At 36.0% G+C, this 144179-nt stretch overlaps 1 pseudogene; it reads right to left on the reverse strand.

Annotated features, from left to right (window-relative positions):
• Positions 1-14055: 14055 nt before the first annotated feature.
• On the reverse strand, positions 14056-72435 carry LOC141517206 (COP9 signalosome complex subunit 5-like; annotated as a pseudogene).
• Between the last annotated feature and the right edge of the window lie 71744 nt (positions 72436-144179).

A 144179-nucleotide genomic window follows, 5' to 3' on the forward strand; every position in this document is an offset into this window, starting at 1 on the left:
GCTGGTATGCTATCTAGTGTGACACCTATCTACCCCTTTCTTATTCTTTTCAAAATGTAGATGTAATTTGTTGCTTCTATTTTCTCTATACACACTTTCTTTTTAGTCCTTATAATTTGACTTATCTCACTACCACTGTTCTCTTGAAATTACTTTCTGGGAAGTCATCACTGGCCACCTAATTACAAAATCCAATTTACTTTTCTGTCTCCATCCTCCTTGACCTCTCAGGAATATTTGGTTCTGTTGATTACCCTTTCCTTAAAATTCTCTCTTCCCTAGATTTCCATGACATTTCACTATGTGTAACTCTTTCCAATTTTTTAATTAATATTTTCTTTCTTCCTTTTAGTTTTTTCCTCTGATCTCTAAAAATAGGTATTTCCTACAATTTCCAGGACTGACCATAGTTTTTTCATTAAAGCTGAAAGGGAACTTAGAAATTAGCCTGAATTCTTCATTTAATAGATAAAAAAAAATAGAGGTTCTGAAAAATTCTGACTACCCCGAAGTCACACAGAGAGTAAGAAGTAGAAACAAGATTCAAACTTGGAATATTTGATTCCAGTGGTTTTTTTTTTCCTTCCAGGAGTCTATTCATGTTACAGTGAAAAAGATTCAGGGGAAAAAGTCCGGAGTCCAAATCATTTTTCTAGGATTAATTTGTTTCACCTGTAAATGTTGCTGAAGGATTGAAGGATGTTGGACTAGATGGTATCTGAACTGATTATATGAACATTTAACCACTTATTAAGCATATTGACTTCCATGCAACTGCCTTTTAAATCTATGGGAGCCATTGATTAGCCTTATTTTTGGATTCCTCTTCCCTGGTATAAAATAACAACTGCAAACTGGAGTAGGTGATTATGACAAAATCTGTGTGCTTTTTTCCAAAGTGCTGAGTGAAGAATTGGGTTTTTCTCCAGTTCTAATTTTACCAAAATAAGACATTCCAGGAATAGCCCTACACAGTTTTCTGGAAAACTGAGAGGTAAAGTACTCATCCAAGTTCTAACATCTGTCAGAAATCCTAGGTCTTCTTGATCCCAAGGCTATGCCTCTTGCCCCAGATTACTATTTTTCTAATGAGGGTCATTGTAGACACGGGTGCTATAGATCTCTAAGTCAAAGTCAGAACTAGAATTGAGTTAGTTTGAAAGTAAAGCATAAAAGGCAATTTACAGATGAGGAAATCAAAGTTATCCATAGTCATAGGAAAAATTGTTCTAAATCATTACTGATTAGAGAAATGCAAATTAAAGCTGCTCTGAGGTACCATCTCACACCTATCAGATTGGCCAATATGACCAATGTTGGAAGGGCTATGGAAAAATCTGGGACACTAATACATTGTTGGTGGAGCTACAAACCTTTCTGTAGAGCAATCTGGAATTATGCCCAAAAGGCAATAAAAATGTGCATACCCCTTTTATCCAGCAATACCACTACTGGGTCTATACCCTGAAGAGATCATCCAAAAGGTAAAAACATCATTTGTACAAAAATATTCATAGCAGCCCTGTTTGTGGTAGCAAAGAATTGGAAATCATGTGAATGTCCAAAAAATTGGGAAATGGCTAAACAAATTGTTGTCTATGTATGTGATGGAACACTATTGTTCTATTAGAAACCAGGAGGGATGGGAATTCAGGGAAGCCTGGAAAAATTTGCATGTACTGATGATGAAGGAGATGAGCAGAACCAGAACATTATACACCCTAATGGCAACATGGGGGTGATGATCAATCTTATTGGACTTGCTCATTTCATCAATGCAATAATTAGGGGCAATTTTAGAGCACCTGCAATGGAGAATACCATCTATACCCTGAGAAAGAACTGTGGAGGATTTTTTTGTTGTTTTTGGAGGGTTTTTAAGGTTTTTTGCAAGGCAAATGGGGTTAAGTGGCTTGCCCAAGGCCACACAGCTACGTAATGATTAAGTGTCTGAGACCAGATTTGAACCCAGGTCCTCCTGACTCCAGGGCCGGTGCTTTATCCACTGCACCAACTAGCAGCCCCTAGAACTGTGGAGTTTTAACAAAGACCAAAGTCTTCAATTTTCTTTTATTAAAAAAGGTGTCTTATGTACTACATAATTTTGCTATCTCTAATAATTTATTTTCTCCTCAAGGATATGATTTCTCTCCCAACACATTCAATTTCAAACAATGTATAGCATGGAAACAATGTAAAGATTACTAGAATGCCTTCTGTGGGGGAATGGGGGAGGGAAGGGAAGGTAGAGGAAAGACTGTAAAATTCAAAACCTTACAGAAAATGATGGGTAGAAACTACTATTGTATATAATTGGAAAACAAATAAAATATTAATTTAAAAAAAGTAAAATCAGAGGAAAAAGGAAGTGAAGTATATGAAACAGGTTTATCAAGACTTGCCCAAGTGTGGTCTTGGACAACTCATTTCACCCCATTGTGAAAGAAAGAAAGAGAAGGAAGAAAAGAAGGAAGGAAGGAGGGAGGGAGGGAGGGAGGGAGGGAGGAAGGAAGGAAGGAAGGAAGGAAGGAAGGAAGGAAGGAAGGAAGGAAGGAAGGAAGGAAGGAAGGAAGGAAGGAAGGAAGGAAGGAAAAGAGAGAGTAAAAAAGTAGTGTTATTTGTTTTCAGCAAAAGAAGTCCTAGATAAATCAAGAAGAAAGAAGCAGTAAAGAGGAGGATACTAAAAGTAAAAGAAAGATGAGTGTATTGTTAAAACAAAGAATTGGGGATTTAAAAGATGAAGATAACCAGGAGAGAGGTGAAACTACATTAAACCAAAGATTTTTTTTTTCTTTTTAGACAGAAAAAAGCAGAGAATTCAAAGGACATTGCCTTGGTTTTCTCAATAATATAGACAAAACAATGGGTATAAAATGTAATTGGGTGGGGTAGCTAGGCTGCACAGTAGATAGATCACTGGCTCTGGAGTCAGGAGCAATTAAATACAAATCTGATTTCAAATACTTGACACTCATAAGCTGTATGACCCTTGTCAAGTCACTTAACCTCAATTGCCTCAACATCAACAACAAAAATGTTATTGGGACCTTGAGAAAAATAGGAAATATTTGGACCTGCTCCAAAGGTGTTATAATAAGAAGGGTTATGAACAGAACCTAAGGTGTAAGAAATTCCCAACTAAGGGAATGCTCTCCACCAATGTAGTTGAGAATCTTTTCTACAACTTCCAAGTCTTTAAAAACACTAAGTCTGATACAGAACGCCCTGTGGTTGCCAAGTTGAGGTTGAATAACTTGCTATGGGTCACACAGCTAGAATGTATCAAAGGAAGGAAAAAGGGGACAAAATTGAAAGTCCAGGTGATATCCTATATCATAAATACAAAATTGTCCTAACTGGAATGGTTGCATAATTTTCCTTTCAAAATTTCTTATAAAAGGAAGAACAATTAACCAAAAATGTAATTCAATAAACATACAACTAAAACTCAATCATCAGAATGGATAACTGATCATTTTTAAAAGCACAGGTGTTCATAGAGAAGTCTTGTGACCCTGGGGGTTCAGAAGGGAGAACTTATCCAAATTTAGATGATGACTTGGAAAGATTCTGCTATGTTCAACTGAATGAATTACTCTTAAGAACTCTCCGTTGACTGCTAAATATGAAATTATTCTTTCTTCATTCCACTTTTCTTCTTTGCAGTTTTTCACATTCTCAACCATTCTCCTCTTTCTTCTAAATCTTTGTTAAGCCTTTGTTTTACTGTCTGATTACTCCTTTATAGCCTCCTTTGTTGAGTCATATAACATTAAGTCACTTTCAGTATCCCCCCCAAGCATATTCCTGGGTCCTCTTCAGTCTCTATATTCTTTAGGTGGCCTCATAAGTTCCATGAGTTCCACATACATACTCTATCCAGTTAATTCATGGATCTATATATCCTTGATAATCTCTCTCCTGAATTCCAGTACTGCATTACCAACGCTCTGATGAATTCTAACCAAAATGAATGTATATGGCAGAAGAAGCTCTAGGTTTTTTATCTAGTCATTCTCCAACAAATTATCTCTACCCTTCCCATTTTCAGAACCACTTCTTTTGAATCTTCTATTTGGAATCATCCAAACTAGAAAATTCCTACTTATGACTTCAGACATGGGAATGACAATCAGAGCCTCAGTAGTGGGACCCCATACTTTCTTGTTTGGATGAAAGCAAGTTTATCAGTGTCCTTTCTGATGAAACTTAGGTGCACAGACCTCGAAGTATATACAGATATTTACTACCAAGGTTCATTTCAAGTCACCTGAGCTACAGCTCAGCATGTGTAGATGAGGAACAACTTTTATCACTCTACTTTCTTTGTCCCTATGAGGAGGTGACTTCTTTGACCTGAAATTCTGGTGCAAAGGACTCTTTTGACATCATAAGTATCACTGAGATCCAGTGGGATGAAACACATAACCAGGTTATGGGTCTGAATGAGTATCCCTTATTCAAAGGAAATAGAATATATAAAAGGGATTTTTTTGTGGGGGGAGTAGGACTGTATATTAAGAAGTTATACTCAGGTGAAGAAATTCAAGACAGAGGAGAGATAACTATCAGGATGAAGGGCAAAAAATGAAAAACAAAATACATTTTGTCAATGGAATATATGTGAGACTAACAGAAGAAAAAGAATAGATGAAATGTTTGAGAAATAAATCACAAGTCTGGCATGGGGGCTTGATAGAATAAGAATGTAGAACTTCAATTATCTGGAATTGTCAGAACTTTCTGTTTGTCTCTGTGTCTCTGTCTCTGTCTCTGTCTCTGTCTCTGTCTCTCTCTCTCTCTCTCTCTCTCTCTCTCTCTCTCTCTCTCTCTCTCTCTCTCCCAAAAAAAACATAAAAAGTAAGGGCTGTTTTGTGCTTTGTTGGCAATAACATCTTTCAAGAGTGGAAAAGAAAAAAATTCTTTTATACATGATTCTCACTAATAGGATTTTCACTCTATTAGTTGCTATGGTGGAAATGTTGGGAACATTGTACCTGGAACATGATAGGGGATAAATAAATGTTCATTAGTTGATTGATTGAGAAATGATTCCCTCTTTCTTAGATTTTTGTGATATGATAGAAAAGGAGAGAAAATCTGAATATAGTATGACCATACATTCTCAACCGGTAGAATACATATTTCAAAGGGTTCAGAGGGAAGAGAGAAAGCAACTCATGAACTAAAATAATTCAGAGGAATTCAGCCCAGGAAGTTTATGATACTCTCATCAAATTCTGAAGGCACAAGGGAAAACTATTCCAATGACAGGAAAAAAGAGGGGAGGCAGATTTGAACAGACCAATGTGGAGTCTTGAGGAACTAACCAAACAACTTACACTTTAAAAAGAAATGTACAGAAAATAGAAGCAAGACCAAGTAATAGAAGATGAATATGAGTTGTATTTTCTTTTACAAGATGACTAATATGGATATGTTTTGCATGACTGCACATGTATAATCCATATCAAATTGCTTACCTTCTTGAGGAGGGGGTTAGGAAGGGGAAGGAGGAAATTTGGAATTCAATTTTTTAAATGAATGTTAAAATTATTTTATATATAATTGGGGGGAAAGAAAATATTAAATAGAAGAGAAAATGACTAGAAAAGAGGCAATACTGAAAAAAATTAAAGAGATATATATTTTTTAAAACCCTGTCACCTGACTTAGATAACTTTACATCTGAAAGAACTATTAGATGTGATTTCTAAGTCACTAACAGGATATTTGAGATATCAAGGAAAATTAGGGAAGTATCAAAAAATTGCAAAGAGGCAAATTATCTCATTCTTTTTTCTTTCTTTTTCTTTTTTTTGGGCAGAGAAGAACTTAACCATCTCCAACTTAATTTGGAAGTACAAGGACCTCTCACAATCATGAATCAGAGCTTTGACCTACTCTGATTCTGACTTAGACTGGTTAACTCCTCCTTGGCAATTTGGGAACTCACAGTATTGGGCCCAATCTAATTTCAGATACCCAATTGTTTAGACAACCTCTGCTCATAAATAGATGAAGTGATCCACTAAGCTCAACCTCTCTGGTAGCAGGGATTACAAATAGGAACCACCACAAATGTTCTCATTTTAAAAAAATAATAGATGCAACCTAAAGCTATTGAACGGGACTGGTTTTGTGAAAAAAATTAAAGTAAATCATTACAGTGAAGATCAGAAAATGTGTAGAAATGATAGCAATGATAACAAGAAACCAACATGATCTCATCAAGAGGAGGTCATTCCAGACTTATGCCTCATTTCCTTTCTGACAGTCTTATTAGACTATGTGATTAAAGGAATGTTGTGAATATATTTTCTTCAGCATTAACAAACCTTAGATAAAGTATCTTCTACTATTCTTAAGGGGAAGATAGATATGAATCAGATGAAAATACAATTAAATTACTTCAGAAATGATTGGATAACTTTCGCAGTTCTGGATAAAGGAAGTAATTTTGACCAAAAAAGTGATAGAGTAGAACATTAGAGATAAAGTTTTCAATTTTGAATCCAGAAGAAGTGAAAATGCTTTTCACAAATAAAATCAATTTAGTCAAAAATTAGGAAGGAAAGAACTGAAGAAAAGTCTTTTCCATAAACTTTCCCAATAAAATTCTTATATCCAAAGCCATCCTAATCCCAATTTCAATATCCCTATCTGCCTGATCTTTTGAGAATTCTAAATCTTACTGTGGTTCTTTGGTCCTGTAAATATAGCACTGCAATAGCTAAAATGCATAAATTCAGAGTTACATAATGATAGTCTCTGCCCACACAAACCAATTAAGGGACAGATATGATTTTTTTAAAAAACTCTGCTAAGGGTGAGTTTTTCTTATTCTATTAATTTAACCAAAGATAATAGGAAAAAGTTTTCAGAAACTTTCAAGGTATTATAAAACTGGCATCATATGTAATACCTACTTGACCTGTGCAGAGGGCTGGTTATGAATTAATATGGCAGAATAGATGATAGAACATTCTCACTCTTCCCTTATTCTTGAGGAAGAAATATTATTCAGATTATTAAATTAACGTACTTATTACAGATTTATTTTATAGAGTTCCTGTAGTTAATACTGTCTTACCAATCTAGAATGGTGTCAAGTAATAGAACAGGACTAGTTCTTCTCCTGTTTATCTATGACAGCATCACTATCCAATGCAACTGCACTTTCTCTGTTGCTTTTCATAATCATATTGTTTCCTAGCTATAGGGATGACATCAAGGACTTGAAGACTATCCAGAATACAGAGTTGTTTATCTTGAAAATTTTGGCCAAGATGAGAATAAGAAAGAGATTGTTTAAAAAATGAAAATTGGTATTAATAGACAAAAATGACTAGTTATAGATGACTCAGATGTCTGTAGGAGCTTCTCAGAGGAAAGGTTATACAGCAAATGCCAAATCAGAAGAGAGAAAATGGGGGGGGGGGGAATTTGTGTGATTATAGTAGCTCCAACTTACTTTTTTATAAAAAACACGTTGTAGACCCTGAAATATATGAAATGGTTAAAAATAGAAGTTATCCTTGCTATCACCATATCTTCTGGAAACAGATATCACAACTAGGAAATCAAAAGATGAAATACTGGCCAATAAATAATTGATATCTTTGTCAAACAAAAGGACACAACAGCTATTTAGAGAATGTAAGCTCCTGTGGTTACATTTGAGGGCACCACATATTCTGAGCCGTCTTATCTTACCACAAAACAAAAATTAGTTGAGGGGAAAATGAAACTTGTCACACTCATCCTGAAACCATTTATGTTTTTATTATTAACAGCAAACAGATGCAAAGTAGAGCATATCTGCTGGTGTTTCTGTGATCTATTTTTATCACACTAATAATGGAACCGTCACATTTGGACGCCATCACATTTGTTCTTGATGTAGTATGAGAAGTAGAAATGGTAGGATATCAGGAAGAGATGTTGAAACTAAGTACATACAAGAACAAATCACACTGGAGGGAATTCAATTTTTAAGGTACTCATCTATCAATTTCCAATATTTTTCAAAGTGAAGATGCCAAAAGAATTGAAATTTCACAAGTGGAATTATTTTTAAATGATAGAGGAGAGAAGCAGGAGGGGAAAAACAGTAACTATGGATTTATATAACCACTTTCTTGTTTTTAGACAAGAAGAACTATGCAACTACTGGATGAGGAAATTTCTTGTACCCATGTAAATTGATGACTTCTTTGCAACTTATAGTCTTAGTGTTGCCTAGACTACTTCAAGGTTAAGTCATTTGGTCAGTGTCACACAAGTCATTGTGTGTGTGAATTTGAATTCGTTCCATCCTGACACTGTGGAGAACCACACTCTACTGTCACTTCTTCCTTGTCCTTGTCTTAATGAGAGTGCTCCAAGCAAACATCAAAGATTTCCTTGATGAAAGTGTTAGAAGAAAAATCATAAGCTTTTCCCACAATTTCCTACAAAATTGACAAAATGGAGCTTATTGTTAGTATATTTTTTAAAAAAATATGATTTAATAGAACAAAATGGAACCATAAAGGCTGTCATTAAACAAGGTGTCTCCTAATCATTTTAAAATCATGAAAGATGTGATGACAGATGGAACACATAGGAATCACTGAAATCAACTTTAGTTGAGGCCTAAAACCTAGAAAATGCTCAGTATCATGTCTGATGTCCTCTTTGAGACCAAATAGAAGCAAAGGTCTTCAGAATCTTCCCTTCTTACATAGCTCTGTGATTATTACACAGAATACTACAGGACTTTATCATCTCTTAGACAGATTCACTGAAATCTACTTTATTTGAGAATTAAAACATAGAAAATGCTTAGTATCATGTGTCTGGTGCCCTACCCAAGATCAAATAGAAGCAGACCTTCAGAATCTTCCCTTCTTACTTAGCTTTGCGATTATTACACAAAACACTACAAGACCTTATCATCTCTTAGACAAAAATGAATGTAAACCCTATATTAACAAAGAGGACTTCTGGGAAATGTGGTTTTTCCTTTACTGGAAGAAGAAATCAAAATGTCCTAAGAGATGGGACTTCCAGAAATGATAGGAAACCCTAGAGTACATATACACTACAGGTGGATACTGATTGCAAATGAAGGGTGCTAGCTGTCTCCCAAAATGTCCATAGTCATGAACAAAGGAAGCCTTCCTGGTCTGCTTAGGCAGTGAGTGGTTTGGAAAGAGTTGGTTTGGGTTGAATATATGGCTGCCTTCCTGTGATTAGATGAATCTATTCACTTTCCACTTCCTGCTCCTCCCCTGTCTATTCACTGCATATTGAACCAATCCTTTAGAGCTTCCTATTCTTTTTGAACCTTGTTTATTTATTGTCTATATTTTTATCATGGGTTTTGGCTCCAGAGAAAGATAAGTTGACTTGTATTGCATTCTGAGCAAATGTTTGTTAAACAGGAGTGGACCAGAAAGAGTAGGAAGGACAAAAAAAGTAAACATATAAGACCAAATGATTTGGACTTTAAAGAGAAAAAAAATCCTCAAACCTATACTGAATTTCCTGAGTTTTATTTCAAACTCATTGAAATGGAGCATTATTTTGCATTAATAACTCTAAACCCATTTGACTATAAACCATGGAATATCAGAATCCAAGAATTAAAATTCAAGGTAGAGTTTCTTAACTAATGGAATCACAGATCAGGACTAAAAAAAAGAGCAAAAGATTTAGGATTGGCGAGAAGATTGAAGGGGGGAATGGAGAAGAAATTCTGAGAAAGCTTTTCCTTTAGCACTATCCCAGTGGATCCTTCCCACCCCTTTGTGAAACAGGACATAAGAAAGCAACCAGTCTTGGGGGGGGGGGAGGGGGAGACTGACTTCTAAATGAAGGTAATATAGAACATAAGAAAATGGATTTGGAAAAGACCCAGCTGCAGTGACTTCTCTGAATTTTCCTGCAGTAGTTACCACCAATAGGTTTCAGAATTTGGGGTTTTCTTTTTTTCTTTCTTCCTTTTCTCTTTGGTAAAGAAAAGTGTTACAGAAGTCATTTGAAAGACAAGGGATTAAATGGTGAAAACTATAAATATATCAAGGACACTAATCAAAATTCCAAAAACATGGACAGAGCATTTAGGCACAAAAGAATCTAGAGTTTACATATTGAAAATGACTAATCTGTAAACATATTAAACACAAATGAGTATGTACAATATCCACCTGCCTGTTCACCACCAAGGGGAAGGAGGTAGGAAGGGAGGGTGGAAGGAAATTACCTAACTTAAAAATATGCATGTGCATGTGGATGAATGTGGAAAAGCTTTCATAGTATGTAAGTGAAAAAAATAAAATACTAATTGAAAAAATAATCTAGACTTGAGTAACATTAGGTGTGAAAAAAATCAGGAGAGAAAGAAAATAATATTTGAGAGACAAAAAAGTCAGTTCTCCCATCAATAAAACAATAGTATGGAAATAAGGTAGCACAGAAGAATGCTTCTAGTGTAGGGAGAAGGGAGATGCTAATTAGAATTCAAAAGACATATCAGGACTCAAAAATGAGATGTTGGTGATGAGAAAGTAAGATGTGGGAAGTGACAAGAGGGGAAGGGAAGATTTAGTTAAAAGCAAGAACAAAGTTTATGTTATCCAAAAGCCCCAACCAGGTATCAGAGTTGCAAACAAACAAACAAACAAACAAACAAAAATCTTGTAAATACTAAGTCAAGAATGTAAGATTTTGTTCCAGAGCACATGAGAAGACAAAAGAATAATAAAAAGGGACAAATTAAAACTATTCCTCAGAATGTAGAATTATAAATTGTCATTAAAATTGAAGAATACAAATACCATAATACAACATATTAGCAAAATAGATAAAGATGATTGATGAACTGAGCATACAGTTTAGAAATCTAAAAAATAAATATATTATCAATTTTCTCAAATCTTGAAAATTAAATGAAACAAAAAGAATACAGAAAGCAAAATTAAGATTCTTTTAAAAGATTGATAAAATTGTTGTTTGTGTCTTTGGCTAAACTTAAGAGATGAAAATTAAGTTACCAAAATAAAAAATAAACAAATCATACATAAAGAGGTTAAACAATCCAATCTCAGAAGTATCAAGCAAACCCTAAATGAGTCATTGTAGGAGTGGGGAAAAGAATTCGTTATCTATCAGTCTCTAAAACTGAATGTCCTAACATTGTATAGGTTAAATAAAAATTCTTTATTCGTGTTGTATTTCTTGGTTGGATGATCGAACTAATTCTTTTGAATGCTTATGGATCTTTTTCTGGAGATTCTGCAATGTCATAAGACTTGATGCAGCCAGCACAAAATCTTGAACAAACAAAAAGGACTCAGCTATCAGAGGGAAGACTTTTTCTTGTTAGACTCTGTCTTAGAGATTCGCCATCACTGTGGCGAACAACTTTGGCAAGTTTAGCTCTTCCTCTTTTGTACTTTCCTTTGTGGTCATCCAGTCAAATTGCTTTTCTTTCTGTTCCTTTCATTCCATTCCATCTCCCAACATGGACGTTCTTACTTCCATGCCCAGTTTGCATTTCCTCCTCACCTCCACCTCTTAGAATTCTTGGTTTCCTTCAAGATTCAACTCCAATACCACCTTCTACATGAAACCTTTCCTGATGTGCTCTGCTTCTAAAGTTTTCACTCTTTCGCTCTCCTGTTTACTTCATATTTCGTTCATATATGCAGACAGAGGGACATATATGTGTGTATATGTAAGTATGTGTGGACACTTGTTATTTCTCTTTGAGGTCAGAGATGTTTCATTTTTGTCTTGTATTGCAGTGCCAAGCACAGTATCTGACATTGAAGATGCTTAATACATCCTTGTTGATGGACTGATTTATCACTCAATTCACTGAGGAGTTATTTTTATTGTTATATTTACTTGATATTTATGTATGCATAGGAGATAAATTATTAGAAAAGAGTCTTTGAGGTGGCGTGATATTGTGCCATGTCAATTTTTTCAATCAACAATCAAAATTCACAATAAGATCTTGTATTTTCCTAAAATATTTCCGTTAATGGTGAATAGCAAGTATTTATTAAGTGTTTACTTGATTTTTATGAATGATATCAAATTATATCTGGAGATAAAACAAAAAATGAAAACTCAACAAAGAGCATATCTCTAATGGGAAAATGAAATGAATAGAAATAGAAATATACAAAATATATTTTGAATGTGTCTTTTAGGTGAAGACATTAACAACTTGGGAGATAGTTACAGAATTGAAGATGCCATTTTATGACAAGAGGGGAAATCATTCCAAATATGGGGAGCCATAAATACAAAGGCAAAGGGTTATGATGTAGCTGCATGAGTAAGGAACAAGAAATAAGGTGCTATTTGGGAGCATAGAAGTGACTGATGTGTCAGATGACTGGAAATATAGGAAAAACCTCTCTACATTGTGAAAAGCTTTAAATTCCAAAAAGAGGCATTTATTTTACATTCCAGAAATAAAAGGAAAATACTAGAGGTTAAGAGGAGTAATATAGTAAGATCTGCCCTTTATGAAAATTACTTCAAAGTGGAGGATAAGTGAAAGCACTCTTGAATATCTTTCATAAAAGTCAGCTTGTTCCCTAACAATACCCTCCCTAAGATGCCTTTTATGTATAAGATGACTCTCAAAGAATTTTGTTTATTAAGTTGGTAGTTTTTGGTATTCTCTTGGTAAGTATTTTTTTTTGTATTAAGGTCTAATATTTTTCCATGCTTTGGAATCTTTACTATCTTTAGATGCTTTGAGCATCGGTCCCTCAGAACAACTTTTGGCGTGGATTAGTTTTTATATATACTAGGTCTAATCTAGGTCTTTCTTCCCATCCTTGTAGCTGTAGCAGCAGCAGCAGCAGCAGCAGCAGCAGCAGCAGCAGCATGTAGTTGTTTCTACTTGTTTGCAGTTTTTTGCAGTTTCTACTTCCACAAATGGAACCATATTAGAACCCAAAGCCTTATTGACAGTCTTTGATAGTAAAAATATTGTGTTATTCAAGAAATATTTTTAACATAGAGCAAGACAGGGAGGACCCCTCATTCTTCCCACTCCACTGTAGAACAACCAGAGTAGACCACTCCTCAGCCTGCTTCTTAATTCATTCTTATAAACAATCTTTTCACACTAAGTTCTTTTTTTGCATTCTTTTAAAAATATAGCTATTCTACATTTTATTTTCACAAATTACATGTAAAATTTTTTTTAACTATCATTTTTTAAATTTTGATACAGGTTATACATGTACAATCATGTAAAGCATATTTCCATATTAGTCATGTCGTGAAAGAAAGCACAACACCTCTCTAAATTAGACAAGAAAAATAAAGTCTTTTTTAAAAGTATTCCTTAATGTGCATTCAGCCTCCAGTTCTTTCCATAAAGATACATTTTTTCATCATAAAACCTTCAGAATTGTCTTGGATCATTGTATTGATGAGAATAGCTAAGATATTCACTGTTGATTTTTGTGCAATATTGCTATTACTGTATACAATGTTCTCCTAACTCTATATTTCATTTTGTTTCAATTCATGTATGTACTTTTCTGAGAGAATTCCACTCATTATTTCTTATAGAACAGTAGTATTCCACACAATCATATACCAACTTGTTCAGTCAGTCCCAACTTGATGAATCTCCCCTCAATTTCTAATTCTTTGCGCATGCGCGCACCACACACACACACACACACACACACACACACACACACACACACACAGAGTTGCTATAAATATTTGTGTAAATATTGGTCCTTTTTTATTTTTTTCATTTTAAGGAAATTTTTATTTTAATTCAATAATCTATATATCACTAAAAGTCAATATCTAAGTGACAATCATTAGTCTCTTCTTAAGTTTTCCAAAGCAATCTTCTGGAATATTTTTAATATAACTAACAGAATTTCAAAGTACTTTGTCTTGAAAATCAGATTTTTTGATGACCAATTTTAAAGTGTTAATGAGTATTTTTCCCATACTATCTATCAAACACAATAAATACCTCCAAGAAGGCAGAAAAGAGTAATTACTCGATGGTATTCTTTAAGAAATATTAATTTGGTTGAAAAGTTTATCTGTAATAACCTGAGACATCAATCCAGGGTTACCTTCTATAGTGGTCTTATAGTTTCCTCTTATTGCTTTAGCTAGTCTGTCTTCTGACTTTCTGTCATGTGTTTCCAACATAAAACTCCCTTGTCCAAGCTGTTCTGATTTTTCAGATAAATCGAAGACTTGTCCATCAGTATATTCTGTATTCATAAGTAAGCTGGAAGACCTGAGAATATTTACCCAATATTTGAAGTTCAAGCAGTTTGCAATCTAAAGATGATTTAAAGAAAGAAACTTCTAAAGTATATTCTGTTTGCAGTATACTCCAAAGCCTTCTATTTTATTAAGTGGAGTACCAGACTACTCAGAAGGACTTTCATGGTGTTTTGTAGTCCTTTGAAGCCAGTAACTACTGCTACAAAGGGTTCTTGAAACTATTGATTGAGCATATGGGTACTAACATCAATCGCAGAGTCAAGAATCATAACCAGAGTGACTGTGAAACCAGCCAGTTGCATCTTCAAGTTGATCCATCCGTTTTCATTTCATACACACACACACACACACACACACACACACACACACACACACACACACATACACACAGTTTGGCCATTAACTTCAGATTCAGAGTCCTCTACTAGAAAAAGCAAAACTGTCAAAACTGTCCATAATGATCATGTTTCACCATCCGCTTTCCTGAACATCAAACCCATCTCTTTTAAGTTGCCTCCTAATCTAGTAGGTATCACCATTGTCAGTACAGATCTTACAGTACTGTTGGTGATCCATAGTCCAGAGCATGACCACCAGAATTTCTTGCTGCTGCTTCATCTACTCATATTTTAGATTTCATGGATGCTCTGGGCTTTTTGACCAGTTGCCAGTTCTTCTAAGCCATGCTACTCCTCAATGCTGCAATTGCTGTGGAGATCCCACAGATCCTCCCCTTGACCCTGCTTTCTCAGTCCCACCCTGATCCCTCAGCAGTGTTCTAATCCAATAACCATTTATTAAAGGTACTGGACCTTTTCAATGAATGGGACCTCAGGTCTTCATAATCTGAGATGCTCCTGGTCTCCCAGGTCCTAGTTTTATAGTGCTTGAGATAGAGAAGAGATGAAGTAAAATAATCTCCTTAGTTGATAGATCTTGCTCTTGACCTCCAGGATGGCCAGAAATTATGCATTCAGCATGGGAAGTCACAGGTTGGGCAAGGCAAGGATCATCTTATTGGGCAAGAGGAAGTAGTCCAGAGATACAAAATTGAATTGGTGATTCTTTCTATATCATATCAAAACATTCCATCCATAATGAGATCGTTTACATTGATTAAGCAAAGGATGGTGGAAGTCCCCTGGTCAGCATTTTTGTGGTTAAGTAAATAATCTTGGAACTTTTGTAACATGTTATTCTGAACAGTAAATTTATAACTTATAGTTTTTATAAGAAAGTTATTTCTAATTATCCCTGTATATGTAAAATATATATTAAAATAGGTAATTCCTATAATTAATATTGACTAGACTGATTATCTATATTAATAGATAGGCATTTCACTATAATCACTCCCATGTGGGAATCACAATTAATACTATTTGGAGTAAAATAGAGGCATCATAAATCTTTCCTTTCACTTTATGATTTCCCTTTCCTAATTACCTTTTTAAGTTTTTTATGTATTTGAAAGTCAAATTTTCTATTCAGTTCTGCCTTTTCATTAAGAATGCTTGAAAATCCTCCATTTCAATGAATATCCATTCCCCCCCCCCCCGAAGGACTTTATTCAATTTGGCTGGGTAGGTGATTCATGGTTGTGATTCTATCTCCTTTGCTATCTGAAATATTACTTTGCCAAGCTCTCCAATCTTTTCTTGTAGAAGCTGCTAAATCTTGTGTTATCCTTACTGTTACTCCATAATATTTGAATTATTTCTTTCTGACTGCCTGCAGTATATTCTCCTTTACTCAGGCTCTCTGAAACTTGGCTATATTAATCTAGAGTTTCCTTTTTGGCAACTATTCAGGATGTGACCAGTGATGTTTTTTTGTTTTGCTCTTTGGTTCTAGAATATCAGGGTAGTTTTCCTAGATAATTTATTGAAGATGATTCCTAGGCTCTTCATATATATTTTTTGCTTTCAGGTAGTCCAATAATTCTTAAATTATCTCTCTCAGATTTATTTTCCAGGTCAGTTTTTTCTCCAATGAGATATTTCACATTTTCTTTTTTTTTAAATTGTTTATTATGGGCAGCATCAAGCACCAGCCCTGGAGTCAGGAGGACCTGAGTTCAAATCTGACCTCAGACACTTAATAATTGTCTAGCTGTGTGACCTTGGACAAGTCACTTAACCCAATTGCCTTGCAAAAGCCAATAAAAAAATTTATTTAATTTACATATTATTACAATAGTCTTGTTGTAAAAGTAAACATGAATCCTTCCCTCCACAAAGACAGAGAAACCTCACAAAAAATAAAATGAGAGAAAAAGAAGAAAAAAATTGTACTTCAGTCTGTGTTCAGATACCATCAGCCCTGTCACTGGGATAGATCACATTCACCATCACAAGTCCATCAGAGAAGTTACTTCAATATTTTTTCCCACATTTTCCTTCATCTATTGCTCTCTACTCCCATTTATTCTATTCTCTCTCTCCTTTAACTTTGTCCCTCCTCAAAAGTGTGTTGTGGGGCAGCCAAGTAGAGCAGTGGACAGAATATTGACCCTGGAGCCAGGAGGACTGGACCCCAAATCCAGGCCCAGATACCCAACAACCACCCAGCCATATAACTCCAGGCAAACCACCCAATCCCACTGCCTTACCAAAAAAGAGGGGGAGATTATATCTGACTACCCTCTCCCATGATCTTCCCTCTCCTCTGTCACCTCCACTCCATTCCCTTCCCCTGTGCCCTTTCTCCCATCCCTTTCCTCTCCTTTTTTCCTCTGGGGCAAGATAGATTTCTATACCCTATTGAGTGTGCATATTATTTCCTCTCTCAGCCATTTCCAATGAGAATGAAGGCTCACTCATTCCCCCCTCACCTTCACCCTTTCACTCCATTGAAAAAGTTTTTTCCTTGACTCTTTTATATGAAATATCTTAGTCCATTCTACCTCTCCTTTCCCTTTATCCCAGTATATTCCTTTTATGCCCATTGACTCCATCTTTATAATATGTTATGCCTTCATATTCAGTTCTCTCCTGTGCCTTGTTTATATAAACTCCTTCTAACTGCTTTAATAAGTGAGGAGGTTCATATGAGTATTATCAGTATCATATTCTGGAAAACAAATAGTTCAACATCATTAAATCCCTCACAATTTGTCCTTTCTGTCCACCCTCTCTATGCTCCACCTAAGTCCTGTACTTGGAGATCAAACTTTTTGTTCAGCTCTGGTCATTTCAACAAGAAAGTCTGAAATTCTCCTATTTTGAGAATACCATCTATATCCTGTGGAGTTTAAACAAAGACCAAAGACTATTACCTTTAATTTAGAAAAAAAGCACTATCTTATTATGTGATTTTTGCTATCTCCTTATACTTTATTTTTCTTCCTTAAGGATATAATTTCTCTCTCATCACATTCAACTTTCAATGTGTACCATGGAAACATTGTAAAGACTAACAGAATGCCTTCTGTGGGGGCGGGAAGCAAGATTGGGGGAAAATTGGAAAACTCAAAATAAATAAAATATTTCTTAAAAAGAAGAAATTCTCCTATTTCATTGAATGTTCATCTTTTCCTCTAAAAGAGGGTGTTTAGTTTTGTTGGGTAGTTAATTCTCCATTGTAATCAGCTCTTTTGCTTTCCAGAATATCATATCCCAAGCCCTGCGAGCCCTAAATGAAGATGCTGCTAAATCCAGTGTAATCCTGACTATAGCACCATGGTATTTGAATTGTTTCTTTCTGGCTGCTTGTATATTTTCTCTTCGGCTTGGGAGTTCTGGAATGTGGCTATAATATTCCTGGGAGGTTTTTGGGGGGGCAGGAAACTCTCTTTCAGGAGGTACCAGTGGCCTCCCTCAATTTCTGTTTTACCCTCTGCTTCTAGGATAGGGCAATTTTCCTGGAGAAAATCTTTAAATGAAATCTAGGCTCTTTTCCTGATCATGACTTTAAGGTAGACCAATAAGTTTTAAATTATTTCTCTTGGATTTCTTTTCCAGGTCAGTCATTTTTCCAATGAGATATTTCACATTTTCTTCTAGTTTTTCATTCATTTAGCTTTGGTTTATTGTTTCTTGACTTCTCACAAAGTCATCAGTTTCCCTTAGGTTCATTATACTTTTGAAAGAATTGTTTTGTTCAGCAGGCTTTCTCCTTTTCCATTTGACCAATTCTGCTTTTTAAGACCCTTTTGGACTAATTTTTCCATTTAACCTAAATTGATTTTGAACATGTTGTTTTCTTTGGCATTTTTTGTATCTCCTTCACCAATCTGCTCACTTGGTTTTCATGATTTTCATCTCTCTCATTTCGCTTCCCAATTCTTCCTCTATCTCCTTTACTTGATTTTTCAAAATCTTTTTTGAGCTCCTCCATAGCCTGAGACCAATTTCTATTTTTCTTGGAAGCTTTGGATACAGTAGTTTTGACTCTGTCATCTTCTGAATGTATGTTTTGATACTTCATGGAACCAAAGTAATTCTCTATGGTCAGATTATTTTTTTCCTTTTCTGTTTGCTCATTTCCCCAGTCTATGACCTAGTTTTAACATACTTCTTTCAAGGGTCTTAGGAGAGGCTCTGATTACTCTCCTGGTCTGTGCTTTGGTCTGTGGATGGCCACAGACACACCCCCACCCCACTGCTCTGGAACTGTGAGGAGGATCCTTGCTCTATGGCAATGGGGGGGGGGGGGGGCGGCACCAGACTGTAACCAGGGTCTGAGTATGGACAAAGCAACAGACTTCTGTCCTAGGGATAGCAGAAAGACCATGACCTGCACCCCCTTACCATCCATGAGTGTTCTGGAAGCAGCTTCAGTTTGGCTCCCTGCTAAGTGATTCTGCAGGTTTGTTTCTGGTTCCTGGCCAGGGTTGTAGGAGGGCTGCACTGTCCTGGGCTCTGTGCTCAATCTGGCAGCTTTCCTGTTGACCTTCCAAGTTGACCTTGGAGATCCTTGAGTTTGAAACTGCTCCTCCTGCCATGAACACAGGCACTCCCAAGGACTCAGGTGGCCCTCAGGCTATTCCTAGAAGGCTGAAGTTCAATCCCAGAACAACCTTGACTTGGACTGTAGCCCCTTCTATCCCAGTGGAACAGAGTCTTCCCTCAAGCTTCCATGTTTTCTTGGATGGGAAAATTATTTCACTCCATCTTTCCATGGGTTCTGCCACTCTAGAATTTGGTTGGAGTTGTAATTTTAAGCTATTTAGAGCATTCTGGAAGAAAGCTTCTGGGAATTCCTGTCTCCACACTGCTCCATTCTTGGCTCCATTCCAAATATTTCACATTTTCTAATAATCTTTCATTCTTTTAATTTTGTTTTATTGTCTCGTTTTCTCATGGAATAATTAGCTTCCATTTGTCCAATTCAACTTTTTAAGGAGTTATTTCTTCAGAGAATTTTTATACATCTTTTTCAATGTTTTCACTTATACTTTTTAAGGACCTCTTTTCTTCAACAGATTTTCATGCCTCTTTTACCATTTGGTTTATTCTGCTTTTTACAGTGTTATTTTCTTCAATTGTGTTTTTGTAACTATTTATCAAGCAGTTGATAATGTTTTCATGATCCTTTTGCATCACTCTCATTTATTTCCCCAATTTTTTCTCTACCTCTCTTATTTATATTTATTTCTTATTTATATTCTTTTTTAATTTGAGTCTGAGGTCAATTTACATTTTCCTTTGAGGCTTTGGATGTAGTAGTTTTATTCTGTTGTCTTATTCCAATTTTGTATTTTGATGTTTACTGACACCATAGTAACTTTCTATGGTCATTTTCTTTTTGTTGTTGTTTGTTCATTTTTCCTATCTATTACTTGACTTTTAACTCTGCTAAAGTGGAGCTCTGCTCCTTTGATTGTTTGGAGGGGAATTTGGGAGCTCAACTGAGTCCCTGTTTTTTTTTTCTCAGCCATCTTGGTTCTACCCATTCATGCCAAATTTGGGGGTAATCCAGGAACATGTTTGCATAGTTCCTCTTTCATTGATAAAATATTTTGGCATTGTTTAAAGTTAGTCTTTCTTACCATGCTATCAAATAATAATGGTACAAATGTGAATTCTTGCTTTCCTCTGATCTCATTTGAAAAGGGCACTGGTTTATTCCCATTCTTTGGTTGTAGATAGGTATCATTTATCACATTATGAAAGATACTTTTATTCCTATGTTTTCTAATTTTAAAAAAGAAATAAGTGATATAATTTATCAAAATATTTTTATAGATATTGATATACTTAAATGATCTTTTTCACTCTTGTTATTAATATGGTCTTGGTGATTTCCTAATATTGAACCAATCCTACATTTCTCATATAATTCATCTAGTTTATAATCTTTCTAACATGTTTCCCTATTATCTTTGTTTATATCTTAGTTCAAATATTTTCTTCAATGTTAATATTAGTCTATTGATTTCTTTTTCTGTTTTGATTCTCCCTTTTGGTATAAAGATAATATTTATTTTAGAGAATGCTTTGGTAGGTCTTTTTCTCATTTTTTTCAAATAGTTTGTGCTATATTAATTATCAAATATTCTTTGAATATTTTATATAATTCATTATAAATTCATCTGGGACTGGGTTTTTTTTTCCTTTGCAGGCTGATTTATGATTTGTTCAAATTCCTTTTCTGAGATTGGGTAACTTAAATTTTTCATGTTTAACTGAGCATTTCATATATATTATATGTCTATATATATATATGTGTGTATGTGTGTGTGTATACACACATATATGTATGTATATGTATTTTCAGTCATTTAATTTGTTTTAAGTTTGTTGGTATATAATTAGTCAGAACATTTTGTAATCATTTCTTTTATTTCATTTGTTGGGAATTCTTTTCAAAATTTTGATACCTATAATTCAGTTTTCCCTATTATTTTAAAAAGTAAATTAGGTAATGATTAATGTATTTTCCCAAAATATCCCTCTGAGTTTTGTTTAATAAATCTGAATAGTTTCATTATTTCCTATTTTGTTAAACTTTTCTTTGATTTTTTCACAATCTTTGTTTCACTGTTTAATTGGGAGTATTTATTATTTATTCCAGAAGTTTCTAGGATTTTATTTGTTTCATTAACTCTTCATTGTGCTCTTTTACTGATAAAGGTATTAAAATATAAATTTTCCCCTAAGATCTGCTTTCACCAAATCTCAAAAAGTTAGATATGCTATCTCATCTTTTTTCTTTATCTTTAATAAAATTATGGATTTGTGTGTGTATGTGTGTGTGTTTTGTTCATTGTCCCATCAATTTTGGGGTATAGGTTATTTAGTCCCTAATTAATTTTTATCTTTTCTTCAATCCTTCACTGAATATAACTTTATTGTATTTTAGTTAGGAAATAATATATTTAATATTTCTGATTTTCTTGATTTGAGAGGTTTTTTAAAGGTGCAATGAATGCCAAGGTAAATAATAAGAATACTCTTTGTGTTCCTTTTCAATAATCACCAAACATCTATCATATCTAGCAATTCTAAAGTTCTTTTCAGTTTATTAATTTATTTTTTCATATTTTTGTCAAATTTTCTTAAATCTAAAAAAGGATATATTGAATTCCCCTCTTTTCTAGTTTTATTTTAAATATATAGATGCTATGCCACTCAATGAATATATGTCATTTGTCAATATTAATTCATTGACCTTGGGATATTTCAGCATAATACAATTTCCCTGATTATCTCATTTAATTAAGTCTATTTTCACTGTTTCCCCTTGTCTGAGATTATAATTATTACTCTTGCTTTTGTGAATTCAATTGAACCATTATACATTTTGCTCCAACCTCTTTTTTTTTTTAGATTTTTCAAGGCAGTGGGTTTAAGTGGCTTGCCCAAGGCCATATGGCTGGGTAATTATTAAGTGTCTGAGGTCTGATTTGAACCCAGGTACTCCTGACTCCTCTTTTTTAAAAGATTCATGTAAATAGTGCTTAAAATAAGTTTCCTGTAAACAAAAATTGTTTTCATTCCTTTGTCCCAGATTATCTCTCTTAAAATGCACAGAGCCTAGCCCTAATACAAAGAATTGGGTATATATTTATCTCAACAAGGAGATAGGAGGGAATGGAGAAAAAAGAGAATGGGAAATAAGAGGGGAAGGTCAACTCAAAGAGGGATTAGTCATAAGGAAAACAAATTTTATCCTCAGAGAGTGCATTGAGCTCTAGTACTAAGCATAGGCTTCTCAACACCCTCTTCTTTATAAGGAAGGAACTGGGAGAGTATCAGGAATAGAAACTGAGGCTGCTCAGTCTCTCTTGTGTTAAGTTAAATAGATTTGCCAAACAGCCAATTCTTCTACTGGATGTCATTGACTCTGTTACCAGCTGCATTTGCCATTGTGACCTCTGATGGCTTTCATATATTTCTCATCTCACTGGTTCCTTGAGCATTCCCATCTCAGGATGTTCATTCACACATGATCAGGGAAGAATAAACAAAAAACAGAGGTGTGTTCAGGGACACTTGGCAGCTAGATAAGTGGGGAAAGCAGTCAGATTCTTTCTTCTACCCAGAAGTTCACAGCCATCCTCCTCACTCTAAAGCCAATAGGGAAGAGATAAGAGTCCATCTACTCAGACATTTTCTCAGCACACTCAGACTCTCCTGAGTCATTAGATCTCTCATCTCTAAAACCAATTAGGCTTTTGATCATCACATAAGGCAAACCCTCAGTCATAGTAACTAAATAAACTTCTGAAATTCCATCTGGTGGATTAATAATAGACAAAAATATCTGTGCATACTTCATTGTTTCCAGTGAGCCCAGTCCTTATAGGAATGTGAGGAGTGGTTCTGATGTAATCTTCTATTTAGAAAAGGTTAGGAAGGGGGTGGCTAAGTGGCATAGTGGATAAAGCACTGGCCCTGGAGTCAGGAGTACCTGGGTTCAAATCCGGTCTCAGACACTTAATAATGACCTAGCTGTGTGGCCTTGGGCAAGCCACTTAACCCCATTTGCCTTGCAAAAAAACACAAAAAAAAAAAAGCTTAGGAAGCTTATTTCTGGAAAATCAAAATGAAATATAATGGAAAGATCTTTGAAGGATGTATAGACATTTTATAATCCGCTGATGGACTCACTGTGTGATAAAGAAGGGTCTCTATGGTTGGCTACATAGTTAGAACTGAGGATATTCAAAAAACTCTAGCTGACTAGAGTCTTTACCCTTCTCTTGATTTGTTTCTTACAGTCTAATGGCATTCCAGTGAGACAATGCTATAAAGAGAAAATACTTGCATTTTCTTCGTCCATACTGTTGGTGCATCCAGAGTTCAGTTCTTTGCCTTGATATTTTAGATGAAGGAGATTGGAGGCTCTGTCCTTGTGAGTTTCAGAAGGTCAGGAGAATAAGCCACCAGGAGGTCCAGGAGTTGAGGCTCTGGCAAGTTTCACAACCAGCCCAGCATTGTGACCAAAAGAGCAAGGAAGGTACTTCAGGACCTAGGTCAGGGTCTCATGCATCAACAGTGCCCCATGAGGTGGTGAAATTTATGGACTAGTGCTATATAGAAAGTCTTGAGTTCAATCTCCCCAGAGACTGAGGCAATATAAGGGAGAGGTTGTCCCCTGGGTATGGGGAGTGGGAGGAGTAGGAATGCTTGGATTTTTATTCTTAATATAGCTTCAAAGGAAGTATCCTATTATAAAAGCAAAGGGGTTGTTCAAAAAAGAACTGGAGAACTAGTCATTAGTGTCTCAGAGTATGGAAGATCACATAGGAATGGGGCCACAAACTAATAGTGCGAGAGAAAAATATCCCAACCTCTCAAAGATACCCTAGAATCCTGAAAGTAAGATTTAACCACCATACCTCTGGGATATTGAGACCAGAGTATTCACTATATGTATGTGCTGTCTTCCCTAGTAATGATGATGATGATGATGATGATGATGATGATGATGATGATGATGTTTGTCCTTCATTTTTGAAGAAAACCATGACATCAGGGAGGTGATTCCATGACAAGCTTGTGAACTGATTTTGAGTGGGGGGGGCGGGGTGCTGTGCAAAGTTGCCAGGCTCATTTTCTCCTCCATAGCCATCTGGATCCAGTGGATTGGTATGAATTAGGATGACTGGAGATGGCCCTGGATGCAAGGCAATCAGGGTTAAATGATTTCCCCACGATCACACAGCTAATTAGTGTTGTAGATCAAATTCGAACTCAGGGCCTCCTTCAGGGCCAGCCTTCTACCCACTGTGCCATCTCCCTCCTCCTCCCCCTTCCCCCAATAGAATGTAAGCAAGGTAAAGACTCATTCTCAGTACCCAGTTCAACAACTGGACGTAATAGACACTTTAAAATGCTTTGTTGATTGAGGGTAGAATTGGAGAAAGGTAGAAGAGAAATAAGGGAGAGTGGGAGGGTGGGAGTTAAAAAGGAAAGAGAGACAGAATCAGAAAGAAAGACAGAGATGGTGACAAAACAGAAACTATGCTTTCCTTTTCCTGCATATGTACCTACTTTTTCCTCTATCTGGAAAAATTAGTAAGAGAATATTAATAATAAAATAGTGATATTTCATAGACAAAATATACTAAATGAAAATGAAGAGATTTGTTCTATATCCCATAGGTCAATCAACTACATTTTACCTACAATGTTATGACTTTGAACTTAGAAGAGAAGGGATACTAGATATCATCTGATCCAATTGCCTCATTTTTCACATGAGGAAACTGAGACCCACAGTTATTAGACAACACTGCAGTAGTAAGTGCTAATGTTGGGATTCAGTTCTATGTCATATGACTTCAGATTCAGTATCCTTTCCAAAATCCCATGATACTTTTCCATCATGTGGTATATTAATTGACCAAAATACTTTAATAATGAAGAATTCACATTGATTATAAGTTAAGAACAAATTAAACTCTGTGTAGCAAGTGATCGAAAGTGGAAACAGCCTATGAAGGAGGGTAGAGGTCACCGTTTTTTCCCCTTGGTATTTATTAATCCATATTTTGGGCTCACTACTCTATGGATTCTTTGACACTGCAATTTTTCCTTGCTTTCATGTCTTCTATCTCAGAAGTCAGTTACATTTTCCAAACAATCATATTATTTTGCAAGAAAGTTTTGTGTTTCTTGGTGGGTTTATTGAACTAATTACCTTTGGAAAGAGTCATTGAAAAGTCTGAAAGCAAATATTATACAAAATGATGCCCAAACTGAAATTTATACACTTGAAAGTCGATTCCCATTGAAACAAGTTGACTCCACAAAAGGAGACAGTCACTCAGCTCCTGTCAGACTTGGGTCTGACAGGGTCTCTTCATCTTCATTGGACATTGTTGCTTCTCTCTTACCCAGTGGTATAGCATAACTGGAGGTCTGGAAGACAATGTTCTTGTCCAAAATGATAATTTATGGAATCTTTAAAGTGTTACATTAATATCAATGTTGTTGTTTTGTTGTCTTTAGAGAGACCTTCAAAGAAAAATTAAGTCTTGGTAGTAAATGATATGTCTATCTCTTCACCCTCAGCTTTACGAGGCTCTCCCACTTGAATGGAATTATTGCTTGTTAGCTTTGCCTCTTCATTCCCCAAGTCGTTCTGATAATTAAACATATACTCCATATTTCATTTTTATTCCTTCTGCTGGTAGAAGATTCTGTCTGCTAGTGAGAATTAATGTGGCCTAACCTAGTCCCCCTGCCAGGCTCTGCTCACTACCCCAACCATTCCGTCAGCCCATCCCATGCTGCTAAGGACCACGTCAGACAGAAGCCCCTGTCATGTAGCTCTTTCATGGGCTGTTTTTTTCTAGAGAGCTGTCACCACCCCCTGGAAGGCTCATACCAGCCCTGGCAGCAGGGTGGAGACAACGTGAGAATAACATTTACAGAGGGGATCTGTGGCTCTTGTTATGAGTTGATTTCATTTTGGAGATAGAGGAGGTTGGGGTGCAGAAGGACAAGGGAAAGAGAACTTTGTACATGATAGGGAGACAATGGGAAAATGCAAGGTGTCTGTGACAGGTACATTCCAGATTCTTTTCAGAATCTACACTGAGGCTGAAAATATCAGCAATGTTTTCATGAGTGGTATGTAACACATCACTTTTTATTCTTGGATTGTTTCTTCCAATAAAGCAAAAAATTCTACAAGAAATCAGAGTTGACCCCTGTGTAAACATGCTTAAGTGATCAGTCATGAATTCAGTCTGTTTTGTTGCTAGAATAAAACAAATTAAGATCAGAATAAAAGTGGCATAATTCTCTACTCTACTAGTCAATGTTTTATAAGCCCAGAAGGACCATATATATGGGTTCATTAGATTTAAACTGATAGCTATGGGTTCACTTCAGAAGGGTTTTCATTTATTTCCTTCTACAGCCAGTTTTTTGATACCTGTTTAGGCTTATCTTTTTTTCTATTGCACTTTGCAATTTTTTTCAATCACCCATTAAAGGAGTATCCTGTTAGTGAAGACAGCAAGTCAATATAACCAAGAGGGAAAAGATGTATTTTAGGGGAACCCTCAGCATCTTTGGGTAATGATGTCTTACAAAAGTAACACTCTTAGAGAAACTAAAGAAATTCTCTTAAAAACCTGTTTCCTTTTCTGGTGGCATTTTTCTATAAGTACGCTCATTTTTTATTTTTTATATTCCAACAGAAACTATCTCTTTATCTATTGATGTATTTAGGATCCATTGGACAAAAATATGTTGAGAAGCAGTATAGAGTACTGGATAGAAGCCTGAACGAAGACAGGAGAGCCTGGGTTCAAGTTTCACTTCTAACTTACAGGCAGCATGTTTTTTCTGTACTACTGCCTCAGAAATCTCTCTAAAACTATGTATCAGCAGAGAAAATTCCCTGGAAACTTCAGATTAATGAATTCACAAGTCTAATATTTTAAATGCCTGAGAATATTTGACAAATGTTAAAATAGACTAATTCTCTTTGGGAGAAGAAAGGGGAAAGAGAAGCAGAAGTCTCAACTCTATCTTAAATTTGTTTGGAGTCAATGAAGATAGTAGACTATTTATTGTTCTTCCATTTGACTTTTCCTATTAAATAGGTGTAAGGCTTTTCCCCAGTGTAATATCTAAACTTGATCATTTTGATCACCAAAAGGTATTCTGCCTATCAAAGCTGTGTTCTGATCAGTCCATAGATTGTTAATTTGCCTCTCTAGACCATCTTCTTTCTATTAATACTTGTGTTTACTTCCCAAATAAGTAGTTCTAAGATATCATTGATTTTCTTGTGCAATCATTATTTTGTGATGCTTCTTTTGAATAGCAAGCTAGTTTGGATATTTCAATTAGATGTTTACTTACAAACTAAGAAAGAATTTTCTTCTGCCAATATTAGAACAATCCAACCCAGAGAGTTTTTGTTTGCCCTATCCTTTTTTTTCAGAGTTGGTCTTATATCATTATTTTTGTATCTCATGATAACTAGTTTGAGTATTGCTCATATTGCTAACCTGAGTGTTAAATAATACAACAAAATAGCTAGCTCTGCACCCATTCCCCACCTTAGAATTATGTGTACATCTGTTCTGCCTGTTCCTATATGCATCATGAGTATATTAGTATCTCTTATCATTATATGCTCATTAAATGCCATAAGAAACTTTGACCAGAAACATTTGGGGACCACTAGAAATAGAATAAATACCTTCTCCCTCAAGAGATCACGTACTAACTGAAAACTTAAGATGTCCAACAATTGAGGAACAACTGAATAAGTTGCAGTAATGGAGGGCACTTATGCTGTAAGAAAGGAAGAAACAGATGCTTTCAAAGAGATATGTAAAGACCTGAATGAACTGATGCAGAGTGAAGGGAGAAGAACCAGGATAACTTATAGCATATTTTATATTGTAAAAATCAACAATTTTAAGAACTTTTATAAACTGATGAAAATGAAATGAATAGGATCAGAATAATTTATGCAATAACAATAACATTATTAAACAAAAACTTTGAAAGATATGAGAATTATGATAAATAGAATGACCATTGATTATTCCAGAGAATCAGTAATGAAAGGGCTTATTCATTACAGAGAAGTGAAGGATTTAGGATCCAAAATGATACATATTTTGGATTTGTCATTTGGGGAATTGTCCTCCTTGACTATGCATATTTGATAAAAGAAAATAGGGTGGGTTTTTTTTTTATTTTCCAGGACATGAGTGGATGAAAGAATAAGAAAAGAGATTTGTTTCCTTTTTTAAGGAGGAGATAAAAGGCATATAATAAATGGGAAATTTTGTCTCAACTTCAAGATGATATCACTCTACTATTAGTTTTACTGTATTACTTTGTTACAAGAGACCTCTCACAAAGTGAGAGCAATGTGTTTGCAAAAAAAAAAAAAAGAAATACAACAATAAAATTTAATAAAAAAACAAGCCCCTGGCCACTCTTGTATTTTAGATCCTTTAAACTCTATGAATATACATTCAAATACTTAACTTTCTTACCATTGCCAAAAAAGTATAGATTCCTAGAACTTTCAGGTTGTTAAGGATCTTTGAAATCATCTAGTCTGATCCCTGTAGTCAATGAGAAAACTTGAGTCTTGGAGAGCAGAAATGACTTACCTGACCTGTTCCAGGTCATCTCAATAACCTGGTTTTTTTTAATCCTGACCTTCTCTTTGACCTTGTGAGTTTGTCCTAATTTGCATAACTTCCTCAGAAAGAACTTTTTCAGAAGTTCTCTCAGAGGAATGGTTCAAATCTAAAGGATGGTTTAATAATCTTCTCAGCAGCATTTTGCTAATAATGACCTAGCCTCTTTCTACCCTTTTAAAATACAGTCTTATATAGAATTCTCATTGTTATTGTTATGTTGTATTCTTAAAGGGACAAAAACTTAACATTTAGTAGCTATGGATTTATTCATGCATAATCAATGCATTCAACTCCACCTAATAAAATTGATTAAATCCATATTTCTCTTTTCCCGGAGATGTATATAACTATAGATGATTCCTTCATTTCATATAACAAAGATATTGTATATCAATTAAATGTGATGCTGAATAAAAAGTCAAATTCGGAAAGGCCAGAAGAAAAATAGGTAAGTTTTTTTTTTTACTTAACATGTAACAATTGCTGTCCCTCCATTTAAAGACTTCCTTGCTACTAAAATAATCTGAAAGTTTTGAGTGGTTTAGAATAGGAAGCAGAGGCAAAAGATTTGAAGGGACATCTGACTTTGTTTTCATTAGATAAGCAAAAGAAAACTGTATTTTCTCATTAAGTTGTTTTTGTGTTCTTTAAACAGTGAACGGGATCATAATCTAAAGGTTACCATAGAGCAATATTACCGTTAATTAAGTCATTGCTCTCACAATGTTGAGATAAAAAATTTCTCAGTTTTCTTCCCTTGGAATTGGAAGTTGGAAAAATGTTACCCTGATTCTGTGCCATGTCCCTTTGACAATCTGGGAAAACCTAGGAATTTCTTCCAGAATAATGTTTGTAAATACAGAAAACATAATACACGGTACAATAAAAAAAAATACATTAAAATAAAGATGTATTTTTTTTCCTTTTCAAGGCTCATTGAACCCCTGAAATTTATTCACAGTGAACCCCTGTTGCATTTAGACATAAGTGCTACAATGGAACTTTTATATGATTTCATAGCTTCACTTTGAAATAAGATGTTTGTTTTATATTCTTGATGGGCAAACATTTGACCATGCCAAATGACAAAATAATTTGACCATTGCTCAAACACAGCTTCAGAGTGGGGAAGTTCAGCTCAATCCTCATCATGTGTGAAGTTCAATTTCTAGTATCGCCAGTCAGATCATAAGTTACAGCCACTATATTTCTGAGTCTTGACATAGCAGGCAGGGGACCTGCTCCTCAGAACAGATGCTTCCCCCTCCTCCCCGCCCCCCATCTAGAAGGCAAAGAGTCTCCTCTGAGTGACCTCTTGCTCTGAGCCATGATTCAGAACAGACCAAGAGGCTTCCAACAAGAGCTAGGCACAATTTTTGAACTGGTTCCATCTGACCTTTGACCACCAAATTTAAGAAGAATCTTCAACAAAGGCTAAGAGAGAGAGAGATGATCTATAAACGTGATGCACATTTCTCAGTTTTTTTCATTGGGTAAACAATTATTACAGAAAAGAATTTACATTTTAGTTTTATTATCATCATCATTATTATTACTATTGTTATAATTTATGATATTAATATTAATATTATTTCTGCTTTTCCAGTTTTAGAAATAAATCATTATGATCCAGAATAAGGATGTTCTTATAGCAAAAACTTAAACCTAGAGCTAGGGAATCAGATTTTAAAAAGGGGAAGGGAGGAGGCAAGAAAGAAGGTCTTTTTTTGCATTTCCACTAAAGGATTACAATTTCAAAAAGTTTTTTTGACCCCTACAGAAATGTGAAATAATATGTCTTTTTCACTTGACATGAATAATACAACTGTTTCTCTATTGGGGTTTGGGAGTATTGAAGATATGAATATTCCAGAATAAATTAATTAATGGTATTTGGGGGCCCTGTCATCTTAAGGACTACTTTGATTATGATTTTTTTAATAATATAAAATAAGCTTGAACAAAAATGAGTAGCCCACTTTCTGAGTGGACAAGAAGTGGTTTGAGATATTTAAAGACTTTCCCTTGCATACGTCACAGAAAGTAGCATTTCATGTTGTTTTTCCTGTTTTTTAAACTAAAGAATATTAAAGACACATGTGCACTTAGGGGAGTTACTTCCAGGTTATCCTTTTAATTGAATCAGCAATGCCCATATCTAATATTCCTTCATATAAATTGGGATGAAGTGTTTGCTTTGTTTTTCTTCTAACTTACTACATACAGTTGATTCAAACTAGTGCTACATGGGCAGGTGATATTTGAAACTCTTGTGGCTTATAAAATCACGATCTCTGAAAGTAATGGCTATTGGATCACTTGTCTCCAAACTCTATCACAGAAGACAATGAGCTGGATTCTCATCTCACAGAGCTCTTTTCTTCCCTTTGAATCTCCTGGAATGCAAATCTGACCCACTATGTAAATACTACATAGTACATCTTTTAAAATGTACATTAGCATATAGACACTTTGTGCTTTGAGGAATTGTGTGTTTTTTCTTTATCATGCCCAATAAGGATCTCTGAGAAGAGTAACTTAACCCTTATAACGCTCCTATTTTCCAGGATGTCTGCCAGATGCATACTTAGGATGATGGCCTCCTGGCTAGGAGCAAGTGTGTTATCTGTCTGGGGACTACATGCTATCCCTGAGGCTCCCAGAGGTGATCCCTGCGAGGTGATCTGATAGCTCTTTTCCATCTCTTACTAAACAGATATCTGCAGTTTCCAAGGGGTTAATATATCAAGTTACTCCAACAAATGCATTTCTTTTCACAATCCTTCCTTGAGTTAAGGTGGCTAACTTATTTTTCCTGCTTTCCTGATTTTCAGAAATTCTACCTTCATATATAAAAATAATAATTAGGAAGAAAATTGCAGGACTTCATATGTTTATTTCCTATCTATGGAGCCTGATTGTTTTGGGGTTTATCTGTGGCTTTTTCCCCTGCTTCTAGCCTTTCCCACCAGAGTATGGCTCTCCTGAAAATGAAAGACAATAATTCCTTCTCCATGGAAATTATTATCCTGGGAAGGCTGTTTATTGGTTTAGGGAGTCCCTTTTTCTTCTTCTGACCTTTATTCATCATCAATAATGCTATTTATTTCATGCTTTTTTCTGTCTCTAGCAATTTATCAATTTACTTTTACTTGCATTGTTAGTCTGGTACTCTTTCAAGAAACTGAATTACAGCTATGGCCTTTAAGAAAATTTTTGGAAAATTTCTGTTTGCTCATTTGGACCATTGGAATATCTAAAGTACAATATCTCATCTGTTCTGCATTTTCTCATCTAGAGTCACCTGGGAAGTTAAATGACTTGATCTCAGGGTCAACCAACCTATATATATGAATCCAAATCTTCTGGTTCTCTGGTCACTGCCACTGCAGAAGCTACAAAAAAGCAAGTTTTTAAGTGTATGGACCATTTTCATTTGTCTCATTTCTAAATCACTCAAGCTCCTTGTTTCTGTTCTTTAGACTATATACTAAGGTATGAAAGGATAAAAGAAAAAATCATCCAGTCCAAACTTCATCTTTTACAGATGAAAACCTGATACCAAGAAAGGGGAGAGGCAGAATTCTGCTTCAGGACCTCACACTTTACTTCCTGGGCTCTAGGCACTGAATCAACTGTCTTCTGCCAATCACATTTCAAGAATTTCAATGAATATTTGTATAAATGAGTGTGAATTTATGGTGTCACTATTGGAAAAAAACCCTCTGAGAGCTCCCATTTTAAAAATAAGGAAACTAGACCCAAAGAGGTTCAGTTACTCAACCAAAGTCACACAGATGGCACAGTCAAGATTTAACATTAGGACTTCTGCCACTCATTCCTGCATTATTTCCCTTACTTTTTTTTAGGGTTTTTTTTTTGCAAGGCAAATAGGGTTAAGTGGTTTGCCCAAGGCCACACAGCTAGGTAATTATTAAGTGTCTGAGGCCAGATTTGAACTCAGGTACTCCTGACTCCAGGGCCGGTACTCTATCCACTGAACCACCTAGCCGCCCCCCCCTCTTTACTTCTTAATAGTTTATTTAAAAAGAGAGAAAAAAATCTAATTATCAGATTTGTAACTCCTTCAAATTTCTGATGAAAGGAAAAACAGGAAAAAGTGGAGGGGGGTGATTTTTATATTTTTTAATCTTTATTTTTGTATTTTCTTTATTTTTGTACTTTATTTGCCATCAGGATATTGCCAGTCTATGAAGAGTATCCAATAATAAATTCAGTCCTTCCAATGTGACAATACTGCCAATGAAGCATAGTGCAACCAATGGGGCAATAAAGAAAAATGGCAAAGGTGACTGGTAAAGGTCCAGGAGCATCCTTTATTTAACCAGGAGATTATCCTAGGGACAAGCTAAGGGCTATACATACTTTCCCCAAGATCCATGAGTTTTGAAATAGTATTCACAAGCATTTTAAAATATTGGCCTGAATCTGTGATTTCAATGGTAGAAAGAATTCCCAATGAAGAAATACCCTCTACCCAGGCAATTTTTTGGTCACTTCTAGTCATAAAGAGTCCCCTAGATCTCAGAGGTTATGTGACTTGTTCAGGGTCACACACAGCCAGTATATGTCAAAAATGAGAGTTGAACACACATGCTCAGCAGCAGTAGCTGCCTAATAGTCAGAAAATCTGAGTTCAATTCTTGCCTGGAGTATACACTAGCAAAACGCTAGCAAAAAGATCTTGGTTCTGAGAATGGATGGCCCAAGGCTGGCTCTCCATCACCTATTCCACACTACCTGTCCGCAGAAATAAAATGATTGATTCCCCAGACAGAAATGCAATCCTTTGGATGCTCTGGTATCGGTTACCACCATCTGATTATTAAAATGTCTTCATGTATGTGTTTCTGTGCTAGAAAAAGACAACCAAAGAAACGCTGTCTTAGCTTCCAAACACTAAAAGGTAACATGGTGATTGAGGTGCTTAGTCTTATATTGTTCAATTTTATCAGAGCAACATTTTGAGAAGTTAAAATTGACTGATTAGCTCTGTAAGCAAATAATACTATAATTGAAAGAAAAAAATAGAAATAAGATATTTCAGTAGAACTTTAAAATAAAGTTAAAAAATGACTAATTTATCTTCTACATTCTTTTCCTTTATTTTTCCCATAACATTTCAGGTTTGGGGAATATTTCATCTCTGATGTCAGTAAAGAAAACAGAAAGTTGTGGACAACATTCCACTTCATGATGATTCAGCAAAAGAGGCAGAGGTTCCATGTAAGATGCAAAATGTAATTGTGTGGATGGCTGAGATATCCATTGGTCTCAGAAGGAGCAGGTATTGTCTGAGATCACTAAGATGATCTCTGGGAAATGGTATTCATTTCAGTGGCCCAAGAGGTATACCATTTCAGAGAGCAGGGACCCAAGACTGATGCCTTGAAATTCTCATTGCCCTATAGCACATATATAGCATGTTTCACATATAATATGTATCTCACAGACTACTTATTTAGTACATAGGCCATATAATTTTTTTGTTAGTTTATTTTGTCTACCTGTGATTTCAGTGGTTTAAGATAGCAAAGTATCTCAGCATCTGCTTTACAATTTATAGTCCAAGACTATGTGGAGGACCTTGAAAAGTTACGCAAGTGACCCCAGGAGTATGTACCAGTGGCAACATCTGAACCCTGCTCTTCACCCATTGCTACTGTTCCAAATCTACTCTACTTAAAGCTTCCACTTCTCCCTTCCCCACATTATCTCAGCTCATGATCTAAACTCATACCTTACTGAGAGCTCATAATAGTAAAATCAAATGACCTTTTCTCAATAATCCTCATCTTCCTTGAATTCTTTGCACCATGTAGCACTGTTAACCTTCTCCTAAACAACTCTCTCTCTCTCTCTCTCTCTCTCTCTCTCTCTGTTTTTGTAACCCTGTCTTTTAATGGATACTTACTGAGACTACACATCTTTGAATGCATTCAGCATTTGTGTCCTGGTTCTTCTTTTCTTCCTTGTGTTCAACTCTCATTTTTGACACATACTGGCTGTTGTGACCCTGAACAAGTCACATAACCTCTGAGACCTAGAGGACTCTTTATGACTAAGAAGTGACCAAAAAATTGCCTGGGTAGAGGATGTTTCTTCATTAAGCCCATGGGCTTAATTATTCTCTTTTTGCAGATTATTTCCATGTCTAAATGTTTATATACAGTCATAGTCTCTCTCTCTCTCTCTCTCTCTCTCTCTCTCTCTCTCTCTCTCTCTCTCTCTCTCTCTCTCTCCTAACCTCCAATCCTACATCACCACATGACTATTGATCACTTCAAGTTAGATATCTCAAAAGTATCTCCAATTCAACATTTCTAAAACTGAATTCATTCTCTTTTTTTTTTTTTTTTGGAGGGGGAGGCACCTAGTGACACAATAGCTATAACACTGAGTTAAAATTTGGCCTCAGAAACTTATTAACTGTCTGTCAATCAGTTATATAATCTCTGCCTCAGTTTCTTAAACTGTAAAATTGAGATGATAATAGTAGCTTGCAGGGCTTGTTGTGAGAATCAAATGAGGTAGTATTTGCTTAAAAAATATTTCTCATCAGAGTTCTTGATACAAAGTGGGCACCATATACATACTTATACTAAATTTATGCTCTGCCCTTTTCCATCCCCCAAATTTACCTTTCTTCAGCATTTTCCTCTTTCTCTCTATTCTCCACCGTCCTTCCATTTGGCCAAGTTCACAGACTGAGTGTCATTCTTCCTCAGGTTCCTTCACTTCTCATATCCAATCACCTGCCAAATCTTTGTCATTTCTTCTTCAACACCTTTTACATCTGTTCTGCTACCTCCACTCCTACAGCCATTGCCCCCATTCAGGCCCTTATCACATCTAGCCTGTGAGATTGCAGTGGTGTCCTGACTTAGTCTCCCCTTTGCAGTCCATCCTCCACAGAGATATCAAAGTGATTTTCCTAGAGTACAAATCAATCATTCTATCACCCTATTAAATAAACTCTAGGATTACTCTAGGATGAAATAAAGATTTCTGTGTTTGATATTTAAAGTTCTTCTCAACTCATATCTCCAGAATATTGTTCCAGTCTTCCCTATTGTTCTATAAGAAATTAAGAACAGGCAGACTTCAGAAAATCCTGGAAAGTCTCGCATGAACTGATATTGAGCAAAATAAGCAGAACCAGGAAAACATTGTACACAAAACAACAATTGTGTGAGATGATCCACTGTGATGAGTGCAATTTCTCCCAGCAATACAGTGATCAAAGACAATCTATGAAGTATGAATGTAGACCAAGGCATACTTTTTTCACCTTTTAAAATATGTTTTATGATTTTTTTTCTTTCTCATGGTTTTTTCCCTTTAGTTCTGATTCTTTTTTCACAACATAACTAATATGGAAATATGTTAAATACAATTGTATGTGTATAATATTTATCAGATTACTCATTGTCATCAAGAGAGGGAAGGAAGGGAGGGAGGTAGAAAAACATGGAATTCAGAAGCTTACAAAAAAGATGAATGTTGAAAACTATCTTTTCATGTAATTGGAAAAAACAAACTAACATTCAAAGAAAGTATTGTCTGCATTCGAAGATCCAACTAAATCAAACTTGCCAGCTCCAGGTCTTCCTAGTGGTGCTCCCCCCACATCCCAATATCTTGAATGCCTCCCTATTTTCCTCCCATTTCTGAGCATCTTTGATTTCCTTCAAGAATCAGCTCAAGTACGACCTCAAGATTCCTTTGACTCTGGATTCCTTCCCTCCCCAAGTTTCTTTTGTATTCTTTCTGAGCATGCCGATTGATGTGCATGCTACCTCTTCCATTAGGATGAAAACTCCTCAAAGGATTATTTCCTTTTGTTCTTTATCTCTAGCACTTTACACAATACCAGATACAAAGCAAGAATTTAACAAATGATGACTGATTAATTAATTAATCTGGTTGATTGATTTCTAACTTTGGAGTACCTCTCTTTTCACTATGCTATACTGCCTCTAACTATTTTATAGACACATGCAATATGGGTTTAAGTATAAATTGCATATTCTAGAACAAAGCATGAAGCACTACTTGCAGTACCTAGAAATTTTTAGTTTAGTATCTGACAGACAAATTCTCTATTTAACTAACACTTCGACTGCAGACAGACTTTTTTCCCATTTCCCCAATTCATGTCATTTAGTCCTCAAGCTGTTTGTTCATGGTTTTTCAGGATTCTGGATCAACAGATCAATTCACCAAGTTGAGCTCTGCAAGTGTCTTTGAAACTCAACTTTGGGAAGGGCTTCCCTAATTAAGGAATAGGTACTGGTACTCTCATTTTACTTGAGTTAGGAATTCCTTAATGTAAAGTAGCAGCATTTCAAAAACTTACAATAACAGTAAAAATTTCAGTAACTCATCCAAGGTCACCCAATCGAGTGTATTTCAGAAATAGCCCATATTCCTGGTTTGAGATCAGCTCTCTATTCATTATATTAAACCCACTTTTCCCTGATTAGTCTCCTCCAAACTCCATTTGTTCCTATAGCTTAAGCTGCCTTCCCTCCTACCAGGTTCCAGACAGGAGCCTCTCCATGCTGCTCCCATCACTATTCACTTCAACTGAACTATTTTTCCTACTATCCGTCAGAAATCTTGCTAAGTACTTTTATAAATACTGTCTGGGGAAACTGAGACAGAAGTTAAATGACTTGTCTAATTTGAATTTGGTTGTTTCTGATTCTTTGTCTGTGTTGACACAAGAGAGCATTTTCTCTTTGATGATTTTCTTTATTCGGGAAAGACTTAAGTCAAGTTTTTAATCTTTTTTTGCATCATGGAACCCTTTGGCAATCTGATAATCCTGGTGAACTCCTCAAAATAACATTTTTTAAATACATAAAATACATAAAATTGAAAATGAAACCAATTAGACTGGAGGAAAATTTCACTTTCCCCCTATTCAGATTAGCAACCACTCTAAAATCTGTCTAAAGATTCTTTTGGTATCAAAGGACCCCAGATTTAAAACCTCAGTTTCAGGTTTGAGGAATAGTCATGCCTATCTGGAATGACTACAGGAAATGGATGATTGTTCCCCCATCTCATACTTTGTTTATGTCATTCTCTGAGTCCAGAATTCCCTCCTTCCTTCTCCTCACCTATCAGAATCCAACCTATCAAGTCAAGGTTGGGTCAAGTCTCACCTTCTCAGTGAAAATCTCCCTGGTTGACCCTATTAGAAAATAGAAATCAGGGGCGGCTAGGTGGCGCAGTGGATAGAGCACCGGCCCTGGAGTCAGGAGGACCTGAGTTCAAATATGACCTCAGACACTTAATAATTACCTAGCTGTGTGGCATTGGGCAAGCCACTTAACCCCATTGCCTTGCAAAAAAAAAGAAAATAGAAATTAGAAAAACCTCTCCTCTCTACATCTCTTCTATACTCCTACAACCTGTGCACTAGGGACTACTGTAATTATTTAGCTTTAACACATACTAAAGCTGGCTTTACATGAGTGTATTGCTTATTTCGAGAGTGGGATTCTGCCCTGTGAGGATGGAATCTCTGACTTCTACTACTTCATATCCCCAAAAGTGCCTCACCTTTGAATGACTTTAATAAATGGTCTCTTGATTTGGCTTTACCACTGTCTGATTCCCAATTGTACCATGTACCATAGCAATTCACAACAAAATATGTTGCTTTAATCAAAGCAAGTTGAACAGCACTTTCAAAGTTCCCCATACCCTCCCCTCCCTTAACGTTTGACATAATTCAACATGGCTCAAAAACCATTATTGAGTATATAACTTTGCATGATGTTTTCCCAAAAGAGGGAAAGATACCCTTCCCAGAAGAGGAGATACCTATCTCTCATGACTCAATTTCTTTAGCTATGTTTGACTCAAGCATTGAACATAAATTTGTACTCTTCTGTAGGCTGGTGAAATCATTTGCAGTGTAGGAAGCTTGAATATATTTATTCAACTTAATGATACAATAGAATCTGATCTTTTCCTCTAACCATTCTCCAGTCACAGAAGCAAGAATTGGAATAGACTCTAGTAGCCATTGAATCAGACTTACCAACCAATTCAAGCATCTCTTCTACAATATCTGGTACATAGCCATCCATAGTTTTCATAGTCACTTCCAATGATAAAGAGCTCACTATCGGGGGGGGGGGGGTGTCAATAAGCTTCAGAAAAAATTTTGCAAGGTATAATTCTCACATACTGGTTCTAGTTCAATTCAGTTTGACAAACATTTATTTAGTTCCTACCATGTGTAGGCCACCAGAGTATATTCTAGGAACTGGAGCCTGATCTAGAAACAAAGACCAACCAGTTCTTGCCTTCAAAAAGGTTACGATCTGGAGGAAGGGAGGAAGGAGAGAAATGATATGAATACTTTTCTTTTGGTGACTGTTGAAAATCTTTCTGCAAACACTTATTAACAGATGGTCTTAAGGTGTTTTCTGAGAACTTAAGTGACCTCCCGAGAGTCACATATTAGCTGATAGCAAAGATAGATCTGAAATCCAAGGCTTCCTGATTCCAAGGCTGTTTCTCTAACCACTTATCATACTGTCTCTACAAGGCAAAAGCACACACTTAAATAAGATATAAGATAGAATTGTGATAAAGACCAAAGCAAGGTGTTTGAGGAAAACTTGAGAAGGAAGAAAACACTTTTACCTGGTGGCATCATGGAAAGTTTCACAGAAGGGGTGGCATATAAGCTGAACTTTGAAGGAAGAAAAGGATTTGATAGGTGGCTATGAGAAGGGAATTCATTTTAAGCATGAAGAAACTCTACTCAGATACATAGAGGCAGCAGGTCTCTGTAGTGAAGCAAATATCTAATTTGAACTGTTAGAGCATATAAAGGGGAATAATGGTATACAGCAGTGGAAACTTAGGCTAGAGTCAAACTGTAGGGGTCCTAGAGAAAAAAAATTTTAATTCATCCTTTAAATATTAGGATACCATGAGGGCTTGAAGATTTGGGGAAATGTTTAACCTGGAGAAGAACAGATTTCAGAGAGGGCATTCATGATGGCTGTCTTCAAATCCATGAGGAACTCCTACAAACAAAGAGATTCAATTTCTTCTATTAGGTCTCAGAAAGTAAAAGGAGGAAAAACAGAGGAAAGTTGCACAAAAAGACAAAACTCTATCTAGTATAATGACAAATTCCCTAAAGGAGTTAACCAAAAGAGGAATGCCTGCCTCAGTAAGTAGAGGGTTGACCTTAACCAGTTCTTTAAAGACTGAAACATCACTTGTCAGGCATATTGTTGAGGGAACTCATTCTCAGGTGTTGGTTAGCCTTGAGACCCAACCTTTGATATCCTTTTCAAGTCTCAGAGTCTGTGATTTTAAAAACAATTAAGGACTGAATAAGAAGTCACTGGGTTGGACCAACTGGAATCTGCTTTATAGACTTCTCTCTTGAGGTTTAGAAGAGAGAAGATAGGAGAGATAAAGAAAAAACAGTTGCAGAGGATGATGTGAAATTTTTTAGGAAAGGAGAAAATAGCTTATGGGTAGGAAAGAGTCAAGAGAGAGGCAGATAAGGGACATAGGAAAAATAGCAAGAATAATAATTGGAACAAAATTGCAGAACAGAATGGAGGCTGGAGAACAAAGATGCATTGGAAGGTAGAAAGTAGAAATATCAGTCTTGGTAAGAAACTACAAATTTTGAGTAGAAGAGCTCATGACAGTCTCAATTTTCATAAAAGTCATCAAAAAGGTGTCTAGGCCACCTGGGCAAAGTGTTTGAGGGTAAACTTGGTGACTTAAAGAGAAGAGATTTGGAAAAGTTACTGTGGGGAGTGTGATATCAAATCAGAGATAATATTGGGATTACAGTAGCTGGGACCCTGCCAATTATCTATAGTGTGAATATACACCCAGTCAGCAAGGTTTTGTGACTTAATTCCAACAGAATATGACAACTCTGGAGGAAGGAGGGGAAAAGATAAAAGCATTTACCTTTGGCAGCAATGTGAAATAGTTATTTGCCTTCTTAATCCCAGACCTTCAGACATTTGAAGATTGCTATGTGTATTGCTGTACTCCTCTTCAGATTAAATATCTCAACTTCTCTTAACAATTCTTCATATAATGGTATTTATACCTCTTTGTCATTCTAGTTGTTCATCTCTAGAAGCAATGTAGGTTAACATTGTCCTTCTTAAAACCTAAAGCCCAAATTGAACCTACCTATATGGTCTTAACCTATGTAGGGTATGGTACTGGCCCGGCTTGGTGTCAACTAAATGGTACAGTGGTTAGAGCAACAGATATGGAGTCTCTGACACCTAACTTTAAATCCTGCCCCAGATACTTATTATCTGTATGGTACTGTGCAAGTCATGTAACCTATTTCCTTCAGTTTTCTCAACTACAAAAGGGGAATAATGGCATCTACTTCCCTGACATACAATAGACACAATAAATGTTTGCTTCCTTCCTCCCTTAACTCTATAAGCTTTTCTAGCCATCAAATCATACTCTTGGATCAACTGAAGATTTTGATAAGCCAGGTCTCCCACATCTTCTACTCAGGCAATTGATTATTTTAAATCAGCTGCACAAGCTATACACACACACACACACACACACACACACACACACACACACACACAGACATATTGCTGTTTTTTTCATATTATTGGTTTTGTTTCAGGTTTTCAACTTCTTGATATTTCTTTGGATGATTTTGACACTGAAGTGATTCTGACCCTCACTGTATTAGGTATCCCTCCCAGATTTATGTCAGCTTTAAATTTGGTAACCATTCCATTAGTCTTCTTCCAAGTCATTAATAAAAATAATCATGTACACAGCATCAAAGACAGAGAATCTCTAATGCTTCCCTGGCAAGTGTTGCTTCTTGGATGATTATGTGTTAGGAATGGGATGTTGAAGAAAGGATTCTTAGGTGTTAGTTAATCCAATGGGAATACACTATCATCTCACCTGAAATATCCATCCCTTGACCCTCCTTCTATCCAAATTCTCATCCTTCTAGGTTCTGCTCAAGACCCACCTCTTGGAAGATGGGGAAACATACTTTACCTCTATAGATCTCAGTTTCCTCACTCATAAAAAAATCTAAAAATTTATACTAAGTAGCCTCTAAGATTTCTTCCAAGTCTGATTTGATGAATCTATGATCCATAACATAACTTCAGAAATGACATGCCATCTTTGTATTGTTCATAGTTTTACACAGGTATTTATCTTGTTTCCCTAACAAGGCTATAACCTGGAATAAAAAAAGACTAGATCCATTTATAACACCTGGTAAATGTTTTTTGTAAAATGATTGTATAATTAACATAAAGGCAATTTATAGGGATGATGATGTTTTTAGAACTGTTTATAAGGTAAGACAAATAAGTGAAACTATCTATTGATATTTGGCAGCATAACTCTGTAGTCCAAGAGAGAAATGGGGACTGATGTTATAGCTATGAAATAGTCAGAGTCCTGAAGGAGACCAAATATGCAGAGAAAGAAGGCTCAGTCAAAATATTTTTCTCTCATTCTAATGTTTTGAAAGCACAATATTTGTTGAAAAAATTAAATATGCATATGTATATCTGCTTTATGTTCTTTAAAAATAGTTTTTCTCCAAATTATTTACTTGACTTTTAAAAGAAGACAAAAGATAATAAGAAATATTAGTTAGAAGTCTGTTCTTACATTCTCTTGTGAATATAATAATGTCAATTCCAGGAACACCCTGAGTAAGCCATTGACTTGGGAATAAGGTCCATAGCCCTGTGAAATGAGTTAACCTTTCTACAACATTAGGCTCCCTGAAAATGAACTCTACCAGTAAACAAAGCAGTTACTCTAGAAGATTGGCTCAGATTGTTGCACACACAATTTACTTCTAGGCCCCATTACTCAAAGTTTAGTGTATCATTATACGGACACGCAAGCCTTTGATGATCCATAATATAGCGCAGTAGAATTAGCACAATCTGGAGTTAGAAGACCTTATTTTGACACTTTACAGTGCCAGTCACAGTGCCTAGCCTAACCTCTTGGTGACCACACTTCCTCATCTGTAAAATGAGGGAAGTGAATCAGATGAACTATCCAGGCACTTCCAGTTCCAAATCTCTGTTTCTGCGAAAAGGCCTTAGTTTGTTATACATGTCGTTTTCCAAACTAATTCAAGGACTATTATTTTGTCAAATATAGTCTCTCTATTTATAAAAGCTGCCCAGCTCAGTTAATGAACAATACCACTAATTTTCAAATTACTAAAAATAGATCATTTGATTTAAATTAATAATTAGTATCAGTTTCCCCTGCCCCTTCCTCTTTAGTGCATAAGGGATTTTGTGTCATGATCCATCAATACATGTTTTTTTTCAATTTCAATTTCAATTATCAATTTTCTATTATTTAATTGATCAACATATTCTGAATGTCTCACATCACTGCAGGCAAATCTTACACAGCGTCCTAGACCCTTGCTGAGTTCTCTATAATGCTTTTAATAGTGATTGAGGGAAATCAGGTTTATATTTATCCTCTGTTTAATCTTTTGTTAAATTAGCTTTCCAAATAGCTCCCCAATTCCTACCAATCCTAAAACAATGGCTAGTAATCCCTAGTAGTGAGTATTACAATAGTTAACAATGTCTGCTAAGTAACTTTGGCAGAGTATCTTAACCCTCTAAGAATCAGTTTTCTTCTCTCTAAAATTGGGAATGATAGTACTGTAATGACAATTCTCACAGAATTGGTCTTAGAATCAGAGATAATGTATATAAAAACTTTATAACAAGAAACATTGTGGTATAATGGATAGAGAATGGAACTTGAAATCTGAAAGACCAGATATGGTTCGAATTCTATTTGAATTATTGGCTATATGCCCCCTAAAATGTCAGTGAGTATTTTCTCATTAATAAAATGGGTATAGTAATAGAACCTTTTCAAGATCACATAGTTATTAGATCCTTTAAATCAATATTTTTATTTTGTAACAATGTATTTCTCTACATTAGCTTTTGAGACATGATAACTATAACATGTAATGCATAATGAACCTCAAAAAATAAAAGTAAAGAATATCATCAAATCACTGATAAAGAAAAAGATGGTCTGGTCATGTGGGGAAAACAAGAAATGACAAGGAAACAGCCTGAGTATTGCCTGGGTCCCACTAGCATGTTAGGTGGACCTCAGGTTGACTGGCACATGAATTGGATTTGAATGAGGCAGAGCTACACAAACTCATCAGCTTCACTCTCTTCTCCAGAGTCATTGGAGTCCAGTGACAAGACAAAATGAAGTAAACTGGAGATGGTCCAGGTTGCAGTATGTGATCTTGACCTTTCTAAATTAAGGTCTTCCTCTGGTCTCATTTTGTTGAGGCAATGCCCATTCAGTGACTAAGGTCTAGGGAAGAATTGAGACGAAAGATGTCCCAATTTACCATCAAAAACTATCCATCTGGGGCAGCTAGGTGGCACAGTGGATAAAGCACCAGCCTTGGAGTCAGGAGGACCTGAGTTCAAATCTAACCTCAGACGCTTAATAATTACCTAGCTGTGTGTCCTTGGGCAAGCCACTTAAACCCCACTGCCTTGCAAAAACCTAATACATGTATATATAATCAATCTGGAAGGGGAAGACCCTTAGAGTTTGAGTCATTTTCACAGTCTCCTGGGATTTGAACTGACAATTTAAAGGAAACTGGTATTCTATGCTACTTCTAGTCTTTCCTCTTTTCAATTTACTCAGATAAAAGTGCTTCAATATAATTCAAAAATTCTGAAAAAAATGGGGATAACTCATTTGCAAACAGTGCAGGTGTGGCACCTCAAGTCACATTGCTTCTTATCATGCTATGACCAGACCACTGAAACTTATATAATTCTCAGCACTCCAAGATGGCCTCCACTTTGAAAGACAATAGTTGAATGAATGTGAATTCTTTGAATATCATCTATTGTACTATAATAAAAATATTTTCAGCGATATGTAAATGTGGTATCCTAAAAAGAGAGGGAATTTTTCCTAAATTTAAATTGTAATGTAGGTCATGAATAGTGAACTGTTGTTATAATTTTTTTAACAATAAAATGTATAGTTTATGCAACATGGCTTTGGTCTTAAAATAGACAAAAAAAATCTTCCATAGTATCAGCCTATTAAGTATTCATAGAAGCAATGGGGGAAAAATACGTAAATTCCTTTTCTCATAAGCAAGTGGATGGAAATAGCAAGAATTACAAATGTATCATTAATGTGGGGACTTATTGCTGGAAAATGAAAAGTAAATAAAAATTCAGTCGGGCACTGTGCACCAATATTTGTACTCATTCAGCGAGCTTTAATAAAATTCTTTAATTTTATGGTAGAAGACATGTCAAATACAGTTTACATTTTTCAGCCAATAATTATATTTTCTTACAAGTGGCTATTACATTTTTAGAGACAGATACAACAAATAATAAGGGATTTTATTTGAGAATAGAAACAAGCTTTTTTTTTAAGATGAAAGGGGTATAATGAATTTATGAGACCTCACATACAGCTGTAATATAATAAATTAGAAGGATTAATGAAATTTCTAGCTACAGTAACCTGCCCTGCAAGAATGCCTATTTTATGGTGCTCGATAATACAGTTTATCATTGACTCCATGGGAATTCCCACAATATATTAGCTGTGGTGTAACAATAAAGCACACACAGTAAGGGGCATGTCCCTTTTGACACACATTCTCTTCCCACACTTATTTTACCAGGGAAACAACTTTGTTGCAGTTTAATTAAACCTCACTGCAATGAATTAGTCCAGGTCTTAGCCCTCTGACAGAGAGGGGCCTGGCAATTCCACAGGGGTTTGTCCCCTTGTGACACCAGAAAGACTTTAGAAAACCTGGGAAAAAAAGTGTAGTGTCTCTCAAATGACAATGTGACCGTGCAAGCCTTTGGCTGTCAATCAGTTTGTCTAAAGAAAGCCCTGCGCCTTTGGCAGCAGACTTTATAGGGAACAAATGGGGGCTACAGGGGAACATGAAGGTGGTCACTTTGGAAGACCAACTAAATGCCTCTAGGAGTTATTGTTACTTCCCTAATTTGCGGGGACACATTGAGCTTTCCCTGAAACTCATGTAATCTTGCTATTTCAATAGCCATTGTGTACATTCATAGCTAGCATTAAAAAGTCCAGTCATTTAAAATAAACTTAAGGCAATAAATTCAAGTATAACAAAATGGGGGGGGGGATGCATTAAAAAAACATCGGCAACCAAAAAACTCTCAAGTTTCAAATGATCCATAATGATCCCTGGGGATAGTTTAATATATGACATTATTTCCTTGGAGTTCTGCTCAACAATATCACGAGGTTACCCCATTCAATGACACAGAAATTCTTGCATTATTGGTGACTATTTTTAAATCTACAAGTCTTTTATTAATTCATTAGACTACCTTGGAATAGAAAAAAATAAGAATTTATAGGACTATTGCATTTTTACCACCTGCTTCAAATTCAATGGATTTGAATGCCTCTGTGAACCTCCACATGAAAGCAACAAAGAAATTCATCAGATAATGGCAATTAGATCTCAAATAATTTGGCTATGCTGGAATTACAATAGCCCACTGAGATGCCAAGGATGCCATGTTAATGACTGGTATTCGATGCTGCCTCATAATCATTGCCTAGTAAGGTTGAGAATTGACAGGCCCCTTAGCTATCCTATAAAGCATCTGACCTTACTCTCTTAGCTTTTGATCTTACTTGAGAATGATCATTTGTCACTATTGCCTAAAGATGGAACTCTTTTACCTCAGTTTCTCCAGTGACTTTTAAAGGAAAAGGAACAATTATAAAATTTCTCTAATTCTATAATTGTAACTTCAAAGAGCAGGTAGCTTAGATTTGTTCAGAATTTAGTATACCAAATGAAAAAGAGAGGGAGCAAGCTGTGAGGAAAGAAAGAAGCAAGATATTTGAGTTTTAGTAAAAGATAAATCATTACAAAAAGCCTTATTTCTGACTAGAAAAATGAAGAGACATTATAGTTGTTTCCCTAAAAATTCTCTTCTTCCTCTTCTAATTTTCAAAGGCACATAATACAGAGGACAAATTATTTTGTCAGTGAACCAGCCATTGCCACTAATTCCCAGACATAGTGCTTTTCTCTTACTATGCAACCAAAATATAGTCAGTTCTGCTTTAAAGTCAAATGGAATGGTTCTTAATAGCACAGTTCTTTTCTAAAATGTTTTAATATTTTTTAATTACTTTCATTTCCAAATATATTTCTCTTCCCTCTCCTGAAAATAAGAAAAAAAGTTCAATAAAACTAACCAACATATCAACAGAATCTAATAGTATGAACAATATTTTGTACCACTGCCCCTACTTCCATGACCTAGTATCTTTCTCACCCTGATTCTTCTACTTCACAACCCCTTCCTCTGCTTTGTCCGTTTCTCCTGAATTTTCACTTCAAGATGGTATTCAGACTACCCAGGTTCCCTCCTTTATTCCTCTCTGGGTGCTCCAGACTCTTTAGACTTCTGTACTATGCATGCTCAGTGTAGAATCCTTGACTGCCTTCATTATACCACTTTTCATCTTCCCTTTAATATTGGCTTGTCTATTAGAATGTAAACTCCTTGAGGGCATGAGCCCTTTCTTATTACTTCTATTTGTATTTCCAGTGCTTAGCAAAGTGTGTCCCCGCAAATTAGGGAAGTAACAATAACTCCTAGAGGCATTTAGTTGGTCTTCCAAAGTGACCACCTTCATGTTCCCCTGTAGCCCCCATTTGTTCCCTATAAAGTCTGCTGCCAAAGGCGCAGGGCTTTCTTTAGATAAACTGATTGACAGCCAAAGTTCAACTTTTTCAGTCAGGCACAACTCCTTATGACCCTATTTGGAGTTTTCTTGGTAAAGATACTGGAGTGGTTTCTCAATTTCCTTATCCTTTACTTTAGAGTTAAGAAAAATAAGACCCTGATCGATTAAATGACTTTTCCAATGTCATATAGATATTAATGTCAGAATTGGAATTTAGATTTAAATCTTCCAAAGTCCAATCTAAAGCTTTTTTTTTTCTCCTATGTCATATCACCAACTCATGTAGAGGTGGATGAATAAGTGGAAAAAAACACAAAACATAGGACTATTATGATGATCACAATGGCTTTAAGATGCAATAACTAGTCAGGAAATAACAGCATTGGGACATTTTAAGAGCTTAACTTTCTGATTTTTATTTAAAAGGAAGAAAAATATTGGGAATAAAGCAATTATAACTAACCATCATGATGATGAAGAAGAAGAAAGAAGAAGAAGAAGAAGAAGAAGAAGAAGAAGAAAGAAGAAGAAGGAAAAGAAAAGAATGAGAGAGAAGGAAGGAAGGAAGGAAAGAAAGAGAGAAAGAAAGAAAGAGAGAAAGAAAGAAAGAAAGAAAGAAAGAAAGAAAGAAAGAAAGAAAGAAAGAAAGAAAGAAAGAAAGAAAGAAAGAAAGAAACTATCAGTGGAGCTATGATTTGGTCCAATCAAGAGATTAAGTTGACTTTATGCTAATAAGAATATTACAAAATATTTATACTTTTTGACTAATGAATATATTCAATGAATTTAAAGTCAGAAAGAATGATCCCAAGTACAAAAAAAAGTATTCATAGTAGCACTTTTGTAGTAAATAATAAAGAATTTGAAGCAAAATAGATGACTGAATAAATTGTGATGCTATTGTAAGAAATGTGTATTAAAAATCTGAACAGATACATTTATATGAACAGATACACAGTGAATTAAACAGGATCAGAAAAAAATATATACAACAATGTAAATAGAAAGAGGAGAAAGAAGAAAAAAGGCAGAAAGAAATTAATGCTGTGTAATTTTAATATCTAAATTTGGCACCTCCCTCTCTTCTTTGCAGAGGGCAGTCAATCACTAAGTATTATTTAAACACTATATTTCAATAGGAGCACCTAGGTGGATAGAGCACTAGACCCAGGGTCTGGAAGATCTGAGTTCAAATCCAAACTCAAACACATACTAGTTATATGACTCTGCCCCAGACCATTTAACCTTATTTGCCTCAGTTTCCTCACCTGTAAAAATTGAGTTGGAGAAGGAAATGACAAAAACTTCATTATCTTGACCCCCAAATGGGACCACAAAGAGTCTGAATGACTAAAACAACTGAACAAAAAAGCAAGGTAGTGTTCAAAAAAAAGGTAGAAAATGTGACAGATTTTCATTCCTCTAATGAAGCAAGATTATAATGAATTACATTTAGCATCCTTGTTAAATTTTTCTGTTTATTTCTGCTCTGACAATCATGTCTTCTTCTTTTCTCTTCCTTTCCCCACCCTAGGATGCCACCAATAGCTAGAATAAAAATGGTTTTTATCAAGGAATATTCATTTTATATTCAACTAATCATTACTTCAGTAATTTGTATCTTAGTGTAGCTAAAAACAGGTGTAGGTTAGGAAATGGAGGTGGATCAATCATAGCAAGAAGGAAAAATATCAATTCTCTGAGTTATTATTCATCCACCTCTACATGAGTTGGTGATATGACATAGGAGAAAAAAAAAGCTTTAGATTGGACTTTGGAAGATTTAAATCTAAATTCCAATTCTGACATTAATATCTATATGACATTGGAAAAGTCATTTAATCGATCAGGGTCTTATTTTTCTTAACTCTAAAGTAAAGGATAAGGAAATTGAGAAACCACTCCAGTATCTTTACCAAGAAAACTCCAAATAGGGTCATAAGGAGTTGTGCCTGACTGAAAAAGTTGAACACAAACACTTTTACTTTGCTAAGCACTGGAAATACAAATAGAAGTAATAAGAAAGGGCTCATGCCCTCAAGAGAGGGCATGTTTTTACCTTTTATCCAAATGTTTTGATATAATATTCACCTAACCTTTGAAGAAAAGAAAAGATATGAAATAACCTATGCAGAGGGAGCTAACTTCAAAGCCAGTCAAATTAGTCTAGCTAATGTTTCTTCAATATGATACTTTATCTCCTGCCATTGTCCTTGTACAAGTTGTCTTCCAAGACTGAAATTCTCTCCCTCCTCTCAGCTTTACTACTTGGAACCCTCAACTCCCTATAAGCATCAGAGTAAGTATCTTCTCCTTTCCTAATTCTTGAGGTTTGTAATGCCCCTGTCAAACTGCTTACTATTCAGTCTGTATATATTTTTCTATTTACTTACCTTTATATGGTATATGTGTTTAACATAAGCTTCCTAATGATTGGAAAATGTCTCACTTTGATCTTCTTATGCCAAATGCCTAACCAACTAATGCCTATCTGTAATACAGCAGCCTTTAATAAACTGGCAGCTTAATTGGCTAAACAAATTTGTAAATGGTTTTACAAATTTAATTTGGATTAAAGTTATGATTTCCAAATTTGGGAATCAGATAATGTTAACAGCATTTTTTGCCAAGCAATGGGGTTAAAGTGACTTGCCTAAGGTCACACAGATAACTATTAGGTGTCTGAGTCCAGATTTGAACTTAGTCCCCCTGACTCCAGGACCAGTGCTTTATCCACTGCTCTACCCTGTTATCAACTTTCAAAGAAAACAAAACAAAACGGAGCACGCAGCTTCCATAGGATATAACCATAATCATAATGGAGTGTATTTGAAAAGACTGCCAAGGATGTAGGAAGAATATTTAGTAAATAATACATTTTTCTTGTATGTACATGCATTCTAAAATTGACTTTTAATGCTGATTAGTATATATGAGAATGCATAACAAAAGCCAAGGGGATGAGACCAAAAAAATATCCTACCATAGGGTATTTAGTTCCCAACTCAGATCAGTGGTCAATCCAGATCCAGATCAATACAGAAGGGTCTCAAAGTTTCCTCTGGAAAGAGCTAATAAGCTCCTCACATCTGTCCAGAGTATCTTCTCGGTTATGTAACAAAGCTGCCAAACCCCTCTGTCTGTCCTGTCATCCACCCTTCCCCTTCCCTTGTTCATTCAAAAGATTCACAATTTAGGTCTGTTCAGTTATATGTTGTTCCATTCAACAAACACATAGTAAGCATCTACTAAGTTTAAGGCATAGTTTTTGAAGAAAAACACACACCAGTTCCAGCCTTTGAAGAACCTATACTGTACAAATCCTATGACAACTTACATGCTGAGAAATCATTTTGCAAGCTCATCTTCTCTAACCATAGATCAGTGCAATTGATCTTATACAGTAATTTCTAAATTCAACTGACACATCTCTACAGAATGTTCATTCAAAACAAAAAATTATAGAAACTTATTTGAATATGAAGAAATATATATTAGTGACAAAGTGCATATAAGAAGACACATACAATACAAAAGATATTAATAATTCAGTACAACAGATATAATCAAAATAATCCATAGGACTCTGGGATATAGTTAGAAACATGTGTGCACAGTCATATAGATAAGTTACAACATAGAGAAACGTATTCTCTATCATGGCCAAACTTGATACTTCTCTAGACTGGCCATATTCTGAATCCCAGGAAGAGCGGAGTAGACATTCTAAGTATTAGAAGATAATCTTCGATAAGCCATTCTTGGATCGCTTTTCATTGATTTGTTATTGTTACTCTGTCATTCAGTCATGCCTTACTCTTCATAATCCCATAGGCCACTACGCCACTACACACCAGCCCCTGCTTTTCTCCACTATCTCTCATAGTCTGTCCACATTCATATTCCTTTTTTCCATGACACAAACCATCTCATCCTCTGCTGTCTCCTTTTCCTTTAGCCTTCTATCTTTACCTAAAACAAGATCTTTTCCAATAAGTCCCATCTTCTCATTGTGTATGTAGCCCAAGTATTTAAGCTTCAGTTTCTGTATCAGACCTTCCAGTGAATAATCTGAATTACTTTAAGTATTGACTGATTTGATCTCTTTGCTGTCCAAGGAGATCTCAAAAATCCTTCTCCACCACCACAATTTGGAAGCATCGATATTGGGGTGCTCAGGTGTTCTTAAAGTCCAACTCTCCCAGTTCTACATCACTATTGAAAAAAATCATCATTTTGACCTTTGTCAGCAAAGTGAGATCTCTACTTTTTAGTATGCTGTCCAAATTTTCCATAGTTCTCCTTCCATGGAGTAAGTCTTAATTTCATAGTTGTGTTCTGCTGTGATCTTTAAGACCAAGAATCTAAAAGCTGACATTGCTTCCATTTCTTCTCCCTCTGTTTGCCAGAAAGTGATGGACTGGTTGCCAAGAACTTAGTTTTTTTGATGTTCAGCTTCAAGACAGGTTTTACACTCTCTTGGTTGCAATTACTTTAATAAATTAAATTATCGGTCCCATGGCTCATGAAGTATATAATGAGAGACTTGCAATGAGTATTACAAATACTGTCTCATTGGAGCTGAGTTATATACTATTTTCCTCCAATAATCTTGTGCTCTGCATTTTGAAGTCCAAACCTCTCATGTCAAACTCCTCAATTTATTTAGAATACTTAAATGAAAGAGAGAAAAAGGAATGTTAAAGTTAAATATTATATAAAGGTCAAGAAATTTCCTCTAATTTTTTCATTTTACATATTCATCTTGCTCTTTGAACAAAATACTTTTTCACTGCCTTTGAATATTAGTCATTCCTAAGTAACTTACTTTAGTAATTTGAAGACATCTTACAATATAAACTGCAAAAAGGTTAATGATTGTGGGGTATGTACAATTAGATTAATGAATTTATGAAACATTTTAATTTAAAAAACTTTAAAGTATATTCACAAATAGGAAAATAAGATATATAATTTGGGTGGAGAGAAAGTTATGAAATGCAAGAAAATGTGATTAGACTATGGAAAATCCTACTAACTCTGGCCAAAACCAGGCAAATCATTATTCACACTCAGTCTCTTCTGCCCAAGGGGGACAATTCTTCCATTAGCCTTGAAGAGTGCCAGGTGACAAATACTCTCACTCAGGACAATCTCCTAGTTGTTAATTCTTATACTTTTTATAGTTAGTTAAGTAAGACTAGATAACAAGCATAGAAATATCATTTGAAAAGTCACTTGCTGTTAAAGTTTATTCTGCATAAGACCAAGATTTGATCTGTAATTCAGATAAAGCTAATTTTTTTTAGGTTTTTGCAAGGCAATGGGGTTAAGTAGCTTGCCCAAGGTCACACAATTAGGTAATTATTAAGTGTCTGAGGCCAGATTTGAACTCAGGTCCTCCTGACTCCAGAGTCAGTGCTCTATCTACTGCACCACCTAGCCACCCCGATAAAGCTAAATTTAATCCAAGTATTGGACACAGAAAATGTTAATTGCATGTGGAATTCTAAAATTAACATAGTTCCTAGCCTTTTTCACAAATATATAAACTCAATAATCAAAGGAGCTGGGGATGATATAATTAATTGATGTGCAAGGAATCCAAGATTATTGTTTATTCATTTGGGATATTACCTTTCTCAGGCTAAAGAATTTGAAATACTTAGCTATCTGGGTCCCTTGCCCATTTCCAAGTTTGGTATAGATTGCATCTCTTCCTTTTCTTCAGTCTTCCTGCAGTGGATTTTTACCTCCAGGGGACTACTCATCTAACTCCAAATTGGTTCCAAACTTGCTTTTGATATATTGTACCCACTTGACTAATTGTAATGGCTCTAAATGTCAGACATTGCCCCTTAGGGATCACTATGTCTTTTCCCCACATTAGTTCCTCCTTCTGTATCCAAGAGAAGATTCATGTAGCCAAAGATTGGAATACTTGAACCTAATTCTTAAGAGGACCATTTATCACTGTCTTTCAAATACAGTCAGAAGATTCACTGGTAGATTTGCAAAGAGAGCAGCTGAAATAAAATTTTCTTTATATTAAATGGGGAAAAAAACATAAAGTATATTTAAATGCAAGATACCTGGCAAAAGAGCAATAGGTATAAGGAGCTAAGTCATTAGGATTAAAGTATCCATGATTTACAGGATTCTTTGGGTAGAAGACAATTTATTAAAAAGAAAATTTGTAAGAAGAGATGAATTCACATTTCTAAAACTCACTGAAGTTTCCTATTGCTTATATCCAGTACTTTGTCCTTTGAAATGAAGTATATATACATATATATATATATGTTTAAATATTTAACTATAGATATAAATATATATGTCACTTTCTCTAAAATTCATAATTGGTTGAAGCAGAGATGCTCTCACCAAGGAAAAAGCAAAGCAAAATCTTACAGAATTAAGAAAATTGAAATACATTAGACTATTACATTTCGAATAGGAAATCCATGCTTTGGAACTTTAAATATTTCTTTCTTCATAAAAATAAAGTTGTAAATTTCAAATTTTATTCATCTATTTTTCTTTGAAGAACTACTATTCACTACTAAATTTTATAGACTTCTTTCTTCTTTCTTTTGTTTTTTTTTTTTTGTCAAGGCAATGGGGTTAAGTGACTTGCCCAAGATCACACAGCTAGGTAATTAGGAAGTGTCTGAAGTCACATTTGAATTCATTTCCTCCTGACTCCAGGGCCAGTGCTCTATTCACTGTGCCATCTAGCTGCCCCCCTTCTTCCTTTTTTAAAACTAATGATGGATTTGCTAATCATTCTTTCAAATTTCTCCTGAAATCAGTTGTTTTTTAATATTCTTTAACTATCAACTTAGTAGTGCAAGATTATAGATTTTAGAACAAGAGAAAATTTCAGCATTATTCTGAACTTATTGCCCTCCTGTCTAATTGGCTGCCAAATCTTCTTGTTTCTACTTTTACATCTATTGCATCAAATACATTTTCTTGATTTTTATAGCTACCATACTAGTTCAGGTCCTCATTATCTCTTTCCTAGATTACCGTAACAGACTCTTAATTGATCTCCCTGCCTCAACTTTCTCACCATTCCAGTTCATCCTATATACTGCAGTCAAAACAATTGTCCCTAAGTTTCACCTGATTATATGACTTTCCTATTCATCAGTCAACTCTAGTGGCTTCCTATTGACTCTAGAATAAAATATAAACTCTTCTGTTTAGCTTTTATGACCCTTTTCAGCTCAGCTTTAACCTATATTTCCAGCTTCAATGGTTATTACTTCATCTCCCAAAATGTTTCACCCTGCCAAACTTACCTTCTCTCTGTTTCTCATGAAACTCTATCTCCTCTTCCCATGCTTTTGAACTGGTCATCCCCCATGTCTAGAATACATTCCCTCCTAAACTCTACCTCAGAGTTTTTCTTTCCCTTTAAGACACATGTTAGAAAAGGATGGATTATATTGCAAAACAGTAGTCATAAAAGTGATATGGCAAGGCAAAACAAGGTAATAAGGGTTTTTTGGGTATTAAGTTTTTATTAAGCATTTAGTATTCATCAGGCACTATGCTAAATTCTAAAGAATCAAACACAAGAACATGGAACATAGTCCTAAAGGAGCTTCCATTCTAATAGAGAAACTTATAAGAGGAAACTGAAAAGTAGGGAGTGGGAAGAAGACAAGGTACACACAAAGAGGAACTGGATAGCTGGGGGAAGGAGTGGGGGTAGGGAGATAATTGAGCATAAATATTATATCAGAGTCCAGAAATCAGAATCAGAACAGGAGGTGAATCCTCAAAACAGAGGTCCCAAAAGGAGGTCACCAATTAGAGAGAGGAGTTAATATGATAGAGGGACATTCTACAGTGAGAAGACTAGAGAGAGAGTAGGGTGAGAAGATCCAAGGCACTGAGGGAAGTTCCAGGGCAAGATGACAACTCTTAAGGAATGGTGACAGAGTCCAAAAAGTCAGAAAGAGCCACTTCTTTCCAAAATCGAGACTCTGGGTTAAAATGGATGTTCCATGGTAAGGAGGTCCCATAAACTAAGGGAAATTCCAGGGTGAGATGGTAGTTCTCAAGACATGATGGCAAAAGCTGATCAGTAGAACAGATTAGGTACACAACATCAAGAAGGAAACAAATATAGTAGCCTCATATTGGTTAAGCCTAAAGGTCCATAGATACAAGGATAAAAATTCGCTATTTGATAGTAACTACAGAGAAATTGGCAAAGTAATCTCAATGAAACTAGCATATGAAACTAGATATATAATAATAAAATAATGATATGTAATAATGAAACTAGATATGTAACAAAGTAGGAAGACTCATCTTGAATTCAAATCTGGCCTCAGAATCTTATAAGCCAGGAGACCCTAGGCAAGTTATATAACTCTATTTGTCTCATTTTCCTCATCTATAAAATGATCTTGAGAAAGAAATGGCAAACCACTCTAGTATCCTTACCATAAAAATTCCTAATAGGGTCTTGAAGAGTTGAACATAACTAAAATGACTAAATCAAGGTGGGGGGGGGGAGAATAAGAGGCATCAAACCAGAACCAAGGATCATCCAAATAGTTCTTCCAGAAGGGTCATGATCCTGAAACTAATATAAAAATTGAAGTTAGAAAGTTGGGCTGGAAGGAAAAAAAAGAAAAAAAATGAGTCCAAAACATCTATAATCAAAACTTTAATGAAAAAGTCAAATTGCATGTAAAAGGAACAAGAATTCCTGATGAAAGAGTTTTAAATGGTTTTATAAATGAGTTATTTCGATCATCGGCTTATAAATGAAATTCATGTACTATAGGGAAAAACAAAAAAGAAATGAAAATGATGACAGAATTAGAAAAGAGAATTAATAGCATGAAAAAAGAGGCAATAGATTATTTCAAAATTAGAATGAAGAAAGGAAATGTTAATGATTCTTTAAAACAACAGAAATTATTACTATAATTCACACCCAAAGCTCATTGGTATGGGACTCTCTCTAGTGGAGATGAATGCCCTGCTTTATTTAAGAGGCAGGGTAGGAAAAGAGGAGAGTTCTTCAGTTTCTTCAAATTGTTTTGGGTATTTCTGACTTCTACCTTCAAAAGAAGATGGGTTAAAGCCCAAAGAGAAATGTTATATCTCTAAAATTTGCATTTATAAAAGAAAGAGAAAGAATAAATCAATATATTGGTTATGCAATGGCAATAACAGTAACAATAAAGTCACTGTATTTTTAATTAAATACAAAATTGTAAATCCTGAAAATCAAAGAAGAGATTGATAAAATTGAAAGTAAAAAATAACTTAATAAATAACAATAAGATGTGTTTTTGAAAAACAAAATCAACTATTAGCTAATTTGACTTTGAAAAGAAAATTATCAGTATCAAAAATAAAATGGTAAATTCATAAGTGAGCAAATTTTAAATATGATTTTCTCAAATATATAGCAATAAAATTAGCATTTAAGTGAAAGGAATGAATATTTACAAAATTATTAAGTGTCAAAATTGATACAATAAAAACTCAAGGATTTAAAACTCAAAGACAAAGAAAGTGAACAATTTATGCATGGGTTACTAAAGTAAGGTTTATGACAGCATATCTTAAGAGAGAATTCTATCAAACATTTAAAGAACAATTAATTTCTTTTTTTCTCTTTTTTGTTCAGATTCATTGATGCTAAAAGTATAGAGACTACTCCTAATAATGCCAATGCCAATAATGATTGGTGTGGGGAGCTTTGACCTACTACTCCAACCTGGACTGTTTGCCTTAGGCAATCCTGCTCCTAGGGCCCTCTTAAATGCTGGGTTTAGTGCAAACACCCAATCAGTTTTGGCAACTGCATAGCAAAGCTCCTGAATTCAAGAAATCTATTGGGGGGCACCTAGGTGATGCAGTGGATAGACTCTGGAGTCAGGGGGACCTGAATTCAAATGTGACCTAAGATACTTAGTATTTACTTAGCTGTGCCACCATGGGCAAATCACTTAATCCCATTGCCTTGCAAGAAACAAACAAACAAACAAACAAACAGAAATCTACTAACCTCAGTCTCCCTGGTAAACTGAAATTACAGGGATGATCCACCATTCCTGTCAGAATAATTAGTTTGAATATTACATAAGCTATTCAAAAAAAAGAGGAAAAGAAGGGATCCTATCAATTCCTTTTTTGACATGAATAAAGGAAGAGTCCAAACAGAAAGAAATAAACCAATATTCAAATTATTGATAAACAATTTAGTATACTATGACTGGTCAATGTGCAAATTAGCATTTATTAATCATATTTTTGACAAAGGATGCTGAGATGCCAAGTGTACAAGAAGGGGGTAAAACAGTCCCTTGTTTTCAAGAGCTGAGTTTATGTATAAACCCAGAGACATACAGAATAAATTGAGGGAAATCTCAGAGGGAAGGCTTTAAGAATAAGGACTACAAAAGTGTCTTTTCAGAAGGTAGAACTTTAGCTCATACTTGAAGCTAGGGAAACTAGGAGACGGATGAATAAAGTATTACAAGCATTGAACATAGTCAGTGAAAATATTTAATCAGGAAATGGAGTAACAGCAAGAAGGTCATTGTCCCTAGATCTCAGAGTATAAGACAGGGAACAAAATATAAGAAAATCACAGAGGTAGGGAGGGATCAGGTTACTTTGAATGATCAAACAGAGGAATTTCTATTTGATCCTTTGAAGTAGTAGGGAGTCACAGGAGGTTTGTTTTTTGGTTTGGAGGTTGTGGTTTTGGGTTTTTTTTAATAGAAGAGTGATATGATCAAACCAAGTGGGGATTGTTCTGCAGGAAGAGAAAGATTTGACACAGGGAGCCCAAACAATAAATTCTTGGAAAAGTTCAGATGCTTCATACTGAAGACAACAGCATCATGGTTTCAGTGTCAGAGAAGAAGAAGGGGTATAGACAAGACCATACAGAAGTCAGAACTATACAACTGCTTGGGTATGGTGGGGTAAGAGTGAGGTTTCAGATGACATCTTGATAACACTGTCATAAACATTACATGTAGGCAGATTAGAGGAAAGATTTAAGAGAAGGGCAAGATAAATTCACAGAATGAGATTTTAGGAATGGCATCTAGATGGTGAGTCTGAGTAATTGGGAGGATGGTAGTATATATATATATATAGTACAAGATGAATAGTAATTAGAACAGAGTCAACCAAAGGTATTCTTGAGAAATACTACTACTAAATCTGGAAAATATATTCTTTAAAATATTTTTCTAAATTATCACTACTAAGTGGAAGTAAGGCAGAAATAGGATAAGGGATCACCTCTGTTTTGACCTGAAAATGGAGTAAGCATACATTATATAGAAACACAGTTACATTTGTTCAGTTAGAAGTCATCTATCAGGACGGCTAGGTGGCACAGTGGATAGAGCACCGGCCTTGGAGTCAGAAGTACCTGGGTTCAAATCCGACCTCAGACACTTAATAATTACCTAGCCGTGTGGCCTTGGGCAAGCCACTTAACCCCATTGCTTTGAAAAATCTAAAAAAAAAAAAAAAAAAAAGAAGTCATCTATCATGGACTTGAGGTAAGGAACTACAGAAACAATGGTTGTCACAGCTGCATTGCCTGTATGGAACAATCACTACCTCTCCCTTCTCTCTTTTATTCTCCTTGAGATTTCCAAAACTCCCATCAGAGCCTGTACTTGAAAATTTTCCACCTTCCCAACTGAGAACTGATCTTCATTTGTATCCTTTTTTCCCCCAAAAAAGGAAAAACTACAAATCGTAGGCTATATAATCCCTTGCCAGAGGGCAATATAGTCAATATATGAATAAACTAGAAGTCCTTCCAATAAAGAAGCAGAACTATCCATTTTACCACTTCTGTTTGATAGTTACAGGTCTAAAACTAAGACAGAATTTTTATTGAATCTTTGCTGCCGCTTTCTCGAGATCATATTTCTGAGTTGAATAAAGAAATGGTTCAAATTAATAAGATTTAGAACCACTTTCCAATTAATAAATGGTCAAAGGATGTGAAAAGAGAGTTTTTTAGGCAAAAAAAATCCCAACTATTAGTTGTCCTATGAAAAATACTCCCAATAACTAATATTCAGAGAAATGCAGATCAAAATCACTCTAATATTCTACTTAACAGACAGCAGATTGACAAAGTTGACCAAAAAAAGGAAAATGACAAGGACCAGTGTAGTTGTGGGAAAACAGGTACATCACTACATTGCTGTAGTTAAGAACTGATCCATTCATTTTGGAAAGAAGTTTCAAAACATGCTCAGAAAAATGATTAACTGCACATACCCAGAGATAATATTATTAAACAAAAAAAAGAGAAAAGGGATTCATGTATGATAATATTTAAACTAGTTCTTTTTGTGGTAGTAAAGAACTGTAAATTAAAGGAAAGCATACACTTATGGGAACAGTGTACATTCCCTAGTAAACAGATCTATGAATGGTATGAAATACAATTGGGTTATAAGAAATAAGGAAGGGGAAATTTCCAAGAACTTTTTTTAGTGAAAGGTATGCAAACTGAAGTAGAAGGAAGTGAACTAAATCAAAAGAACAAATTGTACAAAAAATTATAAATAGAAACAATTTTGAAAGATTTAAGAAATCCAATCAACTCATTGACCAATCATAAGTCCAAATGACTCCTGAAAAAGCATACTAAGATCTCCTAACTCAGGGGATGGAATGAGATTTTGGGGGGGAAATAGCCAAGGCAAGAATTTATTTTGCTTACCCACATACTTTGTTTCAAGGATTTTGTTACTCTTTCACTGGGGAACAGTTACCAAAAAAGGAGAGATAGAAAGTGGATTTTGATTAATTACAAATTTAATTCAATTTTTAAAAATAAATTAGCAGTATGAGAGCAGGGAGGCAATTTAGAAGTCACCTAATCCACATTTGACAATTAAGGAATCTTGAGATTTGCCCAAGACTAGGTAGTAGAAGAATTAGTAGAGAATAAGGACTGAAGCCTAACATTTTTGCTGTACCACATTTTTCTCAATTTGGTCTGTTACTTCTTCCCAGAGAAATTTTAAGCATTATTTCTTAACTATGAAATGAAAAACTTGCCTCTTGTTAATGGAATTTTAGACACCCAGAAGAGGCACTGTTTGGGCAATCAGCAAATGTCCTATGTATGTCTATGATATAATTCAATGAATATGGAACCAGGGAGAAGAGGGAATAATGATGCCCTTTTAAGTGGGAGGAATTGCTCCAGGGGGAAATTCAATAAAATAGACAAGTATTAAATCTTTTCAAAGCCAAGAACTATGTGCTGAATATATAAAGAATTTACAATTCAATTCAACAAATTGGTGTTGAGTATGTGCAGAGCATAGTGCTAGGTGATGAAGGAGATAAAAAATGTACCCTGGTTAAGGGCTCAAAACAGTAGCCTCCTTTCTATTGATTACATATATAAAATAAAGACAGAAATTTGAAACAAATAATTGAGCAGGGTGAAACTTCACCTATGGTTTTCTTTTTCTTTTTCATTTGCAAATGAGTGCTAAAAGGATCTCAAGTTTGAGAAAAACCCAGACAATTGTGGTGGTTTGTTGAAAGTACAATCCTTAAAAAGCACCACCATAGCACCCATTTGCCCAAAGACCAATTATGCAGTTTCATACCTCTCCAGGGATCTCCAATAGCTTCACAGGAATTTGGAGGTGTCTAGGCTCTTTTCCCCACCAATGATGGTGCTAGTCCCCACCAATGATGCTTTCTCGATTGTTCTGGGGTCCTTTTTACCCCAGTTCTATTTAACCAGTACAGATTAGGAATATTTGCTGCAAAGATATAAGAAAAAAAATTTCCTAACATGTGGAAACCATAATCCCCATTCCCCAAACCACCTCATTCTTTGAGGAGGGGAAGGGAATAGGTTCATAACTTAACTAAGTTCTTACATAGAACAGTCCCAAGCACAAGTTCTACCTGGCACCTAGGATTTCCTACCAGGCTAGTTGGAAACAACATCCTACCTGGAATCCTGTTTCCAAGATCATCATGATTTGAACTGTTGGTACAGTAGAGATTCCACATGCTTGTGAATCTGAGAATAAGCAAAACAGATCAGACACAGAATACCAAGGCAAGAAAAGCCACCTTCCCAATTCAGCTCATTGTGGTGTTGTGGGTAAACTATATGTAATCTTCATCCTCTGGATATAGCAAGAAAAAATAGGCAAGACAAAGTGTTTTTCTACTATATAGCCAATTGCAAAAGGTTACTCTGACCCTGTGGTAGAGGAACACAGAAAAGGAGGAACACAGAAGTACATGTAAGGCAATCTGATCATGTTCCAAGGTCATATTGCACCATAAATGAATAGGATTTGACAATCAGACATTGATTGGAGCAATCAGCTGGTTAGAGACTCAAGACAGATCTGCTCTTGGAGTTGAGGTAAAACTAGACAAACCAGTGGATGCTTAGCTGAACATCTGTTAAATTTCCATGGATTTAGTCCCCTAGAGTAAAGGTTTCTAGCATTTTTATTTTGAATAGAATTTATTTATTTTGATATTATTACAATAATCTTGTTCTGAAAGTAAACATAAACCCCTCCCTCAAAAAAGAGAGAGAGAAACCTAAAGAGAAATGAAGTGAGAGGGGAAAAGAGTACTTCAGCTGTGTTCAGATTCCATTAGCTCTATCTCTGGGATGAGTTGCCTTCATCATGAGTCCATCAGAGAAGTTGCTTCAATATTTTTTCCCACAGTTGCTATTACTAGATATAATTCCCACCATTCTATTCCTCCTCACCCCCATTTATTCTATTATCTCTCTCCTTTCATCCTGTCCCTGCTCCAAAGTGTGTTGTATCTGATTACCCTGTCCCTTGATCTTCCCTCTCTTCTATCACATACTCCCCTCTCCCCTGTCCCCCTTATCCCATCCCTTTCCTCTTATTTTTCTCCAGGGTAAGACTGATTTCTATACCTTATTAATTGTGTATGTTATTTCTTCATTGAGCCATTTCTGATGAGAATGAAGGCTAACTCCTCCCCCCGCCACTCACTTTCCTACCTTCCACTCCATTGTATAAGCTTTTACTTGACTCTTCTATTTTAAATATTTTAACCCTTTTCTTCCTCTCCTTTCCCTTCCTCTCAGTACTTTCCTTTATCACCCATTGATTCCATCTTTAAAGTATATAATGCCATTACATTCAATGCCCTCCTGGACCTTGTCTATATATGCTCCTTTTAACAGCTCTTATAAATGACTCCTGTTCATATGAGTTATCAGTATCTTCTTCCCATGCAGGAATAGGCACAGTTCAACATCATTAAGTTCCTCATAGTTAGTCCTTCTTGTCCACCCTCTCTATGTTTCTCCTGAGTACTGTACATGGAGATCAAACTTACTGTTTAGGTCTGGTTGTTTCAATAGGAAAGTTTGGAAGTCCCCTGTTTCATTGAAAGTCCATCTTTTTCCCCTGGAAGAGGATGTTCAGTTTTGGTGGGTAGTTGATTCTCATTATTTATAAACCAAGCTCTTTTGCATTCTGGAATATTATACCCAAGCCCTACAAGCCCTTAATGTTGATGCTGCCAGATCCTGTGTAATCCTGACTATAGAGCCATGTAGTTGAATTGTTTGTTTCTGGCAGGTTTTGGCATTTTCTCTTTGACTTGTTAGTTTTGGAATTTGGCTATAATATTCCTGGAAGTTTTTCTTTTGGGATTTCTTTCAGGAGGTGATTGGTAGATTCCCTCAATTTCTATTTTATTGAATTTATTGAATTCTATCTTTTTTCTGCTTCTAGGTTATTTTCCTGTTCAAGACTTTCAGGTAGCCCAATAATGGGTTTTTTTTGTTTTGTTTTTTGAAAGTCAATGGGGTTAAGTGGCTTACCCAAGGTCAGTAATCATTAAGGGTCTGAGGATAGATATGAAGTCAGGTCCTCCTGACTCCAGGTCTAGTACTCCATCCACTGCTCTGCCTAGCTGCCCCCAGCCCAGTAATTTTTAAATTATCTCTCCCGGAGATTTTCTAGTTTTCTAGGTTGGTTGTTTTTCCAATGAGATATTTCATACTTTCTTCTAATTTTTTGTTCTTTTAGCATTGTTTATTGTTTCCTCACAAAGTCATTAGCTTCCTTTAGCTCCATTCTACATTTGAAGAAGTTATTTTCTTCAGAAAGCTTTTTTTAATCTCCTTTTCCAATTCTACTTTTTAAGGCATTCTTCTCCTCATTGACTTTTTAGGTTGATTTTTCCATTTGGCCTAAACTGGTTTTTAACATGATATTTTCTTCAGTATTTTTTCTGTATTTCTTTCACCAAGTTGCTGACTTGGTTTTCATGATTTATCTGCATAGCTCTCATTTCTCCTCCCAATTTTTCCTCCACCTCCTTAATTGCTTTTCAAAGTCTTTTTTGAGCTCATCCATAGTCTGAGCCCATTTCCTTATTTTTCTTGGAGGCTTTGGATACGGAACTTTGACTTTGTCATCTTCTGGGTGTGTATTTTGATTCTTTGTGAGACCAAAGTAATTTTCTCTGGTTAGGTTCTTCCTTTTCTCTTGTTTGTTCATTTCCTCAGCCTATGACTGGTTTACTGCATATCCGAGGCTTTGGGGTTTTTTGGGACACCCCACTGGTACCTTAATTCCTCCAAGGTCTAATGAGGGGCTATGACTGCTATCTTGACTGTGCTTTGATATATGGATGACCACAAGCCCTCCCCTCTGCCCTGGAGCTGTGAGGAAGATCCCTGCTCAGCTACGATGGTGTGGGAGTCCAAACTGCAACCTGGCAAACAGCTGAATCCTGCCCCAGGGAGAACAGAGACGTCTGTAATCTCCCCAAACTGTCTTGTGGGTTGAGTGTTCTGGAAGTGCTGGGTGGCTCCCAGTTTCCCTCTGAGTTCACTCTGGTGCAGCAGAGTTCTCTCACCACCCCTTCAAGCTGTCCCAGATGGTCCCTGGGCCAAGAGGTCTGGAAACCTCCCCCTCTGCCATGGACCCAGGCACCCCACATGCTGTTCCTGGAAGGCTGGAGCTGGAGCTGTGCTGCAGCTCTTTCAACCCCTGGTCCCAGTGAAACAGACCTTTCCCACATATCTTCAAAGTTGTCTTCGTCTGGGAAATTGTATCGCTCAGTCTTTCTGAGGGTTCCGTCCCTCTGAATTTTGGTTAGAGTCATAATTGGATGGCTTTTGGAGATTTGGGGGGGGGTGAGTTTTCAGGAATTCCTGACCTCACACCCCCATCTTGGCTCCACTCCCCCAGCATTTTTAACATAATGGACCCATTTGACAGTATTATAAAGCCTATGGACTCCCTTGTAGAATGATATATTTAAATCATATAAAACATAAGATTGTAAGGGAAATCAATTTTATTGTAATAGATACAGTCTTTCCTTAAAAATCTGTTCAAAAAAATTTTTTAAATCTGTTCGAGTTCATGAATGCCCTGAAATCTACTCATGCACCCCAAATTAAGAACCCTTGCATTAGAACCAAAGCTTCTTTGGCTTAGAAAAGCTTATGTTCAACAGGGCCTTGAGAAATTATGGATTTTCTTATTCCAAGAAAAATAGCTAAGGGTTTTGTCGTGAGAACAAGTTCTATTACCATAATGAGATAATTTGTCAACATAGTAGAAATGTTTCCATTTTGTTTTAAGCCTCTAGTTTGTGATTGATATGTTTTGAATATATTGTTTTTCTGTAAGTTATTTTTCAAAACTAAGATAAGCACCTGTGTGTATGATACAGCAAATAAAATCGGAATGCTATTAAATAACTAATAAAATATATGAACCTAATGCATGTATAACCTATATCAGATTACTCACTGTCAAGAGGAGGGGGGGGAGAGAAGGAGAAAGAAAAATGTGGAACTCAAAATCTCACAAAAGATGAATGTGAAAACTATCTTTGCATGTAATTGGAATAATAGATAAATTTAAATTAAGAAAAAATATAAGGGGCAGCTAGGTGGCGTAGTGGATAAAGCACCAGCCTTGGAGTCAGGAGTACCTGAGTTCAAATCTGGTCTCAGACACTTAATAATTACCTAGCTGTGTGGCCTTGGGCAAGCCACTTAACCCCATTTGCCTTGCAAAACATATATATATATACATATATATATACCCTCTGATAAGACAGATTACCAATGAAAAGATATTATAAACAAACATCCATAATTTTGAAATTATCAATCAAATTATGTAGTAGACAACAAAAGGATTACCTATAGCTGAGAGGATTAAAAATGTACCTGAGATCCTTGCCATCAACCTGTTCCTATGTCAATACTTGGGCTGGTTTCTGCATTCCTCCACAGAGGAGACTCAAACAGCCCATACTGGCTTAAGGGCAGGGCTAATTGATGGAAATTTTCTAAATGACTGTCTGGGAGGGAGATATGAGATTCTGACTGAGCAGAGTTGAATATAAAAAGAAAGGAACCTTTGGAAATGATAAAATGTCAGAGTAGTGATTTGTTTGTACACGTTGATTAATAAAGTTTGATTGCCTACCTTAAGAAGCATGTCTAATTAATCTAGCTACTAGTAAGTATAATTAATACTCAATAGACTCTACACAAGGACACCATGTTACAGGTTTTTCCCTAGTATGACTGATACTGGATGAGAGAAGTCTTTTGCCTCTGACAGGGAGAATGAAACACCCCAGCCAAATTCCAGTTGAAGAGAGAATCTTAAGGCAAAGAAATGCCAAAGACTCCAAGGTTTCATGTACTAATGAATCACACCTAGCAGCAGCCAAGGGGCCACAGAATACTCTCCAACAGTGCCCTCACTAGACCGGCATAAGTAATACATAATAGACCTTACACCATGCCAGAACAGCAAGGAACAGACAGGTCCAGTGATAACAATATGATATCACCAGACCACTTAAGTGCCTTGCAGTGTAGGTGGGTAGGTATGAGTTGCCCTTCCACACATGCTCTCTGAGCATTCATGAGTGCCTTCCCATGTATATTTCCTAGGTTTACATACATAATGATATGTGTAGGTATGGAAGAATATTCCCTAGATTTATGGGTGAAATATATATTTTACTATACTCTTTCATTAAATGCCTATGATTTGAATTAATTTTGTCATCTGTTCACATTTGTGAAGCCTCATTAAGATCTTGAGTGAATATAAAATCACAGATTGCTTTGAACCTAGGGTAACCTATTTAAAAGTACCTATGTGCAACTCAGAAGGATGGGGAGCCCCAGCTGCTACATTTATGTAAAAAAAGATACAAAAATTCAAATGAAAACAACAAAGAATAACTGATCCCAGATTTAAAGCAATTACCATTCCTGATTCCAAAAGATAGATTAAGAAATGATTGCAGAGCATTGCATATATAATCTGAAATGATCTTGATTTGGATTAGTTTTGCTTAATCTTTTTCTTTGTGATAACAGAAAGATATTATTGGGGAGAATAAGATCAAGAAATGCCTGCTATGTAAAAAGTAGAAATGATCAATAATAATAATAATAACTTTTTAGGTTTAGGTAGTCCTTGTCTTCATGGATTTTATAAGGGAAGAAAAACACATAACACAAAAACCTTCAGTATACTTTAATATAAAAGAAGCAAGTTGTAATAGTGAATAGAGGATCAGTCTTAGAATCAGGAAGATCTAGCATATCAGCATATAATGAACAAATCACTTAATCCTCTCAATTCCTGGGGGAATTGTCTACAACCATAACTTACAGATGAATTATGCTGATCTGCTTCAGTTAGTGGAGTTTTCACACTGGAATACCTAGGTTGATGAAATCATATATCTAGACCAAAAAAAGGGGATTTCTCAAAATAATTGTCATAGAAATGTGCTATTTCAAAATGTCATATTTTAAAGAATAAAAGTTCACATTCATCAGGTGAGAAAAAGGAAAATATTCTTGGATAATGTGACATTTGAGTTGACTTTTAAAGGATTGGAAAGAATTTAAGAAGTGATAAAGGAGGGGGGTTAATCAAAGCATGGGAAACAATGTGAATAAAAGAAGTGAGAAAGCACAGGGAATATTGGAGGACAAAGAGTAGTCACAGGAAAAATCATAGCATCATCAGATTAGAACTGGAAGTATCCTTAGAGGACACCTAATACAACTCCATTTTACAGATGAGAAAACTTAAACCAAGGAAGACTAAGAGACTAACTCCAAAGTTCCACCAGTAGAATTCCCATGGGCAATGGTTAAACTCCCAACAGAGCTCATTCAATGATGTTTTGTCCTTTATTCTCAAAGAAGATAATAACATCAGGGAGGTGATACCTCGACAAGCACATGAATTGGATTTGAGTAAGGGGAGATGCTGTACTAAGTCACCAGACTCAATTTCTCCTCCAGAGCTATCTGGGTCCAGTGCCCAGATATGAATCAGGATAACTTGGAGATGGTTCTGAATGCAAGGCAGAGTTAAGTGACTTGCCCAAAGTCATACAGTAAATATCAAGGGTCTGAAATCAGATTTGAAGTCTCATCCTCTTGACTCCAAGGTCAGTGCTTCTTTTACTACAACTCCTACTGCCCTTGCTTATTCAGTTGCATCACAATGAAATGAAATGTCACAATAATAAGGAAATACTGATAGATTTTTTCCCACAGATGTGAGAAATGATAAAAATCTATACATAAGAAAGGCAGTTTTCAGATGTAGAAAGAAGGAGGCAGATTGTATGTATAACATATAAAATCACTCTCTGTAATGGGGAGGTTGGAGGAAATGGAGGAAAGTAGAAAAATGTGGAACTCAAGATCTTACAAAAATGAATGTTGAAAACTATCTTTATACAGGAAGTCTCAAAGAAAAATGTGAATTTCTCTCAGGCTCTAAAGGAGCTCTTGGGAAAGCTCAAAAAGGATTTTAAAAAGGGGCAGCTAGGTGGCGTAATGGATAAAGCACCAGCCTTGGAGTCAGGAGTACCTGGGTTCAAATCTGGTCTCAGACACTTAATAATTACCTAGCTGTGTGGCCTTGGGCAAACCACTTAACCCCATTTGCCTTGCAAAAACCTAAAAAAAAAAAAAGGAAAAAAAGGATTAAAAATCAAATAAAAGAGGTAGAAAACTGGGAAAAGAAATGAGAATAGTACAAGAGAATCATGAAGAAAGAGTCAATAGTTTGGTAAAGGAAGCACAAAAATGGGAAAAAAGTAAAAAAGTTACTGAAGAAAACAACTCCTTAAAAAGTAGAATTGGTCAAGTGGAAAAAGAGGTACAAAAGCTAACTAAAGAAAATAATTCTTTCAAAATTAGAATTGGGCAACTGGAAACGAATGGTACTATGAGATTTCAAGAAATAAAAACAAAAAATGTCAAAAGAATGGGAAAAAAAGAAGAAATGTGAAATATCTCATTGGAAAAGCAGCTAATCTAAAAATAGATCTAGGGGAGATAATTTAAGAATTTTTGGACCATGAACATAAAAAAGAATTTGGACGTCAGAAATTATCAAGGAAAATTAACTTGATATTCTAGAACCAGAGGTTAAAAATAGAAGTTGAAAGAATTTACTAATAATCTCCTGAAAGGGATCCAAAATGCAAACTCCCAGAAATTTTATAGCCAAATTTCAGAACTTCCAGGTCAGGGAGAAAATACTGCAAGCATCCAGAAAGACACAATTCAAATATTATGAATACATGACCAGGATTACATAGGATTTAGCAGTTTCTACATTAAAAGATTAGAGGTCTTAAAGTATAATATTCCAGAGGGCAAAGGACCACCTTTGCCAAGAATCACCTATCCAGTGAAAATGAGTATAATTCTTCAGGGAGAAAAATGGATATTCAGTGAAATATTGAAGTTTTGAGCATTTGTAATGAAAAAAACAGAACTGAGCAGAATACTTAATACAAGACTAAAGAGAAGAATAAAAAGGTACACAGGGAAAAGAAAATATAAGCTTAAACATCCCTAAAAGGGAAGATAATTGTAACTTAAGAACTTTATCACTATTAGGGCAGTTGGAAGAAATATCCATACACAGAGTATCCATATACAGAAGGTATAAATATAAGTTGATTTTAATAGGTTGACAATACAAAATTAGGTTGGAGCCAAGATGGTGACAGAAGAGCCTCTCCTAGATGTTCTCTCCATAATATTTCAAAAATCTTAAAATTAAGACTCTAACTAAATTTGCAAGAGACAGAACCCACAGAAAGATCCCATGAGGCAATTCTCTAGACCAAGGTAACCTGGAAAATAGTGGAAAGGCTCCACTCCATGGGGTTAGAGGGGCAGCCGCCAGAGTGAAGAAACTTCAGCCTCCCTGAGGCAGCCCCAGGGCACCTGGGGCGCAGCTCACAGCAACAGGAGCAGTTTCTTGACCTACATCCCGGGGAGCACCGGTCACAAATTGGAGGATCAGCAGAGGGGACCTCTGCGAGAGTGAGCTCACGAAGCCCAGACACTCAGGGCAGCTGCAGCAGTCAGCACAGTCTGGTAGCAGCAGCTACATGGAAGCCCAGATCAAGGAAATGGAAGCAGGCATGGAACCAGTACCCAGGAGCAGAGCTGGTAAGCAGCGGTCCCCAGGCAACTGATCCTTGAGTCCTCAGCCCACCAAAGGTAGGGGAGTGGAGAGATACTTCAGAGGTCTGTCCTCTGTACCTGGAATAGGACTCTGGGGTTCTGACCACATTCAGATCCTGATCACAGTCTAGATCCCCCATAGAGCAAGCCCCACACATACACCTCAGCCCCATGGCAGAGGGGTGTGTTTGTGGTCATTCACAGACCAGGAGGGAAGTCAGAGCTTCACACACTGAGATCCTTGTGTGTTTGGGGGGGGGGGGTGTCCCAATAATACTCAAAAGCTCAGGAAGCACCCCAAAACCAGGCACAGGCTGGAGAAATGAGTAGACAGAGAAAAAAGAGGAACACTATTGAGAAATACATTGTCTATGATCCCAAGAAGGATCAAAATACTCAGTCTGAATATGAGAAGTCCAAGCTTCTGCATCTAAAGACTCCAAGAAAAATAGAAATTGGGTTCAGGCTATGATAGAGCTCAAAAAAGATTTTGAAAATCAAATAAGGGAGATAGAAGAAAAATTGAGAAAAGAAATGAGAGAGATGTGGGACAATACAAAATTAAGGGATGAAAAAGGATTGCACTGGGAGAAGAGGAAAGAGAAAGGTAAAATGGAGTAAATTATCTCACTTGAATGGGCACAGATGACCTCTTACAGTGGGAAAGAGGGAAAGATGATATGAGAGGCTGGGGCATCACATGACCCTTACTCTCATCAGAATTGGCTCACAAAGGGACTAATAGACACATTCAGTTGGGTATAGAAATCTATCTTACCCTATAATGAAGTAAAAGAGGAAGGGGATGAAAGAAGTGAGGGTGGAGATAGAAGAGAGAACAGATTAAAGGTGATCAGAAACAAAACACTTATCTGGAGGGACAGGGTTAAAGGAAAGAGAGAGGAAAGGATGGTGAAAATAGAATGAAGGAATACACAGTATTCATAACTATGAATGTGAATGAACAAGTTTACTCATAAAATGGAAGAGGAGAGCAGAGTGGGTTAAAAAAACAGAATCCTACAATATTCCATTTACCAAAAAACATATTTGAAGCAGAGAAAAACAGAGTGAAGGTAAGGGACTGGTGCAAAATCTATTATACTTCAAGTGAAGTAAAAACTAAAAAAAGAAGTAGTAGCAATCATGATCTCAGTCAAACCTAAAGTAAAACCAGTCTAACTTAAAGAACTGAGCAAGAAAATTACATCTTGCTAAAAAGATATCATAGACAATGAACTAATATCAATACTAAACATTTATGCACCAAAATGGCATAACATCCATTTTTTTTTTAGGTTTTTGCAAGGCAATGGGATTAAGTGGCTTGCCCAAGGCCACACAGCTAGGTAATTATTAAATGTCTGAAGCCAGATTTGAACTTAGATATTCCTGACTCCAGGACCCATGCTCTATCCACTGCACCACCTAGCCACCCAACATCCAAATATTTAAAGAAGTTAAATGAATTTCAGGAAAAAAATAGATAGTAAAACTATACTAGTGGGAGACCTCAACCTTCCCCTCTCAAAACTGGTTAAATCTAATCAAAAAATAAACAAGAAAAAAAACTAAAGAAGAGAATAGAATTTTAGAAAAGTTAGGCATTACAGATATCTTGAGAAAATTGAATGAGGATGGAAAGAAATATACTTTTTTCTCAGTGATCTATGTCATCTACACAAAAATTAACCACATATGAGGAAATAAAAACCTCACAATCAAATTCTGAAAGGTAGAGAATGAATGAGAGAAGATATTAAGGGTATATTTGAGGCCCTCTTCTTTCTTTCTAAATTTTTTTCCTTTGGGAGCTTTCTGTGTTTACCATGCATATGCAGAAGATTCCAAATCTATGTGCTCAGGACCTGCCTCTTCCTGATTTCTAATCCTTCATCTCCTACTAGATATGTGGTCACTTCTAACTCAGCATGCCCAGAAATGTACTCATCATATTTCCCCTAAATCTGACCTTCTTTTCAAATTCCTTTTGTTGTCATTTTAAGTCACTCAAGATCAAAGCTTCCAAGTTATTTTTGACTCTTTCCCTTTTCCCCACTTCCCATTTACAACAAACAATTCTGCTTCAACATACTTAATACTGTCCCCATATCTCCAGTCAGAATACTACCTCCTCTAGGGTTTTAAACACATAGACCATTGTTTTAGTCTTCTAACTTGTCTCCAAGACTCCAGATATTCTCCATTCCAATCCATCTTCCAGATAATCAAACTATTTTTTCTAATACATATATCTGGCTAGAATTACTCCTCTGTTCAAACTATATTCAGTGACTTTACTACTTATTCAAAGACAAACTCCTGAGCCTCATATTTAAATCCCTCCAAAATCTGACTCCAAGCTATCTTTCATCCATATTCCATTTTACTCTCCTTCACATACTTTACTTCCCAACCAGACTCAACTAGAAGACCTTCTTCAAACTCTGATGGCCATCTACTAACTCCATATATTTTCATAATCCATGTCTAAAATTTGGAAAGCCATCCTCCCTCATCTTCATCTACAAAAATCCCTTCTCTTCCCTCATGATTCATTTCTGATATCACCTCTACTAAGATACCTTTCTGGATCTCTCTTCTCCCTCCTCAAATTGTCCCAGAGTTCTCTTCTCCCCCCCCCATTCCTCCTTTGCTCCTACTTCATGTTATTTTGTATAGTATTTATCTATCTGAGTATGTGCCATCACCTTTCATCTTGGTATCCCCTACCTAGCACTTTTAAAATGACCATTGAATTGAATGGGTAAAGATGAAAGAGGAAAGAGAGTCCCATATCAGGCAAGGGAATAGATATTAGTAGAAAATAATATGATTGTGATTTTTTAAAATTTTAATAAGATGGTTTGCTTGTTTTAGTTAAAAGAGCAATGCTTCCGACACAAAAAGACCTTTACAGATCTTTTTCAGCTCTAGAATTGTTTCACTATATAATTTCATAAAGACAATTGCCATTTCATGGTACAGTTTTACAACACTATGGCAGATACAGTTGGGAAAAAAATTGTCACTCAGGAAAAGATAATTAAAAGAAAAATGAACCAGATAAGAGAGGTAGTTGAGAGCATTGAGGAAAACTTCCAAAAAAAAGATTAGATAACATGCAAAAAGATTAGATATAAAGTGCAGACTTTTGAGACAATAAAACATAATAGGATGTCTAATGCTAGGCTTGGCTGACCAGAGTTTCTGCCTTATGTTTACATCATCATGCTCAGGGTTCTTTGACTGATTAATCCCAATTTTTTTAACAGATTGAAAAAACATCCCATTTTTAGATAATTACATTTTAGCAGATGTGTATTTCATATAGCTTTTCAAATATCATATACCTGATTTTTAGTTTACTATGATTTTTCCTGTTCCTCCCCTTAATTTTTTTATTCTTTTCTAGCTTTCTCTTCAGTTCTTCCTTCTCTTAACTTTCTATTTCTTATTTTCAAATTAAATGACAAAAAAAAATGAGAAAATGAACCTCCCTCCCTTCTTTGCAGAACTAGGGTACAATGCATGTGGAATATTGCAGATACTATCAGATTCAATACATACAGGAATTTTGCAACCCCACTTTATTTTCTATATTTTTTATTCCTTGATACAAGGAATGGTTCATTGCATAAGGGAGGAGAGGGAAACGTTTAAAAATAAAAGTAAAATTTTTATAATTGTAACCATAACTATTTGAAGGACGCTATACCAACTTTATCAGTATCCAAACAGCTGGCTAGCCAACTAGCTGTAGTTTTTACAGAATGAGGGGAAGATAAAAGGAAGAATAGTGACATTGATTCTGGGGCAAGGTTCATGATTATGAAAACCACTAGAGAGGGTTTGGTGGAAAAGATAATTTTCTCTTGGTGAAAGAGAGAGAGAGACAAAGAGACAGAGACAGGAGAAACAGAGAGAGACAGAGGAGAGCAGATACAGAGTTAGCAAGATAGAACCAGAGAGACAGAGAGGAGTGAAAGAGAGAAAAAAAGAGAAAGACAAAGACAGACAGAGGAGAGGAGAGGGGAGAGAGAGGAGAGAAAGAGAGGAGAAGAGAGATAGAGAAAGAGAGAGGGGGGAGAGGGAGAGAGACAGCCAGAGATAGAGGAAACAGATGAGAGAGAGGGAGACAGAGAGAGAGACAGAGAGAACATCAAAGTTAAAAGTTTACAAATGAGAGTGGAAGCAGTCTTTCTTTTAAAATCTTTTAAATTGATGCAGTACTCCCCATTCTCTGTATTGGATATATGTTCAAATCTTCAGTTTCAGAAAGTCTCGGGACTTATGAAGAAGATAAGTACTGTCTTTTCAATGGCCACCCCAGTGCCCTAAACCAGAGACATAATGAAATCTACGTCATGTAATTTTCAATGATCTCTCAAATGCCATATAAAAAAATCCCATTGAATCCATTAAGCAGTTTTTAGACAACCCTCAAATTCCAAGATTTTAGGCAAGAACTATTCCCTCAATGGGATGCCTATACTTACATACAACTATAAAACAACTACAGTCAACCACACAAAGCATTAATAATTGGTCCCATCTAGGGGTCTTCTGATTTTACAGTATATCGGCCATGTTTCCATTCAATAGAACTCTCTGGTGCTCAACTGAAGAATACTTGCTATTTTTACTCAGGAGCTACTGGAGATTTGTTTCTGCATACATATAATTCTGTTTGGAGCTTGATTTATATTTGAGTCCAAAATATGTGCCCTTCACATAATTCAAGGAATGTGACAATAGTGATCTATCATATTTAGTGCTTCCTCTTCTAAAGAGGTGGAGGTAAAGTTTGAATAGCACTTTTCATAAAAATAAAAAATTAAGGGTATGAAATTTTTTTCTCACTTCTAGGTCTAACTACCTTTATATGTCCATAAAGCCAATCAAAACTATTCATGCACAAATTTCACAGTAAGATCTCCAAGATACAAGGATATTTTATTTACATTGAAGACTCTTCTCAAAACTTGGAGTAGGCTATTTAATAGGCTTCCCCTAGTCAATTAAGTCATGGTATCAATCAATGCAATGTACCATACTTCAGAATTCGTCCTTTTCTATGAGGGGGAAAAGTGCCACTAGGTGGCATAGTGGATAGAGCACTAGGCATGGAGACAGGAGGCTATGACATCAAATCTCACCTAAGACCCTTACTTGCTGGGTGACTCTGGGCAAGCCACTTAAAACCATTTGCCTTCTCTTCACCCCTCTTCATTCCTATTGAACTGGACATTATCTGACTTATCAGGTGACTATTTAGAGCAGAGAAAAGATAGTCATTAAGAATACTTCCTTGGGGCAGCTGGTAGCACAGTGGATATTGGCCCTGGAGTCAGGAGAACCTGAGTTCAAATCCTGCCTCAGGCACTTAATAATTGCCTAGCTATGTGCCCTTGAGTAAGTCACATAACCCCATTATCTTAAATGAAAAATAAAAAAATAGAAAGAATACCTCCTTATTAGTCAATGGGTGAGAAAGGAATGTACTGGGAGAAAGGGAAAGAAAAGGTAGAATGAGCTAAAATATTTCACTTGAAGAGGCAAGAAAAAAACTTTTACAATGGAGTAGAAAAGAGAAAGGCGAGGGGGAATGAGTGAGTCTTTATTCTCATTGCAAGTGGCTCAGAGAGGAAATAACATATACACTCAATATATAGAGAAATCTATCTCACCCTAGATGGAAAAAGGAGAGGAAAGGGATGGGAGAAAGGTGACAGGGAAGGGAGAGGCTGTAGGTGATAGAAGAGAGGGAAAATCATGGGAAAAGGAAGTGAGATACAACACATTTTTGAGGGAGGACAAGGTGAAATGAGAGAGAATAGAATAAATGGGAATGGGGAGGAATAGGATGGAGAGGAATACAGCTAGCAATAGCAACTATGAGAAAAAAATAATGAAGCAACTTCTTTGATGGACTTATGATAGAGAAAGTGATCCTTCGTTTATCTGAACAAAGACTGAAGTAAACTATTTTTTTCCTCTCACTTTATTTTTCTTGAGGTTTTTCTATCTCTTGCGGGTAAGAGGGGGATTATGTTTACTTTTTACAAAAAAACTATTCTAGTAATGTGAAAATAAATTAATTGTTTTTTAATTAAATAAAAAGAAAAAAGAATACTTCCTTGTTTCATCTGAGTATAACTCTTTCATGGAGATATTATTTTCACTATTCTTCATATGATATTTTTTATCTCAGAATCCTCTGAGTCTGTCACCTGAATCTTGAGTGACCTCAAGTTCTACAGAGCATAGCCTAGCCTATGTGGGGTTGAATTTAGGAAAAGTTAGCCTAATAAATATATATATATATATATATATATATATATATATATACACAGAGAGAGAGAGAGAGAGAGAGAGAGAGAGTAAGATGCTAGGAAATATTGTTACTAAGAACTTTAAGGTGACCCTACCAGATCTAGAAAAATTAGGCAAAAATATAAATAAGTTATGGATTAGAATAGAATGTTTTTTTAAGTCAGATATAAAAAATTATAGAATTAGAACAGAAAGAAAAAATGTGTATTCAAAATTAATATATACAAATACATATGTATGTATATATACATGTGCAAGCATATTTACATTTTGCACATATGTATTTATCAGCTGTCCATTATACCCTTAAAAAATGTATGTGCTGGACCATTAAAAACCTCATAAAAATGCAGAAAATTAGAAAACACAATAAAATTATAATAAAAAGGGACCTAAAAAATGATTTACACTTAAATGGAGACTACATAAATTAATTCCCTTCAGAAAATGGATGGTCAAGGAATGATTCTTACTGATTTAATTTCAATAAAGAACAATGCTTTATTATATGAAAATCTTAGACATATAGCCAAAACAATCCTTAGGAGAAAATAAAATTTTAAAACTAAAAGAGAGAAAAAAGAAATCAATGAACTGGACCTAGAACAACAAAAAATATATAAAACAAAATTTAAAAACCCAGCCAAACACAAAAATAGATATAATAAAAACTTAAAGAAAAAATCAACAAAACTGAAAATAAACAAGATTGAATTGATATATAAAACTTGGGACTTTTTTTAAATCTAATACATTTAAATAATCTAATTTTTAAAAAACAAAAAAAAATCTTAGAATGATGAATAAAGGAAAGCATTAGAAACTATTTTGTGCAATTGTATTTTAATAAAACTGATAAATGAAGTAGATGAGTATTTTTAAAAATATAAACACTAAAATTAAAAGAATGAAAAATAGTAAACTAGAAAAAAGTAACTTAAAAAGAGAAATAGAGTTTTAAATGAACTTCCCCCAAAAAAAATCCTAGGATCAAACAAACTTACAAATGAATTGTTGCAAACATTTAAAAAATTGATTCTTTTATTAATTAGTTAATTATAAGTTTGGTGATTTCTTATTAATTATTTATATATACACTATAAAATTAAATGTATAACATATGCACACATTATGCATAATATCTAATAATTATTTATTAATTATTCAATCTAATTATCAAATTCCTTGCAAAAGCAAAGATTCTACCAAGCTCCTTCTATTAGACAATAGGATCCTGATACAAAAAGCTAGGAGGAGACAAAACTATGAAACATTGTCCTTAATGAATGCTGAATATAAAAAAATGTATGCAGTATTAGAAAAGAAATTACAACATATTGAAATATGTACTATGACAATATTGTATTTATATTAATATTAAGAAAACTGTGAACATAATAGAGATTAGAACTTGATCTATGATTTCACTTGTAAATGGAACTATTGGGTAAGGAAAGCCCCTCTACTGATGAAAGTTGTCCCCTTTTCTACAACTTATAGTTTAAAATTTTTGCCATAAGTACCAAAAGGTTAAATAACTTTTCTGGGTTCATATACTCAGAAGGTGTCAGAGGAAGGACTAAAACTCAGCTTTTCTTGATGTTAAGACCTACTTTGAAAAATCTACCATATCATGCTATGTGTTGTATAAAAAATTATATACCATTTTAATAACAAAAATAATAGCACTTAACATTTCATGACCCCAATCCCCTGACCCTCTACACTCATAACCTTGCCTCATATTTTACAGAAAAAAAACTGAAGCCAATAGTCATGAGATCCCTCTTTCCCTTCTTCTCCATCCAATTTCACTCAGATGTTTCTACCATTATATCCTCCTTCCCCTACCTCACATGAAGTGGTGGCCTCACTCCTTACCAAGATTCAGTTGTTTACCTGCATAAAGAATTTCATTACTGCCTATCTCTTCAAATAATTTGCATCCTCTAATATCCCCACTCTAACCCTTATTTTCAGTACCTCCCCAACTGCTGCTCCCTTCCCTTCTACCTATAAATATGCCCATGTCTCCCATTCTGGAAAAACCTCACTTGATGCTTCCATCCCTACTGTTATTCTATGTTTCTTCTGCCCTTTATGGTCAAACTTATTAAAAAGGCCATCCAAAAAGGTCCTTCTACTTACTCTCCTCTTACTTCTTGTCATTTGTGCATTTCAATTGTGTTTGACTTTTTATAACCTCATTGAGGATTTTCCTGGCAAAGATAATGGAGTGGTTTGCTATTTCTATCCCCAGTTCATATTATAAATGAGGAAACTGAGATTGACTTGCCCAGGGTCACACAACTAGCAAGTATCTAAAGCATAATTGTCTTAAATCTTCCTTACTCTAAGCCCAGTGCTCTCTCCATGGCATCACCTAGCTGTGTCTCGCTGCTCATTTCTTTACTTCATTATCAGTATCCAACTGAAAGTACTCTCTCCAAAGTTAGCAGAAATACTCTCTTCTGATTCAAATCTGGCCAGACGGCTCCACAGGAGAAAGTGAGACTGGTGACTTAGCACAGTCACCCTCATTCAAATCCAATTCATGTGCTTGTTGTGGTATCACCTCCCTGATGTCATGGTCTTCTTTGAAAATGAAGGACAAATATTATTACTAAATATGGATGTCTCACAGGCATTTACTCTTACTGTCTGTCCTTCTTGCCTAGAATGCCCATCCCTTCTCATCTCTACCTTTGGGCTTCTCCAAGTTCCTCCAACTCCCAACTAACATCACATTTTTTACAGGAAGTCTTTTTTCTGAATCTTAATTCTAGTGCCTTCCTCTATTAAATCTTTCCTGTTTTTTTCTGTATATAGTCTGCTTGTATATTGTTTACTTGCTATCTCACTCACTAAATTATGAGTTCTTTGAGGGTAGGAATTGCCTTTTGCCTGTTTTTATATCTCCAACATTTAACATATGACACCTGACACATTGTGGGTACTTTATGTTTATGAACAAATTATATCAAAATATGCAGAAAGAACTTTTGAAAAATGCAATTCTCCTTTATTTTAAAAAAATAAACATCATAGGAATAAATGATTCACTTCTCAATAGAATAAATAGTACCTATTTAAAGCCAAGAACCAACTTTTGTAATGAGAAGACCTTTCCAAGGTAAAGCAAAAATGTTTGCAATTACCATTATCATTTGATACAGTGTTAGGAATTGTCTTACCCATTTAGACTATCACCTTCTTGAGGGAAAGAATTGTCTTCCATGCTTAGATTTGTATGTCCAGTGTTTTAGAAAGTGCTTAGCATAGAATTTATGCTCAATAAATACTATGTTATCTATGATCTGTCTATGGTTCTGTGATCTTTCTCACAGCTAATATAATGGTAAAATGTTTAAAGGTGTTTTATAGCATTTATTTCATTATCATTAAATTATATACTTAGGAAACACTGATTTTTTTCAACTCATGAGACTAGGAGGTTGGAGGGATAGAATTAAAAAAAAAGAAAGATAAAGGAAGAAGAGGAGAAATTGGAAAATATTTATTTTCTCCACTTATTTATAAACTTAATGAATTTTTTTTACTTAACTTAACTCAGGGTAAAGCAACTTGGCCAAGATCACACAGCTAGTAAAGTGCTAAGTGTCTAAAGCTGGATTTGAAGGGGAAGGGGAAGGGGAAAGGGAGAGAAGGGGAGGGGAGGGGAGGCAACAGAAACAGTCATTATCCCTAGAACCCTATTAAACTCATTTTGTTGCTGGTATTGTGCTTGGAATCTTTACAATATAGAAGCTGCCAAAATTTATACTTCACTGACATTGAATCAAAGAACATGATGAGGCTTTAGAGTAAATGCAATAATACAAGTTAGAATAAATTTAAGTACATAAGAAGGGTCAAGGAATATAAAGGGTCAAGGAATAGAAGGAATATAAAAATATTCACCAAGAATACTGATAAGCAATAAATAGTTGTATGTCACACAATCATGCTTCAGAATCTAAAATAAAAAATATAAAAATTTCTAATAGAAATGTCTTCAACATGTACTTTGTCAGTGCTTGCTTTCAAGGGTATGATGAGCTATGTGTGGCCTAGGATTTAGATGAGCCCTTTCACAAAGTAATAGAAAAAGTACTAGTAAAATTTAGCCCCTGAAGCAATTTCTTGGGAATATTCACTTGGTTTTCTCATGCCTAAAAAATCAATAGGAATCTCATGGTGGGCAGTTAGGTGGCACAGTGAATAGAGTGCCAGACATGAAGTAAGGAAGACCTGGGCAAGTCACTCAACCCTGTTTTCCTCAGTTTCTTCTTTTGTAAAATGAACTGGAAAAGGAAATGGCAAACTACTCTAGTATCTTTGCCATCTTGGAATGCCAAAGAAACAATGAGTCATGAGTCACTTGGCAGTGACCAATGTGACATGAGAATTTCTATAGTTTCTCTGTAATATTAAGAGATCAAAAGGAAGTAGCTCCCCACTTACAACACTGAGTAGACTCCTAAACTTTTAAATGGACACATAGTTAATATAATTATAGCTGTTTAATACTTCACACTTGTATAATAAAACAAAGATTTTTTAATTATCATATTTGAATTCTACCATTCAAGATAGAAGTGGGAGGTGAGCCCCTTTGTTTACCTTCTTTACTTCCTTTGTCAACTCTATTTCTTGGATTTATGGTGTGATAGTAAATAAGATATTATGAGAGGAAATGTGGCATAATGACTAAAGAGTTGGCCACAAAGTTACAAATATCCATCTTCCAGTTCTATCTATGACAAATACTGACTGTGACTCTGGCAAAATTACAGAACCAGATTTTTTTTTAACAATTTATCAGCAAGGCTTAATGGGAAGCACCATTTAACTGATTGTAACAAAAATAGCAAAAATATAGAATACTATTAATGAATATGCATGAGATGTAAGTCCAATATTTTAATTTATTTAGCCTTTATTGTGAAACATGTTTATACAGAACATGTGCAAACATTCTCTGACTATTTCCAGTGGACCATATAAGACAGAGGAAGAGTGATGAGAGGGAGTAGGACACATGACACACTCCTGGCCATGTGTGACTGACTCATACCTAAGAATCCCCCTAACCGACTTCTAAGCCGAAGGAGCCAATCACTCGGGACCTTTTAAAAAGAGACCACCCAGGGTCTCTTTGCTGCTTTAGCCAATCCTCAATAAATAGTGTGACACTTCCCTCCATGCCATGGGAAAGAACTTTGATTTTAATTCATTTCTAGCATCTAAAGACTATATATTCTATCTGTATGAACTGCTTTGGTAAAAGGAAATTGCTCACCAAATCCTTTAAACCAATCAAATCAAAAGTCCAGTTTAAAAAATAAGAAGGCAGAAATGGGGATTCTCTTGCTATTCCCCCAATCAATAATAAGCACCCCCTAAGAATCAAGTCTGTTTCAAAGACAAAAAGGAAATAGACTCTGTTCTCTCCAGGTGTTTATATTCTAGTAAGGAAGATAAACATTTTATAGCTTTAACATTCTCTGTGGACTATATCCATAACTTATAATCACAGTGGCAGGTTGAATGTTCAGAGTTCAAGTTACTGTTGCATCTTCATTACTAATACTATGGTTTATAAGCCCCTATTTAATAGTCAGTTACTCAACACAATTAGTTCAAAGTAAAACCATATATTGAGATGCCATAGTAAGAAGAGTAGATATAAGACTATTCCCCAAAACCTGGGGCATACTCTTCCATAAGCACATATAACAGCATCAGTAGAGAGTACATGAAGTACATTGGTGGAGGGGTATAGATATAGGGACAACTAAGACTCCCAGAACTGTAATAGCCCCAATGTCCTCTCCTTGATCCTGACATCATCTTGCTCTTATGCTGGGGGGGGGGGGGTCACCCAGCTTGGCTCCTAAGCCTATGCCTCTCTGCAGCTCAACTATCTCTCTCAAGAGATGGATTTTACTTTTGCAGTTGGTTTTTTTCCTGCTACCCAAGCTTATGCTTCCAAGGATTTTCTCCTACCTTGAATGGTCTCCTAGAAAAGCATAACTTATTTGTTTTTAAAGGCCACCTGGTCTACGACTAATCATACATATCTAGAGATTTAGCTGCCCTCTAATTCCACTAAGCCTAACTGAGGGTTATCTTTGCAGGGATACTTTATATTTCATTGAAAATCTCATTACCTCAATTTCTCTAATATCTACTTTCTTATTTCTACGATTGCATTAAAGAGAAATCAATTGATTAGTAGTGACCTGATCAACTTCTCCTACTAAGTCCATATATGCTAATCAAATGCAAGGCATTAGAGATAGGGACAACAAGAAAGGAAGGATTCTTAGAGAAGGTGAAGCTTAAGCTGAGTCTTGAAGGAAATCAAAGATGCCAAGAGGTAGAAGCAGTGGGGGGAGGGGGGAAGTGGAGAGAGAGAGAGCAGAGGGATAGCAATCTAGGTTTGAGGGACAATGGGAGCAAAGACTCAGACATGGGAGTCTTCATATTCTACCAGTAAAACCAATTCCAAATAATTCAACTATATAGTCTTCACTTCCACTACTCCTGTTTGTGCCCACTGCCAAGAACCTCACACTGATTCTCAATAATACCCACCTTTGCCTCCTTATAGACTTTTTCTTCTACTCTAATTGATCTTGCATATCACTAAAAGAATACCCTGTTCAAAAATCTCCCTTTTTCCTTAGCAAATAATATTCAATGATTACTCATCACTTCTTATAGCACAGTGTGGGAGAAGGGAAGAAAAAGAGAAAAAATTTACTTGATAACTATTATGTAAAAGAAATTTTACCCCCTCCCCCCACACCCTCCAGTGGCCCTCCTAGAAAAGCCATTTTGATTTTTTTTTAAATTTACCTTTTAGCAAAACAATAGAAAAATTAGATAGTGGCAATTCACAGACTGTAGACTGGGGTGGGGAGAGGGTTTGGGGGAAAGATTTCTTTTTCCCAAAGAGAAAAAAAATATTACCTTAAAGATACTTTCCAAAAATATAAAAATCAAAAAAGAGAGATTTTCCAATATCCAATAAACTGTCTACATTTCCCCCCAGTGATTTTTTTCCTCTCCTTTAAATACATTTCAATCTTCTGCAATTTCCCCCACCCACCCCGACTCTGAAGATATTAGATTTCCTTCTGGGCACAGCATTCCCCAACCATCTACAATCGACCCCACCCCTATTGCATTGGTAAGCTTCACATGGGCTTTTTCACTTACCTCTCCCCAAGATCCTTGAGAATCAGGTCATCCCACAAATGCCATTGCTTTGGAGGGCCTTACCCACCATTGCACCTGTAAGACTGGGGAAGGAACTTTTTTTAGTGTAATATTTTTTGTGTAGTAAAACTTTTTCTTCCCAACTTCATGTAAACTAACTCTGGCAGGTAATACCTAAAAGAAATGCCCGAATCCCACACTGGATTCCTCCACTTCATTGATGAAAAAACATACAATTCTTACATCAACCACTGATAACATCCTGGCCTTGGCAAAATAATACAGGCCATGAACCATCCTTTCCCCTACCCTCTTGAATGCTCCAAGTCATTGCTCCCTCCTTATTGGAGAAAAGAATTTTTAAGAAACTATTTGGGGGTAGAGGGGGGCTTGTATTTCTGAATGTGTCTCAACTTAAGTGCTACCCTCTTTCTATGTGATTGTATTGCCTTGGGAATTAGTCCTTGACTGCAAATGACCTTTCTTTCTGATTGTACCCTCCCTATACCCTCTGCTTTAACCCTGTCCTTTATTCTGTCCTCTGGGAGGCAGGGCAGCTGATTCATACTTTTGGAGTTTGTTCTTTTATTTATGTGGGCTCCAGTTTTCTCTCCAGTGAAGGTTCTTTTAGCCACAAACCGTTTTACTCCACAGTTTCCATTTTAAAATAAAAAGAAACATACTGACAAAAAAAGAAATTTTATATATTGCAAGAATATATAATTCTGTAACTATTATGTAAAAGGAATAGCAAGTTGTATACAATAGATTTATATTTTCATGTGTGATTTTTTAATATATTATATAACAGAAATGTTTTATTCCATAACTTAAAAATAAAATAAATGTGAAAAAATAAATTTAAACTACTTTTACTAGTTTTCAAGGCCCTCCATAATCTATCATCCTATCTTTATATATATGCCACTTTGCTTCATAGAAAATTCTGAGCTCTAGTTAAACTAGACTTTTCTTTCCCCATGTACCCTATATATTCCCACCTCTATGCTTTTCTCACTTCTTTTTTCTTTATCCACTTCATTGCTGAATTCCTATCCATACTTCAAAAAATTCAAATATTATTCTTTCGCCAAGCTTTTGTTCATTTCAACTAGCCTCTTCAGGAATTATTTCCCCCTCACTCTTTACAAAGCACTTTATTATGTGATGTTTTATATCTTGCAATATCTTGGGAATCTACTGAGATAGGGATTGTACCTTATCTAAAATCTGTATCTCCTTCAGTTCCTAAACCATGAACTGTGCATAGCAGATATCTAATAAATGTTTATTGCATGAAATTATTGTGGCATTAGAAGTAATATTCCAGTGTACACTGTTAAAAGCTGAAAAAAAGTAAAAGCAGGTAGATATCATCAAAGATGCATCTAATCAATGTTATAACATTCCACATACCCACAACACACACACACACACACACACACACTTATTTTCAGAACTGTAGAATTCAAAAATGTTAATTTTCTTAATCCCTTTGTTTTATTATACAAGTAGGGTCAAATAAATTAAACCTTTGAATTCATGCCTCCCCAAATGTCTATAATTATCAAATTATTTTCCCTTTATGTAACAATCATTCTTATGGGAAACTTTCAATTGGCTAAAATATAGTATTCTCCTGATCTACCCATCTAGTATAGTCAAATAGACCTGTTGTTTAACTGATGGTAGAAAAAGAGAATCCACTCTGGGGCTTAGGCTCCCAGGATCAAATCTTGTTTGTGTGAGTCCTTTGCAGATGACTTGGGGATTGAATGTAATAAATGGTGAGCCTATATACACATATCCTGCTGACATCCTGTCTGCACTGAAGCATGAAGAAAAAGAGGGCCAAATGGTCATTCTTTTTTTCATTCATTCTCCAAGTTCTTATCAAGTATTTACTATGTACTAAGGGTGACATGGTATGAAAGAGCCAAGCCTGGAGTCAGGAAGATATCTACCTGAATTCAAATTTTACCCCAGACATTACTAGCTGTGGGACCAAGAACATGCAAAAGCAAAAGTTAAACAGTCCTTGCCTTCAGGAAACTTGTTTGGGGGAAAACGGTGTGAATACAGATAAGTAAATATGAAAAGCATATGAAGTTAATAGTAGGACATTTCCAAGGAGAGGGCACTAGCAACTGAAGGAATCAGGGTAGGTCTTGTGAAAGAGGTGACCCTGCAGCTAAACTTTGAAGGAAACTAGAGATTCTCAAGGTGGAGCCAATGACAGAATGCATTCCTGGTCTAGAAAAAGGCATGGAAGCAGGAGATGGAAGTAGGAAAATGGCAGAGAAGTGTTTGGCTAGATGATAGAGAATAATAAACTACAAGCCTGGAAAAGTAGGATGGAATTAGATTATTTCATTTTAGTTTTGTGTTTTTGAGTTTGAGTTTCCCTATCTCATACAAACTGGAACTGTAGTAGCCCAATCTCACTCACTAATAGGCAGGAGAACTTTGATCTCCATTCCTGGACCAGTTTGCTTCTCCTTAGACAGCCTGGTGGGCCTCTCACTACTGGAGACAGGACATATTGGTGATGGATTTTATACAGATACTAAAACAGTTGGCCCATTATAGCTCAGAATTCAGAAGCTCAAATGATCTTCCAGTCTCACTTCCCTAATGTGTACCACCAAAACAAGTTAAAGGATTCACATGCTAAACCTAATGGCAACTGAAAATCACTGGAACTAGGAGGTTGAGGGTGATATAGTCAGAATTATGGTTTAGGCATAGCATTTCACAATTTCAAAGAAAATGGGAGGTAGGAGAATCTGGAGACAAGAAATGTATTGTGACAGTGCAATAGAGAGATGAAAGAGGTGAAGGTAGAATCAACAAACCTGGTAACTGGCTGGATATGAAGATTAAGAGGATGAGTCCAACTTTGTGAAAATGAACATTTAAAAGGTTAAAGTGCTATCACTAATCAAAACTAGGAAACTAAGAAAAAGTGGAAATATGTTCTATTTTGACCAAGTTGCTTTCAGGAAATATTCATTTGGCAATTGGTGATTTAGGACTATAATTTAGGAGAGAAAGTTTAACTTGAAACAGATCTGGTAACATAGAAATGATAGTTAAATCCATGGAATTTGGGTTTATGGGTTCACTAGTATTCAGAAAGCTAAGATTATTGAAGGCTCTCATCCCAGATGATATACAGCAAAATGAAAAGTGATAAAATACCTAAAACAAGAAATTTATAAGTTTTTAATTTTGTATTCAGTGGACCTGTTATCTTAATGTGTAGAACTTCAATAGATTAGGTTGTGACTCCCTTAGGGATTCCATATGCCTCATCCAATTGTTAAAGGAGAGGTCAAGGATATCACTCTACCTCTTGTTCCTTCAGCCTAGAGACTCAAGAAAAAAATAGCTATGGAGTACTATTGTTCTATAAGAAACCCTAAATGGTTGGATTCTAGAGAAGCATGAAAAGAAATACAGAAACTGATGCTAAGCAAAGGGAGCAGAACCAAGAGAACACTGGACACATTAACAACAACATTGTGAGTTGATCAGCCTTGATGGGTGCAGTTCCTCTCAGCAGTTCAGAGAGCTGGGACAACCCTAGAAGACCTGCTATGGACAACACTATCCATATTCAGATGACAAAAAAACAAACAAAAAACCCACAGAATCTGAATGAATAGTATGTTTACTTTTTAAAAATTTCTCTTATGTTTTTCCCTTCCTATCGCATGGTTTTCTTTCCTTTCCCTTAGCCCTAATTCCTCATACAAAAATGACTAATGCAAACGTGTTAAAAACAAATGTACATGTACAATGTTCACTAGACTGTTCGCCTCTGAGGGGAGCAGAGTGAGAAGGGAGGATGTAAGAAAATTGTGTAACTTTTAAATATGGATGTAGATAACTGTTGAAAAACTTTCATAACATGTAATTGAAAAATAAAATATGAACAAAAAATAAAGAAAAAAGATCCTTAGAAGGAGTAGGAGGGATGAGAATTACTTTTCCTTTTCTACCAGGAATCTGACAGAAGTAGTTTCCAGATTTAAAGAGCCTAGGCAATTTTTGTTAATTCATTCATTTAATAAAATGCAAAGACTAGGTTAATACTCTAAAAACAAAATGCCTGAGTTAACAGATTTTTTTAGTTAAATGAGAGCAAAAGAAATAAACTTTGCTATTTTCATACAAGTTCAGAATAAGTCCTATCCTAACACAGGATTCTACAACTGTTTACTGGTATGTCACAAAAATCATTTTGCAGAACACTTTTCTTAACCCTAATATACTTTTTACCCATTCCCTTGGACTGAAAGGTCTTCCCTCCCCATCATTATCTCTTAAAAAAGCATTAGGGTCATAGGTTGGCTAACTTTGCCATGTTTAAGAGTATGAAAGATGGATTGACTTTGGATATAAAAATTTAAGAATGAGATAATTTGCAAAAACTTTTTTCAAATAGACTTCTATCACCACTCACTGTAATCCAATAGTACCATTCGTTCTTAGTATTTTTGTCACCTTTACATTGATCTGTTTTCTTAAAGATTAAGTCAATACTTCATCTGTCAAGTTTAAGTTGCAAAGTCCCAATATAGAAGTACTTAATTCAATATCACATGCAAAGATTGAGGTCACAAACCAAATGTCAGTCAGTTCAAATTAGGTGACCATTTTGAGTTGCTTACTTGCTAGTTGACTTTGAATTATCTCATAACTATAATTGTAAAGTCAATAAGAGGTCATCAGAAAAATAGCCTGTTTTGTCATATATTTGTCTATGGTCTTGATCTCAGAAACACTTTAGTCATGTGACTCTTCTACTTCTGCCTATTAAAGAGAAATATAAAGTTATTAAGGGGTCCATTCTCCTTTCAGTTCATGTGACTCTTGATGGCAATAACAGGAGTTACACATGCATATCCACTAGACAATAGAACACCATGAAGCCAAGGTACTCAATAAAAGAGACAAGAAGGTAGACGGACGACAAATAGCCAAGGTTTACAAGATTCTATCTTTGTATCTCTAGTAGTAGTAGTAATGATAATAATACTCACAATGTTAGAAAGAAAAACTTCAATAAAATTGGAAAAGATTAAAGATGTTTAGATTTTTATGTTTTGACTACTTTTTATTGCTTACATATTATATACTTTAATTCAAATTTCATATAATTATCATTACTTGTTAAAAATTGATTCTCAAGATCAGCTATTAATAACATACATTTATAAAAAGGGACTTTCCTACATGAGGAAGAAGATTTATGTGCTACTCTTAAGTTTTATTAAAAGGAAGAAAAATAAGTTTGTAGCTCTCTCTCTATCTCTTTTTATATAACAAAAATAGCAGTAAATTAGAGGATTGGCCAAGACAAAATTGCCCCTGTAGATAATCTTTATTAGGACTTTCCTTTTTTGTTAATTTGATAATTTTAAGGTCTAAAAAGTGTTTACCATTCAGTGGGTGTGTATGTTTTCCCAATTGGTAGTCAACATAAATCTCTTCTTTCTTTTTATAATTCCACAAACCAGATTAGAAAGGAAAGTACGTTTGCCTGAGTTTTCTGGATAATAGTAAGGTAATGAATGTCAGCTACTTTCACTCAATATATATTAAATCATGTCTCCCAAATGTATTCAACCATGTTATATTTTGTAGTGCTTCATTCACATCTGGTGAAGTGTGACAGAAAATAAAGCTAGGTTCCCTCCCTGCAGCAACACCAATATATTTATATAAAAGATTTTAGTTCTTCATTTCATTTGGGTTTATAAACTCAGATAATCCAATTCATAATAAATACTCAGTCTCTATGGGCATTTCCTTATTGCAATTCGTCTGTTAATGTGTCTCATAAAGACAATTGCTAAGGAAAATCAACTCCTAGCCCTTATACTCACTGGCTGCAGACTCACATCCACTCACAGGAGAAATACATGACAGATCTATTGTTCTGTATTAGCAGGACATTGTCCCAGTATATGAACACATGCAAACTACTCAGGAAGGCTTTGAATATTTAAGGCAAGACACTAGTGGCTCATCCCAGTGGGAACCACAGAAAAGGGGAACCGGATTAAATTTAATGTCATTGTCACTTTTTTTTTCCATTGCTGAGAATGATATAGGTAGCCATAGCTACGGCACTGTTCAGACAGCATGACCATAATATTCTCCCTCAGAGGTTGGCGTCAAGGACTGAATTATTGACTCAAAGAATGCGATTCATTCCTGGATGTGATTCTTACAGAATTAAAAGAGTCATCAGTGTATAAAATACATATACAGACCACAGGGGCAAAAGCAAGAAAAGAAAAAGAAAAGAGAAATTACTATAGCCTTTGTTATTGTTCAATATATTTCCAAAAAGGCAAATTAGGAAATTCAAATATTCCATTGAATATAAATTAAACTATGCATCACATCTTTTTTCTAAGAGTTTAAATTAACTTTGAAGAACCAAAACATCATTTTCCATGTTGCTGAATGATGTCATATAAAAAAACTTTCCATATTCCAAATCTTAGGAAAAAAAGAAGGAATGTTTTAAAAAGTGAGTCATCCACTGAATTATCTCCAAATAGGTAAGAAAACAGCTTTGATTAAAAGCTTTGGCTCATTTGGCTAGCAATAACAAATAAATAGTATAATTTTTTCATTAGTTATAAAACTATTTTATTTAATGAAATTAAAGCTTCAAATATCCTCCAAGGTTTGGTTGAATATGAATCATCAAAATTTGCAAGCAAATTTCTTTGCAGTGATTTTCTAATTATCTAACAAATAAATTAATTAACTTTGGTATTTGACAATGCCCCTGTCATCTGATTAAAGAGTATTCATTTTTTTTCCATAAAAGAAAATACTCTGTTTGGTTGTATCATCTTAAATTTCCCATGTGACATAGTCTATTTGTGAATTTCATAGCTGCCATCATTTTATATTAAATTTATTTAAAAGATGGTAGACAAAGCAATATAAAATCAAATACTGGATGCTGGGCAAGCAGGCTAAAGGGATACAGAGGGGTACAATTAGATAAATTGAGAAGTTTGGACTAAACTTTGACCCTCTGATTATCAGTTCAAAGACAGTCTATATGAGTAGTGACTGAAAGTCATCATCACTTAAATGTCCCTCAGTAGTGCTTGTAAAATGAATTGATGCTACTCTCAGTCTGATTAGTTGAAAACACAAGTCTACATCCCAACATCCACCAACATAATTGGTCCCCTCATTTGAAGTCTCAGAAAGTTGAATGGGCAATGGAATTTGAACTACCATCTCATCTCATTCTGATCTCACCAAGGCCAGATGAAAGCCCCCTGATGAGGCTGTTTGGGGAAGCTAATAATGCTACTATTGTGCCTTGGGTCTATCTTAGGGTTAAAGAGAGACCTTATCACTACACTTAAACACCTTTAGCATTGAATTCCATTTACATACATAGAAATAACAAAATAACCTCTCACTTTCAAAATAAATATATACACTAAAATAAATTATGAGTTTAGACATTGTTTTTAAGTTTTATCTGCATTAATAGGAAGTGTTCTTCTAAAATATAAAAATCATTTTATCTTCCAATTAAAACTTGGCTTCCTTATATCTTAATAGCTATTTTTGTTGAAATATTATATTTCAACAACTTTCTAAATATGCCATCTTACATAAAATTATATTGAGACTGTTAGCATTCTTTTCAAAACAAACCCAATACTACATGTTAATGATTTAAAACAAATGCCTATCTTATAGGCTTGTGGGCTGCTTACCATGCTTTGGAGATGCAACTTTGCCCCCTGGAATACCAAGGGACATTTTCTTCAGTGAAATGCTACACAATGTGCCTTCAACAATGAGCTGACAATGCCTTTCCTGAGGCTTGTGGTGTGGTCACGGTGTTGATCTTGTCTTTTCTTCTTAATGTGCTCCCATACCAGAGACACTACAATGGTCATTCACAAAAACTACAGTACAGAGAAGTTTCAAGATGCTTCTTCTACTATGTTCTTTCTTCCATCTGCAGCTGGGTTTACAGCTGGTGCCTTTTTGCTTACCTGAATGGGCTTTGGATTCTGCACTCCAGTATCCCGCCTGCCTGGTTCTATTAGAATATTTTAACATCATTTGACTTCAGAGCTAGATTTAATTGGATAATTTTTTAAAAGCAAAGTTTTTGTTACTGTCTAAATCTGGTTAGATCTAAATGGACTCATTTCTTTTCCTTTATTGGTCTCTGATATTCAAGGAGCACTGAAATTTTTATTTAAGTCCAGTAGAACTGATATCATCTGATTGAATCAGACAAAATTTTTGTATAATGTATATTAATATGCAGCTGCATGAATTCATTTAGCAGATGATTTCTACTATAAATATTTTTTATTTTAAAATTGTCTTATAGATATAAAAGTTAGTCAAAATTAGTCCAATTCATTATGCAGAATCATCTATAACTATACAAATTGAAACACGATAAAACTAGGTAATTTAAGATTCCACAGGAAAAAAATTACTTAGACCTAGAACTAGAACTAGATTAAAGGTATCTTTACTCCCACTGCTTTAGTCCATCTTTTCCCAGAAATAAAAAAGATTTGATACACTTATGATCAAATTCCAATGATCACTAAACATTTATCCAACACTGTGTGAAACATGAAGTAGAGGCAAATAATAAATGCCTCTGCCCACAAGGACCTTACATTCTAATCTAAGGAAATATGAAATTTGCAAATAACTTTCCATATTCCAAATCTTACAAAAGTCTTGAGAAGGAAGACTAGAGAAGTTTCAGGAGACCAAGAAAGGTCTCCTGTAGAAAGTGGTACTTATCTTCCGGGAAGCCCAGGAATTCCCAGAAGTAGAAGGAAAGAGTGAGTGCATTCCAGTTATGGGGAATAGCCAAAGCAGATCAGGCAAGAAGACCAGTATGATAATACTACAGACAATAGAGAGAAGGAAATTCTGTAATAAGGCCAGAAAAAGTAGTATCAAGTCAATTTGCAAAGAGATTTAAGGACCAAATAGAGGAGTTTGTATTTGATCCTAATGTCTACAGGGAATCACGAGAACTGATTGAGCAAAAGAGTAGCACGATCATGTCTTTATTTTTGATATATAATTTTGGTGACTGATGAGTTAGAGTTGAGACAGTTGGGAGAACAGTTTAGCTATTGTAATATAGTTCATTTGATGGACTGACTTGAACTATGCTATAGACTATGTAGTAGAGGTAGAAACAAAAAGTTTTTGCAATGTATACACACACACGTACATACATACACACATATATATGTAGATTGATAATAAGTAAGGAATTGGGACACTGAAGTTGAGAATCTGAGCCAGTAGAAGGATGCTGGTGACCCTGATGACAATAGGGAAGCTTAGTAAAGGGATAGATCTGGGAAGAAGACTGAATTCTGTTTGGATATGTTGAGTTTGAAATATTCATGGGACATCTAGTTCAAAATACACCTTCATGTATTTCAAGTCAATTAGTTTGTTATTTACATGTTCTATAATAGCTAATATTATTTATTCATCACTTTATGGTTTGCAAAGCATTTTTCCCATGTCATCTTATTTGATCCTCCCATTTGATTATCCCCATTTTACAGATGAAGGAACTGAGACTTATTTCTCCTGGAAGATAGATCCAAGTAAGTGTATAAGGCAGGATTTGAACTCAGCTTGCTGACTCTAAGTTCAACACACAATTCACTGCAAGACCTGCCTTCATTATGCTTTTTATAACCTGAACTTTTATAGACTATTTCTAGACAACTTTCAAAATAATAACAAGGACAAGAATTTATTTTAAAAACTTTGTGTAGAAACTTGTCACGTGTTAGGAGAGAAAATTTGTTCTTGCCCCTAATCAAACAATTCAACTAATGTGTAAGTACTTGCCAGGCACATGTTAAACAATGGAACAATAAAGCAGTGTGATATAAAGTACCACTTTCTACAGGAGACCAGTGGCTGGAGAGATGGCTTCTGAGCCAAGAAGCCTGGGTTCAAGTCCTTGGCCTGAGCTATGTGACGGGTTGTGTGTGTGACGCTGAGCATGTCATTTGACTTCTCAGCACTCCAAGCAATTCTCTTAAACTCAAAATGACAGAGAAAAGGCGCCAATTTGCATTGGTGGGGAAAGTTTCTTCACTAGGGAGTTCTTCCTAGTAGTGAAATCACATGTATATAAATAAGTTTACCTGTCAGAGTTAAATGTCACATTTTGTCTCTATTCTTATCTTTATCCCTATTTCAATTACATACAAGGTATCCATGAAGGGAAAGGCATGGATGGGGCAGGGACCAGAACAGGTTTCCCATTCCAAGTGGCACTTGATCCAATAATTCTAGGAGATAGAGGTGAGAAGAAAGAGTGTTCTAAGGGGCAGCTAGGTGGCATAGTGGATAAAGCACTGGCCTTGGAGTCAGGAGTACCTGGGTTCAAATCCAGTCTCAGAAACTTAATAATTACCTAGCTGTGTGGCCTTGAGCAAGCCACTTAACCCCGTTTGCCTTGCAAAAATCTAAAAAAAAAAACAAAAAAAAACGAAAGTGTTCTAGGTGTTGGGGGGGCAGCTAGTACAGAAATAGAGAAATTGGGGAAAGGGAGACATGTTTGAGAAATAAGCCAGTAGATTGGTATTTCTGGATAATGAAGAACATAGAAGAGAGTAATATGTAGACTGGAAAGAATGTAAGAGTTCAGATTAGGAAATACTTTAGATACCAAGAAGAGACTTTCGATCCCAGAGGTAATAAGAATCCTTAGAGCTTATTGAGTAGAAGAATGCTATAATGGGGCCTAGGAAAATTATTTTGGTAGCTAGGAAAAGGGTGATATGGAATGGGAAGAGACTTGAGGAAGGAAGATTAATCAGCAGACTATTATAAGGAAAAGGTCCAAAGTGGGGAGAGCCTGAACTAGAATAGTGGCTAGGTGAAAGAAAAGGAGACATAGGGGCGGCTAGGTGGTACAGTGGATAGAGTACCGGCTCTGGAGTCAGGAGGACCTGAGTTCAAATCTGACCTCAGACACTTAATAATTACCTAGCTGTGTGGCCTTGGGCAAACCACTTAATTCCATTGCCTTGAAAAAACTGAAAAAATAAGATAAAAGGAGACATATATAAGAGATGCAATGAAGAAGGAAATGACAGTCAACAACTGGTGAGATATATGGAATGAGTAAGAGTGAGGAAGCCCCAGTTTGCTAATCTAGGTGACTGAAAGGATGATGGCACCCTCAACAATAACAGAGAAATTCAAAAGAGGGGTGGGTTTGTGGGAAAGATAAGTTCTATTTTGCCCAAAGTATAGTATTAGTGTCATCATTTTGGTTTTAATTTTTCGTTATTGACTCTTTTTCCTTGACCTATAATGTTCAGCAGAAAAGGGTCTCACATACACTTTTAACTTTTTATAAATCTAAGTTTTAAAAGACAATAAAGATTGGATTGACAAAGATTATCTATTTAAAAACCTTAACATTATCAAAATTCATATCAGTAGTACAGAATTGAACTCTTCATATGTATATTTCAACATTTCTTTCCCTTTATGATAATGGTTTCAAGAAATGCTTTCAAAGTCAGGAAGACTTGAGTTTGAGTTCTGCCTCTGGAATATACTGACTGTGTGACCCAGGTCAAGTCATTTAACTTCACAGTTCTCTAGGCAACTTTCCATGACTTACATTGTTCTGGCCACTGTAATGGGTCTCAAGGATATCAAATTTGCCTCCTTAAATTAGAACCTCTAGTATAATTTTCTTATTGTCTAAATTTAAACAATAAAGGCCAATGGCCATATCACTAACTTATTTCTTGGATTTTGCCTCCTTTTTTGTGTCTGAACTGCTTCTTTTTCTCCTTTATTGTAACTACTTTCTAAGTATTTAACAACATAAATAAGTAGTTGTTTCCCTCATTCATGTGATTTTAAAGTCATTTTGATTAGAATTACAGGGCATCCTCAAATAAATGCTTGATAAACTTTATTAGGTTCACTCTATCCTTGACCTGTCACTCCTATATTTTAAGTCATAGTTCAGAAATGAAAATCCCTATGTAAGAAATCTTCCTTGCCAATTGCTAACTTCCTGAATATAACATTAAACGGGTAACATTCTTCCTTCTCATCTCTATCTCCTAAAATTATTGGGTCAAGTGCCACCTGGAATGGGAAACCTACTCTGGTCCATGCCTCATCCATTCCTTTCCCTACATTACCTTGTATTGAATTGACATTAAATGAATGACCCAATATTTTTCACTTTTTTTGTTTAAGATTTTCTAATCTTTGCTAACACTTTGTAGGTTCTTTCTGTCATATATGTGCTCACTTGTACCTAGAATTAGATAGTAGTAATCTGTTATGAAAAATCTTGGAAAATTCTGTTATTCAGTCAGTCAATATTTATTGTGTATACTACATGTTAGACTAAGTGCTAGGGATTTTACAAGTAATAAAAATAAAGGCAGTCTCTTCCCTTAAGGACTTTATAATCTAATTGGAGAAGAGAACACATAGAAGAGAGCTGAAAAATGGGGGAGTGGGAGGAAGAAGGTATGTCAGAGACATGGTGAAGTCCAGTTTAAAGCATGCAAGTGATTGGAAATGAAGAGTTGTTTAGGCTACAAGACTTCTGCAAAGGGAGGTGTTTGCTCTGCCCTCCAGAAGACATGAAATCTTTTGTTCTTATAAAACTAACAAACAGTTGCCTCACTATACCTAAGCAGGAAATCATCATAATTCTCTTCTCTTTCCTTCTCTGACTCTTCCAATCTTCTTTCACCTGATTCTCAATTTTACTCAAATTTCTTCTTTCCTCATAGTTAATCTAAAAAAAAAAAAACCCTCAAAAATCACCTTCACAATTCCTTTCTCCTTATTCAACTCAAGTGCCTGTCTCTTTCTACAACCTCTTACACAAAACCCAAAAGTAGGATCTGGACCAAATAATTTCCATAAAACTTTTCATTAATTTCTCCAAGAGTATATCCTCCCCAAATGCCATCTCTGCCTTTCACAATTCAAACCCCTTTAATTTATCTTGATAATTTTTTTTATCATTTACTCAAATCCTTGCTTTTTCCTCTCACTTTTCCCAACCTTCTTGAAATATCAGCTTACATATTTAGCTTTACATTTAAAGCCCTCCATAATCTGACTATTTTGCTAATCCTTTTTGACCCTACTTCCCTTCACCTATCTATATTCCTACTAAACTGAACAATGGCTGTTACCTGCAACTTTTTGTGACAAGAATGTGACAAGCTGTGTGGCCTTGGGCAAGCCACTTAACCCCATGTATTTCCATTTTCTTCCCATTAAATTCTTCTCTTCCCTTGAAGTTCTAATCATGTTTTACTTCCTTCCATAAATTTTTCCTTGTTTCTCTGAGTTTAAAATAATATTTCTATGATCAAATTTTCTTATACTTTTTTGCCTTCTCCTTTGCTTTTTTTAATCAATCAATAAACATTTAACAAATATCTATTATGTGCGAAGGTATTAGAATTACAAGAAGAGATAAAAGACAATCCCTGCTTTCAAGGAGCTTATAATCTAATGGGGGAGACAATATGAAAATAAATATATACAAAGTGGTGCAATGAATAGCTAAGTAGTGCAATGAATAGAACACTCACTGACCCTGGAGTCAATAAGTTCTGAGTTCAAATTAATTACCTAACTGTGTGACCTTAGGCAAGTCACTTAACCCCACTGTCTTGCAAAAACCTTGCAAAAAGAAAAAAAGAAGCATATCTAAAACAAGTAATATAGAGGATAAATAGAAAATAATTAAATGAAGGAAAGCATTAGAATTAAGAGAAGTCACTAAAGACTTCTTATAGTAGGTGGAATTTTAGTTGGAACTTAAAGGAACCTAGGGAGGTCAATAATTTGAGCAGATGAGGGAGAATATTCCAAGGCTGGAAAGTGGAGGAGTAACAAGAAAAAATGCCCAGATTCTAGAGATAGAGTGTTTTGTTCAAGGAACAGCCAGAAGGCCACCATCACTGGAGTGAAAAGTATATGGGGGAAGTTGAAAGAATATTGGAAAGGAGGGAGGACTTTGAAAGCCAAACAGAGCATTTTCTATTTACTTCTGGGAGCAATAGGAAACCTCTGAAGTTTATTGAGCAGGGGTTATGACATGATCAGATCTGCATTTTGGGAAAAATCATTTTTAGTGAATGGAGAACAGATTAGAGTGGGAAGAAACTTGAGGCAACCAGATCCACCAATACACTACTTCAATAATCAATGAGGTGATGAGAGCCAGCACTAGGGCTGTCCCAGGGTCAGAGAAGATAAAGGGATGTATTCAAAATATGTAACAAAGATGAATTCAATAAAACTTGGCAACAGCTTGGATATGGAGGATAAGAGATAGTGAGGAATCCAGGATGACTCCTAGATTGGGAGCCTGAGGAATGAGGAAAATGATACTGCCCTTCCAAGCAACTGGGAAAGGAGGAAATAGGGAAGGTTTAGGGGGAAAGGTGATGAGTGATGCTTTGGTTAAGTTTAATTTAAGATTTCTTCTTAACATTCAATATGAGAGATCTGAAAAGCAGTTGGAGATGGAATATTAGCAGAGACATAGCAAGCAAAAAAAGTAGACCTGAGAATCATCAGCATAGAGACAGTAATTAAATACATGGGATCTGATGAGATCATCAACTAAAGTAAGCGTAGAGAAAAAAGGGAAAAGGTCCAGGATAGAACCTGAAGGGACAACTATGGTTAGAGGGCATGATCTGGATGAGGATCCAGTAAAGGAGGAGGCAGAAAAGGAGCAATCTGGTAGGAGAAGAACCAGCAGAGAGTGGGATCCAGACAACCTATGGAGTTTCAAGAAAGAGAGAATGATCAACACCGTCAAAAACTGCAGAAAGATCAAGAAGAATGAGTACTGAGGAAAGACCATTTGATTTAGTAGAGAAGAGTTTATTGATAACTTTGGAGAGAACATTTTTGAGAAGAAAGAGGTCAGAAGTGAGAGTATAAGGAACTAAAAAGAGTGTGAGAAGAGATAAAGTGAAGGCAACTATTGTAGAAGACTATTTTTGAGAAGTTTAGATTCAAAGGGCATGAGAGATCCATGATAATAACTATAGGGGATGAAAGGATCAAGTGAGGATTTTTTTCAGGATAGGGGAAACATGGGCACATTTGTGGACAGTAGAAAATGAGCCAGTCAGGGCGGCTAGGTGGTATAGTGGATAAAGCACTGGCCTTGGAGTCAGGAGTACCTGGGTTCAAATCCGGTCTCAGACACTTAATAATTACCTAGCTGTGTGGCACTGGGCAAGCCACTTAACCCCATTGCTTTGCAAAATCCTAAAAAAAAATGAGCCAGTAGAGAAGGAGAAATTGAAAATAAGTTGAAGGTGGGGGATAGTGGAAGCAATCTTTTGGAGGAGACAGGATAGGATGAGATCACTTGAATAAGTGGAGAGGTTAGTCTAGGTAAGGAATAAGGTCACTATATCGTATGAGATGAGATTGAAGAAGGAAAAAAATTGCAGAAGACACCAGAGTGAAAGGAGATGAGGAAAAAAGGTGAAAATAGAGTTCATGCAAAAGGCCTCATTTTTTTTTGAGGGGGGGGAAATATGAGGCAAATTTCTCAGCTAAGAGAGAGGGAAGTAGAAGAGTCATGGAAAATTTGAGAAGGAATGAAAATATTTGGAAGAGCTATTATAGAGAATGAAATAGTAGGTTTATATAGTAGCTGCCTGGCAGTGACAAGGACCTAGTTGAGGTTAAGAAGTATAAATCTGTAGAGGACTCTGTCAGAACAGTAGTTTGATTTTTCTCTACCTTCATCAGTAGCACAGATATAAGTACAAAGATGGGGTACATATGGTGGGGGTGATCCAGGGCTGAGGCTTAACTGGGCATAATCAGTAATATGATAAGGTGACTAGGGAATCAAGAGAGGAAGACAGTATAGGTTGAATTGATTCATGAAGAAATCAAGATAGGGGAGGGAGCCAAGATGGCAACATGAAGGGATCCAGTCTTAGGAGCTCTCTGATAAAAACTCATAAACTAAGGACTCTAACTAAACTTTTGAGAGACAGAACCCACAAAGGGACCCATTGAGGCAGTTCTCCTACTCAAGGTAACCTGGAAAAGAGCAGATAGACTCTGCTCCCCAGGGTCGGAGGGGCGGCCCACCAGAGGGGCGGCCCACCAGAGCATAAGAACTTCAGGCTCCCGGAAGCAGCCCCAGGGCATTGGGAGTCACAGCTCACAGCAGCCTGGGAGTCTCCTGAGCTTCACCCCGGGGAGCACCGGGCACAAAGTGGGAGAACAGTGGGGGACCTCTGCCAGAGCGAGCATGTGGAGCCCAGCCCTCAGGGCACACAGTGAGCAGCTTGGTCTTTCAGCAGCCCAGACTCAGAAACAGAAGCAGGGGGAGCCGGTAAGCAGGAGCCCCCAGGGCATGAGCCCATTGAGCTGAGGGAGGGGAGTGAAGAGAGAGAGACTGCCCAGCTCTGTCCTCTGCCCCTGGAACAGGACTCTGGGGCTCTGACCACATTCAGATCCTGATTGCAGTCTAGGCCCCCCCATAGAACAGCAGAGCCCCCCCTCCACCTCAGCCCTGTGGCAGAGGGGGGCACTTATGGTCATTCACAGACCAGGAGAGAGGACAGAGAGGAGAGAGGACAGAGCCTCACACACTAAGACCCTTGTGGGAGTGTCCCAAAAGCTCAGGAAGCACCCCAAAAAACAGGCTTAGGCTGGGAAAATGAGCAAGCAAAGAAACAAGAGGAAGACCACTGAGAAATATTTTGCAAATGAGCCCAAGAAGGATCAAAATACTCAGTCTGAAGATGAGGAAGCACAAGCTCCTGCATCTAAAGACTCCAAGAAAAAACAGAAATTGGGCTCAGGCTATGACTGAGCTCAAAAAAGACTTTGAAAATCAAATGAGGGAGTTGGAAGAAAAACTGGGAAAAGAAAGGAGAGAGATGCAGGAAAAACATGAAAATGAAGTCAGCAGCTTAGTCAAGGAAATCCAAAAAAATGCTGAAGAAAATAGCATGCTAAAAACCAGCTTAGGTCAAATGGATAAAACAGTTCAAAAAGTTATGGAGGAGAAGAATGCTTTAAAAAGCAAAATTGGCCAGATGGAAAAAGAGATAAGAAAACTCTCTGAGGAGAATAAATCCTTCAGACAAAGAATAGAATTCAGGGAGATTAATGAATTTACCAGAAATCAGGAATCAATACTTCAAAACCAAAAAAATGAAAAATTAGAAGAAAATGTGAAATATCTCATTGAAAAAACAACTGATATGGAAAACAGACTTAGGAAAGATAATTTGAAAATTATTGGAATACCTGAAAGTCATGGTCAGGAAAAGAGCCTTGACATCATTTTCAAAGAATTACTACAGGAAAATTGCCCTGATATTCTAGAAGCAGAGGGCAAAATAGAAACGGAGAGAATCCACCGATCCCCCCGAGAAAGAGATCCCAAAAAACCAACCCCCAGGAATATTATAGCCAAGTTCCAGAACTCCCAAGTCAAAAAGAAAATATTACAAGCAGCCAGAAGGATACAGTTCAAATATTGTGGAGCTGCAGTCAGGATCACACAGGACTTAGCAGCAACTACATTGGAAGCTCGTAGGGCTTGGAATATAATATACCAGAAGGCAAAAGAGCTTAGAATGCAGCCAAGAATCAACTACCCAGCAAGGCTGAATGTCCTCTTCCAGGGAAAAAGATGGACTTTCAATGACCCAGGGGAATTTCAAATGTTCCTTTTGGAATGGCCAGAGCTGAACAGAAGGTTTGATCTTCAGATACAGGACTCAGGTGAAGCATGGAGATTGGAGGAGAGGGGGGAAATATGAGGGACTTAATGAGGATGAACTGCATGTATGGAAAAATGATACTGATAATATTCATATGAACCATCTCAGTTAATAGAGCAGGTAGAGGGAGCTTTTATAGTTGAAGCACAGGAGAAAGCTGAATTCGAAGATAAAATATGGTGTAAAAATGGAGTCAATAGGGAAAAAAAGGGGAAATGGAATGGGAGAAAGAAAAAGGAGAGGGGGAATAGTCCAAGATATTTCGCATAATAAGATTTTTTTATTACAATGAGCTATTTGTAATGATATGGAAGGGGGGAGGCAAGGGGGAATGAGGGAGCCTTTGCTCTCATCAGAGATGGCTAGGAGAGGAAACAGCAAATATACTCAATGGGGTATAGACATCTGGAGTAAGAAGGAGGGGGGAGCAGGGGGAAGGGATGGGGATATGAATAAAGGAGGAGAGGATGGACCATGGGGGGACAGTGGTCAGATATAACATATTTTCTTTCTTACTTCTTGCAAGGGGCTGGGATTGGAAGGCCTGCCCAGGACCATGGGGCCAGGTGGATTCTGGGCCTAACGGATGGTATGGGGGCTCAGGGCTTCTTGGCCCCAGGACCAGGGATCTGTCTCCTGCACCACTCAGCTACCCTACAGCAGACTCAGAGTGAAAGGAGAGAGAAAATATAGTACATGATAGTGGAGAAATAAGAAAGGAGGGAGTTTCAATCAGCATTGACAACATTGGAAAAATATGGAAGTAACTTTTGTGATGGACTTATCATAAAGAATGAGATCCACCCATGACAGAGTTGTTGGTGTTGGAAGAAAGACTGAAGCACATTTTTTGTTATTATTATTTGGGGGAGGGTGCAGGGCAAGTGGGGCTGGGTGGTCTGCCTGGGGCCACATAGTAGGATGATCTTTGGGTGTCTGGGGCCAGATTCGGACCCAAGTGCTCCTGGATCAAGGGCCAATGCTCTGTCTGCCACCCAGCCACCCCTACTATTATTAATATTTTAATTTATTTTGGGTCTTTTTTTTGTTCTTTCTGGTTTTTGCAGGGCAGTGGGGATCGGGTGGCTTGCATGTCACATGGCTGGGTGATTATTGGGTTTACGAGGCTGGATATAGAGACTTGGGCACTCGTGGCTCCAGGGCTGGTGCTTCATCCATTGTGCCACCTGGCCATACCTACAATTATTATTATTTGTTTTATTTTAATTTTTTTCTCTCCCCTTTACTTTTTTTGCCCAAGCAAGTCTATCTATATTCATGGGGGGGGGGGGGGGTACTTTGTTTACTTGTAAACAAGAATATTTTATTAATGTAAAAAAACATTTGTACAAAATGAGAATTAAAAAATATAATAAAACAAGGAATTTCAAGAATTAAAAAAAAGAAAAAAAAGAAATCAAGATAGGGGGCGGCTAGGTGGCATAGTGCATAAAGCACTGGCCCTGGAGTCAGGAGTACCTGGGTTCAAATCTGGTCTCAGACACTTAATAATGACTTAGCTGTGTGGCCTTGGGCAACCCCACTTGCCTTGCAAAAAAACAAACAAAAAAAAGAAATCAAGATAGAAAGAAGATGAGAGAGTGACTAGTATAAGGGAGATGACCTGGGAGAGAACTGAGGGTTCATGGTGCAGATAAAAAGGAAGAAAGGCAGAGAAAAAGGTGAAAAACCAATAGATAAAAGTTGAATAAGGGGATCTCAGAACAGGAAAGCAGTGCTTTTGTGGGTGATGGCAAGATCAAAAGTATGATCATCTTTGTGTGTGGTTTAGGTGGGGTGAATCACCATGTGAGGTGAATTGATTTAGGAAATGAGAGATTGGAGTTTTTGAGGGAGAATTAATACGTAAGTTGAAGTCTCCTTGAATGAGGGCAAGAGTTAAAGATAAGAGGAAAATTATAAACCAAGTATCAAATAATCTATAGACAACTGCCAGTATTTTGAGTGGATAGTAGATTGTTATTCCAACATTATTCTCAAAGAGGACTAATAATATCATGAGGGTGATACCTTGCCTTGCGAGTGAATTGAATTTAAGTGAGGCAGAGTTGTACAAAATCAACTTCACTCTCTCCTCCAGGGCATCAAAGTCCAGTGGCAAGACAAAAATCAAGATGACTGATGATGCCTCCACTATTCCCCAGATAGATCACTATAATGAATATGCCACAGAGCTCTGAGTTTCCTCATAAAAATATATTAGTTGGGGGGAAAGGAGAAGGGGATACTGTAAGTATCCTTCTTCTCTTCTAAACTTAAGAATAAGCCTAACCCCAATAATGATTTTTGTCCTTCATTCTCTTTTTTTTTTAGGTTTTTGCAAGGCAAATGGGGTTAAGTGACTTGCCCAAGGCCACACAGCTAGGTAATTTTTAAGTGTCTGAGGCCGGATTTGAACCCAGGTACTCCTGATTCCAGGGCCAGTGCTCTATCCATTGCACCACCTAGCTGCCCCTGTCCTTCATTCTCAAGAAGGACCATAGCATCAGGGACATGAGTGAAGTGGTGTTGTGCTAAATCACCAGTCTCACTTTCTCCTCCAGAGTCATCTGGGTCCAGCGGCCAGATATGAATCAGGATGACTGAAGATGACCCTGGATGTGAGGCAATCAGGGTTAAATGACTTGCCCAAGGTCACACAACTAGTAAGTATCAAGTGTCTGAGACCAGATTCAAACTCCCATCCTCCAGGGTCAAAGGCCAGAATTCTATCCACTGTGCCACTTAGTCACCCTGATATCCCTAACTCTAACCAATAATAATAATAATAATAGCAAGAAGAAACAAAAAACCCTAATCCTAACAATAAAGGAGGAAAAGACTAGGAAGCTCTTCACAGATACAAATTCTATGCATCCAGAAAGAAAAATGATGAATTACTTTAAGTATAAGAGTTTCAGATAAACAGTCTAATTTGATTGTATTCCCCCTAATGAAGACAATATCCCAAATATTTTGTTACAGTCAGAAAGTCATGCCTAGGTGAAGAGTTACTTCTCTTTGCTTTATGATTTAGACTCCCTTCTATTGAAAAAGCTCGTAAAGTTTTTGAGTCAGTTTTCCACCCTGCAAAGAGCAATGTAGTTCCTAGTGAGTATATGTGGGCACTGGGCACCCTACTTGTATTTCTAATATAGATACTGGCATAACAGGTGAATGAAAAGAACCCATCAAGAGAACTTGTTCTAAGGCATGTTCCCAAAAGAGTCCAAATGGCAGGATTTCATAAATCACTGCTATTTACCTAAATACGTTTCCAAATGGGAAGTAGATATGAATAGCAAGAACTTCCCATAGTGTCCTAGCATGCAGTTATCTAGGCAAATATCTGAACTCCAATAGTAGATTGTAAACTACTTATTATTTGCTTTTTTGTATCTTTAATGACCAAAAAAATAGAAGGGAATTGTAAATGTTTGTTGAAATGAACTGAGTCACTACTCCCGTCTACCCTACAGAGTTGGTAGAGCAAAAAATGTGTTCAAGTGTTAAGATTAAAGTCAAATGTATCAAAAGGTCTCAGAACAAGTTTGTTCACCCATTTTTATTTCCCTAAGCAAAATAATATTATTTTGAAAATCACTTTCACTGAATGACTCTACTTTTGGTTATTTCCCCATGTTTGGTATGGCTCAGGCTTTTCATGTGTCATATCTACAAGACTAAGTTTAAGAGATTAATATTCCAACCCAGTAAGAATCTTCAGTTGATTATCACTCATGATTACATTGTCTAATAACAGATCATCTTTCATTTCCAAGTGACAGACAAGATGGGAAACTGCTTTGCAAAATATCTTTGCTGAAGAAGCTCAAATAGGGTCAGAAAATGTCCAAGCTAAGTTTCTCTGGGCAAAATTTTGAAATAAATAAAATTTATTAATAGCCTCCAATATTAGTTCAGTGCCAGAACTCATAGCAGTGATTCTAAGGTTGGAAATTTCACCTCTTTTGGCAGGCAAAAAAAATTTTGGTCAGCACAATTCATATTACTAAGTATTTATTTAAAACATATTCACATAAAACATTATGTTGTGTTTGGGGAATATAAATATTGAAATGGTACATTCATATTCTTGAAGAACTGACAATCCAATCAAAATATTCGATACAAACTGGGCAAATATCAACTGCTCATGGATAGGTAGAGCTAATATAATAAAAATGACAACTAATTCTACCAAAACTAAACTACCTGTTTAGTGCCCTACCAATCAAAATTCCAAAAAATTACTTTAATGAGCTAGAAAAAATTGTAAGTAAATTCATATGGAGAAATAAAAAGTCAAGAATTGCCAGGAGCTTAATGAAAAAAATGCAAATGAAGGTGGCTTAGCACTATCCAATCTAAAATTATATTATAAAGCATCAGTCATCAAAACTGTTTGGTATTGGCTAAGAAATAGAGTGGTGGACCAGTGGAATAGACTAGGTATAAAAGCAGGAGAGGATTATAGTGATCTGCTGTTTGATAAACCCAAAGAGTCAGGCCACTGGGATAAAAACTCCGTCTTTGATAAAAACTGCTGGGATAAATGGAAGTCAGTGTGGAAGAAACTTAGATTGGACCAACACCTCACACCCTTTACCAAGATAAGATCCAAATGGTTACAGGACATAGACATAAAAAACAATACTATAAGCAAATTAGAAGATCAAGGACTAGTTTACCTGTCAGATCTATGGAAAGGGGAACAGTTTATGACTAAGGAAGAGCTGGAGAACATCACTAAAAACCAATGAGATGATTTCAATTACATTAAATTAAAAAGCTTTTGCACAGATAAAACCAATGTAATCAAGATCAAAAGAAAAGTAGTAAATTGGGAAACAATCTTCACAATTAATGATTCTAACAAAGGACTCATTTCTAAAATATACAGAGAACTGAGTCATATTTTTAAAACAAAAAGCCATTCCCCAATTGACAAATGGTCAAAGGATATGCAAAGGCAATTTACAAATGAGGAGATCAAAGCAATCCATAGCCAAATGAAAAAAAAAATGCTCTAAATCATTAATTATTAGAGAAATGCAAATTAAAGCTTCTCTGAGGTACCACCTCACACCTCTCAGATTGGCCAGTATGACCAGGAAGGACAATGATCATTGTTGGAAGGGATGTGGGAAATCTGGGACACTATTACACTGTTGGTGGAGCTGTGAACTCATCCATCCCTTCTGGAGAGCTATTTGGAACTACGCCCAAAGGGCAACAAAAATGTGCATCCCTTTGACCCAGAAATACCACTACTGAGTCTATACCCTGAAAAGATCATGAAAAAAGGGTAAAAACATCCCTTGTATAAAAATATTTATAGCAGCCCTGTTTGTGGTGGCAAAGAATTGGAAATCAAGTAAATGTCCTTCAGTAAGGGAATGGCTTAGCAAACTGTGGTATATGTATGTCATGGAACACTATTGTTCTATTAGAAACCAGGAGGGATGGGATTTCAGGGAAGCCTGGAGGGATTTGCATGAACTGATGCTGAGTGAGATGAGCAGAACCAGAAAAACACTGTATACCCTAACAGCAACATGGGAGTGATGTTCAACCTTGAAGGACTTGCTCATTCCATCAGTGCAACAATCGGGAACAATTTGGGGCTGTCTGCAAAGGAGAGTGCCATCTGTATCCAGATAAGGAGCTGTGGAGTTTGAACAAAGTACAAGGACTATTCCCTTTAATTTGGGAAAAAAAAACATATCTTATTGTCTGATCTTGTTACCTCTGAGAATTCTGTTCTCTTTAAGAATATGATTTCTCTCTCATCACACCCAATTTGGATCAAGGTACAACATGGAAACAAAGTAAAGACTGATAGAGTGTTATCTGTGGGGTGGGGGTGGGGGAGGGAAGCAAGATTGGGGGAAAATTGTAAAACTCAAATAATAACTTTAATAAAAATAAAAAAATTTTAAAAAAATATTTGATACAGTCATGATCCTAGAGCCAGTCTTCTTCTCAGTTCAGGTTTGATGTGTAGGGATGAAACGAAACACTTGCAAGTTACTAAATATTTCATAAAAGAGGAGATTTACTTGCCCTGACATAGCAAGAATATGCAAGGATACTGTGACACTTAGCTTCTCTGAATGTGTCCCACCTCATGGAAACAAGTCTGATCCAGCAAGTCATTGGGATATAGAGATTTGCATTGTCTCAGGTACCTCCCAGTCCGAATGTTACCAACTACACTCAACAGGGACCTTTTATCCCCTCCCAAAACAAGAAGTTGCATCAGGGAAGACCCAATGAGTTTGAATAAGGAAAGGAAGTTGTGTGTGAAAGTCAGAGAAACCCAGACAGGAAACCACTGGTATAATCACATACATACAAAAATTGATATGTCACTTGGCAGAATGTGACTGAGAGTCAAAGAGAAATCAAGACAAAAGTTTTATAAGAGGGGTGGCTAGGTAGCACAGTGGATAGAGCACCGGTCCTGGAGGCAGGATGACCTGAGTTCAAATCCAGCCTCAGACACTTAATAATTACCTAGCTGTGTGGCCTTGGGCAAGCCACTTAACCCCACTAACTTGAAAAAACTAAAAAAAAAAGTTTTATAATTTAGCTTGAGGAAAGAAATTGGAAAAATAAGAAAAATGGGCTGGTCCTTAGTGGAGAAAAGATGGAAATGAGGAAAGAGTATGTACCAATATGGGGGAAAGTTCCTGAAATAAAGTATGTTACATTGTCTTCTGTCTATCTCTTCTATGAAGTGGCTCAACTTAGATCATTAATTCAAATTCTAAGTTCCAGTGTCAGATTTCCAAGAAGATAATAATATTTTTTATCTGAAAAAATACATAGAGCAGCCTCATTCTTTTCTTATAATCTCATGTCTGTATAGGTTTTTAAGGTCACACATGCTTTTGCATCTTTCATCTCATTTCAACAGAGCAATACTAGGAAGTCAACTAGGAGGATGATAATCTCCCTTGATAGAGAAAATAAGATCCTAAGAAGTAAATGACTTGCCCAAGATCCCAGAGCTAGGAAGCAATATTGATTTGAAAACATAACACATGTAACTCTATGGTTGTTTTTACCACAGATTACATTGCAATTCTAGAGTTATTTTTTGTGTCATTTAGATTAAGGTTTGTGATTCAAATTTACTGAGGAAATTTAGTATAGATAACTTGCACCAGCAAAATCAATAACTTCCCAAAAAGATGCAAATTAACCAATTACAAAAAACCAAAAATCAAATCAATGAAAAGAAAGTATACTAAAAGTATGTTGCTCCAATTAGGTTTTCAGTGCAACAAATCTTCCCCATCATCAGTTTTAACAATATATCATGCAGTATGTGATCAAATGAAAAATTTTAAGGACATTGTTTATTCCATCCACTAACAGTGCAAAATAGGAAGATTTTCATTTCCTTTGCCACCACTAGGGAATACCTTAGTGACCAAGTTAAAATCTATTTGTTTGCTTCAGAGAAAGGAATAAATTATGTAATTGTGAAAGGCTTCCACTAGGGGCAGATAATTCTTTCAACCCTTGACTAGAATTCTCTAAAAGTATTTTTATTGCTCTTGAGAACTTGTTTTATTGGTTTGAGAACTTCTGCAAAATGGAAACTGAAGGAATGTCCATCAACTGGGGAATGGCTTAACAAACTGAGGTATATGTATGTGATGAAACATTATTGTTCGATTAGAACCCAGGAGGGATGGGAATTCAGGGAAGCCTGGAGGGATTTGCATGAACTGATGCTGAGTGAGATGAGCAGAACCAGAAAAACCCTGTACACCCTAACAGCAACATGGGGGCGATGATCAACCTCGATGGACTTGTTCACAGCAACAGAGCAACAATCAGGCACAATTTTGGAATGTCTGTGATGGAAAATGCCATCTGTATGATGGCATTGTGGAGTCTGAACAAAGACCAAGGACTATTACCTTTAATTTTTAAAAATGTTGTCTTATTATGTAATTCTGCTTTATCTCATACTATATGTTTCTTCCTTAAGGATATGATTTCTCGCTCATCACATATAACTTAGATTAATCCATGCAATGGAAATGATGAAAAGACAAGCAAAGTGACTTCTGTGGGAGGTGGGGGAAGGGAAGAAAGTTTGGGGGGGGATTGTAAAGCTCAAAATAAATTTTAAAAACCTTTCTAAAATTAAAAAATATATATCTAAAAATAGATAAATAAAATTGCTTTTAAAAAAAACATACTAGAAATAATGTCAGCCCTCTCCCTCTCTTGGTGATTCTTGTTATTCAAGGTGTTTTTCAGCATTAGAATATAAACTCCTTAGGGGCAGCTAGGTGGTGCAGTGGCTAGAGCACTGGCCCTAGAGTCAGGAGTACCTGAGTTTAAATCAAGCCTCTGACACTTAATAATTACCTAGCTGTGTGGCCTTGGACAAGCCACTTAACCCCATTGCCTTGCAAAACAAAAAACAAAACCTAAAAATAAAAAAGAATGTAAACTCCTGTGGAGGTGAGACCATTTTGTACTTGTCATTGCGTCACCAATATTTAGCACTTTATCCAGAATAGAGTAAGAATTTAATAAATGATTGTTTCCATTCAAAAAGTCTAGGACAAGGAAAGCAGGAAGTAAACAGTCAAGCAGTAAATGATGAAGCCCCCTCTTCCACACCCAAAGGAAGAGTAAGGAAGTAGAGTTGAGTTTTATATATTATCAGATCCAAGAACTGCCCCTTTTGTCAGCTTAGAAATTTGCTTATGACTGTTTCTATTAGACTGCTTCAGCTCCTTAGTCCTAATCTTGAACAAATAGTCCTCTAGAAAGATCCATTTCAAGTTCACTTTTAGTCAAATATGACCTCTCCTACAGCTATCACAGATAGCTTCTTGAAATCCTATTTATTCTTCCTGCAACTTCCTTTTCAAAAGTTGGGGATAAGACCTGAAACATTTTGGGAATTCTGGGTAAACCCTCCAGGCAACAGAGAGGTTCCCTGCATACTCCCATGGGTTTTTAATGCACTTCATGGTAGGGTTATACTGATTTGTTTGATTTAAAGGCTCTTCAAGACATATGGGCCATTCTTACCATTATATCATTTGCAAGTGGAGCCATTCAAAGCTATTAATCCACAAGCATTGTTTCAACAATAACAATAGCTAAGACATAAGAATAATTTTGACTGCTGCTCATGCTCCCACAGATGTTCTCTCATCTTACAATTTGAAAAAACTGCTCTAAATTCATTTACTTTAACATTTATGCCACTATAATCAGATGATCCCTAAACTCTATTCCATATCTAAAGATAAAATCATACATTAGAGTAGTCATGGAATTTGAAAAACTCTAATCTGAATTTATTAACCTGAACATTTGTGCCTCTAAAACCAGATGATTCCTAAACCCTATTCCATATCTAAAGATAAAACCATATATTAGAATAGTCATAGAATGTTAAAGATGAAATAGGCCTTATAATTTAGCTAAGCAAACATCCTTCTATTTTCAAGTCTAACGAGTTGTAAAATATAGTCCAGGGTAACTTTACATATTCATAATAAGTAAAGGCAGAAAAGGTTGAATGACATACAGGGAGATTTTCTATGGTAATCAAAAGTAGACCTTTGGTTTCTTATCAACCAAAATTCAATTATCTTCCAATAGACTGCTTAGGCTATGTTGTACTCCAGAAAAAACTCTTACTTTTCTGACCTAGTCTTTCTCTTTCATAACTATTCTCCCTACTCCTTCCTAGCATTCTCTCCCTTTAGCTGATATGGTTTCAGAAATGGGAAGCCAATCAAAGTTGAGCAGAACTCTTCCCCCATTACAAAATAAATATGTAGCTCTGATCAAGAGAACTGATCAGTCCCCTCAAATGCCTGACCTGTTTGGCCCAAGAGTCCCAGAAAGATCTTGAAGTAACCATGCATCAAATCTAAGACACAGTCTTGTATAAGACCATGGTAGACTTGTTCTTCCATCCATGTCCTAAAGACTATTTTTTTACAATAAAGTCCTTTATTTTGAGTGCCCAGGTGAGCACTTGGCATTCTTAAGCTAGTCAATGATTTTTTGTTTGTTTACTTTATATTATTACAATAATCTTGTTGTGAGAGTAATTAAAAAACCCTCCTTCCCCCCCCCAAAAAAAAGATAAGAAACCTCAAGAATACTGAGAGAGGAAAAAAGTGTACTTCAGTCTGTGTTCAGATTCCAATGGCTCTGTCTTTGGGATGAGTTGCCTTCCCCATCATAGCCACCGGAGAAGTTGCTTCAATATTTTTCCCCACAGTTACTATCACTAGCTGTATTTCCATCCACTCTATTCTTCCTCATTCTCATTTATTCCATTCTCTTTCTCTCCTTTCATCCTGTCCCTGTTCAGAAGTATGTTATATCTGAGTATCCTCTCCTACACTCTTCCCTCTCTTCTACTCCCCCACTTCCCTCCCCCTCAGTTCCCCCTTATCCCATCCCTTTCCTCTCATTTTTCTCTAGGGAAAGATAGATTTCTGTACTCTATTGAATGCATATGCTATTTCTTCATTGATCCATTTCTGATGAGAATGAAGATTCACTCATTTCCCCCTCACCTGTTCCCCCTTTCCACTCCATTTAAAAGCTTTTTTCTTGAAACTTTTGTGTGAAATATCTTAGCCCCTTATTCCACTCCTTTCTCTTGCTCTCAGTACTTTCCTTTATCACCCTTTGACTCCATCTTTTTACTATATTATACCATTATACTCAGTTCCTTTCTGTGCCTTGTCTATATATGCTCCTTCTAACTACTCTTATAAATGAGAAAGTCCAAATGAATTATCATTATCTTCTTCCCATGCAAGAATAGAAACAGTTCAACATTATTAAGTTCCTCATAGTTAGTCCTTCTTGTCCATCTTCTCTATGGTTCACCTGAGTCCTGTACTTGAAGATCAAATTTTCTGTTCAGCTCTGATTGTTTCAATAAAAAAAGTTTGAAAGTCCCCTGTTTCATTGAAAGTTCATCTTTTCCCCTGAAAGATAATGTTCAGTTTTTCTGGGTAGTTGATTCTCAGTTGTAAACCAAGATCTTTTGCCTTCTGGAATATCACATTTCAAGCCCTAGGAGCCCTTAATGTAGATGCTGCCAGATCATGTATAATCCTGACTATGGAATCACAGTAGTTGCATTGTTTGTTTCTGGCAACTTTTAGTTTTTTCTCTTTGACTTGGCAGTTTGGGAATTTGGCTATAATATTCCTGGAAATTTTTCTTTTGGGATATCTTTCAGAAGGTAAATGATGAATTCCCTCAATTTCTATTTTATCTTCTGCTTCTAGGATCTCAGGGCAATTTTGTTGTATTATTTCTTGGAAAATGAAATCTAGGCTCTTTTCTTGGTCATGACTTCCAGGTAGCTGAATAATTTTTTAAATTATCTCTTCTGGATCTGTTTTCAAGGTCAGTTGTTTTTCCAATGAAATATTTCACATTTTCTTCTAATTTGGGTTTTTTTTAGTACAACTCTATTTCTTCCTGAGTTCTCTCAAAGTCATCAGTTTCCTTTAGTTTCATTCTGCATTTGAAGGAGTTATTTTCTTCAGAGAGCTTTTTTATTTCCTTTTCCAGCTGGCCACTTCTGCTTTTTTGAGGCATTCCTCTCCTCATTTGCTTTTTTGTGTTACTTTTTCCATTTGGCCTAAAATTGTTTTTAATATGTTATTTTCTTCAGTATTTCTTTGTATTTCTTTCACCAAGTTGCTGACTTGGTTTTCATGATTTATCTGCATCACTCTCATTTCTCCTCCCAATTTTTCCTCTACCTCCCTTAATTGCTTTTCAAAGTCTTTTTTTTTGAGCTCACCCATTGCCTGAGTCCATTTTCTATTTCTCTTGGAGATTTTAGATACAGAAGCTTTGATTCTGTCATCATCTGAATATGTATTTTGATCCTCCATGGGACCAAAGTAATTTTCTATGGTCAGATTCTTCTTTTTCTGTTGTTTGCTCATTTCCACAGCCTATGACTGATTTACTGCACTTCCAAGGCTTTGGGGGGTTATTGGAACATCCCAAAGGGACCCTAATCCCTCCAAGGTCTTATGAAAGGACCTGAGGACCTGTGTTCAGGTCCTCCCCTCTGCCCTTAAGCTGGGAGGAGAGTTCCTGCTTGGCTATGATAGTGTTGTGTGGACTCAGACTGCAACCTGCATCTGAATGTGGGCCAACAGTTGAGTCCTGCCCCAGGGAGAGCAGAGAGAACTCTGCAATCTCCCCTGACCCCTTACCATCTATGGACTGAGAGTTCTGGGCACGCTGGGTGGCTGTGCTGAATCCACAGGGCTGCTGTGAGGCCGGAGCTGCTCTGCACTCAGTCTGGTATGGCAGAGTTCTCTCACCACCCCTTCCAACTGTCCCTGATGATCCCTGGACCAAGAAGTCTAGAAACTTCCCCCGTGCCATGGACCCAGGCACCCGACCCAGTTGTGCTGCACCACTGTGGCTGCGGCTGTGGTTGCAGCTGTGGCTGCAGCTTTTTCCAACCCTTGGTCCTGGTGGAACAGACCTTTCCTGTGGAGCTTCTAAGCTGTCTGGGACTGGGAAATTGTGTCACTCAGTCTTTTTGTGGGTTCTGCCCCTCTAAATTTTGACTAGAGTTATAATTTGATGGCTTTTAGAGTTTTGGGGGGAATGAGTCCCCAGGAATTCCTGCCTTCATGCAGTCATCTTGGCTCCACCCTAGCCAACTGACTTAAAGACTATTGCAGCAAAGACTTCCTGGTAATATCCAGGTTATATCCTTCCCTTTCTTTTCAGATAAGTCAGTTCTGATTCCAGGGTACAGGAGATGGTAGGCTGCCTTAGTCTGAAAATGTCAGCTCCAACCCAAATATAGGAACTCAATATTATCCCTGCATCCCACTCTCTAGAATGATTCCATTTTAGTCACTTGAATGCTTTCCTCTAAACATAACAAATTAAAGAGTCTTCTGCTTGCAGCATTTACCAACTCCTTTTATCCTCTGTGAAACTTCTTTAGTCCCAGTAATATATCTTGACAGAACATCACCAAAACTACTAAATCAATAGATCTTAGTATTAATCCCTTTAAAATTTTTTATCATTATTCAATTATCATATTAAGGAGTACAGTTATCATAAATGGAGCTTGAAGAAATCTTGAGAAGTGGTCTCATTCATCTCCCTTTTTTCTTGTCAGGACATTAAATAGGAAACGACCTTTTTTCCTGTTTGTTTTTTAACTAAAGAAACAGGGAGATATTTCAATCATTTTTATCTCTTATAACTTTCTTAGCTACTGGAAGATTATTTCCAAAATTATAGAAAGGTACAGATTTAAATAAAATGCAGTCAACTAAGGTGGAAGGGGGGGGAGGTTCCCATTGGTAATACATGTCTGAGTCCACATTTGAACTCAAGTCTTACTGGCTAGAAGATTGGTGCTCCACATCTCACCTACCTGCTCCTCTAAAAGACATCCTTAATTGTCCATAATATTAAAGGATGAAATGTTCAATGAACATCTACTAAATACACGATACTCATTTTGCTTATCTGATTTTTCACTTTATAATAGACAATCTTTGAGGGAAGGACCTATACAGAGGACTTCCTTTGTAACTCTCCACAATACCTAATATAGTGCTCAATAAATTCTGTTGACAAGAAGATTATGGTAACAAAACAATGTGACCAATGTTGCTTCAGCAATAACTGATATAGACAGAAAACCTAAATGGAAAGTTTACTGTTTGGGTGGAGTCTACTTACCTTTGACTCAACAAAGAAATAAATGATAATATAAATGATAGCATTTTAGTAAATATATACCAAATAATACTAAACTACCTATAAGGAGTAGTGAGAAAAAGAAACAAAATATTATATCCCCCTAAATTTTGGGGGGGCAGGTGTGGATGCATATGTGTGTGTATGTGCAGGTGTGTGTATTTGTATGTGTGTGTATACTCTTAAGACAAATTGGTCCAGTCTACTTTCATTATTCTCTCTTTATTTTTTAGGTTTTTGCAAGGCTAATGGGGTTAAGTGACTTGCCCAAGGCCACACAGCTAGGTAATTATTATGTGTCTGAGGCCAGATTTGAACTCAGGTACTCCTGACTCCAGGGCCGGTACTCTATCCACTGTGCCACCTAGCCACCCCAAAATGGACGCAGGGGTCCGCTACTTTCAGTCTTAGTCCAAAAGAGTGTGACCCAGTTTAAAAAGGCAAGAGAAATTATTAACCAAGTTTCTGGAAAATGTTCTTTATAGTGTCAAAGAGAATAATTTTTTTTTAGTTTTTTGCAAGGCAATGGGGTTAGGTGGCTTGCCCAAGGCCACACAGCTAGGTAAATATTAAGTGTCTGAGGCCAAATTTGAACTCAGGTCCTCCTGACTCCAGGGCTGATGCTCTATCCACTGCACCACCAGCTGCCCCTAAGAGAATAAATTTTTGCTAGGTTTTCTTTGTTTATTTTTTTGTAAGTTTCCCATTTGATATATGTATAAACAAAATATATAAAATTACCCATAAAAATATAAACAATAGTCCTTAATAATATTGAGTGTAAAATTCATCCATGATTCAATACTATTTAATTGAATTAGCTTAATAGGTCACCTATTTTGGAATGATACAGTAAACATTGCCTCAGAATCTTTTCCCATTCATAAACTCCTTTGTATCTTAATTTCTTAATTCAGGAATCCCTCTTTTGTGAGACCCCTGAAAGCTATAACAGGTTCACAGTATGTTTATGATTAGAATCCATTCAAAACCACAGTCATTGGTCTCCATCCATTTTTCTTTTACCAGAATAAACTGAGGACATTCTCATTTAAAGCAGAAGATATTTAAACAGCACAGTAAAATAAAAAGGGAAATTTTATTACATAAACATGACTAGTTTTTTTTTATAGATTATCACTTTAACAGTAGGAGAGAGAATACACAAAGAATACATGCTACATGAGAATGTATATGTTCAGGACAACTCATTGAACCACATCTCTGCTTCTTCCTTACTTTCTCATAGTGTCATCTCTTTGACTGGTAATGTCATTATATTACAAACCATTTTCTCTGCTGCTGCACACTGCTAGGGTCATTTTCTGGTGCCCAACACTGATCAGTTTTCTCTGGTGAGCTACCACTACCTGATTCTGATCCTCCACTGTTATCTTCTCGTTCCTCCCTGAATTCCAAAGGAGGAAGTAGGGTCTCTCAGCTGTTTTAACTTCTAGCCTCAAAGACTAGTTCAACTTTCAAAGTTCAGATCCAGATAGATAACTGAAAAAAATTTTATTCTTTAAATTTGTGTTTTCCATCACAACTTTGCATGTTACCTGTTTTCATCCAAAACACCTCTAGCTTTTCTTAGCAAGAAAGGGAAAGGCTAGAACTAGTAAATAGGTGTTCTGTAATCTTGCCATTGACAAAAGCTATTGCACTCTCAACATGAGTATTCCTTTGAACATAACTAAAGTATTCCATTGTATACCTGAACCATTATACCTAATGTATAAGACGCTATTTAAAATTTAATTTAAAGCTACATTTTGGTCCTTAAGAGTTGTCAGTTTTAAAAAAAAAATAAAATAAAGGAAAAAAGAAAAAAAATAAAATAAAAAGAGTTGTCAGTTTTTAAGCATACTTATTACATTAACTAAGCTACACAGAACAACTAGTTAAGTCACTAATTTTTCTGATCTTCAGTTATGCTGGATCATTGTCAGATTAAGTAAGGGAGGAAGCACACTTACTACCTATGCTTTTTTGAGATTGTAATCAATTCCTCTCCAGGTTTTACAAGTGAGTAAGGCATAGGAAAATAAAACTATAATTTTTTAAATAAGAATTTCTTCTTGCAAAAATTAATCTATATAGAGAAAGACTAATGGCACTATACTATCAGATGATTACTAGATAATATTGCTATTCACTTTTTCTATCCCACATAACTGGTCTTCAATTCTCTGTGTACTCTAGCTCAATAATTCATTGGTGCATTGAATACGTTTAATACAACTAAATATTTACAGTCCCAGTACTTCAACTGGGCATGTATTAAAGCATAGTATAGGACTCTTATTTTAATGGCTTATCATTCTTTGTTCACTCTACCATGATCCCGACTATGTTTAGAATCCCTACATAAGAAAATTAAATGAAGGATAATTAAGAGACCTGCCTATTAGTTCTTAAAAAGCTATAAAATTAAAATAAAATATAAAGAATTTACATAATAGTAATTAAATGTAAACTATAGCACAGACATTTATGGGATTTTTTAAAAGGAAAAGCACAACCATTTGTAAATCTTGTTCCTTACCATGCTTACTTAAGTCAATGACATCTGTAAGGCACAGTGGAGTAGCAAAGAACAGTGTACTAATGCTAGAAAACCTGGCCTAGGCGCCTAGCTTTGTCACATAGGTGATCTTACCTACCTAAACCTTGGTTTCTTCACTGCAATATATGTTGGGCATTTGCACTGCCTATTCCTAAATAAAGTCATTTAGGATTAAATGAGTCAAGTCAACAATCATTTATTAAGTGCATATCTTCTGGTTCCTCTGCATAACAGTGCAAGCACTGTGATGAGAATACAAATACAAGCAGATATAGTTGGCAAAGTATTTTGTAATGGGAAAGTGGGATATAAACATCAGCCATCCAGATTCACTATCTTTTAAAGGTTGGATGCTAAATAAAAACATGGTTTTCCTTTTGTCTTTTCACTTTGAACTTAGGAAAACATTCTATTAGAGAAGTATGATATTGATGCATAAACCCTAAAAAATTCCATTAAGCAATAAATAAAAAATAAATTTACAAAAAATCAATAGCATTTCCATATAACAATAACAAAATCTAGGAAGAAATAATAGAAAGGAAAACCCCATTCAAAATGACTACAAAATGCGTAACATATCCGGGAGCTGTTCTTTCAAGGTACAATTAACTATAAAGACACAATCACAAAATAATCTTAATAAAATAAATAACTAAATGACTAAAAATGAAAAAAATGGCTAAATAACTGAAGAAATATGCAGTGTTCATGATTGGGTCATGCCAATAATATAAAAATATTACTAAAATCATTTTACAAATTTAGGGCAATACTAGTTCAACTACCAAAAGGATACTTTAACTAGACAAAATAAAAACAAAATTCAATAGTCTATAATAACAAAAGAAATTTTTTTAGATTTATTTTTCCAACATGTAACAATAGTTTTTAACAATCATTTTCTTACATTTTTCTTCTCTTCTTTCTCTTACCCCTCCCTCAGACAGAAAGAAATGTAGTGTAGGTTCTACATGTATAACCATGCTAAACATAGATCCATTTTATTCATCTTTGAATCACAAAATAAATATTTAAAAATAATTAATAAATTAAAATATTAAAATTAGTAATTTTAAAATAATAAATAGCTATAAGATGGAATAACCCTTATGTGTTTTTTTTCTAACTATTCAGTTATTTTTCAGTTGTGTCCTACTCTTTGTGATCCTAGTTCAGATTTTCTTGGCCAGAATACTGGAGTAGCATGTCATTTCCTTCTCCATCTCACTTTACAGATGAGGAAGGTGAATTTACCTAACTCCCGGCCAGGCACTCTATTCACTGTATCACCCAGCTGCCCTCTTCCAGGTTTTAAATTATACTCTAAAGAATAGTTATAAAAACTATTTCTTACTACTTATGAATAGAAAAGTCAATAAGTGGGATAGACCATACAGATAAAGAAGAATAAGAAACAAATAAAATCAATAAGTTTAGCATGGTGTCTGGCACTTAAAAAATAATCGCTACTTGAGAAGAGGTAAAGTTTTGAAGAAGGAGGTAAGTATTTTTGGTGATTATAATCAAAAACAGTGCATGTCCCAAGAGGTATTTTTGTAGCCTTAATTTCTACTTTAAAAGGTCAGCAAATAGTTGCTTTTAATGCAAAAGCAAAGAAAGGCTTTCAATAGGAGATTTAGAAAAGCTTCTTGAAGATATTCATATAACAAAACCTTGATAGGACCCAAGGTTTGGGACTGAAATGTTTTGTCTGGAATTGGAGGAAGAAGCAGCCTGGGGGCCTCTTGACAGCTTGTGGATACCATATCCTTGGCTGCCTCTCAAAGCACAAACTGCTTTCCTCTGCAAAGGAAGTGTGGCATCTAGTGGACATTTAGCTCCTACATTACCTTACCTGTACATGATAGCAAAACAGATTCACAAAAAAAATTTCCTGTAGTGTCCATTTATTAGGGAGGAAATTTTTAAAATGTACTTGGATCTGTGATTTTTATCCTCATGTGATAAGATTGAAATTGGAACTGCTAGTATGAAAATAGGAGTTGCTCAAAAGCAGCAAAGAAATATCAAATGTTTAAAATCCCATTTGGCTACTCAAAACTCTTGATTTGGGATTGAGAAAAATAAAGTTGAAATGCAAAATATTCTCCCTTTGTTTGTGTCAAATCATGGTCTTTTTTAGTCATTTTTTCAACATGAATAAAAATCATAAAATGTAAAAACTTTAAGAAAATAAAGAAAATTGTTATAAAACATAATAATAATATGAATATTGTAATAATGATGTTTCTCCTTTGTTCTTGAAGACCATGACATCAGGGAGCATGACAAGCACTTGAATTGGATTTGAGGGGGTGGGGGAGGGTGCTAAGTCACCAGCCTTATTTTCTCCTCTAGAACCTTTTGGGTTCAGTTGCTAGATATGAATCAGTATGACTGGAGATGGCCCTGGATGAAAGGCAAGCAAGGTTAAGTGACTTGTTCAAAGTCACACAGCTAGTAAATGATATGTGTCTGAAGTTGGATTCAAACTCCCATCCTCCTGACTCCAAGGCCAGTGTTCTGGTCTCCAAGACCACCTATTTGTCTAATAATAATATGAAGAAAACTTCCAGCAAAGCAAGAGCTTCTTTTAATTAGGGGAAAAAATTAAGAGTTGAGAGTTAAAGGGTCACTTCAGATAAAGCACTTTTTAATAATATTGTAGGTTGCTTTTGTAATTATGGTTCTGACTTGTATGTGTAAAGGTCTGGTTCTTGAAAGCCCAGGGACTAATATCACAAGCAGAACCACAAAGAGGTGATAAACTAATTGTAAAAAGATGGAGACATGATCAAATAATCCCTTTATGAGATGCAAATCAGCTTAATGAATGAATCAGTAAGGGGGAAAAGTGAACAGAAGTTTGAACCTGAAAGGAGAAAGGAATCCTTTAAGAAGCCAAGTGATGAGATACATCAAGTACCTAGAGGAAGATGCTGCTAAAGAATGGAGTCAGGGGGCAGCTAGGTGGCACAGTGAATAAAGCACCGGCCCTGGAGTCAGGAGTACCTGGGTTCAAATCTGGTCTCAGACACTTAATAATTACCTAGCTATGTGGCCTTGGAGTCAGGACTAAATAGGAATGGACAAAAACTTTTTTGCCAAATTCTACCCTCAACAAGTCCCCATATATTGACCCCTTCTGCACCTTTCCTGCCAACTCCCACCTGTAGGCAGCCTCTGAGGTCCTTCATGGGAGGCTTATCCTGTAGGCACTGGGGAAGAGGGAACCAGGAGACTAGGGACATATCTTTACCTTTCTTAGACGCAACAGAGATATGTAAAAGATGATGTAATTTTTACATATAAACATATATTCACATGTATTTTGAAATATGATTAAAGAGTAAGAGACAAAGAGACTCAAAGGAAACAAATGCAAAATGTTCTCAGTAATGATTTCTGAAAACTTAAACCTGAAAGATATATGAATTGAATTCAATATACTATAGAACTACATTTTAAAATGCACAATTGGTCCATTGGGCCATAGACTTTTCAAGTTGTTTACAGTAAGATTAAGTATGCATTCACGCTTCACTGAAATGAGGCTTCCAAAAAGATTTTAGCATTTTACATTGGATCAGCAGCCTATTCAAGGCTGTTGTAATGTAATTTGGTATCTATTCTATATAAACATTGAGGCTAGGAAAAGCTCATGGGGTTTTCTAGATTCACTTTTGTACAATGACAATTTTTAAAAGGGTTTTAGAGATGGAAAATGGAAGAAAATATAGGTGATATTGAGATGGTAAGATTGAAATGACTTTTGGCTGCTACAGCTTGTGGACACAATAGAATTAATGTTATCATAGCTTGATCCCCCTAGTAACACTGAAATCAAACAAGTTAACAAGTAACACTGAAATCAAAAATTAATTCATCTTTCATGAAAAACTGTCTGGTGGTCAGGAACACTGGGAGGTGCTTGTGGCAGGTGAAAAAAAACTTGTCTTGAAAATTCTTGACTTGTTTATAAAGCCAAGCATCTGATGTTTTAGTTTTCTAACTTTTAGTTATGCTAACAAGATATTTCAGAATTCAGTGAATCCATGGTAATCTGTGTCTAGGATGCCCAATTCTCATCTTACAGAGTCCAGGTTCACTCTTGGAGGTAGACTCAAGAAATTTCATAACAGCGACAGGTAGGTGGTGCAGTGCATAGAACCAGCTCTGGCAGCAAGAGGACCTGAGTTCAAATCCAACCTCAGACAATAATTACCTAGCTGTGTGACTTTGGGCAAGACCCTTAACCCCACTATCTTGCAAAAAACCTAAGGGGAAAAAAAGAAATATCATAACATCAGAGTTTATGCTATGAAATCTCCAAAAAGAGTTTGTATTAACTAATGTCTAGGTCTCTATCAATATAGAAAAGAGGGTCCCAGTCCCATACAAGCACTCAAGGTAACTGAACTTTAGAGATAGAAGACAACCTTTATTTTTCTCCAGAGGAAATACAGAAAAACAACTAAAGTACAAGACAATCTATGCTTATATTAGCATAATTTTCCTCCTCCCTTCCCAGAGTTCTATAGGGACTCCCACAGACTCATAGTGTTATACTTTGATTTTTTTTTAATTCTTGGGAAAAAAGAAATACACTTTAGAGATGGTAAATAGCTACACTCTCACAGACTAGGAAGCCCCTCTTCCACACCACAGATACTATCTGAAGACTGGGATAATGACAAGAGTGAAAGTAGCATGGTATGGAGATAGATGACTGTGAAATTTCCTGCTTCTCCAGTATTTGCACTACCTGTTTTCCCAGAATGTTGTCAAGAAAGCACTTAATAAAATCTAAATCTATATTAACTACCATTCAATTTTGATGGCTTAAAGAAATTCTGAAAAATAAAAGTATTTAGATATTTTCTACCTTGTTATTTTTAGACAACTAAATAATCACATGTCGCTTAATCCATTTCCATCTTATCTTTGAGCATCCTCTCCCCATCATCCTTCTCCACTTTGAAAGATTTAAATTTGTTCTGCCTGACACAGAATTGAATGGTTTGTTATGTTTTACAACAGTATCATTCTGTTTCTTTGCAAAAGATAGTATTCTATCTCAAGCAATTTTTTATTTTCTTCCACACATTGTTTAGGACTGATGATATAGACTGCAGGACAATTTGGTTCTTTAATGAAAGCAAATGATTTGCTTTCTTTCTAATTAAAGGACATTTTCATAGTTGTTGATCTATTGCTTTTCTTTGATCCCTTTTTGGGGTTTTCTTGGCAGAGATTCTGGAATGGGGTGTTGTAATCTTCTTTAGTTCATTTTACAGATAAGAAAACTAATTTAAACAGAGTTAAGACTCACCCAGGGACACACAGTTCATGTCTGAGGCCAGATTTTAAAGATGATTCTTCCTGACTCCAGAACTGGCAGTATATTCCCTGCAACATCCAATTTCCCCAATTAAAGGACATGATAAGCCACAATATTCACAATATTCACAAAATTCATAATGACCTCTGAAAAAATGAACACTTATTCCTCAGTTCCCAAATTCCAGTGAAGGACCAAATTTTAACTACTTTCCCTTATATTCTCGGGGTTTTGGAGCTTTCTCTTGACACCCCCTAAGAATCCTTCTCTCAAATAGTGATTTTTCTATCTCAGTTGTATCCTCAGTACAATACAATAAAATAAACATTTCTCAAGTGCTTACTCTCTTAAAATAATAAAAAGAAAAATAGTTACTGACCTCAAGGAAATTACAGTCTAGAAGAGGTCAACACAGAAAAACAAGTTACCAAAGAAAGGAAAGATGAGGGGCAGCTAAGTACTGTAATAGATAGAGTACAGACCCTGGAGTCAGGAGGACCTGAGTTCAAATCCAGCTTCAGACAATAATTACCTAGCTACAGGACCTTAGGCAAGTCACTTAATCCCATTGCCTAACAAAACCCAAAAACATTAAAAAAAATTTTTTTAAATAAAACTTTTTTTTTAAAAGGGAAGGCACTGGGATTGAGGGGTTAGAGAAAGCTAGTTGTAGAAAGTTAGATTTTAACTGAGGTTTAACTTAAGTCAGGATGATTAATATTTGAAGCAGATGAGGGAGCGTATACTAGGCATGGGGGCCAATCAGAGAGAAGAGTGTCTCATTCATGGAAGAGGCAGGAGGCTAGAGTCACTGAATTGAAGAGTTCTTGTTGGGAAGTAAGGCAGAAAAAGAATGGAAAGGTATAAGGGGACTAGGTTATGAAGGGTTTATGAACAACAAACAGAGCATTTGATATGTGTTCCTAAAGGTAATAGGCAGTTGCTGGATTTCAGCTTTTGTTTTATTTTATTATAAGTTCTCCATCAGTATTCAGGCTATGTATAAATGAGTAAAATTTGTTTTATATGCAATGTGTCAGAATCTGTATAAATTGCTAGAAAAACAAATATAAGTAAGACAATGCCTGATTTGAAGGAGTTTTCTAATAGGAGGAGAAAATGCATAGAGAGGAGTAGTAAGCAGGAAATATAGTTTTGTTCAGGAATGTCAAAATAAAATGGTCAAGTGATTTGCTGTTTCCAAAGCAATGGTAGTGCTGGCTGAGTTGCAATTCCCAGAGCAAGAGGTGAAAGAAAGAGCTTCAGTATAGATAATAAATTTGATCTTTCACATCTATTGAGAGACTGTAACAGCCTGAGAAGAAATATGCCCCCAAGTTATGGAAGGGTCCCTCAAAAAAAAAAAAGACCCAAGATAAAAACACAGGATAGATTGAAAAGTTGATTTTGGTTGTTAGTTTGGATATTGATTGGGGTTTATTTTTGTTTTCTTGCTGCTTTTTGTTACTTTTCTTTTTTAATAAAAGTTTTTACAAAGGTATGTTTTTTCCTTCAAAGATATAACAAGTACAGAAATTTCAAATATTTCCTTTAATGCTTGGGGGCAAACTCTCCACTAAATATCTCAATCCTTGGGAACAGTAAACTTGCACTGAAAACAGCTCTACATGGCAGTCGTCCCAACAAGTTTGTCTAAAGTCAACACAGCAACTAGATGAGTACATAGCTCAGGCCTCTGTTGGTTAAGTCCTGAAGGTCTTGCCCAAGGTCACACAGCTAGGCAATTATTAAGTGTTTGAAGCTGGGTTTGAACTCAGGTCCTCCTGAGTCCAAGGCCAGTTCTCTATTCACTGTGCCACCTAGATGCCTCCCAAAGAACTCCGGATGAAACATATTACCTTCTTCCTAATAGATAGATAAAGGACTCAATGCAGAATAAGATATTATTTTTTGGATATGGTTAATACAAAGTTTTGTTTTCTTTGATATTTTGAACAGGTGTTTTGGTTTTCCCTTTTTCAGTGGGTGTGTATGGGGGGAAGTGAGGGATGGGGAGGAGGAGGAAAGATTGGGAAGGAAAGAAGATGGATTTTTGCAGTTTTAAAAAATATTTTTTTCTTAAAAAGTCATGTGATGAAACTTGAAGAAGATACATGGAGCTAAAGAAAAGGAAGCTAGACAGAGATGCGTGCAGTTAAGTAGCATAAAAAGACAGAGTTGTCACAAGGGTCAGGCCAGGACCCAGGAAGAGAGTCTCTGAGGAGCAGTAAAGAAGGAGGGGAATTGAAAGATACTGTACTAACAAATCAGACTGTTTGCTGCCTTGGGGAGGGGAAAAGGGAAGGGAAGGTGGTAAAAAAAAATGTGGAACTCAAAAGTTTGCAAAAGGATGAATACTTAAAACTATGTTTTCATGGAATTGGAAAAAATTAATTTTTTAATTTTTTTTTAAAAGTGAGAGTGGGACTTCCGGCCAAGATGGCAGAGAGAAGACAGGCCCAGTTCTAAAGTCTCCTGATCTCTTCCCCATCTATCACATGAAACAAACCTCTTAAAAGAAATCTGACCCACAAAACCCAGAAAGAAAAGCCAGGAGAAAGAAGATCTACCTCAGGATTTGTCTCTGGCAGCAGTTTTGGCCGAGTTCCAGCGGGTGAGTCTGGGCCCAGAGGGCAGATCAGCCCCAGATCAGCCAGATTAGCAGCTGAATTGGAACCAGGAGTCTAGAGGGACCCAGAGCCGGACCTGCTGGATCACTGGTGGGGCTGGACCCCAGGGGCTTGGGTTGGCGGGGCAGCAAAGGCGCTGGTGTTGGTGATGTCCCACGGGAGCTTGGGGACAGGGCTGGGGGGAGAGTTCCAGAGCAGGAGAGCTGTGGACACCATCCCTGGGCTCCTCTGTTCCCATTGCAACTGAGACCTCCTCCCACAGCAAACAAACGCAAACTACTTCTGCCTCAGGCCCAGGTGTGTGAGCAGAAGAACCAGCACAGCTGCGGAATGACCTCAGGCCAGGGTAAAGCCCACCATTGAGTGAAGACAGAAGAATTCAATAGCTCCAACCTCTCCCTTCAAGAAAAGGGAGAAGGCTTCGCCAAGGTCACAGACACCCCAGAGAAAGCAACCAGCACCTCCTACTGGCCAGCCAGAGAAACTGCACTCAGTGAGTAAAGTCTTTAGCCATCCCAAGCCCCTGGGAACCAGCCCCTCCCCAACTCAAGGTCTTAGCAAAATGAAGAAGGGTCAGCAGAAAAATGAATCCACAGAAAAATTCCTGGAGGGGAAAGACCCTAACTCAGAGAGACCTGGAACCTCTGAAGAGAATATGATCTGGTCTTCATCACCAAAAGACTTCCTTGAAGAAATAAGGAAGGAGCTTACAAATTTGGGAGAGACAATTAATACCTTGCAACAAGAAAATAAAACCATAGAAAATACAATTGGACAAATACACAAGGAGAATAAATGTCTCAGATCATCAATTGGACAAATACAAAATGAGAATAATTCCCTCAGATCCTCAAGTGAGCAAATGCAAAAAGAAAATAATTCTCTCAAAACCTCAGTTGGTCAAATGGAAAGCTCTTTCAAAAGTAGAATTGACCAATAGGAAAAGGAGTTGCAAAAGGTTAATGAAGAAAACTCCTCCCGCCCAAAAAAAGAATGGAGTCTACAGAAACTAATGACCCCATGAGACAACACGAGCCAGTTAAACAAAATCAAAAAATAGAAAAAATAGAAGCAAATCTAAAATACCTCATCAACAAAACCACTGACCTCAAGAATAGATCAAGGAGGGGAAACCTAAAAATTATAGGACTTCCTGAAAACATTGAAGAGAAAAAAAAGGCTGGACTTAATATTACAGGATCTAGTGATGGAAAAATGCCTTGATATCATGGAATCAGAGGGCAAAGTAGTTATTGAAAGAGTACATCAATCCCCACCAGAAAGAATCCTAAAATGAAAACACCAAGGAATGTTTTGGCCAAACTCCAGAACTATCAGATAAAAGAGAAAATGCTGCAAGCAGCCAGAAAGAAACAATTTAAATATCAAGGAACCACAGTAAGGATCACGCAGGACCTGGCTGGATCAACATTAAAGGACTGAAGGGCCTGGAATGAGATGTTTCAAAGAGCAAGGGACCTTGGAATGCAGCGACAAATCTACTTTCCCACAAAGCTGAGCATTCTCTTCCAGGGAAAAAGATGGACATTTAATGAAATGGAAGAATTCCAAAAATTCCTGATGAAAAGACCAGAGCTAAACAGAAAATTTGGACATCAAACAGGAGGTTCAAGAGACACATGAAAAGGTTAAAAAGAAGGGGGGGGGGGTGGTAAAAGCAAAAAAAAAATGCTATCCAGTAAGTTGAAACTGGCTGTATCCCAGCATGGGGGGGGGGGGGAAGATTCTCATAAATCTTGAGAATTGTAACTCTAACAGAGAGAATACACCTAGCCATAAATGATAGACATCCATGACCTATCCATGAGACTGCTATCTAAAGAGATGTAACTGACTTTAACCCCACTTGGGAGAAAGACTCTAATAACTCTCAGGAATTTTGACTCGATTCGATAGAATATACTGAACTAGAAAGGATAGACACTCAGAATTTTCTATGACTTTGATAGAATGATCTAAAAAACACTACCTCCTTAAAAAGGGGGATAAGAAAGAGAAGGGAGGAGGGAGGGGATTGAATGAGGTAAATCTCATTACACTAAGAGGTACAAAAAACCTATGGTAATAGAGGGGAAGAAGGGAGCAGATGAGAAACACCTGAATCTTCTTCTCATCAAGCTTGGCTTAAAGTCAACCTACACATTCTCAGTTAACTTGTAAAACATCTAACCTTTCAAGTATTAAAAGGGGAAAAGGGAAGGGGGCGGGCAAATGGAGAAAGGGAAGGGGAGTGGGGGAAAAAGGGGAAATAACAAAAGGAAGGGAAGGGAAAAGGGAAAGGGGAAAGAAAGGGGAGGGTGAGATATAGGAGGGCAAACACACTGAAGGGAGTGGTATTCAGAAACAAAGTACTGGGGATTATGGATGGGGGGAAAAGGGGAAAAATACAAACAGAGGGAAGATAGCAAGGAGGGCAATAAAGAATTAGTAATCATAACTTTGAATGTGAATGGGATGAACTCTCCCTTAAAATGTAAGCATATAATAGCACAGTGGATTAAAAACCACAATCCTACAATATGTTGCTTACAAGAAATTCATCTGAAGCAGATAGATACATATAGAGTAAAGGTAAAAGGTTGGAGCAAAATATATTTTGCTTCAGCTGAAGTGAAAAAAGCAGTGGTAGCAATCCTCTCAGACAAAGCAGGAGCAAAAATAGATAGTGTTAAAAGAGATAGGGAAGGAAACTTTATCCTCCTAAAAGGTACCATAGACAATAAAGTCATTTCAGTACTGAATATGTATGCACCCAGTGGGACAGCACCCAAATTCTTAGAGGAGAAGCTGAAAGAACTACAGGAAGACATAGACAGCAAAACTCTACTAGTGGGAGACCTCAACCTCCCACTCTCAGATTTAGATAAATCAAATCATAAAATAAACAAGAAAGAAGTTAAGGAGGTAAATAGATTATTAGAAAAGATAGATATGGTAGACTTATGGAGGAAACTGAATGGGGATAGAAAAGAATATACCTTTTTCTCTGCAGTACATGGAACTTATACAAAAATTGACCATGTACTAGGACATAAAAACCTAATGATCAACTACAGAAAGGCAGAAATAGTGAATACATCTTTCTCAGATCACAAAGCAATAAAAGTCATATGCAATACTGGGCCAAGGAGATATAGACCCAGAACGAACTGGAAACTGAATAACCACATTTTAAAAAATGAGTAGACCAAAAAACAAATTATGGAAAGAATTAACCACTTTATCCCAGATAATGATAATAATAAAACAACATACCAAAACCTATGGAATTCATTCAAAGTGACTCTCAGGGAATATATTATAGCTCTAAATGGTTACATGAATAAATTGGACAAAGAGGAAATCAATGAACTAAACATGCAACTAAAAAAATTAGAGAAAGAACAAATCAAAAATCCTCAAATAAATACGAAATTAGAAATTCTAAAAATTAAAGGAGAAATTAATAAAATCAAAAGTGAAAAACTATTGAATTAATAAATAAAACCCAAAGTTGGTATTATAAAAAAACAATAAAATTGATAAACCTCTGGTCAGTTTGATTAAAAAAAAAAGAAAGAAGAAAACCAAATTGCTAGTATTGTAAAGGAAAAAAGGTGAACTCACCACCAATGAGGAGGAAATTAAAGTAATAATTCAAAATTATTTTGCCCAACTCTATGCCAATAAATCTGATAATCTAAGTGAAAAGGATGAATATTTACAAAAATATAAGTTGCCCAGGTTAAATGAAGAAGAGATTAAATACCTAAACAACCCTATCTCAGAAAAAGAAATTCAACAAGCCATCATTGAATTCCCTAATAAAAAATCTCCAGGGCCTGATGGATTCACAAGTGAATTCTACCAAACATTTAAGGAATAATTGGTTCCAATTCTATATAAACTCTTTGGAAAAATAGGGAAAGATGGAACTCTGCCTAACTCTTGCTATGAAACCAATATGGTGCTGTTACCTAAACCAGGAAGAATTAAAACAGAGAAAGAAAATTATAGACCTATTTCCCTGATGAATATAGATGCAAAAATCTTAAATAAAATCTTAGCAAAATGACTACAACAAGTCATCACTAGGATAATACATTATGATTGAGTAGGATTTATTCCAGGAATGCAGCGTTGGTTCAATATTAGGAAAACTGTTAGTATATTCAATTATATCAACAACAAACCTATCAGAAATCATATGATCATATCAATAGATGCTGAAAAAGCTTTTGACAAAATACAGCATCCATTCCTATTAAAAACACTAGAGAGTGTAGGAATAAATGGACTGTTCCTTAAAATAATTAGCAGTATCTCTCTGAAACCATCAACAAGCATTATATACAATGGGGAGAGGCTAGAGGTATTCCCAGTAAGATCAGGGGTGAAACAAGGGTGCCCATTATCACCACTACTATTCAATATCATATTAGAAATGTTAGCATCAGCAATTAGAGAAGAAAAAGAAATTGAAGGAATTAGAATTGGGAAGGAAGAGACAAACTCTGACTCTTTGCAGATGACATGATGGTCTACCTAGAGAATCCCAAGAAATCATCCAAAAAACTACTGGAAATAATTAGCAATTTTAGCAAAGTTGCAGGTTATAAAATAAACCCTCATAAGTCCTCAACTTTTCTATATATGTCTAGCAAGATACAGCAGGAAGAGCTAAAAAGAGAAATCCCATTCAAAGTAACTTCAGACAGTGTAAAATATTTAGGAGTCTATTTGCCAAGACAGACTCAGAATCTTTTTGAAAACAATTATAAAACACTTCTCACACAAATTAAATCAGATTTAAATAATTAGGCAAATATCAGCTGCTCATGGATAGGTAGAGCTAATATAATAACAATGACAATTCTACAAAAACTAAATTATCTGTTCAGTGCCCTACCAACCAAAATTCCAAGAAATTACTTTGATGAGTTAGAAAAAATTGTAAGTAAATTCATATGGAGACATAAAAAGTCAAGAATTGCCAGGAGCTTAATGAAAAAAAGTGCAAAAGAAGGTGGCTTAGCCCTACCGGATCTAAAATTATATTATAAAGCATCAGTCATCAAAACTGTTTGGTATTGGCTAAGAAACAGAGTGGTGGATCAGTGGAATAGACTAGGTGTAAAAGAAGGAGATGATTATGGTAATCTGCTGTTGGATAAACCCAAAGAGTCCAGCCATTGGGATAAAAACTCCCTCTTTGATAAAAACTGCTGGGATGATTGGAATTTAGTATGGAAGAAACTTAGATTAGACCAACACCTCACACCCTTTACCAAGATAAGATCCAAATGGTTACAGGACTTAGACATAAAAAAAAAATACTATAAACAAATTAGAAGATCAAGGACTAGTTTACCTGTCAGATCTATGGAAAGGGGAACAGTTTATGACTAAGGAAGAGTTGGAGAACATCACCAAAAACCAATTAGATGATTTCAATTACATTAAATTATAAAGCTTTTGCGCAGATAAAACCAATGTAACCAAGATCAAACAAAATGTAGTAAATGATTCTGACTAATGATTCTGACAAAGGACTCATTTCTAAAATATACAGAGAACTGAGTCATATTTTTAAAACAAAAAGCCATTCCCCAATAGACAAATGGTCAAAGGATATGCAAAGGCAATTTACAAATGAGGAGATCAAAGCAATCCATAGCCAAATGAAAAAAATGCTCTAAATCATTAATTATTAGAGAAATTCAAATTAAAGCTTCTCTGAGGTACCACCTCACACCTCTCAGATTGGCCAATATGACCAGAAAGGATAATGATCATTGTTGAAAGGGATGTGGGAAATCTGGGACACTATTACACTGTTGGTGGAGCTGTGAACTCATCCAACCCTTCTGGAAAGCTATTTGGAACTACACCCAAAGGGCAACAAAAATATGCATCCCTTTGACCCAGAAATACCACTACTGAGTCTATACCCTGAAAAGATCATGAAAAAGGGTAAAAACATCCCTTGTATAAAAATATTTATAGCAGCCCTGTTTGTGGTGGCAAAGAATTGGAAATCCAGTAAATGTCCTTCAATAAGGGAATGGCTTAGCAAACTGTGATATATGTATGTCATGGAACACTATTGTTCTATTACAAACCAGGAGGGACAGGATTTCAGGGAAGCCTGGAGGGATTTGCATGAACTGATGCTGAGTGAGATGAGCAGAACCAGAAAAACACTGTATACCCTAACAGCAACATGGGAGTGATGTTCAACCTTGAAGGACTCACTCATTCCATCAGTGCAACAATTTTGGGCTGTCTGCAAAGGAGAGTGCCATCTGTATCCAGATAAGAAGCTGTGGAGTTTGAACCAAGTTCAAGGACTATTTCCTTTAATTTAGAAAAAAACAGATATCTTATTGTCTGATCTTGTTACCTCTTAGACTTCTCGTCTCTTCTTTAAGGATATGATTTCTCCCTCATCACACTCAATTTGGATCAAGGTACAACATGGAAACAAAGTAAAGACTGACAGATTCCTTTCTGTGGGGCGGGGGTAGGGAAGTAAGATGGGGGGGAATTGTAAAACTCAAATAATATCTTTAATAAAAATAAATTTTAAAAATAAATAAATAAATAAAGTAAAAGAGTGAAAGTGATGATGCACTTAAGTAATGAAGCAATTGAGGTAGAACATCCATAGAGGAGAGGGAGAAATAAATAGATGCAGCAGTGAGGTTTTGTGAGGGTGTTGTCTCTGACTGAGGATTAAGAATTTTTAAAAGTAGAGATAATTTGAAAAGAGTAGTTTTACATATCCTTTGATCCTTTTTCCATAATTAGCAAGAATGGTATTACCTGGAAACACATCCAGATAATGAGTCAAGGACAAAGAGAATGGTTAAATAATCCTACTCACTACCCCATTCAATGATTATTACCATTTGTATCTTAGAATATTTCTTTCTTAATGAGTGTTAGTTTCATAATTTTTAAAAGAGAAAATTTTTTTAAGTTAAAAAAAGAAAGATCCTGGAATTCATAATTACAAAACAAAAGATGACTAAGACCTAGATACCTGTGTTTCCAACTCATAAAAATCTTTAAGACAAATCTACACAAACACACACACACACACACACACACACACACACACACACACATACACAATGAAGGAATCTTTAATAAGGGTAAGAGAAGGGATCAAGCAGACATTGTAATGAGTAGATAGATCCTTGACCTTACAGTCAGGAGGACAGGAGTTTGATTCTGGCCATCCTAATTCACATCTGGCCACTGGACCCAGATGGCTCTGGAGGAACTAAGTTGATGATTAGCACAGTACCCCCTCACCCAAATACAAATCACTTTCTTGTCATGGCATCACCTCTGTGGTGTCTTTGGTCTTCTTCAAGAAACCAGGACAAACATCATCTACAACAGACTATATTTGTTTAAATCAGACACATCTGATTGAAATGAAGTGATAATAAGTTGTGAATCAGTGTGCCTACTGTGCCTATAACAGAGCAAAAGGATTTCTTCCAACAAGATGTCTCTTCTGAATATGTTCAAATCAAGCAAGACTGAAGGGCTAATAACAACCTCCCTTCACTGTAATTTTTCAAGCTTCCAATCCACTCTCACTGCAATTTTATAAGCCCTCTTCTTATTCACTTTTCAAACCACACCTAACCTTGACTTGGGTACCATAGAGTTGTAAGGGTACAATGAGAAAATTTCGTTCTATTGCCATATCCATCCCTTGTCTCCATATTACCAAGTGATCGTGTTTCTCAGAAAGTGGGCTCTGTATTACGGGACTGTGATCAATAAGTAAAGGCTAGCCACATTCATCAGTTCTATGGCTCAGCTCATTCATTCTCAATCCCTTGCTATCTTGTATCTGAATTTGTTACTCAACTGAAACTGCTCTCTCCAAAGTTACCAGTGATTTGCAAGAAAGATTCCAATTAGGGTAGCAACAGTGGATGGTGAGAAACATTACAAAAGAAGATAGAGAAGTCCTGCTGATTCACCAAATAAGAAGAAAAAAGACAGGGGAATCAAGAATAGCTCCAAACCTGGAGAATAGCAGGTTGGGATCATTAAAAGAATTAAGCAGTTCTGGAGATGGTGATTTGAGGAAAAAATAATGATTATCACAATTTACTGCTCTGGGATATAAAGATCAGTATTGACTCCAGAAAGAAGATAAGAAACTTCACCTTCCTCTCCTTGGTAGAGAGAGGAGGATATGAGCTTATGTTAATAAATTCTTTTTTATTCTGCTTTGTTTTGGGTTTTTAGGACTTTTAGAAAGAGAGAGGAAAAGTTACTTCCAAAATTAATTACAATGTTAATGCAAAGAGCATCAATAAAATTTATTTAAAATTTAAAAAAAAACAAAATTACTGTGATAGATGATATATTGCACTCCTATTTTATTTCAGTCCCTATTAATCATTTTGATATGATGTCATCATAGTGTTTATAAGTTCTGATAGTAAGTCTTAGAGCTGTGAATTGCAGTTCATTTGCTTAAGCAAAGGAAGCTAACTAGAGGATCCCCACCCCTTTTTTCCCCCTTGTTATAAGGACCAAGGCCAACTTGACAAGGTAATTCAATTATTTGGAAAGACCCGAGCTATTTTTATTTCTCCTCTGTCCCTTGTGATCCCTCCATTGCCCAATGTGGGAAGATGACTATGAGCATTTGACCAAGGAATGACCCTGGTTTCTGGAAAGGGACCTGCTCTTCTACCAGTCTATCAGCCCATTTAGATGCTTTGACATCCACTCATCCCTCTGATCCAGTTCATAAGCTTTGGTAGGACCTCCTGGAAGGTTAAGAAAGATATGCCAAGCTGAGGGGATGCCCATCAATTGGGGAATGACTAAACAAGTTATGATATATGAATGTTATGAAATACTGCTGTTCTAGGAAAAAATCATGAATGACCAGACTCTAGAGAAGCATGGAATAACTTACAGGAACTGATGTTGAGGGAAGGGAGCAGAACCAAGAGAACACTGTACATATTAACAACAACACTATGAGCTGATCAACCTTAATGGATTCAGCTCCACTCAGCAATGCAGAGTGCTAGGATAACCCTAGGAGACTGACTATAGACAATACTATCCCCATCCAGAGGAAGAAAAACAAAAAAAAAAAACCAAAACCCTACAAAATCTGAATGAACACTACATTCACTTTTTTAAAAATTTCTCTTCTATATTTCTTTCCCTTAATCCTAATTCCTCATACCAAAAATGACTAATCTATAAATGTGTTTAACACAAATGTGTTTGTACAATATCAACCTGACTGTTTGTCACTGAGGGGACAGAAGTGGGAAGGGAGGTTGGAAGGAAATTATACATGTGGATGAAGGTTGAAAAACTTTCATAAACTGTAATTGGAAAAATAAAACATCAATTGAAGGAAAAAAGGAAGGTCTATTAAGATCTGCTCACTAGGCCATTTGTCAACCAATGGGAGTCCATTTTATGTAGACCCTCCAGGAGGGTTAAGAACAAGGTCCATCCACCAATCAGACTGTGTTTTTGGTCTGTTTCACATTGTATTGTCTCGGTATCATTACTACAGAACTAAGACCCTGGATGAAGTGGGCTTCTCAGATTGTGAGCAAGATCTGAGGTCCATTTCATTAGAAAGGTCTATGGACTCTTTAATAAAGTATCATTGACTTAGAGCTCTATCTCAGTGGGTTTTTCCGCTTGCATAATGGACAATTTCGAAGATCCCCACATTACCAAAGACTTCTTAATTCCCAAATCTAATGGTCTTTTTTTAGTCTTTATCCCTCTTGATCTATGTACTACTTGTTTCCTCATCAAACATACTCTCCTTCTAAAAACTATCTTTTTTTGTTTTTGCCACGACTTTCTACTGATTCCTCTCCTTTTCTTAAGAGCTGTCTTCAGCATCTTTGATGTTTCAAAATTCATAATCCACCCTGATGACTATGTATAAATATTTCCAAGGCTCTTTTTTGCTGCTGCTTCTTTCCATAACTCACTTTGTAGCCTTTTCAGCTTCTCTAGGCTTACCATCTCTTTGTAGATCTATGCCTAGTCTCAGTCTCTCCCCTGAGCATTTGTACTTTGTCACCAAATATCTGAACATTTTAAATAGAATGTCTCAGAGACATCTCAAATGCAACAAAAGTCAAAAACAGAACACATTGCTGGACAGAAAACTGGGTCCAAAGTTAAAATCTAAATACAAACCAGCTTCAGACACTTACAAGCTGGATGACCCTGGACAAGTAATATAACCTCTGACTGCCTCAGTTTCCTCAACTGTAAAATAGTGGTAACAGCTGTACCAACTTCACAGAGCTATTGTGAGGATCAAATGAAGAATATTTATAAAGTCCTTAGCTTAAAGTAGGTAATGAATAAATGCTTATTCTGTTTTCCTTTCCCCTCCCTTTCATCCCCTTCCTTAGTAATTATATTGATTATAACTTGACCTAAATATTATAAAGCATTGAAATTAAATAAATTCCCCAAACCAAATTATAAAGGATGTATATTCTAGACTAAGATATGCAGTTGGTTAGACAACCTCATTGAACAACCAGTCCATATTCTCACTCTCCCTTTCTCTCTCTCTCTCTCTCTCTCTCTCTCTCTCTCTCTCTCTCTCTCTCTCTCTCTCTCCATCTCTCCATCTCTCCATCTCCTTCTCTTTCCCTCCTTCCCTCACCCCTCTCCTTGTTCTTTTTGTTCTTTCTTCAGTCATTTTTCAGTCACGTTCAATTCTTTGTGACTTCTTCTGGGATTTTCCTTACAGAGATACTGAAGTGATGTGCAATTTCCTTCTCCAATTCTTTTGAAATGAAGAAACTGAGGGTTAAGTGACTTATCCAGGATCACACAGCTAGTATGAATATTTGAATTCAAGATGACGAGTCTTTACTGACTCCAGACCCAGCACTATGCCACCTAGCTACCCATTACATCCATCCATCCATAAATACACGTATGTGAGTGTGTGTACGTGAATGTATAAGCTACATCTGTGTGTGAATTTCAGGTTATCTTTAAATTATACTTAAATATTTAAGATCATGACTTAAATCATACTCCATTCTTTCAGATAATCCACTTGGGCCTGACTCTCAATCTTCCTGAACAATGGTTTATTTTTAACCTCAATAACTTTCAGATAATTCAATTTAATTCAATCAACTATATATAAATGTATTCAGAACTTGGCTGGAATTTTTTTCCCAACTGTATTATCAATTTGGTTGAGATTGTTTTCTTCTACATTTTCCTATCATCCAACTATATGTAGCTATATTATCAATTAAGCTCCTTTTTTTTAAAGCACTTTTAAGTCATCCCCATCCAGAGAAAGAGTCTGAATGCAGAGCAAAGCATACAATGTTCACTTTTTTAAACTTCTTTATGGACTTTTTCCCAGTATGCTTTCCTCACATTTAAAGCAAAAGTCTGAAGAGGAATCTTAGGACATTTAATATAAAGAAAGCATCTAAAGTCATTCCAATGCTGCAGTATGGAAAAGATTCCAAGGGAAGACATTTGAGAAACAAGACCTTCAGTAGGAAGCACCAGCATGATGCATGATTCCCTTCCCATAAGTAGTTATTCAGCAAAGCTTTTTCTAGATGTCTATTAGAACACTGAAGAGCACCTGTATACACTGAGTAGCAGTCAGTAACCATAGGTACAAATAAGAAGTGGGAAACAAATATGATGAGAGAAGATTCTCCTTCACCTTTAACTTTTGGGGGGGGAGGGGGTTGAAAGGCAGTGGGGTTTAATGACTTGCCCAAGGTCACACAGTTAGGTTATTATTAAGTGTCTGAGGCCAGATTTGAGCTTAGGTCCTCCTGACTCCAGGGCAATCACTGCACTGTCTAGCTGCCCCTCAAACTTAACTTTTGAGACCTAAATCTTTAGTGAGCATTCCACAAATATAGTGGTTGGGTATTTCAGATAATCAACTTTTGTAGAAGGATGGGTAATAGCAGTTGAGATTCCTAGTCCTCCTAAAACTGAAAATAAAAAGTTGATTTTCAGTTTAAAGCTGATTTCCTAATCTCAGGGTCACAATAGTAAAGATTCTAGAGGACCTGAAATTTCAGAATCTGTTCAGGAGTTACCTCACTGCTCTGGAAATTAGCCCTGAATTGTGTCAATTTTGATTCTGTTAATGAATGTTCTTTAATTTACACATTAATACATAATCTTTTAGGTCATATGAAGTTGTAGAAATTATAGGCTGTGGTCCTGGGAGAAATAGCTAATCTAATTACAAATTATAGCAGGAATTTTCATATTCCTTGGACTGAAGCAAGACAAGACAAATAGAGATAAGAATGGCCTAAGCATACTCTTTTGGTGCTATGTATGTGGCTCCCTGAGGTGTTGTGCAAACCTTCACAGTAGAAGTGAAAAGGTTCAAGGCCTCCAGAACCCTGAGTTGGAGTCAGTAGTAAAATCAAATCCTACTTCTACTTAGTAATGTGACTTAGGCCACCTCACCTTATGTTTTCTCATAGATTAAATGAGTTGGTGGGATTATCTGACTTCTAAACTCTCTTTCAGTTCTCAATTTATGATATTAAATGAACCTATGGAATCAGGGAGACCTGAGTTCAAATCCACTCTCAGATATTATTTGAATGACCCTGGACAAGTCACTTAACCTCTGTTTGCCTTAAACCATTGGAGAAGGAAATGGCAAATCATTCTCTGCTATCTTTGCCAAGAAAAAAACTAGGCATGCTACAATTCATGAGGTCAGAACTGGACATCACTGAACAACCAACCCAACAACTTAAGTCAGATCTAAAGCAGCTTAAACCTAGAGCACCACCTGGTGGCTTGACCAGGTAATCACTCTGAATACCTTCTTCAGGTCAGTCACCTGGGTGTACTGAGGAACACTAATCCTGTCAAAGTTGGATTTGGAAGCTCATCCTTGGAATTTTTTAAGTTTTGTGAGTTCTAAGTTTAAAGATTTTTTCTTTTGCTAGATTTTTATTAGTTTGGGAGAGATTTTTAGAATAATTTTCATTTTAAGAGTTTTTTCCATTCTCTTCTTCCATAAAAGTATGTGCTTCCAGTCTTAGATTTGATGTTCACTGTTCCCACAGAGATTCCCACTTTTAACCAATCAAATATCTCCCATAAGATTCCAAAAATATTATACATTATGACTGTCAGCATATTATTGTTACAGTGATATTAGCTGCTACTAATTCTATTCATCTATACTACCAATTTGGTAGAGATTTTTTTCTTCTATATTTTCTTTTCATCTAACTATATAAGCTATGTTATCAATTAAGCTCCTTTTTTTAAATGCATTTTTAAATCATCCCCATCCAGAGGAAAAAACTATGGAGTCTGAATGTAGGGCAAAGTAGACAATATTCACTGTTTTAAACTTCTTTTATGCTTTTTTCTTTTTTCTTCCGTGGTGTCTTTCCCCTTTTGTTCTAATTCCTCTTTCACAATATGAGTAGTATGGAATTATTTTAAACATGATTGTACATGTACAACCTATATAGATTGCTCATTGCCATGGGGATGGGGGAGAGGAGGGGGAGGGGAGGGAGGAGAGGAGAAAAATATTCAATTCAAAAGCTAAAAAAAAGATAAATATTGAAAACTATCTTTGCATATAATTGGAAAAAATAAAATAACATGAAAATACATTTTATTGGTGTTTTCTTTTATTTTACATCATCATAGTTATACCAAGTATCCCTACCTCTGCCTCTTCCAGAAAGCCATTTATGAAAACATAGTTTTCTTTCAAAGAAGAGGGGAAAAATCAACACAACTAACAAATATATTGGGAAGATTCCATAAATATTTGTAGTGTGTTACATAATGTGTATCCATATTGTGGATCTCCAACATCTACAAAGGGATAGAGAAGAGAGTATTCTCTCATATCTCTTCATCTGAGTCATGCTTGATCTTTATAATTTTGTCACACATCCTTTTAATTTTTTTGTGGGGTTGTTCTCTTATATTATATTAGCTATTGTGTATATTGTTTTCTTGGTTCTACTTATGTTATTTTGCATTTGTTCATATAGGAATTTCCATTATTCTCTGATTTTATTATATATATTATTTCTTACAGAAGAGTAATATTCCATTCACATTTATATAGCACAATTTATTTAGTCATTCCCTAATCTATGATTATTTCATTTCTAGTTTTTTGATAATATACCAAAAAAAATGCTGCTACAAATATTTTGGTGTAGATATGGACTTTTGACTTTCTTGGGGTATGAGCTTAGAAATGCAATCTGGTTCAAAGGCTACAAATGTTTCAGTTTCACAATCACACCAACAATGAATTAGCATGCCTGTAATGCTACATAATTCCAATATCAATTGTTGCAATTTTCTCAACTTTAACAATTTTCAAAGTATGAAGTAAAAACAATGTTTATTTTGATTTGCATTCCTTTTATTATTAGTAACTTGGAATATTATTTTATGTGATTGCAAATATTTTGCAATTCTTTTGAAAACTATTAACTTATTCTTTGACCATCTGCATTTCAGGGAATGCTTATCATATATTAGTGCGCACTTAAATATATTTAAGTATATGTGTATATAAATTGTTTACAAGCCTTGGATGTTATTATTCAGCCACTTTTCAATTGTATTCAACACTTCATGACTTCTTTTGGGATTTCCTTAGACAAGATATTGGCGAGGTTTGCCATTTCCTTTACAGATGGTTGGTTCTTGCCCTTCGTTATCGAAGAAGACCAAAATGACATCACTATGTTTGAAACAAAATATAGTGTGTCCAGCTGTGGCTGGTCAACTTAACATGAGCTCAGAATGCTCTACTAGTGGTTGTACATAAATAGTCCATGTGAACACCTGGTGTGGGTACTCTAATCTTTTGTATGTCATGTTTCCTTTGAGCTGCTTCTATTCTGCCTTCCCCATAGAGTACAGCCCCCTCACCATGCTGGGCCGTCCTGGGCCAATGTCACTGATGCTGTACAATCAATTCTAAAGGTCTTCTAAGTCTTCCTGATTCTAGGCCCAGCACTATATTCACTACATCACCTAGCTGCCACATACCTTAGATATCAAACCTTTCTTAGAGAAATGTGATACAAAGATTTTTTCCCCCTATTTGATTACTTCCCTACTTATCTGAGGTGAATTAATTTTGCCCATGCAAAATCTTTTCAATTTCATGTAATCTGTCATTTATTTTATTTTTTGTATTTACCTCTATCTCTTGTATAGTTATGAATATATCTTCTTGCTCATAGATTGGGAAATAGCTAAATAAATTGTGATGCTTAAAAGTAATTAAAAAATTACTGTGCTGTAGGAAATTATGGATTTGATGAGTACAAAGAAGCATGGAGAGATTTACAGGACTGTTAAAGCATGAAGCAACAAAGCCAAGAAAACAATATACACAATAACTACAACAATGTTAATGGAAGAACAACTATACCATCCATAAAATCAAAAGTGAATGCAACAACTCAGTAAACAAATTGAAGAATGAGACATTTTCTCTAATTACCCTTGACTTCTGAAGCTTCTCCAAAATAGAAATTATGCATTAAAAATAATCTCCAGTTGACTCCATGATTTAGAACACCCAGAATTCAAAAGCGGGTAAAACAAAAATAAACTCATGAATTAATTTCTTCACTCAGATCCCTTAACCCATACGACCATCAATGAGACTGCACTGGCCAACCCACCCCAATTTGCTCCAAACTCCAACCTTACATTTGGCCTTCCCCTCCCTCTTTCCAGGCAGTGGAAGTCTACTCAGGTGAGGAAAGATTGTTAATGAGCCTTAGCAGTGTCATAGACTATAAAGCTCACTGGATCACATAGCCAACACCACTGCAGCAATCTGTGATGCAAAAGATCTCTACAAGAGAGGAACAGAGAGAAAAAGGCAGCAGAACACATGTCCCAGAGACTCAAAAACTGAAATTATAAAAATTCATCTTACAGCTTCAGGACACCAGGACAGACAGGATGTAGTGGAGGGGAAGGGAAGTAAGAGAAAAACAACACTCCAGTATGCCTGAGGGAAGGTTCTCAGTATCCAACTAAAGCCATTTGTGTTCACCCAAAAGCCACACTAAGCTTGTATACTGTGAATTGCCTAGTTTTGAGATTCTGTCCCTAAGGAAGTCATCATCAAAGAGTAGGGAGCTGGGGTGGCTAGGTGGCACAGAGGATAGAGCACCAGCCCTGGAGTCAGGAGTCCTCGAGTTCAAATCTGACCTCAGACACTTGATAATTACCTAGCTGTATGGCCTTGGGCAAGCCACTTAATCCCATTTGCCTTGCAAAAAAAAAAAAGAGGGAATTCAGAAAGTGATCAACAAGGATAAATAAGAGGGTAAAAAGAACTTGTTACCAAAGATCTCAAGAAGAAGAAAATCCAAAGACTTTGAACATAAGAAGATAATTCAACAGAGCATATATTAAGAACAAAAAGAAATGTGGTCTCCAGATCAACTAAATGAGATCAGGTATCTGTGAATACTGTAAAACAAAGGAAAATGATACAATACTTGATGAGACAAAAGACCCTGAGGAATTTGAGAAGATGGAGTCATATAATACACAGTCTCTAAATGGTTTAAAAGAAAAAAAGTGAAAGTTATAAAAAAAAAGTATGGCCTATACAGCAAAAATAATAAGCAGAAAAGGAAACTAGAATCTGCAATGGCCAGTCTCAACCAAATAAACAAAATGATTATACAATAGATTAGGAATGTAAATACACAGATGTGAAGGTCAATTTAAAAAAAGAGGAACAAAAAATCAATAACATTAAAAGAAAATATTCTCATATGTAAATAAAATATACTAAATCTTGGAATCAGGATGGATAGAAACAGTCTAAATATAATAGGTCTTCGAGAAGAATATCACACAATAAAAACTGTTTAAATCATAATACAAGAAATAATACAAAAGAGAACTGCCTAGAACTTTTAAACATAGAAAAAGAAACTTCAATTGAAAGAATTCACAGACCCTCTCCAGAAAACAACCCAAAGCTGCTAACTCTAAGGCACGTAGTGGTTAAGTCTGACAATTCACTTTAGAAACAAGTTCTGGGGGCAGCTACCGGCCCTGGAGTCAGGAGTACCTGGGTTCAAATCCGGTCTCAGACACTTAATAATTACCTAGGGGTGGGACTTTGGGCAAATCACTTAACCCCATTGTCTTACAAGAACAAAAAGAAACAAGAAACAAGTTCTGTAAGCAATCAGGAAAAAGAGCTTCAACAACAAAGGAAATAAAATTTGAATTATGCTAGATTTCTCTTCCTACTAGAAAATGCAGGAAGGAATTTTGTTCCAAAGAGCAAGAAAGTCCAGGATACAGCCCAGGGTGACTTACTGTTCAAATATGAGCATAATTATAAATGAAAAAATGGACGTTCAATAATAAGGAAATATTTGATACATTTTTAGAAAATGAGATCTAAAGAGTTGCTTCTCAAGATAACAGAAATTAAATCAATGTAGCAGTCAACAACAATAGCAACAAACCAACAGCAAAGAGACCAGTAAGAGACTTCTTTCTCTGAGTACAGAAACAAAAGGAGTGAAGACAACAAGGTCACCACACTCTATCTACAAGTCAATTAGTGAGCTGGGAGGGTGCTAAAGGTGATATTTTGTGGCATTACATTACAAAGTGACAAGATGAATGAAAGGGCAAGAAGATAAAGGGGAGTATGGGATGAATAAGTCAATTTGAAGGTTAGCAAGGAGGAGAAGATGACCTTGGCGGTCTCAAGAAGAGAAGAAACTTCCGGAGTAAAGAATTAGGGAGAAAGACTGGAAAGGAGAAGGGAAATAAGAGAAGCCTTGCTTCAGGATTGGGGGAGGGTTCCACTCAGGGGTGGGAATTCAAATAAATTAACAACTGGTTCTTTCCCCAATGATCACTTTAAGTAGATAAAGATATACTGAAAGTTAGTTTAATATTTCTTGCATTTAATTCTCAAATAAGAACAATAAAAGAGGTACACAAAACTAGATTCTGTTATATTACTCACAGTAAGCAAACATATACTAAAGAAATGAAAGCAGCCACATGACCACAGAAGCCAGTGTTGAAACATGCAAAACCAAAACTCATTCCACCTCTTCT

Source organism: Macrotis lagotis, chromosome 3 (genome assembly GCF_037893015.1).
Source record: "Macrotis lagotis isolate mMagLag1 chromosome 3, bilby.v1.9.chrom.fasta, whole genome shotgun sequence".
Classification (NCBI taxonomy): domain Eukaryota; kingdom Metazoa; phylum Chordata; class Mammalia; order Peramelemorphia; family Peramelidae; genus Macrotis; species Macrotis lagotis.